A 133,616-nucleotide genomic window follows, 5' to 3' on the forward strand; every position below is an offset into this window, starting at 1 on the left:
TGTAAATGCGTGACCTACCCAGTTATTATGTGGAGTCTTATGTAGATGTCAGAACATCATTGTGAAGGGGGCACGGTGGCACAGTTGGTAGTGCTGTCGCCTCACAGCTAGAAGGTCCTGGGTTCGATTCCCGCTCGGGACGCTGTGGGTGCTGGTGGCGTGTTTCCTCCTCCGCGTCATCAGTGCCCATACCCGAGGCGGGGTTGGCGAAAGGGCCTTTCTGTGTGGAGTTTGCATGTTCTCCCCTGGTCCCCTAGGGTAGGTACCCTCACAAAAAACATGCAGTAATCCTGGTCTCTAAAACTGCCTCCCTCTGGCCAGCAAAGGAGCAACTTGGACACTCAGGCATGAAGGAAGCATGAGTTCAAGTCCGTTGCTCTCCCCATGTCCCCCATATATGGGGACTAGGTTGGCGGAGGGTGTGTAGAGCCTAGGATCACATTAGATAATTGACACGGGTGAAAAATGGGTTACAAAATCGTGGGATAAAAAATATTTTAGAAAAAAAAAGAACATCATTGTGATGGCAGAACAGGCCAGCTCCATATATGGAGATCTAGGGGGGATCAGGTGTGATCAATTGTCCGGATCCCGGGCAGAGGCTTTTGTGCTGGTTCTGGACAACCGGCTATCCGACGGACCCGACACCGGGCACTGCACTCTCTGTGGCGGTGTACAGGGCTGGCTCGTATATATAGGCCACATAGGCCATGGCCTAGGGCGGCAGGTTGCCCAGGGCGGCAGTTAGGGCCCCCCCCCCCACCCCCCCATGGGCCATGGTCATTTTAATGCTTTCTACACATTATGAAACTACAGAATGTAAGCTTTCATATATGATGTATTGTTCATTGACATTGGAAAATATTTGAAAAGGATATGACCCTTTGAAACTTGTTGAACCAGAAAACCCAAAGTAGAAAAATTGCCCTGAAAAGATTTTAAAATAAAAATCCGGCCTAGGGCACCAAATTGCTTAGGGTGCCCACACTTTTTGACTTGAGAGCTACTTTCAAAATGACCAGCTCGGCAAGATCTACCCACCAAATCAATTATTATACCATTGCTGAAAATAGTTTAAATATGTACCTGAGGGGGCTTCGGAATAGTGAATTTTCCGAATTCGTGTTACATTCTGTACACTGTACAGTATAAGACAAATGCACTTGGAATGGGAAATAGAGGGGGAGAAATGTTTTTTTTTTTATCGTTTTTTCTTCTTCAATATATTTAAATGAAATACTCTTTAGGGGCATGTCATGTGATCTACCTGCACAGCCTTTGTGATCTACTGGTAGATCGCGATCTACCTTTTGGGCACCCCTAGCTCTACAGTCACTGCACACGTGACGTAAACTTGTCAAACAACTGTGATAATTTTCATTCAGGAAACTGCTGGTTACTCGCGTCTATTGGAGCATTAACATTCCAGAAAGACACCCTTAAGCAAGTTGTGCCACAGGAGCAGTCATTTGACAAGGAATACTGTGGACTGTTCCACTTCAGGGTAAACGGAAATTTCACTAGTACATTGTATCAAGGAGGCCCTGGAACCTTTATTTATTGCAATTTGAACAAACATTTTTGCGACGGCCTGTACGTGGAAAGTTAGAAACCTATCTTCCATGTCCATGTTTCAGTTCTGGAGGTTTGGAAAGTGGGTGGATGTTATCATTGATGACAAACTACCAACGATTGATGGCAGACTGATCTTCGTCCACTCCAAAACCCCAAATGAGTTCTGGCCTGCCTTGCTGGAGAAAGCCTATGCCAAGTATGGGATTCAAACTTTACATAATAATAATACCACACATTGTTGCAGTTAAGCTAGAGACGTTCTCAATTTTCTGCATGTTCTATCTTTTTCATACTGTAGAATGCCAAAGACATGCCGGTGAAATTCATGTTTTTCCGTTTGACTCTACTCTATGTACTCATGATGTGCCATACCAGGGTCTGTGGCTCCTACGCAGACATGAATTCAGGGACGCCTGCAGAGGCCTTGGTGGACTTCACTGGAGGCATCCACATATGTGTACAGCTGAAAGACCAAACTCCTCCAGACCTCTTCACACTGATGCAAAGAGCTGCCCACTACAGGTCGCTGATGGGCTGCGGAACACCGCCTGGGGTAAGACATGGAGATATTGGAGGCATCACGACTGAGATATAAAACAACTCTTATGAACGTGTGGTGTGGTGAAGTAGGCCTACTGTACTGAATGTACTTTTCCACCAGGGTTGAACCGGTTCGGTTATTTTTTCCCACCCAATATTGAACCAATAGGCCTGTCTCACAGCCATTCCCTGCCCCCTTTCCACGCCCCCTTTCCAGACCTAGTGGTGATGACGTGACGTCACTCCATAGCCTTACTCATGGACCAGAGCTACATCCCTACCTGCTTTCTCTGCACCATTTAAGGCCGTTTCCAAATGTTAAAATGTAAAAGACCAATATTATTATGAAGAAAACAAACCGCTAAAAGAAATAGAATAAAGTTTACCTTCAGAAAAAGCGTTGTTTATGGCTTCTGAATGTAGGTCTTTTAACATGTAATGTCTATGGAGTAACGTCACGTCAACACCACTAGGTCTGAACAGGGGGCGTGGAAAGGGGGCGGGGAATGGCCCAGGAAATGATTCTCCGTTCATTTTCCTCATAGACATTTCAGAAAGTATTTATTTAAAGACGTTTACGCCGCGGACAAAGCCAACTCATGTCGTGACAAATCATGAACAACAAAGAATTAGAAAGTAGAAAAAAACGGCAGGTTACAACACTTTTTTGTTGTTTTTCTTCTATGTAATTATTTGTTTGGTCCAAAATATTGTGTGTGTTGTCATGATTTGTCACGACAAGAGTTGGTTTCGTACGACGCTTAAAAGGTCTTTAAATAAATACTTTTTGAAATGTCTATGGGAAAAATGCATTGTGATTCATTTCCTGGGCCTGGCGTCATCATGAAAGGGGTGATGGACTGCGACGCTCTATTCAGAGTGTTTCCACTGGAAATGAATTGGTTTGGAAATGGAACCAAAAAATGCCCGCCGGTTCCATGAAACACCAAGGTTCCAAGAATGGAACCAGTTCTAGAACTGGTTATTTGGTGAAAAAAGCCTTGAGTGCTTTACATAAATTAAAACACAGGTTGAACAAAAAGTCCCACAAAGATTCCACAAATGCTTGTTTAAACAGTAGGGCCTTTAAGTGGTTGTTGAAAATGTCCCCAGAGGCTGCATCTCTCAAGACCTGTGGATGGGCATTCCATAACTTTTTGATTTTGACCTTTTTTACTTCTCAGCTTCACCCAGCAAAGGAGCGCTGAGGGCGTGAGCAGTCTTGCTCAGTAGAGAGGGACCTTTCAACACTTAATCCCTATTTAAAAAATCACACCCGTGTGAAGTGAGGGGCGCTTTTATCATCGTACATCCAATACATCCAATGAAAAAATAAGCCACATAGGCCTATGACATAATTATCCTTTCATTGTCAATGGCATTTGATGTTTGTGTTGGCACAAAAAGCAGATTTGCTCAGACACATGACGTAAATTCTCCTTTCATTGTCAATGGCAAATGTGACGAGTTATGACAAAACTCTACGATCGGGTGATATTAAAAATAAGTTATTTTCCACCACTGCTGCCATTAGAGCCTCACTTTGAAGCATCTAGCGATGTCCAGGATCCTCCACTGACCTGCTACAACGATAATGTGCCCAGCAGGACCCTAAGGTCAGCTGACCAAGGTCCATTGGTCATTCCTCGTACCAGCCAGGTTGGGCGGCCATAGTTGAATGGTTAGAGAGCCCTAACTGCTTCCCCGTCCCGCAGCTGAAAACTGGACGTTCGCGCAGGACAGGAAAATAAAAGGTCAAACCACTAAAAGGAATGGCATGCCCTTCTACGAGTCTTGAGAGCTGCCTGCAGCCTCTGTGGACATGCTTAACAACCACTTAAAACACTACCGTTTAAGCATTTGTGGAATGTCTTATGTTTGCTGCGTTTCTGTTGTTTTTAATCATTTGGATGTTACGTGCTGTGTTTTTATTTCTGTTGTATGTGTATGTAAAGCACTTTGTGACTTCTCTCTCTGTCAGACTGTGAGAAGTGCTACAGTATACACATAAACTGTACATACTTACTTCACCACACGTTCATATAGCCCGGCAGCCACTGAGGTGAGGACATTTGGTATAATAGACTAAATTTGACTGAGGGACTGCCATTGGATTTTTTGAATTTTCTTTTTTTATGTTTTATGTAAGCAGGGAATCATAGCTTCAAATTGACATATTGGTTGTTAAGTTTGACCCACCAGTTTTGGAGATATGGCTTATAGAGTAATGTCTAACAGAAAACAGCGAGTTGAGAAAACAGGCTTGAAAGGTTCACTTCTGTGGTCTCTAACATTACACTTAGCTACATGTTTAAGCATTTATTTCATATTTACATGTCGATTTCAGCTCTGACACTTATTTCAGACATGCTCTAGTATGTGAAGAGTCTGCCTGTGCTATTAACTCATTTTGAAAAAGTTTTTCTCCTCTGGTGAAAAGCTGGAGTTTGCGCAATGGCAGGCTCTCAGTCAAATCTGGTCACATATAGTCCAGTACCTGGCCTGTGGACCTGCTCGTAATCAGGTGTTGAGGGAATTTCTCACGTGAATTGAGTCAGTGGGTCCTTAAACATGAAAATTCACAGAGGTGCTTGTCCATCACAATGTCACGAATGATAATAACATATGGCTGCCATCGGCAATGACTGAGTGGGATCAGCATTTGGGTGCTCATGAAGAGCTGCAGTCTTCCACATGCCACAACTTGGAAACGTCTCTCTTCACGTTTTCTTGAAGGCCGCATTCAAGAAAACTATATATACACTTTAACTATAGAGCGTCGCAGTCCCGCCTCCTACCCTGGACCAGGAAATGAAACCCAATGCATTTTCCTCATAGACATTTCTTAAAGTATTTATTTAAAGACGGTTACGCCGCGGACAAAGCCAACTCGAGTCGTGACAACTCATGACAACACAAACAATATTTTGGACCAAACAAATAATTAGAAAGAAGAAAAAAACGGCAGGTTACAACACTTTTTTTGTTGTTTTTCTTCTTTGTAATTATTTGTTTGGTCCAAAATATTGTTTGTGTTGTCATGAGTTGTCACGACTCGAGTTGGCTTTGTCCGCGGCGTAACCGTCTTTAAATAAATACTTTAAGAAATGTCTATGGGAAAAATGCATTGGGTTTCATTTCCTGGTCCAGGGTAGGAGGCGGGACTGTGACGCTCTATACGGTATGTAAATAAAGGAGAAAGGAGAAAAAAAGTTATATAAGTTAAATATCAGATTCATCAGCTCCCGACACAGTGGGATCTTTACATGTGTTTTTGAAATAGTGCTTAAAATCACAACATATTAAGTTTATTTATCTCAATGAAAAATATCAGCTAGGATATTAACGATATACATGTCATAATAATTACATATAATCTGTGTCTTTATGATACATGTCTTGTGTAGGATTCCTCTGCCAACACGGTGTCATCCAATGGTGTGGTGGACGGCCACGCCTACTCTGTCACTGGAATCAAACAGGTAATGTGCGTTTGAATTGGCATGTAGTCATAATGGATATCATTATAAGTTAACACGATGAAACCGATCCCTAGAGATGGACATTGATGTTCTTTTCACTGTACTGAAGCATTTGAATCGGTTCACTAAATTGGTTTCTTTCAAATGACTCATTCACCACTTGGTCCAGTGCTTGGCTGCAGCTCTGCCTGCGTTGCGTCATCACTCACTGAAGGCTCTATATGCACACACGCCATTTTGGAACTTAGAACTTCCGGCCCCTTCACTACATCCTTCACAGGTGTTGAACGGCGATGATACTATGAAGGCTCTGTTCCATTCTAGTCAAACAGAGTCAGGGTGCTGTCGTTGTGCATGTTGGCTCACTGGAAACACTGAGCTTAGTGAGCTATACACCAGCGCGTCTCAAACAAAGTGTCCTTGAGTGGGTTCCAAATGGCACCCGTACGGGTCTGTAACTCTGAGAGGGTACACATGGTTCCCTCTCAGAGTTGTGGAGGTCCTTGAAAATTAAAAAGTGTGAGAACCACCGCACACTAAATGGAACAGAGCCTTAATTAGTATCATCGGTAACACATGGTTACCAATTAAGTATATAGGGAAGGGGCCCGGAACTATAGGAAGAGTCATGCTGTGTGTGCATATAGAGCCCATTGGACGGCTTGAGAGTGAGAACTTGTCCAATATGTCACCAATCCATCACTGGTTTATTTGTCCAATGTGACGTTCAGATGATGAGTGGAAGGAACACGGTGGTGGACCTTGTGCGCTTGTGGAACCCCTGGGGTGAGGGAGAATGGAAAGGCGACTGGAGCGATGGGTAAGAATAGGTCGTCGTATGTTGTAGTCCTGCATATTCATTCGACTTTTCTCGCTCAAGACGCAAAAGAGATATTTGGTGTCTGTCCATAGGATGCAAACTTACAAAATGCAACATGAACTAATACTAAAAGGAGCATTAATAATTATATTCGATTGACCCAAATCCACCCAAACTGCGGTTTATACGCACAGCAACCGCGGCTAATACCGCACTGTAGTCCGCACAGGACTGTAGCTCTGATAAAAAACATTTTGGTCATTTCCCTTTACTTTTTAGGCTATTTTATTTTGTCTTGCAAAAACGTTCTTGCAAAGAATATGAATATGGTTCTATTGCACTTCACTACGTAATGTAGTCTAAATCAGCACTGAAAGTCTCACACTTTCAAACACTTGTGTGTGTGTGTGTGTGTGTGTGTGTGTGTGTGTGTGTGTGTGTGTGTGTGTGTGTGTGTGTGTGGGTGGGTGTGTGTGTGTGTGTGTGTGTGTGTGTGTGTGTGTGTGTGTGTGTGTGTGTGTGTGTGTGTGTGTGTGTGTGTGTGTGTGTGTGTGTGTGTGTGTGTGTGTGTGTGTGTGTGTGTGTGTGTGTGATGTGTTCGTACGTACACGCACATGCACACACACACACACACACACACACACACACACACACACACACACACACACACACACCCCGTCACCACAGTGTTTTATATGGATATATACAAAATATATTATAGTATAATATGGTAATAAGAGTATTCTTCCCAGGTCTCCATTGTGGCAGACTGTCAGCCCTCAGGATCGGGAGAAGTACCTTTCCGCACGTGATGATGGGGAGTTTTGGTAAGCAATGTGAAGTGCGAGTTCAACATGATTGTCAACAGTTTAAAGGCCTATTTCGGAACGGGGAGCGACCGACGCGCCTCGCAAGAAGCCTATCTCACAGAATTTCCCTGCCCCCCTTAATACGCCCCCTTTTGGGGTTAGTGGTGATAGCGTGACGTCACTCCATAGACGCTACATGTTAACAGGGGTAATTTACAACAATTTACAAATTCTACAACTTTTGTTTTCTCAAGGTAAGGTTTGTTCTATCTGTTCGAGCTGATTTACCATCTTGTTTGCTTCATAATAATATTGGTCTGTCACATTTTTACATTAGAAAATGTACTTAGATTCTCCAGAGAAAAAAACGTGTAAATGCTAATGTTAAAGACACCACTATTTACCGGAAGTGGGCGTGAAAAGCGGGCTGTGAGATAGGCCTATTCATTTTCATGAGCAGACCTGGAGCAGAGTGTCGCTGATCCAGGCGACAATGCCTGCGTCACTCGTACCCGTCTGACCTTAATGCGGTATACATCTTTATTATAGTCCTCTTGCCAGAATTTGCTGTAAATATTATTAGAATGTATAATTTTTTTGTATTTGATTGGGTGTTTTTTTTAAACTAAATTGTATTTTTTAGAAAAGTCTCCTGTGGACAAGTGGTGAAAATTAGCACATGTGCTAACACACTGTAAATGATGCATCTACAATTTGTACAACTGTGCAATGAGCAATGCAATTGTTATGTCCATATCAAATAAATAAACATAAACATAATGTGAACCCGGACATTTTGAGTACCCTAAGGTTTTATGTTAGAAATGTTGAATATGGGTCGCCAGCATTTAGAAAACTGCCGGATGCTAACTTGCATATGTTGGGCAATTCTCATAATTAATTAATTTTCATAATTAGCATAATAAGCTGGGGTACCAATAACATCCAATATAACTTATATAAGGCAACATTTTCAAAATTTCATTATGCTTTAAGAAGCATATGACTGGTCAAACTAGGGAGTTTTCATGATTCTGAATCCATTGCATTAGTTTTGCACAAAAGTCACTCCTTGGGATAAATTTGGCCATAGCCACTTGATGACGGCTATGGCCCTTTTTAGCTGAATGAGTGTTTTTCGTGCAAAACTAATGCTTGCAATGGATTCAGAATCATAAAAACACCCTAGTTTGACCCGTCACATGCTACATAAAGAATGATGAAATTATTGCAATGTTGCCTTATATTGGATGTTATTGGTACCCCAGCTTATTATGCTAATTATGAAAATTTCCCAACATATGCAAGTTAGCATCCGGCAGTTTCTAAATGCTGGCGACCCATTATTCAACATTTCTAACATAAAACCTTAGGGTGCTCAAAATGTCCGGGTTCACAAGGCTATATCAATACTGAATTCATGCACCTTGAATTGCAAAGCATGCTGTATAGAGTGTCGCAGTCCCGCCCCCTACCAGGGCCCAGGAAATGATTCCCCGTTCATTTTCCTCATTGACTTTTCAGAAAGTATTTATTTAAAGACGTTTACGCCGCGGACAAAGCCAACTCTTGTCGTGACAAATCATGACAATAAACACAATGTTTTGGGCCAAACAAAGAATTAGAAAGTAGAAAAAAACGGCAGGTTACAACACTTTTTTTGTTGTTTTTCTTCTTTGTAATTATTTATTTGGCCCAAAATATTGTGTTTGTTGTCATGATTTGTCACGACTCGAGTTGGCTTTGTACGACGCTTATAAGGTCTTTAAATAAATACGTTTTGAAATGTCTATGGGAAAAATGCATTGGGAATCATTTCCTGGGCCTGGCGTCGTCATGAAAGGGGGCGGGACTGCGACGCTCTATAGAGCACAGAGCAGTGTTGTTTTTGGCAGGCATTTTAGATTTAGGGCTCTATTTTCGTCCATGCTAAAACCCTTATCCATGAACTACTTTACCTTTTTCTACTATTTTGTAGTTGTGAGCTTGTAGATCGGCTACTTTAACTATTCAACAATGTTTTTCTAAATAGTAAAAAAAAAAGGCAAAGTAGTTTAGGGATATAAGGGCTTTAGCATGGACGGAAATAGAGCCCTTTATAGTCTTTTGGACGAAACGCTTATTAGTTTTAGTCACATTTTCGTCATTTCTATCCTTGATACTTTTAGTCTAGTTTTAGTTGACGAACTTGGCGGAAATTCAAAAGGGTTTTTGTCAGTTTTAGTTGACAAAAACTCCCCTTTAAAAATAAATAATGTATTTAAACGAATTGAATTGCTTCAATACAGGTATTGGATTTAAGATATGACAGTATTATCACACAAATATATCTCATTTTGAAGATTCACATTAGGGCATAACAGAATAGGCCACAACCTAATTCACACACAATACTGCATGTTCAGAAAATAGAATAGCCTATCAGGAATCACTGCTCCGAAGAGTGCACTTGTTGAGTTATTTTTTTGTTTTCTTTTTGTACACCAAATAACTAATATGGACGGTTTTTAAAGCAAAAGTTGTGCGTTCTACAGTTGGAGGCCATCGATATTGTCCTTTTCTTTTTGCTGAGGTTTGCGTGATCTGCGCAAAAGGACAGTTAACCCATTTTGGGCGGGAACCCCTTTTGGTGTTTTAAACATTATGTTATAATTTAGCTATTGAAAAATATCAGATCTACAAGCTCCGAGGCGCGCTACGAGCTTGTAGGTCTGCTATTTTTGAAAAATCGTGAAAATATTTATTTCAGAAAACTGGAGGATTTAGAAGGATTTTTAAAAATGTTGAGGTCAGGCCTAAATGGGTCAAATGATAAGGGACAATATCGGTGGCACCCAACTGTAATATATATGTCACTTACTTGGATCTCATTAATGTTCCCGCAGGATGACCTTGGAGGACTTCTGTAAGTACTTTGCAAACCTTGACATCTGCTGTCTGTGTCCTGAATTCTTGGATGGAGACCCATCCTGCCACTGGAAACCGTCCTTCTACGATGGCAGATGGGTAGCAGGGCTGACCTCTGGAGGATGCATGAATCATCCGGGTAGGAGAAGTTCAACTTTGAATCCCTTTTAGCCCAATTCTACCAGAGGCCGATTCTACAGATGCCAGTATAGGCTAGTTCTTTCAAGATCTTGGCATAGCAGATGTACAAGCTCGCAGCGCGGAAAGAAGTGAGGCACTGTGAGCTTGTACAGTTGGGTGCCACCGATATTGTCCCTTATCATTTGACCCATTTAGGCCTGACCTCAACATTTTAAAAAATCCTTCTAAATCCTCCAGTTTTCTGAAATAAATATTTTCACGATTTAAAAAAAATAGCAGACCTACAAGCTCGTAGCGTGCCACTCGGTGGCGCGCTATGAGCTTGTAGATCTGCTATTTTTCAATAGCTAAATTATAACAATGTTTAAAACACCAAAAGGGGTTCCCGCCCAAAATGGGTTAACTGTCCTTTTGCGCAGATCACGCAAACCTCAGCAAAAAGAAAAGGACAATATCGATGGCCTCCAACTGTATATCTGCGATGCATAAATCGATATGCATTAGGCCACAGACCCCCATTTGAAACCGTTTTTCTTATTTATTTATTTAGTTTTCTTCATCTCTGCGACCTATTTTTGAAAAATCGTGAAAATCTGGCACAAATCTTTGAATATAATTATATTCTTTCAGAAGACTTTTTATTTATTTCAACGTCAGGCCTAAATGGGTTAAGTAAATAATCGGAGTACTTTTCCCACCACTGGATGGTACGGAGCACTCTTGAAATGTTGAACATTGTCCCCATGCTCTCCCTGTAGACAGTTTCTGGAGCAATCCTCAGTTTCGGATCAAGATCGACAGTCTCCCAGGAGAGTGTGAGGAGAAACAGGGCGACGACAACAACACGCTGGTGTCTCTCATGCAAAAACCTGACAAGAGGAACAGACTCCTGGTCAAAAACCTTTACATTGGCTTCTCTTTATTCGAGGTGAGCTCGGCGGTTCTCCACCTTTTCAGGTTGAGAGTCTGTGCGCCCCCAATAGAGAGTATGCACATGCATGATTTTCCCATCAGGACACGCCCCCCTCATCTAGACTGAGTGGCAAAACATTGAGCAGCATGGAGTGTTGGAGTTTGGAAGCGCTCGTTGGAAATCACTCAACCGTCCTGCCGTACCACCTGTTTCTAAATGTCACATAATGCAGGAGGCAGCAAAATGTTGTGTTACTGAAAACAAGCACTTCCAAACTCTGACACTAAAGGTGGCCTTACACTAGCCGATAATCGGGCATTTTTTGACGCTCGGGGGGTGCCCGACTCAATCGATCTGCTCGGGGCGCGATCGGGATCGACCCGATCAACATCAAGCATGTTTGATATTTGCTCTGCCCCGCTCCGATTATCCTGTAGTGTGTGGTGCTATCAGATTTCAGATTGAAAAGAATCGGCTAGTGTAAGGCCACCTTTAGAAAAATAATCAAATGCAGGGCATTTCTTGACAGAAAGTAGCTCATAACGTTTCTACGGTGGATTTTTATGAAACAACAACTTTGCAGATAGAAAGAGGATAATTCAAGCTTTTCGTTCAGCTGCAATGTTGGTGAGTTTAACATTGTTTAATGCAATCAAGACAGGACTTTTCTGTTTGGATGAATGGGCTGTCAAGGCCAGAACGTAGTTTTTTGCCACTCAGTGAGCGTTCCCGCATAACTTCCAGGTACGATGATGTCACGCGCATACCCTCTATAGGACTGGTCCCCGTCGCAAGTTGATGATGTCATATGTATGTGTGGAATCCAATGCGATCCAATCCATGCGCGGGGGCTAACGCTCCGGTTCGGTCTCTATCCTTGTATTACTCTATGGTGGAATCAGAGACGAAGAGTTCCTATATTGTCAGGGGGCCTTATATATATTGGTACTATTGGACTAGTACTGCTTTCAGTACTAGTCAATCCAGCGTGTTTAGTGCCCTAAACAAACATTAAAAGTCCATAGACTGTATTGCCATTCGATTTTTGTTAAACGTGCTCTAAACTAGTCCATAGACATCATTTCAAAAGCCAAGCATTGGATGGGCTAGCGCCCCTCAAAAACAACTTAATACTTCCTACGCTTAATATGAGCATCAAAGCAGTATTTTAAATATGTTATAGCCGATGCATTCCATATACATTCCAGGGCTGGACGACACATCGTCAATCTTGTTCGTCTTTCGAGAGCTTCTTTGCAAGTAGTTACAATAGTGAATAGTGAAACTTGATAAATGATATGCTATCTCTCTCTCTCTCTCTCTCTCTCTCTCTCTCTCTCTCTCTCTCTCTCTCCCCAACATGTGTTCTTGTTCTCATTTCCCCCTATAGGTGACTGAAGAAGTAAGAAACTATCATTTATTCCAAACATTTTACATTTTAAACATCTCTCAATTGTGTAACTGCATGCTGTGGATATACATTGTATGCTATATTTATTCGTGATTCCAGTACAGAGGAAAGAGAGGGAAGTTCCCCGCCACTTTCTTCAGAACCCACACGCCCGTAGCTCAGAGCAAGAACTACATGAATGCACGAGAGGTGATGGAGTTGTTTCAGTTGAAGCCTGGTGAATACCTCATCGTGCCGTCCACGTTCAAACCCAACCAGACGGCTTCTTTCATCCTGTCCATCCTGACCAAAGCAGAGACCCATGTCATGTATGTATAGACACTGTAAACCTATACGTGTTATTTTAATCAGGTGATCGATTTGTAGTCTAGTAGCCAGCCCATAGAGCCCCATTGTGAACCCGGACATGTTGAGTACACCAAGGTTTTATGTTAGAAATGTTTAGTATGGGTCCCCAGCATGTAGAAACTGCCGGATGCTAACTTGCATATGTTGAGCAATTTTCATAATTGGCATAATATGTGACCATACCAATTACAACCTATAGAAGGCAACATTTCATCATGCCTTATGTAGCATGTGATGTGTCAAACTAGGGGGTTTTCATGATGCAAAAAAACACTCATTGGGCTAAAAACGTCCAATGCCGTCATCACAAATTGGGCATGGCCGTTTTAAGCGCAATGAGTGTTTTCTTTTGCAAAACTAATGCTTGGAATGGATTCAGCATCATGAAAACCCCCTAGTTTGACACATCACATGCTAGATAAAGCATGATGAAATGTTGAATATTTTGCCTTCTATAGGTTGTTAACGGTATGGTCACATATTATGCCAATTATGAAAATTGCTCAACATATGCAAGTTAGCATCCGGCAGTTTCTACATGCTGGGGACCCATACTAAACATTTCTAACATAAAACGTTGGTGTACTCAACATGTCCAGGTTCACTTTTTGGCTACTAGACTATTGTTGATTTAGGCTGCGGAACGGCTGTATAGTTCTGCCATGTAGACTTTGAGAACAGGAGGCTGTCATCTGTTCTTCATACCGGAAGGGTATTCAAACAAGCACAACTTGATTGAAAATGTATGTCCGTCTGAAATTATTTATTAGGAGTATATCTATAAATATAATGTATTTTAAAATGTCTTTAACATATACTTTTGAATTTCCATTTCTGAGACGTAGGAAGCTTTAGACAGGCTTTGACACATTTGATCATTTCTACTCATTTCCCGTGTGTTCGCACAGACGCCCGACAAAGCCAGATGCACTGTGGTGGATTTGAACTATGGCTGCACGATATGGCCAGAATTTCATATATCTGTATTTATTGCGATATCGATACGATATATTACCTTTAATATTTATATTCTATAAGTGTTGCAACATAAAAACTAAACATTATTAAAAACAGTGTATTAGTGAGTTTGCTAACGCACTGGACCAGGGCTGATAACAACACAACGCAACGTAGGACAGGCTAAAACAGAGGGATGTTGCTGGCTTTAGAAGTGAATGATACATCGTCGATATATCGATATATCACGATACTGCTGCCTTTTTGCGATACTGATGTTGCACATGTTCATACCTCGATAACGATATTATGATAACGACATATTGCGCAGCCTTAATTTGAGCCCACAGCCTCCGTTTACACACAGTTCTATCCCACTCATCGACATTAGATATCACCAAACATACAGTGTATGTAGTCTGATATTTCCAATCACTCGACTATGTGAGACTACAGCCCTTTTTTCCGCTATTTCTCAGTGAAAACTCTGATGAATATGAAGATATCCAAGTTGGAAGCGTGGTGAGTACAATTCTCACTAAATAATACAATGGCAGGATTGTCTGGGAAATTAGTAATTCATAATGATATTAAGTAGCATCATTTAATTGCTGTTGTAGCCCAGAGACAATTATGATGAAGTTGATGGCGATCATAATGTTGATGGCGATGGCGATGATGATGTTGATGGCGATCATGATGTTGATGGCGATGATGATGTTGATGGCGATCATGATGACGTCGATGGCTATGATGATGGAAACGAGCAAGTCTTGTTCCGACAATACTCTGACCAGGTGATTTAAGTCTTAATAACGAACACATCAACAGTGTAAATGTCTACAGTTTCAGTAGCATCATGTCACCACTAATGCTCGCTCACATAAACAGTCGCTTAAAGGGTCACTTCACCCCTTTTGAAACCAGATCTTATTTTAATGATGTTTGGGAGACAATTAAGAAACACTTTCCTGGGGGTTTTATGTGGGTAATATGTGTTTTTAGATATTTTAGTATTTCAAAGTGTCCATGATGTCATGGACACTGGGCTCACTTACTTCCTGGACTACATGTTGTCTCAGTAAGACAGCCCACCCCCTATCCACAAGGAGGAGCAGTGCACCAAAGCATTATGGGAAATTTCCCTTATTCATGCCAAGGACCCCCAAATTCATACTAATTAGCCCCATGTGAAAAGCTATGCCTGCAGAGACGCCCATAATTGAAGAATTTTACGGCTCTAACAGCACCTGTTTAATTTCAAGGACCCCCAGTTTGAAGTGCATTAGTCTACGGACCCCCATTTAGTGACATTTCTATCTCTGGGACCCCCAATTTATATTGTAAAATCAATGTTAATTTACCTCTGAGAGTGTACAAATCGAACCCTAACGGGTCCATTTGGTTCCATTTGTACACTCTCTGAGTTACAGACCCATAAGGGTCCATTTGGTTCCTAACTATCATTTAGCTGGGGACCCCCCTGGAACTCCCTCAAGGACCCCTGGGGGTCCCCTGACCCCACTTTGGGAACCGCTGATATAAGTGACACGTTGTGAGCTGGTAGGTCTGCTAGTTTGGATCCCGGGGAGACATGATGACATCACATTTATTAGACTATTACTAAAGAACATGAACCTTCACATTTCTTTCTCTTTTTTTAGACTTTGTCGCTTGATGGAAGTACTTGTTTCCCTTAATATAACCCAGGGGGTTGTTTGTGACAAAGCATTGTTGGACACAGTATAAGTTGACCAAAGCCATGTTGTCTTGTTGTCTTCATTAAAGCATGAAGAGGTGGACGCAGAGAAACTCCAACAAGTTCTAAACAAGGAAATCCTTCAAGGTGTGTGGAACCTTGGACTCGGTGTAACACACATACACGCACACGCACACGCACACACACACGCACACACACACACACACACACACACACACACACACACACACACACACACACACACACACACACACACACACACACACACACACACACACACACACACACACACACACACACACACACACACAGTGTTTGAACATGGCTGAACGCATCATTGTGATTGGTTGTGTTCCGTCTCATCCAGGGGATCTGAAAGGCGATGGCTTCAGCCTGGACGGCTGTCGCAGCATGGTGGCTTTGATGGGCGTATCCTTTGACCTGAGATCAGATTCTAAAAATGTCTTCTACATCCTGACAGTTTTCTGAAAAAGCTATGTTTCTATGTCAGTCGTTCTTCGATTTTTCAAAAATAGCAGACCTACAAGCTTGTAGCGCGCCACTCGGTGGCGCGCTATGAGCTTGTAGATCTGCTATTTTTCAATAGCTAAAGCATAACATAATGCTAACACCAAAAGGGGTTCCCGTCCAAAATGGGTTAACACAGACATTACACACAGCAGAAATGGTACACTCACTGGCCACTTTATCAGTTCAGACAGACAGCTCTTAGAGTGAATTTAGAATATATATTTATTGAGCATAATTTGAGCATAGATATATTATGAAGCATAGAATTGGCGTCAGGGCTCTGTCCCTATTCATTCCCTGTAACATTAACATTTTAAGTTATAAGCCAAATAGTATTACAGGGAATGAATAAGACCCCCCATGCAGGGGGATCTAGAACTGGGGAGGCGGTGGGATTTGCAAAAAACCTCATGAACACTATTGTAGCAAAGTCTGTGTGCGGACTTCTCCTTCTCTGTATGTATCTACCTTTTGTGCAGCACCAGCAAGGAAGTGGATGTGCGCAAGCCACCTGCTTTTTGGTGACCACCAAAACGGTGGTTAGTAAAAAAACAAGAGCGATGTGTCACTGTGTGGGTGAGTGGTGAGAGTCGCACCGCAGCGTGACATCCTGTTGTAATTTTCGGTGGTCACCTTATAACAGGGGTTCTCAACCCGTCGGTTGACCCCTCGGGGGGTCGCCAAATTATTTTAGGGGGTCCCCAAATTATTAAAAAAGAAATATATATATATATATTTTTTTTTTATTTTTTTTCACGGTTTTTCAAAAATAGCAGACCTACAAGCTCGTAGCGCGCCACTCGGTGGCGCGCTATGAGCTTGTAGATCTGCTATTTTTCAATAGCTAAATTATAACAATGCTTAAAACACCAAAAGGGGTTCCCGCCCAAAATGGTTTAAGGTTATTGTAGCAGTCAATTTATATTGGGGGTCGGGAGGGGGCGGGGCGGGGGTCCCGAGACATTGCCAAAGCATTTCCGGGGGTCCCCGGCCAAAAAGGTTGAGAACCCCTGCTTTAGGCTACAACTTAAACAGGCTCACCAAAATAGTACAATAAATAAATTATTGGAAAAAGCCTTGCCAAATCTGATGCATTCTCTGTAAAGCCTGGAGATGGTTGTGTGTGTGTGTGTGTGTGTGTGTGTGTGTGTGTGTGTGTGGAGAACAATCCCAGTAGATCAGCAGTTTCTGAAACACTGGGACCAGCCCGTTTGCGTGTGACTGACACAGTATACCCTTTCATGAAACTTAACTTCATGCTTCAAAGACATCGATCACCGGCAAGCTGAACATGGATGAATTTGTTCGTCTGTGGAGGAAAGTGACAATGTACAAGGTACGCGCGTGACTCCAACTTTTAATACATGAGTTCTGATCACATCTAAAACATGGTGGAATGATTAGCTAGCTGGGATTTTTCTCTATGATTTTAGTTGGTTTTGTAAACACACAGAAGAGTTGTATTTACCTGTAGTTGTTTGTTGAAAAGCCTCATTTTTATGTATGTTTTATTTCAGTTAAAGCTCTACTATGAGTATTCTTTGAGAGTAAAATGTTATTTTGCCATTTGCGGAATTCTACAAAAATAAAGAAAAGAACAAGTGCTCAATTGAAAAGCATTGGCATTTTCACGATTTTTCAAAAAAAAAAAGCAGACCTAAAAGATCTGCTATTTTTCAATAGCTCAAGTGTAACATAATGCTTAGAACACCAACAGGGGGTTCCCGTCCAGAATGGGCTAAATAACAAGACTGCTTTGGACAAACTAAACTAAAACGCTGTCTCTTCACCAGGCTATCTTCTTCAAGACAGATGTCTCTCAGACAGGATCACTGTCACTGACTGAGCTGCCAAACGCAATCATGGCTGCAGGTAATCTGTCATAAATCTATCAAGCGTTTTATTCAATAGAGCGTCGCAGTCCTGCCCCCTACCAGGGCCCAGGAAATGATTCTCCGTTTTCCTCATAGGCATTTCAGAAAGTATTTATTTAAAGCCAACTCGAGTCGTGACAAAACAAACACATTTTTTGGGGCCGAACAAATAATTAGAAAGAAGAAAAAAACGGCAGGTTACAACACTTTTTTTGTTGTTTTTCTTCTTTGTAATTATTTGTTTGGTCCAAAATATTGTTTGTGTTGTCATGAGTTGTCACGACTCGAGTTGGCTTTGTCTGCGGCGTAACCGTCTTTAAATAAATACTTTTTGAAATGTCTATGGGAAAAATGCATTGGGATTCATTTCCTGGGCCATGGTAGGGGGCGGGACTGCGACGCTCTATACCCACTGTATTATTACATCATTCACATAGGGAGCAACTACAGTATATCTATGAGGCCCTTTGCAGCTTACTGAACTAGACCACAGTGTTGGTTTTGGCAGCAAATTTCTATTTTAGTCTTTGGAATAAAACTTAATTTAGTCATATTTTAGTCACCTGGAATGTTTTAGTGTTTAGTCTAGTTTTTGTCGACTAAATATCATAAGATTGTAGTCGACTAAATCTATACAGTTGATTTAGTCGACTAAAATGTATTTTGGCGGGGCCTTGATGCCCTCGTATTGACAGATTTTTACACTTTGCTGAAAGTAGCCGATCTACGAGCTCACAACGCGTCGCACTGTGACGCGTTGTGAGCTTGTAGATCGGCTACTTTCAGCATGAAACCAAGTGTAAAATGACCTGTGTTTTATTTATACTGGATCACTTGTCCACCAGTCCCTTCCTAACATTTTTGTCTAGTTTTTATTTGTTGACGAAATTGTCAATATATTTAGTCTTAGTTTTAGTCGTCATAGCTTAGTTCTCATTTAGTTTTTATTCCGTTTTCGCCAGTGAAAAAAGGTAGTCGACGAACATTTTTCGTCATAGTATTAGTCGACGAAAACAACACTGCTAGACCAGTGGTTTTCAAACATGTTTGTGAATCAAAGGGTTAAAGTCTGAAGGCACAGATGTATTCATAGGTGTGCAATAGATCAGTTGTTCCACCCAAGACAAGAGAGAAACCAGTGTTGTTTTCGTCGACTAAAACTAAGACGAAAAATGTTTGTCGACTACCTTTTTCCACTGACGGAAACAAAATGGAAACAAAATGAAAACTAAGCTATGATGACTAAAACTAAGACTGAATGTATTGACAATTTCGTCAACAAATAAAAACTAGACTAAAATGTTAGGAAGGGACTAGTGGACAAGATATCCTGTATAAGTCAATTTACACTTGCTTGAATGCTGAAAATAGCCGATCTACAAGCTCACAACGCGTTGCAGCGCGACAAGTTGTGAGCTTGTAGATCGGCTATGAGAAACTATAGACTGAGAGAAACTAGTGAAAATAAATAAATTATTCTAGGTGTTGGCTTCCCGGCAGATCTTGGCCCGCGACAAACAATCCCTGTTGTTCACAAGTTCACAAGAAAAAAAACATAGAAATTCTATGTTCGCAACCTTTTTTAATCAAAACAGTTTTAATTGAAGGTTTCCACCTATAGCAATATAGGCATGATTGAAAGGTTAAAATAAAATAAAATAAAATAAAATGGTAATGACTTGTGAGATAAGATCTTCAAGTATATAGTTGTAGGCCTACAGTTATGTGTTGTTCAGGGATGAGGGTGAGTGATGCCATGCTCAACTTGGTGTGTGTGTGTGTGTGTGTGTGTGCGCGTGTGTGTGTGTGTGTGTGTGTGTGTGTGTGTGTGTGTGTGTGTGTCTGTGCGCATGTGTGTGTGTGTGTCTGTGCGTGCGCGTGCGCGTCCAGGTGTGAGTGTGAGTGACGACATTGTCAACCTGATGGCTGTGCGTTATGGCGCCCCCTCTGGTCACATGAGCCTGGACCGCTTCGTCAGCCTCACCCTGCGTCTGGACTGCATGAGCAGTAAGTCACGCTCGGTCACTTCCCACTGAACGTGTGCATGTTTATTCATTCAGAATGATAATTATCCATGCAGGGACGTGCACACATATAGACATCAAAGGGGGCTTCAGCCCCCTGCCATTTTACCCGTCTGTAAAACAACTGCCCTCTCCAGACCACGAATGCAGCATTTTATTACATGGTGTAAGAAATGCAAATTAATGGGAGGGGAGAGGGAGTTGCACCACTCAGTTCACACGGGTGTGATTTTTTTTAAATGTTCCAACTATTGACTCTTTTGGAAGCTTCCCCAGAAAACAAATTTGCAGCCTTAATTCATCATCACAAAAGTCTTTTTCAGGCATTTTTAGATATCTACTAAATCCGATATATTATTTTACCGATTCATTGGTTTAAGGGAAGGGAAACAACACAGAGCAACCAGGGGAAAGCATAAGGAATGGCACGCTCTATGCCGTGTGACAAATTTAACACAGTTTTGATTTCCTTAACAGAAATCTTCAGACAGCTCTCGGATGGAACAAAGATGTCTCTGGAAGAGTCCGAGGTAAGAGCAGCAGACACAGCTGTTTACAGAAGTCTTAATTGTCACATACAATACTGTTGGTATCTGGGTTTTTTACAAAATAGGCTTACAAAAGGACAAAAGGATTTTCTTCAAAAATAGTGAAAATAGCCAATCTGCAAGCTCACAGCAATGGCTATTTTCATAATCTTTCTGAGCTTTTTTGAATCTGGCCCCTGATACACTAACCTGACCTGATTGAGTTCACAATACAAGTGAAGTAAGCTTCTTCCATCTGGCAGAGTCAGGTTACTGATACAAACCCTCTCTTCTAACAAACCAACCAAAACAATGTCTTGTATTAATCAACCATGCTTTTATTTCTCCCCCCCAGTGGATGTATATCTCCATGTACACATAAACTGATGAGGAGTGAACAACACGGACACAAGAAACATTGTCAAAAAGGGGGGGGGGCTAATGTTTTCGTCTTAAACCTTGTGTTCGTCTTTGTTTGTTCCAGGGATCCCCATAAAAGATCTGTGTTGTTAAAATGTTTATTTCTTGTTTATGGAATATCTATGTATGATCTCACTGCACGTTGCATAGGCTAGTTAGCGAGCTTGTAGACCGCCTATTTTCAAATTGCCAAGTCAAGTAATTGAACTGATTTGATGCTATACAAACCCATTGTAACTTCAAACTCCATTTTAACCATCAAATCAAATTAAATCAAATCAAAGTTTATTTGTATAGCACATTTACATTGACCGAAGACAAACCAAAGTGCTGAACAAGAGCATGTAACCATGATAGTCCGGCCGCCGACAGGCTTCTTTTGTTTAAAGTGGGAAATTTGGTATAGTCTTTTGTTATTGGCCTAAAATATTGTCTATATACATATATTGATGAATCCACTTGCTGACCGGCTGTCACTATTGGGCAATTGTTTTTTTCATTAACATCCTATGGCAGGCAAAATTGTCAAACATGTCAAACTTTCCTTATGCTTTAAGTAGCATGTGACGTGTCAAACTAGGGGGTTTTCATGATTCTGAATGCATTCCAAGCATTAGTTTTGCACAAAAAAACACTCCTTGGGCTAAAAACGGCCATAGACGTCATGGCAAATGTGATGAGGTCAGCACAAAATGTGATGAGGTCAGCACATTTTGGGCAAGTGGCTATGGCTGTTTTTTGTGCAAAACTAATGCTTGGAATGGATTCAGAATCATGAAAACCCGCTAGTTTGACATGTCACATGCTACTTAAAGCATAAGGAAAGTTTGACATAGGATGTCAAAAGTTTGACATAGGATGTTAATAAAAAAATAAATTGCCCACAGCCAGTCAGCAAGTGGATTCATGAATGTATAGACAATATTTTAGGCCAATAGAAAAGACTGCACCAAATTTCCCACCAAGATTCATCAAAAATGGCCTGGGCCATGGCTCAGTGGTCCAGGCACCTTGGCTGGTAATCCAGTCTGGCAGTGTGCCGCGGGTTCGACTCCCGATCCCGACGGCCCTTACTGCATGTCTTCCCCCCCATCTCTCCCCCCATTTCCTGTCAGCCTACTGTCTGTCCCTCCATAACAAATATAAAATAAAGGCGAAAGCCACAAAAAAAACCATTTAAGATTCATCAAAAATACCCTTCTTTTTTTCTGGTGACTAGTTTGTCTGAGGCAAAGCCTGATCAATGTTGAACTGCAGGCAGTACCTCTTATGTACAACTAGGTGTCCTACCAGACAGAATGATTGATTACCATATAGAAGGGAGACCCCCTCCAACCACATTCTGTATATTATCATTGTATTAGCGTGAAGATTGATTAAAATAATGTTTCATTCAAACAAAAACGTTATTGATTGCAGCTTTAAAACATCTAATTGTGTTTAGAATGTGCTATGATGTGTAGCCTATCTATTACAGCCATCATGCCAAAGATAACATGTTTGTTTGTTTGTTTTTTGGTTTTCTTTTCTTTTTGTTGTTTTTCTGCTACAATTAGTAAGTATTGGGTATATTGGGTATTTTCAATAATAGTGTGCATTACTCACGTTTACAAAACAGCTGCAGGCAAATAATGTTTTACTTTACTGTAGCCTATTTACTTTTATTTCTGGTGAAAGGAAACTTTCTTTTAACACTATAGGCTATACTTTACACCAGGGGGAGGCAACCTTAGGCACGGGTGCCAACATTGGCACAGGGGAGGGTGATCACTGGCACACTGGCATAAGTGTGAGGTTTTTCTTCTAAAATTAAAAAAAAAAGTGTAGTCAGTTAAATGAAGTCCATTCACATCTACAAATTACATAACAATTCACATCCTGCACATAATTGTAAATTCATTCAAAATCCTAACTCATGACTGGGGAGGGATTTAATGATCATTACATCCTGAAAATATGTCTATAGCTTGTTATGTGTATCCTATATGGACACTCAAAATCAGTTGGGAATATTTCATTTTGATGTGGTGTCATAATTATATATGGCACACTGACTATCACGAAAATGAAAACATGGCTTGCAGACCCCTGCTTTACACTGTAGAATTTGAACAGATTTGAACACTTTTCTTTCTTTTCCCCCCCACCGTAGCAAGGTATACTTCTGTTGTTACTTTGACGCATTGAGTCAACACAACTCTGGCTGTCTGTCCTAGCACCTTTGTGGCAATCCAGCCCGTTGTGGGCCTTTGGATGTTTTTTTTTAAAGTTAAAGTACCGGTTTTACCAGTTGTATTGATTTTATTTCTGTTATTGCCGAGATTGTTTTTATTTGCTCTATTTTCATGTCTTCCTTTAAGCAACGATAAATTGGGTTGTTGTAAATATATGTGTGTATACATGTATTTTTAAGTTATATGGGTAAAAGCAAAACGGGGGGAGGGGTTTAATACGTTTTATACTTCACCCTACTCCTTTTCGGACATTGTTGGAGTATTTTCTTTTTTGTTTTAATGTATTTGATTTCAAATAATGTTCATTCATTCATTCACTTTGGATCAATGTATTTGTTATTTATTAAAGCTCATAAGCGGGATAATTCACGGCGTGCCGGTCGTTCTCGTTTAGAAATAGTTAGTTAGTTACTTCAGAATCATTAACCCATTTAGACCTGAGATAGTAAGGGCATTTTATCAGGTATTTGACCAATCTGGGAACTAAATCGTTACCAAGACATTTCTTCACCAATGTGTTTCTAAAGGTGTCTAATAACATGTACTAAAAGTTTGAAATTCAACTCCTGTGGGAAATTGCGTTTATTAGCATAATATGTGACCATACCCATAACATCCTATATAAGGCAAACAAGTCCAAATTTCATCATTCTTTAAGTAGCATGTGACATATGAAACTAGGGTGATTTCATGATTCTGAATCCATTCCAAGCATTAGTTTTGCACAAAAAACACTCCTTGGGCTAAATTAGACCATATCCACTTGACCAAATATGCTGACCTCATCACGTTTGTGTGGCCGTTTTCCTCCCAAGGAGTGTTTTTGTGCAAAACTAATGCTTGGAATGGATTCAGAATCATGCAAACACCCTAGTTTCATATGTCACACGTTACTTAAAGAATGATGAAATTTGGACTTTTTTGCCTTATATAGGATGTTATGGGTATGGTCACATATTATGCTAATAAACTCAATTTCCCACAGGAGTTGAATTTCAAACTTTTAGTACTTTTAGATTTTCATAGATTTCTCTTACTAAGAACAGATTCTACAAAATGTCTTCTAAATCCTGACAGTTTTCTGAAAACCTCGTGTTTCTATGTCAGTGGTTCTCAACCTATTTCATGTCAAGGACCCCCAGAATTATCTGTATTTGGCCGCCGACCTCCATCTGAAAATATGTTGTTCCAGGGACCCCCCCAAAAGCAAAGATTAGAGATTAGAGATTCGCTCTGAAAGAATATATTCAAAGATTTGCACCACATTTTCATGATTTCTCAAAAATAGCAGATCTACAAGCTCGTAGCGTGGCACTCGGTGCCGCGCTGTGAGCTATTATGTGAGCTATTATGTGTAGCTATTTTCCAATAGCTAAAGTGTAACATAATGCTTAAAACATCAGAGAATGGGTTAAACCCCATCGATTTACGGGTTATAATTTCTAAACGATGACTGAATTATCCTTTGCATAACTAAATCTGTATGATATAGTGTGTTGATACAGTGTAAACTACATGTCTACATCTGTATGACTATATGGTAGACAGAGTATGTTGTCAACAGAGCAGAGGAAGACAGCAGAGTGGTCATGTCATATAGCGGTGGCGTATGGAACAGTGTTATTTTTGGCGGACAATTTTGATTTTAGTTTTAGTCATCAGTCTCTTGAATCGTTTTCATTTAGTTTTAGTCACATTCTACTCGCCTGGAATGATTTAGTGTTAAGCCTAGTTTCAGTCGACTAAATATCATAAGATTTTGGTCGACTAAATCTACAGTTGATTTAGTCGACTAAAATGCATTCTGGTGGGCCTTGATGCCGTCTCAATGTCTGTTTAAAATGGCCGATCTACAAGCTCACAGCGTGTCGCGCTGCGACGCGTTGTGAGCTTGTAGATCTGCTATTTTCAGCATGCAACCACGTGTAAAATGACTTACACTGGATCTCTTCTCTACAGGGGCTCTTCCTAACACATTTTAATTTTTATTTGTTGACGAAAATGTCAGTATATTTAGTCTTAGTTTTCATAGTCATCATAGCTTAGCTTTCATTTAGTTTACATTTAGTTTTCGTCTGTGAAAAAAGGTAGTCGACGAACATTTTTCGTCACAGACGAAAACAACACTGTGGTATGGAGAGTATAGGTTGCTGCCTTCCATAGGAAGGAGGTGTTCCAGCATAAAATAAGGTCAGACTGAAGAGGTGTTGTTATGTCTAGTTATTACAATTACAATTTACAATTTAGGCATTTAGCAGACGCTCTTAATCCAGAGCGACTTACATTAAGCAAGAACAAAGCATGCGGGAATACATCACATATGTAAAATGCATTTATCGCGAAACATGCGTAAGCTAAGAACGTGACTAGAACATATCTATATAATGACACTATACATATAAACTATAACTAGAACATATCTATATAATGACTCTATACATATAAACTATACATATATGCTATACTATGGTGTACATATATACTATGAAGTGCTATGACTACATACAATGCACTTATTGTGCTACATGACATGCTATAAGTCTGTTTCAAATGCTATATAGGTCTAAGAAGTGCTGTCTAAGGGGGGTAGGGTAAGTGCTATGGGCCATGATGGAGTCTGAAAAGGTGGGTTTTATATGCAGGAATGAACAGCACTAACCTCAGTATCATAAGGTCAGTGGTTCTGTGGGTCGGGCGGGCCTAGCCTGGCTAATAAGCCAGACTCAAATACCACACTGTCGTGTGGTATTTGAGTCTGGAGAGGCTGTGTATGGATCTTGTTTCCCGGGGGGGCGGGTTCAAACATTTTCTCTTTGACGCAATTGGTCAGAGCTACTGTCAGTCAAAGGTCTCAAGCATTGAACGTCAATGTACCAAAGCCCGCCCATATTGCATACCGTGTCCCGATTGGCCACACCAGTTCTCTGGTGTAGGAAATGGCAGGGACAAATTAGCCATTGGGCCAGTGGTGCCGTGGCCCAGGGGCCCTTGGCTCTCAGGGGCCCTTTGAGGAAATTGGACTGCACGGTACTAGGTTTGACGCCCTGAAAAGGGCTTCTGGAGCCCTTCATTGGCCATTGATTTAGTTAAAGTTAGGTCAAAAAGATGATAAAAACACAGAAAAACAACAAAATGTCGCGCGCACGCACGCTATGGGGGCCCTGCAAAAATGACCGGCCCAGGGGCCCTCGTTGGGGTTAATCCATCCCTGGGAAATGGGCGTACAATTGAGCCTCTCCAGACCGTAATCCGCCGGCAGGCAATTTTTTTTTTTGCCAACGGCTGATTCTGTCTGGCTTATTAGCCAGGCTAGGTCGGGCCCCCTATAGGGCAATGGTTTTCAACCACTTTCATTTCAAGGCCCATTATTTATTCAACTTTTGAACTTTTTAGCCTCTCAGACCCCAAACTAAAGAATATTTTGTTGTCATTGGATAAGATTTTGTCTACAATTCCATGCTTTTGGCAAACGTTAATCAAAAAAACAATTCTTTACATTCTCTAATTGAGTAATTGTGAAGTCAACTTGGAGAAATGGAGAGCAAGGGGTTAAAATCTGGACTGACACTCATTGCCACTGACACTCAGCTGATTGTCACTCAATCAATCCCCAATCAATCACTCAATCAATCCCCAATCACTGCACCTGAGAGTAGGGCGTTGGCCAAACACAGGAAGAGAGGAGGAAAGATAAAATCCTACACAAACCTCCATGAGAGACCACAGTGTGGATCCAAACAGGAGCAACACACACACTGAAACATCACAGCAGAACGGTGCAGCCATATAAAAGTTGGAGAGACAGCCGGTGAGAGAGAGAACTGTTTATTTGTTTACAGATCATGCCGGTTGCATGCCAGTTCATGGACACTATTGGGACACTTATTGTTTGTTGTTGTCTGTGATGACTGGAAGTCAAAGGAAACATGATAGCCAATTGGACATGAACATGATTATTGATTTAAAATACATTTGAATTGATTATTGGTTGATAAAAACGGTTCAATGATACTAATTAATTCAGTTTATTTAATTTCATGAGTTTATTATGTTTAAAAACAGTTTAAAAACGAATTGAGTAGAAATGAATTGATTTAGAAATGAGTTGATTAAGAGACACTACTAAGTAAGAATGATATTTACAGGTGTTTAAAACAGATATGCAAAGTATGTGTATTGTGTATTGATTTAATGTGCATTATACTTACAATAGTTCTTTTATATTTTCCCTTAAGGTTTTTCACCTTACTGCCTTGCTTACTCAATGCCCATGCCTGTACAACTGTACTCAACTACAAACAAAGTAAAGAAGAGTAAAAAGAAGGAAACTGTGTGGTCATTGTATGAGTGAAACCCAGTTAAAATCTCCCTATGGTCTGTACCATCCCTTTCAAGCAGGGAAACTGCAAAATACACTAGATAGCTTGACAGTGAAAAACCGGGGCTGTGAGCTGGAACAGTAAAAACAGTGACCTGGAAAAATTAAATATCCACCTTGTAAACAGGAAGTGGACCCAAAATCCAACATGGCTGAATCAACAGTCAGGATAACAGTGGAACAGCTCAAAAATGAGCGGACTACAGCAAAACGATCCTTCACACGACTAGCGAACAGTATCATCAGAAATCACGACGACATGTCAGAAGGTCAGCTCAAAGAGAGCTTCAATAAACTCACCATGGGAGCCGACAAAGTCATGGAAGCCAATGATGACGTCATGGCAGGTCTCATTGCTGAGGAGGAGGAAAAGCTCAAAGACAAGGAATCAGTGGAGCTAACCGAACAGCAAAATGCTGACATAGCAAGGACAACAAATGAATGTGGCTTAAAGATGAAAGAGGTTGTGGAGCTAATTAAAAATGATCTTTGGCAAAAGTTTAGAGATGAACTGTCTATGGCTATAGAACTAGCTGAAGTAGAATGTGACCGTGTTGCTGGAGTACAACCTGATGGCAACCATGAGGCCTACGAATTCAGGCTCAGTCACCTGAAATCACTGATGGAGACTGCAAAGCAAGCTCATTGCAAATGGCAACAGTGGATTCCAGTGGAAGACCAGAGGGAGGTCCGCAGTCGGTTGAAAGAGCTCGAAAGCCGAGCAACCGTGCAGGTTTCTAGGAAGGCTGAGTTCATAAAGGCAAGACGAGAGGAAGACACAAGGCTAGCACCAACTAACGCTGCTGCCAGTCCTCCGACCCCTTCCCCAACCATTAAGCTGAAACCCACAGCTCTCCCCAAGTTCTCTGGCTACAAGCGTGACTTTCATAGGTGGAGAAGAGACTGGGAGTCGCTCCAAAAACAAGGAGAACCTACCGGCTCCAAAGAAGTGAAGAAAATACAGGTGCTAGACAGTCTTGATGACAGGATCAAGAAAGACTTTCGCCTCACTACTTATAACACTGCAGACGACATTTTCCGTGTCTTAGAGAACCGCTATGGCAATCGAACGGCCATTGCCATTGAAATAGTGGAAGACCTACAGAAGATGCCATCTGTCAGAAGTAGCCAACCAAGGAAAATTGTGGAGTTGATTCAAGCCGTGGAGAAGGCACTCGGTGACCTGAGTGACCTCGGAGACACAGGCGCCATAAAGAATCCCCTCGTAACAAAATCAATTGAAAGTAAACTTCCTGACTCCCTCAAGAAGGAGTGGCTTGTCTATGTAGCCAATCCAAGGCATGGTGTGACACCAGAGGAAAGGTTTGACCATCTATTGGCATTCCTCAAGCAGCAGGAGACCATCTATGAGGAGCTCGAGCTGCTACAAGATGAGGAGCCAAGTAAGCCAAGTTGGAAGAAAGACACCAGTTGGAAAGACACCAGAAATGAGCAGAAAAGTGCCAGAACCAAGTCTACAAAAGCAGCTGATGACCAAGGCTGTGTAGTCTGCGGCGATGCCAAACACAAGAAGAAGCTTTATTTCTGCAACGAGTTCAAGGCTCTGAATGCAGCAGAGAAAAAGGCTTCAGTGAAGAAACTGGGTGCATGTACAAGATGTCTTGAGGTGCACGAAGACCAGTCGCCCTGCAAACCTGGCTTTCTATGCAGAAACCAAGACTGCCAAGACGAGCAGGGGCCTGAGCATCACTTCTACCTCTGTCCCAAATCTGTGTCAAAGAGGTCTGCAGTCAAATCTGAAAAGGATAAAGGCAGAAATAAGTACACAGAGGTTCAAGAGGAGTTCATCAAAAATCTCCCACCAGACCTAGCAAAGCAGTGCAGGGAGGTTTTCTCAAACGTTGCCGCCAGAGTATTCAAAACCTCAAATGACCAGCAGAGTCTACTGATAAAGAATGGAATGCAAGAGCTTCCAGTGATCATGATGCTACTTGTCGTCACAGCTAATGCCGGACAGAAGGTCGGGACACTCATCGACTTAGCATCTGACACGAATTACATCACTCACAGAGCGGCAAGCCGTCTGAATCTAAAGAGTGAAGACATCATGCTCGTTGTCCATGGAGTTGGTGGGATGAAGGTCCAAGTAAAGACAAAGCGCTATCTCCTCAAGATCCGTGTATCCACTCCCAAGGGCACACTAAGAGCACATCAGCTGGTTTGCTATGGGCTAGACAACATTGCAGACGTCCACAAAAGTGTGACACCTGAACAGCTGCAGCCATTCTTCCCAGACGTACCTCTTGATGAGCTTGTGAGGCCCAAAGAAGTCGAACTTCTCATTAGCCACAGAGAAGGCCAGCTAGCTCCTCAGCGAGTCAGAGTCGTGGGAGACCTCGTACTGTGGGATGGACCACTCGGGAAAACAGTTGGAGGAACACACCCCAAACTGTTTGAGGAGGTTGAAGTGTCAGCTCATATGTCAAAGACGCACTTTGCAAGATCAATGAGAGCAGCAGCTGTGAAATATGAAGAGCTCACCAACAGCACCCCAGAGCAAGACCCCTCAAGAAGAGAAGGGAAGCCTTGGGTCTTCTCAGGCCAAAGTGGGAGGAAGGAGAGCGACAACGAAGCAAGTAAGACCAAAGTAAACAACATGGTCCTCCCGAATCAGATGAGGGACCAGGATAATAAAGTGCTTGGTCTGGGCTACCTTGTGAAGGAAGATAAGCTCCATGTCATGTCATCTATCAACTTCTCAAGGAGAAAGAAGAAGATGCGACTTGGCCAAGATCTTCTACTAGACCAAGTAAGAGCGCAAACCCCAAACCCTTTGACAAGGAGGGACCTCCTGAGTCAAGTCTCAAGATTATATGGTCAAGTTGGCCTGGTGGCCAAAGACAGCGTCAACAGACCGCAAAAGAAGGCATTTGTTGCTGCACTGACCAGAGCAAAGGCCAAGGCACAACTGCCGTCAGATCCAAAGGATGACAAAGCAGAAAAGCCATCAGAACCAAAGCAGGATCAGGAACCAACTCAAACCCAAACACAACAAAAGAGGCCACCAGCAGGAGGATCAGCTGTCCAAAACCTTGTGGATGTCAAGCGGTTCAGCAACCTAAGCCGACTCATCAAGACAGTTGCTTGGATTTGGAGAGCAGCGAAGAAGTTCAGTAAAGTTGGAAAGCAAACTGCCAACAATCCAAAGTGGGAGGCAGTATCGTCTTCACAAGTTATCTCGGTGCAAGAGAGAGAAGACGCCCTGAGAGACATCTTTCTTGCGGCACAGCAAGGTGCATCCTTCCCAAGCACAACCACAGACAGGCTGGCGGTATACAGAGACCAAGAGACTGGCTTGTTGGTCTGTGGGGGTCGTGTGCAGATCTTCAATGAAGACAAAGTTGCTGTCCCTATCTTGCCGTATGATGCCTGGGTGTCGACGCTACTAGCACGAGAAGCCCACGAGGAGAACCACGATGGAGTGGCCGGGACCTTGCTCAAGATGAGGAGAAGAAGAGCATGGGTCGTGAAGGGCCGGAGGATTGCTCAAAGAGTGGTCGAAAACTGCATCCAGTGCAGAAAAACTAAAGCAAAAAGATGCCAGCAAATAATGGGTGACCTACCCCCAGAGAGGACTGAACCAGCTGCCCCATTCGAATTCACAACAGTAGACCTCTTCGGACCATACCAAGTCAGAGATGAGGTCAAGAAAAGAGTGTCACTGAAGGTTTGGGGAGTTGTGTTCTGTTGTATGGCCTCCAGAGCTATTCACACAGAGCTCGTAAACTCTCAGTCCACGGAAAGTTTCCTGTTTGCCTACCAGAGGTTCACAGCGCTAAGAGGTCATCCACAGAAGATCTGGTCAGATCCAGGTACCAACCTAGTAAGGGCAAAGCCAGTCCTAGAAGAACAGTACCGATTCCTTGCCAATCTTGACAAAGCTACCCTCGAAGAGAGAGCTGCCAAGAATGGCACAGAATGGACATGGAAAATTCATCCAGCCGATTCCCCACACCGGAACGGTGCTGCAGAAGCTGCTGTGCGCATCGTCAAAAGAGCGCTGCAGAGTCTCGGAGGAGAGACAGGGCTAAGGTGGAGTGAATTCCAAATAACTCTCTACATGGCAGCTAATCTTGCGAATGAAAGACCAATTGACGCCAGGACACAGAGCCGGGAAGACAGCGTTCAGTTCATCACTCCAAACTGTCTCCTGCTCGGACGAGCATCGCAGAGTGGAGATGTGAGAACTTTCAACTTCAGTGACTATCCCTACAAAAGGCTTAACGAGATGCAAGCGCAAGTTAACAAGTTCTGGAGGCACTGGAGTCAACTAGCTGGTCCTAACCTATTCGTAAGAAACAAGTGGCACACAGCCAAGAGGAACGTCGCAGTCGGTGACATCGTCTGGATGGCGGACCAAAACGCCCTGAGGGGTCAATTCAGGATCGCAAGAGTGGTCAGTGTCAACTCAGACAGCAAAGGAATTGTGAGGGATGTCAACGTCAGAACCTTCCCAAGCTACCCAGTTCCTGTCACTAGGCCTGCCACAGCAAAAGCAAACCACAGAATGTCTAACAAACTCAAACTCGAAATCCCAGCAACAGTGCTTCACAGAGACGTCAGGCGACTGGTCGTCCTGCTTCCCACTGAAGAGCAGAACAAACCGGAAGACCCAAGTTTGCCTCTGTAACGTGCGACCTCCCAGATGTTTCCACCGGAAGGTCGAGTGGGAGGTGTGAAGTCAACTTGGAGAAATGGAGAGCAAGGGGTTAAAATCTGGACTGACACTCATTGCCACTGACACTCAGCTGATTGTCACTCAATCAATCCCCAATCAATCACTCAATCAATCCCCAATCACTGCACCTGAGAGTAGGGCGTTGGCCAAACACAGGAAGAGAGGAGGAAAGATAAAATCCTACACAAACCTCCATGAGAGACCACAGTGTGGATCCAAACAGGAGCAACACACACACTGAAACATCACAGCAGAACGGTGCAGCCATATAAAAGTTGGAGAGACAGCCGGTGAGAGAGAGAACTGTTTATTTGTTTACAGATCATGCCGGTTGCATGCCAGTTCATGGACACTATTGGGACACTTATTGTTTGTTGTTGTCTGTGATGACTGGAAGTCAAAGGAAACATGATAGCCAATTGGACATGAACATGATTATTGATTTAAAATACATTTGAATTGATTATTGGTTGATAAAAACGGTTCAATGATACTAATTAATTCAGTTTATTTAATTTACATTTCATGAGTTTATTATGTTTAAAAACAGTTTAAAAACGAATTGAGTAGAAATGAATTGATTTAGAAATGAGTTGATTAAGAGACACTACTAAGTAAGAATGATATTTACAGGTGTTTAAAACAGATATGCAAAGTATGTGTATTGTGTATTGATTTAATGTACATTATACTTACAATAGTTCTTTTATATTTTCCCTTTAAGGTTTTTCACCTTACTGCCTTGCTTACTCAATGCCCATGCCTGTACAACTGTACTCAACTACAAACAAAGTAAAGAAGAGTAAAAAGAAGGAAACTGTGTGGTCATTGTATGAGTGAAACCCAGTTAAAATCTCCCTATGGTCTGTACCATCCCTTTCAAGCAGGGAAACTGCAAAATACACTAGATAGCTTGACAGTAATTGTGTATACTTCTTGTAAAATAAGTAATGCAGATGTGTAACAATAATGAGAGCGTAGAATGAATTTGGTTTCATTTTACGCTCTCAAGAGTTAAAAACCTATAAGGGTCCATTTGGTTTGCAACTCCATCATTTAGCTGGGGACCACCTGGAACCCCCTCAAGGACCAGTGGTGGTCCCCGGACCACTGGTTGAAAACCACTTGCCTTATGGGTTCGCACATGATTGTTCAAGGACTTTTCAGACCTACACAAATGAAAAGAAAAAGACCATTACTGCATCAAAAGTAATAAAACTACTATAAAAAAAATACTCAAATTACTCTAATAGAACCAAGATTTGAGGAAAAAAAGAAAAGCTTCCTCCAAGTATAATCATAGTAGGCTACCTGACGATCATGTTTTAGTGGGGAAAAATTCATGGCACTCCATCTTTAAATAATATAAGAAAGAGACACTTTTTAAAATAGCCCTATTTTCACAATATCCAACAAAGTCCAACAAATTGGAATGCCTCAACTCCTACAATTCCAAGTACTGGGGGGGTCCATTCAAGTATGATTATTATTATTTTTTTGGGTCTCACATCCTGTCATTAGCTCTGTACAAGCGATCCTGTCCAAGCTGTATAATAGGCCACACACATGCACGACTGCACACACACGCATAGTTTAACCAACGTGGGTGTTGAGCATATCGTTGATTTATTTCATTTTTTATCTCCCTCTCATTTCCAGTTTCTCCCCCATGGCTTTGAAAAGCTGGGTGTTCAGAATGTTGTAGGTTTAGCACAGGGGTGGCCGCACTTCTTTTGACTTAAAGCTACTTTCAAAATGACCAACTCAACAAGATCCACCCACCCAATATTTCTGTGACGTGACAATAAAGCTGATTCTCATACTCAGAGGACAGGGGAACACACACGAAATAACTGGTGCTGCACTGGGTCAGCGGGTAGAGCACGGCCCGCTTGGTGAATCAGACGGTTCTGGGTTCGAGTCCCGACCCCCCCTAGAGGAGGGAGGGAGGGGGGACTTACGTCTGGAAGAGCTCTCTTCTCAACAGAAGCCTTCTTGTCATTCTTGTCCTTCCATCTCCATCTCGTCTTCAGCCAGAAGGCATTTTTTAAGTTATCACACAGTTTATCACATCATGGTATGTGCAGTGAGCTTATTACACAGCTTGGTTGAATTCTTGATTCTGATTAGTCAATCGCTGATTCTCTCTCTGGGCCTTATTGTATTATGGGGCCCAGCTTTAATTGTGAGTGAGCAGGAGACATGCATGGGTTCAAGAAAGTGAGATCTGGGGCTTGCTAGTTTGTGTATACAGCTGATATGGGAGACTGAAAGCTAAGCTTTCATTTTGTGGACAACAGTGACATCATGTGGCTGTTTCCTTTATTGCACAAGCTCTAATCAATCATCAGCCACAGCTACAGTCTAGAGATAACATTAGTAGGCCATGTTTGTATCTATATCTAGACCTAATGTTCTTGTAATAATATTGCAAAACTGCCTACAGAGGAGCAAAAGGTGCCGAAATGGGTTTTCTCCGACGGGTGGCTGGCATCTCCCTTAGAGATAGGGTGAGAAGTTCAGTCACGCGGGGGGAGTCTCGGAGTAGAGTCGCTGCTTCTTAGGTGGTTCGGGCATCTGGTTAGGATGCCTCTCGAGCGTCTCCCTAGGGAGGTCCTTGATGCACGTCCCACTGGGAGGAGACCCCGGGGCAGACCAAGGCGCAGATGGAGGGATTACATCGACTCACTGAACGCCTCGGGATCCCCCCAGGAAGAAGTTACTAATGTTGCTCTGGAGAGGAATGTGTGGAGCTCTCTGGTGGAGCTGTTGCCCCCGCGACCCAACTACGGATACGCGGTTGAAGATGCATGGATGGATGGATAAAGAAAATCAAATAGGACAATAATGTCTCTTCTGTTTCCACACCCCATAACTTGCTGTGTAAAATGTTCTTTCTTTTCCAAATCTTTTTATTTTCGTTTTATAACAGTATGCATGGGTGTCAAGTCACAGGTTCATAGAAAAAATAAAAAATAAAATCAGATTTTAGTATCAGTGACTGAGGTAAACAAACGAATGAATCACAGAGATCGTGGGCAGACATAATGAAAAGACTATTGTGCAAAACATGCCCCTTCAAGACAAAATAAAAACATTATCTCCCCTTCAAGTCCCAATTTAGTAAAGCCAATTCCCAATTCCCCAGCCTCTGTGTAAAATGTTAAATGGAACTTCCCTTATACTATTAATGCTGAACTTGTTGGGAGGGTTCAATTACCAAAATGAATATGCACATGATGTGGGGTCGTCACTCACATGACAAAACTCGTCATACCTGCATTTGAATGATGTAGATCCCATGAGCCGCAGGGACGGTCACTGTGATTGGCTAGTTTTAGTTGAGTGGATTCCATCAATTAAACTAGCTTTATAGTTTATAATGTCACATTGAATACAATTAGTAAATACACTTATTGTATAAACGGTTGTTTACAACAACAAAAAAGCGTTTGTTTAGATAAAGGGATCATATAGCATATGTATTCTGACAATAATGTCGTTTCTCTGACAAACCAGCTAGCCAATCGAAACGCGACTGGACCTCCGGACAATGGGATCCGCGATCCGTGAACACTGAACAGTGAGTCGCAACTACAGTAGTAAGTTGTCAGCTGCAGCAGTGCAGCACAACAGGACAGGATGATCCCTCCATCAGTTGCACTGATCAAAGCTTTATTCCTCGCTTTATGTTCACATCTGTGCACGTGTGACAGCTACGTTCTGGACGATAAAGGCGGACTGGGACGAGTGTTTGACGGGATCGGAGGTCTGAGCGGCGGAGGGGTGAGAATGTCCTCATTTATGACTAGAATGAAACACTTCCTGGTTCCACTTGGTGTGTTTACATGAAATACACAGTGGTGGAAGAAGTACTCAAAACATTTGTTACGGTATTTTTTTAAAGGTGCAATACTGCAATAGATACACAGTAGTACTGTGTACTGTACAAAACCAAAAGTAAAAGTCGTAAAAGTACTTTATGCAGTATGTATAACATAACATGTCATGTGTATTTTAAATACACAAATCAAATAGCCAAAGTTTAAATAGGGTTGTTAATGTGGTAAATGTATGTTTTGTAATATCAATCTACAAAAATAACTATAGTATCTAAAGTTTTCAAATAAATTGTACTGGAGTAAATTACAATATATTTTCCCTCTGAGATGTAGTGGAGTAGAATTGCAAATTGGAAATGCTCCAGTGAGGTAAAAGTACCTCAACATTGTACTGTAAAAGTTCAGTACTTTGTACGTAGTTACTTGAACCCCTCAAGGAGACCCTGTGAGGGTCCCTGGACCCCACTTTGAGAACCACTCATTCACGGTAGACCTACCAGGACTATTGATTTATGAGAATATAAGATTTATGAGATTTTTATTTATTTTGATGTATGAGATTATAAGATTTATGTTATTTAAACATTGTTTACCTGGTGTCCTACAATGTACAGATTGTTATTTTTGTATTGTTAATGTTGTTTCTAATGCTATAAGTTATTGGTTTACCTGGGATTCTAGTTTCTTGAGGTACACTCACTGTTCTCTCTGTCTCTGCACATGACGTGATGACCTCACTCCGGATAAGAGTGTTTGTTAAAATGCCTATATTGTGAGGGTACCTACCCTAGGGGGACACGGGGAGAACATGCAAACTCCACACAGAAAGGTCTCTAAACTGCCTCCCCCTGGCCAGCCGGGGCGCCTGATGGAGAGGAAAGGAACTGGTTGGCATAACGTGTTCCATGCGCTACATCCAACCGGGGAACCTCCCCCCTGTCAGGTGTAAAGAAGCAACTTGGACACTCGTGCATGAAGGAAGCATGAGTTCAAGTCCGTTGCTCCCCAGGTTGGCGGAATATATATATTATTTTTTTTTATCCCGTTTTTCACCCCTGTGTCAATTACCTAATGTGATCCTGGGCACTACACACCCGTCCGTCCGCCAACCTGGGGAGAGCAACGGACTTGAACTCATGCTTCCTTCATGCACGAGTGTCCAAGTTGCTCCTTTACACCTGACAGGGGGGAGTTACCCCATAAAAAAATGCCTATTGTAAATTGTACGGGTGTGTGTATACAATTATGAATACCACAAGATCATATCAATGTGTCGCTGTCTTTCCTTCATACAGGCGACCTCCCGTCTGCTTGTAAACTATGCCGAACCATACCGCAGCCAGATATTAGATTACCTCTTCAAGGTACAGTATATGATCATCTGCCTTTTATGATCCACGTGAATATTCATGTGTTAATTGCAATAGTTCGAAACTCACGTTTTGCTTTTTGTATTTTACTGTGCATCATTCTGCAGCCAAACTTTGGGGCTTCTTTGCACATACTGAAGGTGGAAATCGGAGGAGATGCTCAAACTACTGGTGAGATAAAAGTTAACTTACAGATATACAGTATCTTTTGCAGGCTGCAGGTATGTGGGTTATGAGGCCACTGTATACATGTCATAAAACTACGGGAGTCAAATGACACTGCACTGAAGTCACAGCACTCTGAAATAGGACTAGGCGATAACATAGATATTGTCTGGGATCTTGGGTATATTGTGTTGTGACATGTTTTCTTCACCTGGTTGTACAAACTGCAAACAGTAAAGTGGTGCATTTTCGGAACTTACCTCCCTTTACCCATTGAAAGATTACATAGGCATTACCATCCATCCATCTTCAACCGCTTATCCGTAGTTGGGTCGCGGGGGCAACAGCTCCACCAGAGAGCTCCAGACTTCCCTCCCGCATTAGTGACTTCCTCTTGGGGGATCCCGAGATGTTCCAAGGCCAGTGAGTCGATGTAATCCCTCCAGCTGCGCCTTGGTCTGCCCCGGGGTCTCCTCCCAGTGGGACGTGCATCGAGGACCTCCCTATAGGGAGACGCCCGAGAGGCATCCTAACCAGATGCCCGAACCACCTAAGCTGGCTCCTTTCCAGGCGAAGGAGCAGCGGCTCTACTCCGAGTCTCTCCCGTGTGACTGAACTTCTCACCCTATCTCTAAGGGAGATGCCAGCCACCCGTCGGAGAAAACTCATTCCGGCCGCTTGTATTCGCAACCTTATTCTTTCGGTCATGACACACACATGGGCATTACCGATTATTATTATTCAAAATAAAATCTCATTCTAAATGTTTTGTCAAAGCACCACTGATAATTCCCACCACTGACAATATGTTGTCACAATAGCAATATTGAGTTATTTGGTCAAAGATATTTTGATACCGGATTCTGTTCAGATCGTCCCACTCTTGTGGGCATCTGGAATGATGACATGTTGATCCAGCATAGTTTAGTTAGTGTGGTCTATGCCAGTGTTTCCCAACCTTTTTTGTCCCAGGGCACACTTTTCATAGCCTAAAAATCTCGGGGCACACCTAGATATACGGGGGGTGTGCATGTATGTATGTATATATATATATATATAGTAAAACTTCTTTGAACCCAATATACTTTTAAAAAACACACATGACAGCACTCGTCAAATAACTCAATATACAAAATATAGCACACACATACACACAAATACTTCTAAATAAAAAATCTCAATATTTTGCCACAATACAATGGTCTTAAACATGAGCAACCACTCAGTTCACACGGGTGTGATTTTTTTTTTTTTACATTTTGGGAAAAAAATTGCTCTTTGCAATGTGAAATGCCACCGAATTTAAGGATTAATCCTTTTCCTTGTCTTTATTATGGGCCAACTTGTGAAAATCAGGTCAAATCAGGCGGCACACCTGGACACATCAAACGGCACAGTAAAGTGCCACGGCACACAGGTTGGGAAACACTGGTCTATGCAATAATGCACCAGCTACCAAAACCATGCCTGGCTTAACAAACCAGTTTGACATCCAGTATCAGCATTAGTAAGGAAGGTGATGTCGGAATTACATACTGTATGTATTGCATTTGTTCGCATAGTCTTGTGGAGCATGCCACACCAACATTTCAATGCTTCTACCTGTGAGTGACCTCTGTTGTGTTGATTCTTCTTCATATTGTATTCAAGAATAAGATCGGCCTGATTGATTGTGCACGGTGTGTGTGTGACCAAATTAGTATTGATCTTAATATTGACTTTATTCAAGTATCTTACTGTTTCACCAGACACAGTAGGCTGAGTGATTATCAATATTATGCTATCTAAGCCCGTGGTTCCCAAAGTGGGGTCCGGGGACCCCCAGGGGTACTTGAAGGAGTTCCTGGGGGACCCAGCTAAATCATGATTTGGAACCAAATGGACCCTTATGGGTCTGTAACTCAGAGAGTGTACAAATTTGTACTTATTTGTACAAATTTGTACGCTCTCAGAGTTAAATTAGCATTGATTTTACAATATAAATTGGGGGTCCCAGAGATAGAAATGCTATTAAATGGGTCCGTAGCCTAATGCATGTCAAACTGGGGGTCCTTGAAATTAAACGGGTTGAAAATCACTGCTAGAGCCATACAAATCTTCTCTTATATATATATTTTTCAAATGGGGGTCCACGGGCTGATTAGTGTCAACTTGGGGGTCCTTGACATGAAAAAGTTTGGGAACCAATTCTAAGCAGGGAGCACACTTGGATAAAGTAATTAACTTTTATCATTGTTTCTTTAGATGGAACAGAGCCATCTCACATGCACTATGAGAACGATGAGAACTTCTTCCGGGGATACGAGTGGTGGCTTATGAAAGAAGCTAAGAAGAGGAATCCAAACATCACATTAATAGGTTGGTATGTAGGTTGGCAAACAACACAAAAGAATCTGCAGGTTGTTGATCTTACCCCCAAAAAGCAAAATTGAGCAAAGCAAAACAAAAACAAAATAGTTAAAAGGATAACGCTCTATATTCGGATCGTAAATTCATTGCTATAGACAGGGTTTTCAACGGATTGTGAACCAGGGACCAACACCCCAGCTATAAATCAACCCGGGGACCACTGTTGTGTTGGTTGGGTGGGGATATGTGCTAGGTTTAGTGCTTTGGTAACACTGCATGCACATGCATCACATGTCTATACATACAGTACATACCTCTGTTTCTCAACCAATAGACCAATTATTTGTTTACAAACATTGGGTCTGGGGTGGGCGCACGGGTGACTGTTTCATGTAATCAATTCCCAACAGATCTCCAAACCTGTTGTTTTGGGGAGCGCTGGTTTCAGTCCATTCAACCTCCTCTTGTGAGTTGGCTAGTGAGGTGCACCCTAGGAGACATTTATACTTCAAAGACCAACAGTATTGCGCACAGAGAACAGCTGATATACAAGCTCACATCGCATCGCAGATGCGACTGTTGTGAGTGTAGAGGTCTGCGTGCGCGACACCATTGCGGGACGAAGCATAAATTATACTTGATGGACTGCAGGTGCGCGTGCAGCCGTGCACAAATAGGCTCTGCTGCCGTGTTCATGAGCGCACCTCCCGTTCTTATGACAGCGACTGGAGGTGTGGTTTTGAGGACAACTGTTTTGAATTGCTATTATTGTTCAAACACAACAGAAACCAAGGATTATATATTTCAAGGGCGAGAGATCACAATAAAAATCCTAATCATTCTTCCTCCACACTGGGAGAAAAACAGCATCTGAAAGTTTGATGGGGCATTTTTTACACGTGAGTGCATGTTAGAACTTTTCCATTGCATCTTATGAGAGGTGGTGTTCTTCTGCTGCCTTTGTGCGCGCGCATGCTGTTTCTTATCAGTGTGACGTTGTCTGATAAGGCGTCTATGGTCCACAAGACTACTAATGGTCAATGGCATAATTAGGCCTGCAGGTGGTCCACGGGAAAATGTTCTGAAATATACATACATTAATAAAATACCTTTTTTGTTAAATGTATTCAAATATGTTTGTGTGGGTGAAAAGGCTTGACATTAAATAATGACTGTACAGGCTTGATTTAATTATATCAGGCCCAGGGATTATTTAACTTAAATATATCTGAGTGGTCCAGAGCTAAAACAAAAGGTTGAGAACCACTGATCTATTCCTATGCCACCATTACCTTCATTCCATTCTCTAAAATGCAGTGGCGTGCACAGATAGACACTAGGGGGTGCTAGAGCACCCCCTGCCCTTTTGGCAATGTGCCCTTTTGAAAAAATAGCAGACCTACAAGCTCGTAGCGCGCCACTCGGTGGCGCGCTATGAGCTTGTAGATCTGCTATTTTTCAATAGCTAAAGCATAACATAATGCTAACACCAAAAGGGGTTCCCGCCCAAAATGGATTAAGGCAACCGGCCGGTTCCACGCGCTGCACAAGTTGCCCTTTTTTAACTTGAGCACCTGCCCCTCTAAATGTCTGTGCACGCCACTGCTAAAATGTGCCCATCGTTTATAGCGCCCGGACCACTTTTACAGACGGACCGGATGTTGTTGTGAATGTCTAGCCACTAAACACTAAAAATGCGATCGACAACAACGGGAGGTACTAGCGACTGGACCGCGGAGGGCCGTCAAACACAGGATATTTTTTTATAATTAGGCGGGAGGATTTAGATGGCGAGTTATTAACGTTTTAAGATTTTCGTTGTCGTCGGCTAAACAGGCAGGGAACATTTTCGATGACGTGTCGCTGTTGTGCAACACCGAGGATTGCGCGTCTAGGCTGTGGAGCGATGCGATCGGTTTTGATATCACTAATTTGATGGAGATTAATCAATCTCCGTCTCGGGCACATGACCGTGCACTTGAACTTGACGGTGATTTACGTCATGGGCCTTTAAACTGTTAACTGACATACTGATTTGTATCTTATCTGTGTGAGTGAGCAGACACATGCGATTATATGGGCACATTTCCTAACAATGATGACTCAATCAGGCATCCGGTACATTTTCCCTTCTTGAGATTCAAACTCCCTTTTCCTGCGGAATTTCTTGACCTCTGACCTCCAGTAACTGACAACATTGACGACGTCACCATAGGTCACCGGGTCATTTAGTGCACTGTTCTGTTAGCCTGGTTAATAAACCAGACCGAATCAGCCGTTGGCAAAAAAAAATTGCCTGCCAGCGGATTAGGGTCTGGCGAGGCTCAGTAGCACGCCTCTTTCCTACAACCGAGAACAGGTCGGGCCAATCGGGACACGGTATGCAATATGGGCGGGCTTTGGTACAGTGACGTTCAATGCTTGAGACCTTTGACTGACAGTAGCTCTGACCAATTGCGTCAAAGAGAAAATGTTTGAACCCGCCCCCCGGGAAATGAAATCCAAGTGGAGCCAGCCCAGACTAATATACCGCGACAGTGTTGTGTGATATTAGTCTGGCTTATTAGCCAGGCTACTGTTCTGTGGAAGTAAATAAAACATAAATTACATAATATTAACTTTCCTACATTACTAAATGAATGGACTCCGTGTGTGCGTGCGTGCATGCGTGTGTGTGCGTGTGTGTGCGTGCGTGCGTTCAGGTTTGCCGTGGGCCTTCCCTGGTTGGGTAGGTCATGGGACGAACTGGCCTTACGACTTCCCCGACATCACTGCCTCCTATGTGGTGTCCTGGATCATTGGAGCCAAGCAGTACCACGATCTGGACATCGACTATATCGGGGTGTGTATTTCTGGATCTCATCTGTACGCTACTGTAACTGTGACTGTCATTATTGTGGACATTAAACCCATTCAGGACAGGAACCCCTTTTGGTGTTTTAAAGCATTATGTTATACTTTAGCTATTGGAAAATAGCAGATCTACAAGCTCATAGCACGGCACCGAGTGCAGCGCTATGAGCTTGTAGATCTGCTATTTTTGAAGAATCGTGCAAATATGCAAATCTTTGAATATATATTCTTTCAGAGTAAGCGTTTTTTAACTCAAATCTTTGCTTCTGGGGGGGGGGAAATGAAATATTGAGCACCACTGATATATAGAAATATAGAAACATGGGTATTTCAGAAAACTCATGATTTAGAAGACATTTTTTAAATGTTGACGCCAGGCCTAAATGGGTTAACCAATTAAGACCCGAGGCTGATTCTAAAAACAATGCCATTCTTTTGTGCCAAGGACGTCCAAAAGTATTTGGTCGTCTCGTGGGCCGCCATCTTAAAATGTTTAGTGCCAGCGACCCCCAGAAGAGAAGATTTTGTGGTGTCAAACATTTTCAAGATTTTTCAAAAATAGCAGATGTTCAAGCTCGCAGCGTGGCATGAACTGACGTGCCGTGAGCTTGTAGATCTGCTATTTTTGACAACCCACTGTTCTAAAATCTAAAATGACAGATGCTTTCTCAGTTTGAATGGGTTAAGAACGTGTCACCCCCCCCTGACTAAAATACTGTTTCATTAAATCTAGATTTGGAACGAGCGGAACTTTGACAGCAAGTACATAAAGGTAAACACATCACCCTGTAATATATATATATATATATTTTTTTTAAATTTTATTTATAGATTTAATCATAACATTTCACCGTACAGGATAGAATAGCTTGGTGTTTAAATAAATAAATAAAAACAGCCACCAACATTTGGTTAGATTCCACAATGAAAGGACAACAGCCTCCCGTTAGCTGCGTTCCCCATGAGGGCATGTCATTTGTCACTAAGGTGCTGCGGGACACGTTGGACAAAGTGGGCCTAGCGGAGATTGGCATCATCGCGGCGGACGGCGATTGGAGCATCTCCAACGCCCTGACCGTTGACCCCTACCTCAACGATGCCGTTGAGGTGGTTGGGTAAGTAAAAAACGATGGCCCAGACGGCATGCTCCGAAGTGGCACCCCATTCAACCATTATCACCCGATAATCAAGGAAATGTTCGTAATCGGCACCTTAGAAATACCCCCAGTATGTGATAATCAAAATACTGGGAAATCCGGAAGAGAAACTATGGGAGCGTTTGCTTTTTGTGTCACTGATGTCAATGACGGAGGCACGCCGTGTCTGGTGGCCACCAGATCCGACTCAGCGCCGTCCGAGTTACGTCCCGATAGGCAGAGAATAGTATATATTAGTAGCCCCTAGTTTCCATGCGCCGACAATAGAGTTGGAAATGACCATGTTCAGCAGGGGGGAGCAGGCTATGTCTGCACCACCCTTCATGCGTGCAGTCCGGGGGAACACAGCCAAACACCACAATGTCTAGTATGCCAGTATGGCCATATTGGCCGTATTCCAACGTCCTGATAACGGTTGATTTCGTATATTTAATACAGCGATGACGGGTGAATCGGCTGGAAGTGGTCACAACTTGGCTTCAGTCCGAAATCCGAACTTTGAATCTTACAAGCCAATATCGCTCGCTTTGTCAATATCACTCACTCGACGGCACTGTGAGTCCTGACTACTGATTCATAGATCTCGTGATGCACTGAATCTAAAGGGTTTTGTCATGTCGTTATCGCGTGACTCGTGGGTGCGTCATTTGAGTCGTTTAGCAGATTGGACTTTGGGCAGTAAGGAAGTTGTACTTTGTGGATCAAGACTTATCTGAATGTTTGTGGCTGTTTTTTTACTTTTTTAATTATAATAAATCATAGCCTGCAACTGTGCATGCTTTTTTTATACGGTGCGCATGCCACAGTTTTTGTTTGTCATCGCATCATTATAGTACAGGTACATGATTAATACTCATCAGTAGCTAATATTTTATAACCTAATAGTCAAAGCTATCACTCTTGGATTACAGTTATCAGTCGCCACGACTGATTTCAGTCAATTGGATTCCATAGAAGTCAGCATATCTTCTATAGAAGTGTGTCCTACACCAAAAATAGGTTATCTACAAGCTTTACAATGCGACGTGTTGTAAAGCTTGTAGATAGCCTATTTTCGGTTATTTGTTATTTCAGTCTTCCAGAAAGCCCTAATGATCTCAGATCTTTCACAATCGTTAACGCCTCAAACTGCAATTCAACCGGTTAGCATGCATGGCTACCAAAACATCATCATTTGACATAGTGTGTTAAAGGACCACTTCACCACTTTTCGACATCTCTTCATATAATTGGTCCTCAATAATGTTCATGATAAAATACCACCATTTTTTCCTATCAGTCTGTGTCTCATAGGAGGGCTTTGGGCAGTTCGGACACCCGTCCACCAGTGACATCATCATTAGGCAGATTTTTTTTTTTTTTAAACAAGATTTGTTTTAAAATATATTTAGATTTTTATTATCGTGAGAACGATGGCTTCAACTTTTGCATTGCAACTTTTTAGGAAAAGAAAGCCTGCCGTTTCTATTAGCTTGGATTCCCCATTGATGATGTCACTGGTGGACGGGTTTCTGAACTGCCCACAGCCCTCCTATGAGACACAGACTGAGTAGGACAAAATGGTGGTATTTTATCATGAACATTAGTTAGGACCAATTATAGGAAGAGAAGTTGAAAAGTGGTGAAGTGGTCCTTTAAGTGTGTGGGACACACGCCGCTAAGTATGCGGTGGCTCCTTTCACGCTGTTTCCCAGTCGTGAGATTTTATTTTTTCTTTAATCCATGTATCACTTCTCCCGTCTCAACCGTTGTGTCTCTCCTGATGATCACCTCTGCATCCTGCCTCTCACTGTGGCTGTGTGTGTGTATGCTAGCTGCTGCGGTACACCCTGGATAAGGGTGGCCTGGAGAGGGTCAGAATCATAGCCAGTGATAACCTGTGGGAGCCCATCTCCCTGTTTTTGCTGCTAGACCGGGAGCTCAGCGCAGCTGTAGACGTGATAGGGTAGGATCCCCCTTTCTGTGCCTGTGAAGTGTGACTGGACCTAATATATTAATATGCACCCAATTGTCTTGTTTGTCCTCCGTCCAATCGTAACGTTGTGTACTGATGTCGCCGGGCGTTTGAAGCACCTCGGCATCTCTAACCCGATGTTTTGCTGCTTGTTAGTTTAATCCTAAGAGTTTTTTATTTGAGCCCACACGGTCCATATCTGCAAACTGTGACTTTGTGCTAGCTTGTATAATATAATGTGGAATAAGAGAATAACTCTCTTTGCGTGTGTCACCTCACACCCAAATAAGTGTAAATAAGTAAGTGATTATGGAAAAAATAAATACATAAATGGTCAAAGTAGCTATGTTAACTGTGTGTGTGCGTGTGTGCGTGCGTGCGTGCGTGCGTGCGTGCGTGCGTGCGTGCGTGCGTGCGTGTGTGTGTGTGTGTGTGTGCGTGTGTGCGCGTGTGCGTGCGTCAGGGCGCACTACCCAGGCACCACCACGGTGATGGAGGCCCTGAAGACCCAGAAGAAGCTGTGGTCGTCGGAGGACTACAGCACCTTCAACGACGAGGTGGGCGGAGGCTGCTGGGCGCGCATCCTCAACCAGAACTACGTCAACGGACTCATGACTGCGTGAGTGCACCAGCTAGTAGTGCGGGTACACACGACACACGGATTCAAGTCCTCAGTCCCCACGACCGATGCCGGTCATTTGGATTCCGAATAGAAGTCTCCCATAGAAGTGTGTCCTGCACCGAAAATAGGCTATCTACGAGCTTACGACACGTCGCGCTGTAACCTGAACCTGAACGGTGTGCTTTAATCCATGTTTGAACCACTTAAAAAAACACCATATCGTCGGCCGGAAACCATACTATTTCAACTGATTCACATGCCAGTTTAAATACATAAATGATCCACCCACTGTCAGCTTTCTTCTTTTATTTTTCTATTATTATTATTATTTTTTTTGTATTTCCTTACGTTTTAAAGACCTGAGGCCGATTCTGAAAACGCGTTCTGCGGCGCTGGTGGCCTAGTCGTTATAAGGCGCCTACCATTTACATAGGCTCTGTTGCAACCGGGATCTACAAGCTCATAGCGCGGCACCGAGTGCCGCGCTACGAGCTTGTAGATCTGCTATTTTTGAAAAATCTTGAAAATGTGGCGCAAATCTTTGAATGTATATTCTTTCAGAGCGAACGTTTTTTAACTCAAATCTTTGCTTCTGAGGGGTCCCTGGAACAACATATTTTCACATGGGGGGGTCGGTGGCCAATTACATATCATTTTTGGGGTCCTCGACATGAAATATTGAGCACCACTGATACAGAAACATAGGTATTTCAGAAAACTGTCAGGATTTAGAAGACGTTTATTTTTTTTATTTTGACGTCGGGCCTAAATGGGCTAAATATCATCACGAAAATAGTTGATCTACAAGCTCACGATGACGTGAAGCGTCGTGAGCCTGTAGTAGAGCAGCTATTTTGGCTCTGGTCCGTGTGGATAAGGGCCATCCACACCAAGCATTATACAGTAGAACTATAACGTTCACAAGTTGTTATAGTTGTAATATATTTATAGTTTGTGCCCTCTGTGCCCTAGACACTTTATTGGACAATTGTAGACGAGTCAGCAAAAATCCAAATGCATAATAGAAGACTGATCCTATTTGGGTCGGCAGATATCACGCGCAAACTGCACTCGTACACATAAGCAGGCAAGCGTTCTGCGTGCTGCCTACACTACTGCCTTTCATTATGACCTGCTGTAAAGTTTTGTTATGACGCTTTGCACATCCATAAAGGCTATATGCAATGGGAAGGCGAGGTAGGAACTCTTACATAACAATACAATAAAAAATGACAGCAACAATGGTTCTTAGGGTGTTCCTGCGACACTTCCGTAACGATATTTCTTACACCTATCCTCCAAAATAATCAAGCTTCATGCTCACGGAAAGTGACATTTTGTATTAACCCATTTTGGGGCGGGAACCCCTTTTGGTGTTAGCATTATGTTATGCTTTAGCTATTGAAAAATAGCAGATCTACAAGCTCATAGCGCGCCACCGAGTGGCGCGCTACGAGCTTGTAGGTCTGCTATTTTTGAAAAATCGAAGAACCACTGACATAGAAACATAGCTTTTTCAGAAAACTGTCAGGATGTTGAAGACATTTTTAGAATCTGATCTCGGGTCAAAATGGGTTAAACAAGCTGTACGTACTATGTGTTGCTAAGTGTTAAATGGCTCTATATCCACTCTATAGCAACGATCCCCATAGTAATCATTGCTATAGAGTGTGTGTTCAGTCACAGGGGTCTCCCTGTTTCTGCAGCTGTTTAGTGAAGAGCTTGCAACATGGGTTATCTCCGATTGAATGAAATTGGTGACTCGTCTGAAAATGCATTTTCTGTTTACTAAAGAACTGGAGAGACAGGGAGATCCATGTTACTGAATGAACACTCTAGCAACGATTACCAAGAGCTAGTATCAAGAGCTTATATCGAATCCATTGCTGGTGCCTTCAGCATTGTCGAGCGTCTATTGGCCCGTGTTTGGGGGAGGCAAGCCGGTCGGGGGAGGGTGATTTTTTTTTGTACTGGCTGGCGGCACGGCACCTGTCAGCAGGGGGTGCTGTTGAGCAGGAGGAGTAGGACGGAGGCTCTACGTCCTCCCGGTTGGGGCTCCTCACTTGCGTGTGGGGAGGAATTGTTTGGCAAGTCGTAAAAAAGCTACATGATAATAAAAAAGCTTTAACCAAAAAGATTGAACTAAAATAAATATCACTTACACCACCTTTTAATGGTTAGATTAAATTAAATACACATATTTCAAATGCAGATAAAACCCCGGTAAAAAAAAACGCATGTCACTAACTATCAGTGTTGTTTTCTCCAGAACGATATCATGGAACCTGGTTGCCAGCTACTACGAGGACCTACCGTTTGGCAGAGACGGGCTGATGACGGCAGACCAGCCCTGGAGTGGCAGCTATGTGGTGGAATCTCCCATCTGGATTACAGGTCTCGACAGCCATGTTATTCCTGTGAATCTTGATGAGGCGTTATTTAATGAATCAACGTAATCAATTGATTGGGAGGGATTAAATTGGTCCCCCCCCCCATTTCAATTTCTTTATTTGAGTCGACATTTATGAAATACATTATCAAGGGCACAAATATTTTTCAGCTGCTTCTGATATCCCACCCACTCGAAACATCTTGTGTCTCAGTGCTTGAGTCCAAACGAGCCCTAAATGTACGGAATATAGAACACATGAACTTATTCACAGCCAACATTGGTCACCATACGCGCGCGCGCACGCACGCACGCACGCACGCACGCACGCACGCACGCACGCACGCACGCACGCACGCACGCACGCACGCACGCACGCACGCACGCACGCACGCACGCACGCACGCACGCACGCACGCACGCACGCACGCACGCACGCACGCACACACACACACACACACACGCAACATGAAAATGCAAAAGATCACAATGTGACGTATAAATTAGGTCTTAACCCATTTTGGGCGGGAACCCCTTTTGGTGTTTTAATTCCATTATGTTATAATTTAGCTATTGAAAAATAGCAGATCTACAAGCTCATAGCGCGCCACCGAGTGGCGCGCTATGAGCTTGTAGATCTGCTATTTTTGAAAAATCGTAAAAATGCGGCACAAATCTTTGAATATATATTCTATCAGAGCAAACGTTTTTCTTATTTCGACGTCAGGCCTAAATGGGTTAAGTGGTCTCTGGTTAATCAGACAAATCGATTGGATTATGAAAAACGTTCACGTTAAAGACCCAACAAAAAAAGTACTGCATAGAATAATAACCAAAAAAAAGTAATTATTAATAGTGTTGCACATTACAAATGTTCAGTAATTAAAGCTGCAATTCCAGAACCTTTTTTTTTTGTTTTGTTTTACATTGTCAACAATCTGGGAACCCATTGGCCAAACAAAGGAAAAACAGTACGCTCTCTTTGAGTCAACAGTCTGTTTTTCGAGAGACGGCTCAGAACACGCCACATTGTGTTCGACCCCCCCCCCCCCCCCCCCCCCCCCCCCCCCCCCCGGAGTCGGGACGCTAAAATGCAGTGTGTCAAAACATGTGTACTATTATGTTCTACCCCCAGCCCACACTACCCAGTTCGCCCAGCCAGGCTGGACCTACCTGCAGACTGTGGGACACCTAGCCCACGGTGGAAGTTATGTGGCTCTGACCGACGGAAAAGGAAACCTCACTGTGGTTATTGAAACCATGGCAAGTTGTACTTTTTTTTTCTTTCTCATTGAATTAATTTAATTATGTAACTTTCATGTTCGGCACCTGGGTTTGAACCTGGTATCCTGTGCAAGTGCTGACATGTTTTACCACTGAGCTAATGGAACTGGCTCTGGGGATTAAATGCGTATTATTAACCCATTTAGACCTGAGGACGATTCTACAACTGGCTTTTAAATCCTGACAGTTTTCTGAAAAACCCTATGTTTCTATGTCGGTGGTTCTCAAACATTTTCATGCCAAGAACCCCCAAAAATATATGTAATTGGCCGCCGACCCCCATCTGAAAAATATGAAAAAAAGAAGCAAAGATTTGAATTAAATGCGTTTGCTGTGAAAGAATATAATAGCCAAAGATTTGCGCCACATTTTCACGATTTTTCAAAAATAGCAGATCTACAAGCTCGTAGCGCGGCACTCGGTGCCGCGCTATGAGCTTGTAGATCTGCTATTTTTCAACATCTTTACAACATTTCAATCAATAGAATAGAAAAGTATTTTTGGGGGTGAACTGTCCCTTTTAGATATTTAGAAGGCTGTGCGATTTGGTCAAAATAAAATATCCAGTTTTGTATTGTTTTGAATAATTTTTACTCTGGGACTGTGAGGCGACAGCGCCACCGTGCCCCTACGATGTGTTAATATTAATTATGATATCAATTTCCTGTTTACATTTTCCCAAATAGTGAAACTCGCTTTGTAGCCTCAGCTAATTACTTACAGTATTTTGGAAACGTTCTATAATTTCTTGAAAGCATAAGATCAGGCTTAACCCATGTTGAGCGGGAACCCCTTTTGGTGGTTATATACATTATGTTATAATTTAGCTATTGAAAAATAGCAGATCTACAAGTTCATAGCGCGCCACCGAGTGGCGCGCTATGAACTTGTAGGTCTGCTATTTTTGAAAAATCGTTAAAATGTGCCTCAAATCTTTAAAAAAAAAAGGCCTAAATGGGTTAAGCGATTCAAACCAGGGCACTGTGTTGCCAGACACATTCACACAGGTTTGATTTTAGTTCTAGTAATCATGAAATAAGATGGGCTGAGAATGCCAGAGTGGCTGCAGATCATTTATTTGTGTGTTATCACATTGCCACTATTGACACTATACCCAGAGAGAGGCTCTAGTCTGGAGGGGCTTTCAGAGGCAGTCCTTGGGTCTTTTCAAGCAGTTTTATGTGCTGCATCCATATGTCATTATTCCGTATGTACACAGTTAGGTCCCCAGTGTTGATGAATCTGTTTGTGACGATCAAGAGAGTTTACAAAGGTTACATTTGTACACTGACGTGCTTGCTGTGTAGCGTATACACATGTCTCCTCATTGAAATATATATATAATTTAACCCATTTTGGGCGGGAACCCCTTTTGGTGTTTTAAGCATTATGTTGTACTTTAGCTATTGAAAAATAGCAGATCTACAAACTTGTAGGTCTGCTATTTATTTTAAATCGTGAAAATGTGCCTCAAATCTTTTAATATATATATTTTTTCAGAGTTTCAGTTTTTAACTCAAATCTTTGCTTCTGGGGCGGTCCATGGAACAACATATTTTCAGATGGGGGTCGGGGGCATATTACATATAATTTTTGGGGTCCTTGACATGAAATATTGAGAACCACTGATATAGAAACATGAGTTTTTTCAGAATTTAAAAAATATGTTTTTTAAATTTCGACGTCAGGCCTAAATGGGTTAAATATTTTACACTAGAAAACCAATTTGTGTTCCAATGTCAAGATATCGCACAAACACACAGGGTTCATAGTGTGTTCTTGTTTCTTCCGTTCCCTCCTAACAGACTCATGATCATTCAGTTTGCATAAGACCTCCGCTCCTGCCCTTCAACGTCGTATCCCAGAATGCAACGTTCCAGCTGAAGGGCTCCTTTGTAGGTATCTCTCTGATCTCCCTCAGACTGTGGGTAGTTTGTTGATTGACGTGCGCCGTCTTATGCAAAGTGCTCTCCGTGTTGCTCGCAGGCATCCATCATGGAGCTCCAAGTGTGGCAGTCGAGGTTCGACTTCAAGACAAAGAAGCCCACCTTCTTCAAGAAGCTCCCCCCACTGAAGGTAAAGGCCACTGCGTGGAAATGGTTTACGAGAATGCAAGCGGCATTGAACTTTGCCCGTGAGACTGCGTTTAACTTTTAAGGCATCTAAAGTAGGCATGTAACGATTCACTCAACTCACGATACGATTCGTATCACAATATGAGGTTCACGATACGATTTTTCACAATATTAAAAAATATATATATTTTAAAGAAAAATTACAGTTCTTTTAATTTTATATAATTTATCTTCCCCCCTGAGATTTTTTATTTAACTACATTGCAAAAAAGTAGCATTACTTTTGACAGTGCAGAAACATAATTGCCTTCCTTGATGAGTATCAACGACCATCATCACCTGGGCACAGTCACAGACACACACAGCTCCCCTCTACAGTGCTCTACTACTGAAAGTGACTAAAAAAAATAAATTGATTTTTTTAATTTCAATGAATCGATTCATATCGTCGGGATTAATATCGTTATATATCGATATACGATATATCGTTACATGCCTAATCTAAAGCACTGGTTCGCAACGTCAGGTCCCTAGGGACCCCCGGCCGTCCAAATGGACCCTTATATGGGTCTGAAACTTGTGTAGAAATGTAACCAAATGGACCCTTACGGATCCATTTGGTCCCACTTGTACGCTCTCTTAAATGATCACTGAGGATGGGGCTCCGGTATAGCTGAGTTCACTGATTCTCAACCTTTAGCATTTCAAGGACGCCCAGTTTGATAACAAATGATATAATAAAATAAAATTATTATAAATACATACAGAGAAGCAATGACGGTTACGTTGACCAAAGTTTGTCGATTAAAGCCCGGTGGCTGCTGCTAGCACACACTTGCCCCCAGCTGTGGGGCTGTGTTCCGGACTTCCGGGCTTGGATCAACGGAACTAACATAATATGCTTGAAATTCCTATTGACATTCATGTTGATATTATCAATAAAATCTCAGTGTTTTGCCAATAATTTGGGGGCCCACTTGCAGTGTCCTCACCAGACTGTTGCCTATCGCAATTTCCATTATGCTTCCTTCATACCGTCTGGAGCAACGGAAGCTCTATCATGAGTAAGCGATAAAGCGGAAGTGGAGACTTCTCCCCACTTCCGTTTCGTCTTTACAGTCGCGCACATTTATCCTAATATAAATAGAAATCATCTAAGCATTTATAGCGTGTTGCCTAGCAGAAAAGGAAATACAAATATATATATTATTATTATTATTATTATATTATATATATTAGACATAGTGACATGTTTAAGCATTTATTTCATATTTATATGTCGATATCGGCTCTGACATTTATTTCAGACCTGCTCTAACATGACATGAATAATAATATAGCTTCAGATTATTTTAGACAGAAAAATAATAATAAAAAAGGACAAAGAAAATAGTTTTTCAGCTGTCCTCAACAGTTGCCACCCCCGCGATGGCAGTCCGTATATCGCGTGTGGTCACATGTGAAGATATTTTAAAATGTTTTTTCGTGAATGGACATGGCAGCTTCTTTACTCGGGTGTAGTTCCAGACTATATATAGCATTCGGAGATTGTGGAATAATAGTTGTCTGGCTACGCGAGACTATCTGAGAACGAGCTCTGCGTGGCATCTGTCCTCTGCCAGAATTCATCAGCAGCAACGCAAACTGTCGACCGATGTTCCAACTGAACTCTGAATTGACACATTTTTTCTTTTTGCTTGTCCTCTTTTCCATTAATGGCAGCTTCTGGACGGCTTCTTCGGCGTGAATCTGGACGTGGACGAGGTTTACACGTTCACCACCGTCACCACGGGCCAGAGAGGGAGTTACCCGGACCCCCCTCCTTCCGCACGCTTCCCCAACGTCTATAAGGATGACTTTAACGTTGGTAAGGACTTCACTTTGAAGAAGAGAAAAAAAAACAAGCATTGCTAGTTTTGAAATCGGCACCTATCAGGCCAGAAACCTAGTATCTCCATATTTCATCTTGTGTTTTATTCATGAATGAATGCCTTATTTTATACTCCCTGAGCTGAACTAAAGTTGTTTAGTTCAGTATTTAGATATTTGATATTCATTTTAACAGACACGCACCCTTCCTACATAAACCCATCGTAATTTGAAAACTCCATTTTAACCATAAAACTATGAAAATATAGTTGTAAAAAACACGGCCCCTCCTCACATATTAGAAGGACAATATGAGTCACCAGAACTAAGTAAGGACGGGCGTTTTCAATGAATCTATCATGGTTAAAATGGAGTTTGACGTTAAAATGGGTTTGTAGACTAATTCAGAAACGGTTCTCCCCTTACGTATTTCCTGTAGGCGGAGCCGTCATAGCTGCGGGGTAAACCCGCACCTCTTCTACTACAGTGAACTGTAGAGTGACTGATGTTAGTCTGCCTCAAAACGTTACTCTTTTACCTGCTTTTTACTAACGCTAACATTACAAAGATGCCCAGAACATCGGGATGAACCTGTGTAGTTTATGGCTGCACCAACAGTAGTGGCAACATTCAAAAAAAAAAAAAAAGGAATGTCAAAATATCCACCGCGGTGGCTGAGACCAGAGCCATAGAGTAATGGTTGAGACGAAGCAGTGAAAGGTACTGAAAGATACATAACGTCAGTCTTACCCAATACCCAATCTTTCTGTTTTATGAACACAAGGCTGCTGTACTTTATACCTCATACTAAGCATTTAAACTATGACGGCTCCGCCTACAGGAAATACGTAAGCTGCGACCATGAGACCCGTTTCTGAATTCGTCTATAGGAATAGTTACAATGGGTTTGTATTCGATCATTCTCATCAAATATCTAAATACTGAATCAAACTGTCTGGGTTTTTTACAAAAGCCTGTCTGTGGGTTTTTATAAATATTGAACCAATGAAAAGTAACTACGTTGCCTGAAAAGCTTTGGACATGCAAGGTTTCCGCCTGATAGTGACGATATGTCTACTGTTTGGAAGAAACCCCCTAACTACAAAGTGTTCATTTTTAGGAAATATAAAATATAAAATATTCAGGAAATTAAGAAAATCTTATACTTTGAAAACAAAGCAATACTGCCTCAACAAAGTCGGTATTGTGACTTTATATATTGTCAATTACTTGCATGAGAGCGGGGGAGGTGGGGGAGTTAGTTGCTTTAAATTAGTACCGTTTGAGGGTCCAGTGGAGTGGAGTTGAGAGGTTTTGTCCGAATCGCTTTTTACTACATTTCATTGGTTCAATGTTTTCGAAACAACACACAGACGTAAAGGGTGTTCAGTAGCACTGATTCATGCAAAACAATCAAAAACCTAAAAAATGGAGTTGGGAGGTTTCCTCCCGACAGTAGCATAGCAATGAATTTTACTACATTTCATTGGTTCAATGTTTTCGAAACAACACACAGACGTAAAGGGTGTTCAGTAGCACTGATTCATGCAAAACAATCAAAAACCTCAAAAATGGAGTTGGGAGGTTTCCTCCCGACAGTAGCATAGCAATGAATTCTACCTCTATCTAAACATTGGCCAATCTCACAGCCCCCTTTCCACGCCCCCTTCCGGTAGCTAGTGGTGTCATTTAACATTAGCATTTACACGTTTTTTTCTCTGGAGAATCTTAAGTACATTTCCTAATGTAAAAATGTGACAGACCAATATTATTATGAAGCAAACAAGATGCTAAATCAGCTCGAACAGATAGAACAAACCTTACCTTGAGAAAACAAAACTTGTAGACTTCTTAAATGACCTCTGTTAACATGTAGTGTCTATGGAGTGACGTCACGCTATCACCACTAGATCCGAAAGGGGGCGTGGAAAGGGGGCGGGGAAATTCTGTGAGATAGGCCTATTGGCATTGGCCACATAGTACCGTTTAGGAGTTTATTGTATCACAGATGGTATGGCTCACGAGGTGACACAAATGGGCCTCTAAATGTACCAAATCTCCCTCTTTCTCCAATTCCCCAATATGTCAAGCCTCTGTAGCAGTGTTGATTTTGTTCGACTAAACTATGACGTAAAAATAAAAAATCACACCTGTGAACTGAGTGGTGCAACTACCCCCCCCCCCCCCCCCCCTCTCTCTCTCTCTCTCTCTCTCTCATTAGCAGGCAACGGTGCAGCACTATCTCTCTCTCTCTCTCTGTTTCTGGCACAACAGCGCCACTTTTGCCCCTACTGGTACTCATAGTCACATAGTCACATTAACACGGACATTGCTGAGTGGTTCCACCACTCAAAAAATAAACTAAGCTACAGTGTGATGACAAAGACTAAATATATTGGACAATTTTGTCAACAAAATGAGTACTAGACAAACATATTAGGGAGGGACTAGTGGAGAAGAGATCCAGTGGAACTAAAAGTACAAGTCATTTTATGTTTGGTTGCGCTCTGAAGCTCACATTGTGAGCTTGTAGATCTGCTATTTTCAGCATGCAACCAAGTGTAGAAATCAGGCCTCACGACGCCATTTAAGGTCTGCCAAAATACATTTTTAAAATCAACTGTACATTTAGTCGACTAAAATCTGATGATATTTATTAAGGATCGGGTCCTTTTCTCAATTTAGTGAGTCTAAGGATGCAGCATGCAGGCTATTTGCATCGCTGTTTAGTTGACTAAAACTAAACAATTTGACTAAAATATGACTAAATTAAGTTTTATTCAAAATGAGCCTCAGACTAAAACTAATCAAATCAAATCAAATCTGTAGTCAATCCGGCGTTCTCGGAGGCGCCGGACTTCGCCGACCAGACGGGCGTGTTCGAGTACTACATGAACCTGACGGACCCGGGACCGCACGTCTTCACCCTGCGCCAGGTGATCACGGAGAGGCCCGTCACCTGGGTAGCGGACGCCGACCAGACCGTCAGCGTCATAGGAGACTTCAAGTGGTGAGACGACTTGACTTGCGCAAGGCCAGGCACAGATTATCAATTTGGGTGCATTTGGTCGGGAATATTTCGTCACACTTTGACTACTATTCATGAGTTGCCCGAGTTAACCCATTTTGGGCGGGAAGCCCTTTTGGTGTTTTAAACATTATGTTATAATTTAGCTATTGAAAAATAGCAGATCTACAAGCTCATAGCGCGCCACTGAGTGGCGCGCTACGAGCTTGTAGGTCTGCTATTTTTGGAAAAAAAGGGTTAGCGCCCCTGCTTGCATCCTCCGTGAGGAGGAAGCCCAAAAACCTTCGATGAGGCCTTTAGGAGGGCCATTCGAGCCACAAGTGGAGTCTGCAGTACTACTGTTGCCCAGCGGTGGAGCCTGCAGAACCACTGCGGCTCAAGAATCCACCACTCCGGAATGAAGTCAAGTGTCTGGTGCTGGGAGTCTGGTGCAACGCACAGGTCCTCGCGGTACTCCTGGTGAGAGCAGGAGTGGACCTGGTGAGACGTAGGAGGGGCCCGGGCAGGAGGCAACCCACAGAGCCTAGTCCCTCCACTTACCAGAATAGTACCTCTCAGTCCCGGCATAGTAGTTCCGGAGTGGTTCCAACGGATTGTCTTTCCCTAGTGGTCTGATCGAGGGTAGCTACTGGGACGTAAGTCGGGACTTGATCACCCCGGCCGGGTCACCCGAGTGAGGGGTATGATGTTCGCGAGACCCGAAACCCCGATGACCTTGGGATACATCACTGAGGATACGTCCCAGGTGCATCCAAGCGATGTTATTTTCGTTCACTGAAAACCGATGAAGGTAGTGGATGAGGCCTTTCTAGTCCTTTTTAAGAGTTTTCCATTTCAAATCGCGCTGGATAAATAAAGCGACTGCGTTCAGTGGCTCAATAGCTCTTCCCCATGACCGCGCATCTAAAACATGAATGCTTCTAAAGACTCTTAGCCAATGATTCATCCGATCACCGCGACCACCGTCGCCATTGTTGTTTTGGGGAGACGAGGAGGCCCAATAGAATGGTGGTGAACGGTGGCGGTTGCTGAACTATCAGCGCCACCCCACTGGGTGGCGTTAATAAGTCCATAAATAGACTTTGCTGACACATGACATCACATTTAGTGCTCTAAACAAACATTCTAAGTCCATAGACCTGGCTGACACATTACGCAACGTTTAGTGCTCGACACAAACTGCAATTGGCTGCCATATATTACATCATGTCAGAGCCAGGCGGAAGCTAGCGCCCCTCAAAATGACAATATGACATATATCATCAAAAGAACCCCAAAATGGAATTGCATGTTGAGGGCCCTCTGGCTAGGCAACCCAGCCTGGCGGAGATGTTTGTGCTTTGCGGAGTGCCCCTTTCTATTTATTTTACACAGGTTTAATGTTTGTCGTTAGTTCAATGTTTGTCTTGTAAACGCCATTGACAATGAAGGGAAGATTTACGTCATATTGTCCCTCATTACGTCATATTGTCTCTTTGATGTTAATGGCGTTTAATGTTTGTGTTGGCACCGTTTGTTTTACATCACCATTACATCACCTAATCAACATGAGTTATACTTTAATATATTAGCACCCCTCACTTCACACGGGTGTGATTTTTATTCGTATTATTGTCATTGTTTTGAGATGCTCAGCTTTGTGTGTCTCTGTGTGTGTGTGTACCCCATAGTGACGATCTGATTGGCTGAGCAAGGAATGTGATGTATGATGATAGCTCCCCTCACTTCACACACACGTGTTTTTTTTTTCTCTTCATACTAATAAAATAATTCATCATAGCGGCACTATTAACATTTTCAGCGCCAATTCAAAAATGTATAGTACTTAATATTTCAGTCTAATGTAGGAGCAGAAGGATATTAATGGTTCAAACGCTTAATGTGTCATTTAATTTAACCCATTTTGGCCTGACCTCGAAATTTAAAAAAAATCTTCTAAATCCTCCAGTTTTCTGAAATAAATATTTTCACGATTTTTCAAAAATAGCAGATCTACAAGCTCGTAGCGCGCCACTCGGTGGCGTGCTATGAGCTTGTAGATCTGCTATTTTTCAATAGCTAAAGCATAACATGTTTAAAACACCAAAAGGGGTTCCCGCCCAAAATGGGTTAAGATTGTTATTATTTAAATTCTTTATTTTTCATTTTGTTGTGAAGGTGCACAACAGGAGCATATGGCTACTGTGTTCATGTACTGTATAATTTGTTATATATTGTCCATTTATTGATGAGGCTGCAATTCATCCCACAGACGAGAACATGAAGTGATTGGATGTCCTGGACGAATATAAAACCCCTAATAATGTAAACAAAAGAAGCATTATCAAACGGGCCTGTATCATTGGCCCCAGTCCAACTAGTTCCACCCAAGGGGCCAGTGAGGCGCTCCAACGTTGAAACTCTGGGCCCTAGTGGTAAGAGGAGGGACTACAGGCGGACCCGTGGATTCATGACCGGGAAACCCCGTGCAGCTGGGCTTTAACATTGAGCGCTCGGTTGCACTTCCGCATTTGCCAACCAAAATTTGGTTGGAAAATGCGGAAGTAGACGTTTTGAGACGGTCCTTCCGGGTGCTTCAAAACGCCACTGAGCAACTTCCACTGACATGAATAGCGGAGGGGGCGGAGCTTCGCGCCAGATCAGTCTCTATCCTTTTATATACTCTATGGTTCCACCACCACGGAGCCCTGGGCCAAGAAAAGGGAAAAAGAGGCCCCTTAACGCCACCCAAATTAGAAAAAGACACAAACCCGAGTCCAGGAACTCGTGTCTTGCATCTTCTTCTTTTTTCCCGATGCCCTACAACCACCTGCTAAACGTATCTATTGGGACGAGGGAGAGACCTTTTTGTCTCTGCAGAAAGAGAAAAGAAACCTCCAGGTTGATTTTAATGGAGGGTCATTCACTTTACTCAGTAGAAGACGGCACGACGGGATCCGGCGATGGGTAGATGTCGGGGCACATGTCCCACTTACCTTGGGCCTTGGCTTCCCAGTAACCGCCTTTGTAAATGTGCATGGACTCTCCAGATATGGGATCGTCGGTCTTCTCGAACCACACTGCCCTGCAGTCGTGCTCTTTCTCCCGGGAGGCGACGCGTTGCCTCTCCTCCAGCCTCTCCTTTTCGGCGTTGGCCCTGTCCCAGTGGCCGGCCTCCATCAGCCTCTGGTCGGGGCGCCTCCGGCTGTCTGTCGGCGCCACACCCTCCTCGGGCTCGTTGAGCGTCAGAGCCAGCGAGGAGAAGTGGTACATGTTCGCCGCTCCCTCGGGCAGAGGAATCATCCGCCACAGTTCTTTGGCTTTGAGCGTTCTCGGTTTGCCTTCAGCGTTTTTCTCGCCTTTGCTGATGAGCCTGGAAAACTCCATCTTCTCGCCCCAGTTTCCTGACAGCCCGTAATGGACCACGCCATCCTTATCCGTTACTACGCCCGTCACCTTTCTGTTAATGTCTCTGGAGAAGTAACTGTATGGGGCGAACTTGAGGTGGCAACGGTCTCCTGTCCGGTGGTTCACCACCTCCATCTCTCCTGACTGGTAGATCCACAGTCTTCCCACAATTATATTATGTACTGTGGTGGTGACCTTCGTCCAAGAATAGTGATTGTTGCTCTTCTCAAAGATGCATTGGATGGGCCCCAAGGGCATGAGGGATATATACTTTCCTCTGAACTTGCTGGCGACGGTGATGGTCTGCCTGAGAGTCCAGCCTCTCTCGGAGCTTGCGTGGTGGGCAGCGGAAGGCGGGTGGTGGCTCACCTGTTCGCAGACCGAGCGGTAGCCGTACTCTCGGAGTCGGTCCAGCTCAAAGGTCTCTCCCAGCAGCGGGTTGAAGGGCTTGCCCGTGCGGTGCGCGGTGGTGGAGTACGAGGCCACGCTGAAGGCGGCCACGTAGCACATCTGCTCCAGGGAGTCCTGGCACGTGGCGGCCTTGTCCAGCAGCTCGTGGTACTCCAGGTCCTCGGACAGACGCTGCAGCATGGAGAGCGGCTCGTTGAAGTGCACCGGCATGGGGATCTTGGCGAGGTCCTTGTTGATGCAGTTCTTCACGATGCTCCAGAGAGAGTTGAGGGAGTAGTTGTTGGGTTTGTCCGGGATGTGCGTTCGCCGCTGTCTCACGGGCTCCACCTTGAGGGGCCGCAGGGACTCCTGTTTGGTGGACAAGGACCGCGCGTCAAGCGACTCCTGTTTGGTGGACGAGGACCGCGCGTCAAGCGCCCGCTCGTCCGTTGCAAGCTCGCCACTGGTCCCACTGACATCATCGCCAGACCTCCCGTGGACTTTGGGCTCGGCAGGGACAGTGATGAACTCTACTGGGTCCTCCATGGCATCAAAGAACTCATTCTCGTCATCATCATCGTCACTGCCGTTGCCCTTCGCTGAACTGCCGGAACCCTTGCTGACCACGACAGGGTCACGGAGTGAAGGGGACGACACTGTAGCTTCCCTGACGGCTCTCTCTAAGTGGTTATGCTGCTTTGCCAACTGCTCCAGGGTGTCTTCCAGTCTCACCCTCTGGTCTCTCTCGGCTTGCAGGGCCTTCTGCCAGTGCTTGCTGTGGGTCTGGGCCGAGGACAGGAAGTCCCGACATGCATTGACCATGGCGTTGGAGGTGATTCTGAACAGTGTGGCTCTCTCCGTCACCTGTCTGAGCTTGTCTGCCGCGTCCGTTCCCTCGTGAACGTCCTCCAGCTCCGACAGTGCCTTTTGCAGGACAGAACCGTGCTTGGCGATGAGGTCGTTGCAGGTGCTGAGGTCCTCCACCTTACCGGTCAGCGTGCGTAGCGTCCACGGGAGCTCAGGGTCGGGGTCGCCTCCGCCGTATCCCGTGGCATGGGGTCGTTTGGGACAATCGTCGCCCGAGTCATCGGACTCTGCCTGCATGTTGTGGACGGCCTTGGACTTTGCCAGCTCCAGGGCCGTGATCCAGCGCTGGCGCTCCACCTCCGAGCTGGCCTTCAGGTAGTAGGTCTCCGCACCGGTGTTGGAAATGACAAAGCTACAGGAGTCTTCCACCGCAATGTTGGCCCTGGTCAAGACGATGGCCGCCCGGCACGTGTGGCCCATCTCCGCCTGGGTCCTGTAATAGGACAGGAGGCCATTGATCAGGACAAACCATCGTCGCTGGTAGCCTCGCATGTAGTTGGTCCATTTGAAAAGCCAACCCTTGTACATGTCTGCAGGGATGGGAGTGGGCGGCTCGGACATTACAACGGCCCACGCGACTTCACGGAGCGGGGGTTGGGGCCTTAACACACACGGCTGCTTCTCTACCGTTATTTGGCACACACACGTCTTCAGTAAGAAACTGGTAATTAATCGTGTGCATTAAAGTAAAACATGCTAAAGAGGCCGCAGACTACAAACGGGTGTCGTGTCAGATTCAAATGCTTTATCAGAGTATATGGAGGTCAATCTATGATGTGAGTCATCGATGACATCAGTGCTTTGACGTCAGTAACCTCCCGGCTTATTATCCCGGATTTGTATCCACCCTAAAACATGATCATCAGGTTTTATTAAAGGAGCATTCAGTGATTTGGGTGATTTGGAAAACCCCCTGGTCCGCCCCGGTAACGGTGGGGGAACACGCGACAGGCCAACAGCGCGCACACCAAGGCCCGGCCCCGCTCGATCATGATTGGCGGAAGGCTCCTCTCTATCCTGATTGGATGAAGGCTGGGCTACCTAGCCAAAATCGAAACCTACGTTTTGTTTTTTTACCCCAGGGGTTAACTGGGGACAGGGAGGAACTCCTTATATGGTCAGCACACTCTATAGTAGGGAGGATTATCACAACAAAACAAAAAAATAAGTGATATTTGAATAACTAATTTAAGAAGTTAAATCACTGAATATAACTTTAATTTATGAGGAGGAAGATTTTTTTTTACAGTATTTGTTAATGGGTTTTTTTTGTGGCTTTCGCCTTTATTTTATATTTTTTATGGAGGGACAGACAGTAGGCTGACAGGAAATGGGGAGAGAGATGGGGGGGAAGACATGCAGTAAAGGCCGTCGGGATTTGTTAAAATTACGTTTTTATGTGGACACCCCCACCAGTTCATTAAGTATGCCTGTTTGCCTGGTAGCCTGGGGTCCACCTATGGCTACCAGGCAATATGTTCTATGGCATAGGCAGCTCCCCACAGGATCGCCGGGAGAATCTAGACGCAGCTGCGCGACATGACACTAATTAATTAGTGTCATGCGTACGTGCGTGCGTGCGTGCGTGCGTGCGTGTGCGATGTATGTTCAGAGCGATGTATGTTCAGTGCACTCATGACATACATCGTTTGCCAGCCAAGGCTATGGACTTTAATGTTTGTTTAGGGCTCCAACTTAAGACGTCATGTGGCCGACGATATGAATACAGTGAGCGGCCCTCACTTCACACAAGTGTGATTTAAAAAAATATAATGTATTGATAAGACGAGCAGAAAATGTGAAGTGCCATGTTATTAAACCTGCCATTTACGGGATTATTTACTTACCAACGTGACACTTATTTAATGGGTAAAATTCCAACCCCCCCCCCTCCAACCCTCTGTCTTCATCTCTCGCTGAGTGAGCTCTGGCGGTCTGACATCACACACAACCTCCCTCTCCCACTCTCGGAGTGGAACACAAAACAGAAACCGTTGCCTAATAACGTCAATTTGCGCTGATGAAACTCACACACCCCATTCTCCTGCCCCCCCCCCCGACAGGCCGACTCAACTTGAACTATTATAGATTATTCATTCAATATTGAGCACCTGCACAAATGGGCTCTATGTATACACGCCATTTTGGAAAGAACTTGGACCATTTCTCCTACAGTGCTACCGATGATACTAATGAAGGCTCTGTTCCATTCTGGTCAAACAGAGCATGGTTATGCTGCTATGGTGCATGTTGGCTCACTGGAAACACTCTGCTACACCAGTGGCTCTCTAAGTGCCCTTGAGTGGGTTCCAAATGGCCCTGTACGGGTCTGTAACTCTGATAGTGTACAAATGGAACCAAATGGACCCGTAAGGGTCCATTTGGTTCCATTTGTACACTATCAGAGTTATGGGGGACCTTGGAATAAAAAATGTTTGAGAACCACTTCACACTGAACAGTGCCTTAATTAGTATCATCGGTAACACCTGTGGAGAGTTATTCTGTGTGTTGCATAGGCTAGGCTAGTAATTATACACCCTCCTGTACGCTAGTTTTTTATTCCTAGGATAGCTCAGGTTTAGGAGCGCTCGTTTTACCACTCTTTTACTACCGCGGATTTTATAATAGTTTTTGGATTAAGGTTGGTGAGGGGTATGTTAATAGTTTTTGGATTAAGGTTGGTGAGGGGTGCGTTGCTCCCCTGCTTGCGGTTATGTTTAGGTTAGAGTTAGAGATAGGGTTAGTACTAGTCATAGAGTACTAGTAGGCATAAACACTTGTGTGCGGTCCAAAACACAGCCCAGCGCTTCCTACTCCACTGACAACCAATCACAGCGCTCCAAATTCCCTCCCATCATAGGAATAAAAAACTCGCCTCCTGTACGGGTGTATAAAGGTCCCTGCACACTGCTGCGTTTTTCGGATTTTTAGCTGAGTTTTTCCGTCGGTTTTCCGAAAAAAACCACCTTAACCCATTTTGACCTGAGATCAGATTCTAAAAATGTCTTCTACATCCTGAGTTTTCTGAAAAAGCTATGTTTCTATTTCAGTTGTTCTTCGATTTTTCAAAAATAGCAGACCTACAAGCTTGTAGCGCGCCACTCGATGGCGCGCTATGAGCTTGTAGATCTGCTATTTTTCAATAGCTAAAGCATAACAATGCTAACACCAAAAGGGGTTCCCGCCCCCAAAATGGGTTAAAGGTCCCCACACACTGAGCGCGATTTTCGGATTTTTAGCTGCGTTTCTCCGTCGGTTTTCCGGAAAACGCGCCCAGTGTGCAACCACCTTAACTCTGAGAGTTATGAAATAAAAAATGTTTGAGAACCACTGCACACTAAATGGAACAGAGCCTTAATTTGTTTCTTCGGTAACACCTGTGAAGGGAGTAGGGAAGGGTCTCAGAAGTAGGAAGAGTTATTCTGTGTGCATATAAGAGCCCATTTCATGTTAAATCTGCTCGAGTGTTGTATTTTTGTTGAATTGTCACATACACCCTACCATTATGAATAATAACATGTTTAAAGGTTGAGCATTGTTTGATTGAGCATGTTGTAAACCCAGTCAGGCAGGGCGCTTCCTAGATGCGCATACTAGACTCTAGACTGTTTTTATATTCTCTGCACTTTGCATTTAACACAAACTTTGTAAAATTGTAAATTGCACGTCCACCCCGTGTTCCAGGCAGAACCTGACCGTCTCGTGTGATGTTTTCATGGAGAGAGTTAAGACCGGCGGCGTCTTCATCGCTGCCAGGGTGGACAAAGGTGGCCAGTCGGTCCGCAGTGCCAGGGGAGTTTTCTTTTGGGTTTTCGCAGATGGCACCTACAAAGTCACCAATGACATCGGTTAGTAACGCTGTATACTTTGTTTTTTTGTTTTTTTTTCGTTCATCAGACTTTGCACAAATAAAAGTCTGAGCCTCGCACACATTCCGGACCGAATGGTGATGTTCTGTATCACGGTTTGTATCAAAATTCACACGTTTGATGAATGATTAACGTTGTGTCTCCTCTCTTCCCTCATTAGCGGGTCAGACTGTGCTTGCCGAGGGCCAGTCTGGCACCAGAGCATATGGCTGGCACACGTTGACGCTCACAGTCAAAGTAAGTTCATAAATCCCTCGTGGCCAGTTGCTGTTTTTAGTTTTAGAGCGGTGCTATAAAGATCAGCTATTCTTGCAAAGTGTTGTTTAATGCAATCAGATAGGGCTTTTCTGTTTGGATGTATGGGCTGTTTTGTTTTTGCCACCCAGTAGGTGTATGATGATGATATCACGCGCATACCCCTCTATAGGGACAGTAGGGTTAATGTGGTCAAATGTCACAATACAATGTTATTGCTAGCCCCTCCTATATAGAGCTTTTTATCATAACACGTGTCACATTTGCCATTGACAATGACAGGAGAATGTACAGCTCCATCTCAATGAATTAGAATATTTTGTAAAAGTTCATTTTCTTCCGTAATATAATTCAAAAAGTGAAACTTTCATATATTTTCAATTAATTGTGCATAAAGTGAAGTATTTAAAATCTTATTTTGTTTTAATCTTGATGATTATGGCGTACAGCTCATGGAAATCTAAATGATTTAGGCCATGTTATCTGCATGGTGTTGGTCCACTGACAGTGAAAACATAACAATGGTTTCAACACAGCCATCTTTTTAGAGTACATTGTGCTTCAGTATGTTGACAAGCTTCATGGAGATGCTAATTTTCCATTCCAGCTCGATTTGGCACCTGCCCACAGAGCCAAAACTACTAGTAACTGGTGTACTGACTATGGTATTACTGTGCTTAACTGACCAGCCAACTGGCCTGACCTGAACTCCACAGAAAATCTAGGTTGTATTGTCAAGAGGAAGGTGTGAGACAGACAATTCAAATTTATAATTTACGGCTGTTATCAAACAAACCTGGGCTTCCATAACACCAACAGTGCCACAGGCTGATCACCTCCATGCCACGCGCCCCATTGATGAAATAATTTGTTCAAAAGTAGCCCAGACCAAGTATTGACTGCATACATTAATATACTTTTCAGATGGTCGACATTTCTCGTTTAAAAGAAAATATTTTTTTAATTATTCTAATTCATTGAGATAGGATTTTTTGATTTTCATGAGCTGTACGCCATAATCATCAAGATTAAAACAATAAAATCACACCTGTGTGAACTGAGTGGTGTAAGGTCTGTCTGACGTAATGAAATCATGTCTGACGTAATGAAATCACACCTGGCTTTTTTGTGCAGAAAAAATGAGCATGGTTGCTATGTTCACCCTGTTCACCCGGGTGTGATTTCATTACGTCATTACAACAGGGTGAACATAGCAACCATGCTCATTTTTTCTGCACAAAAAAGCCAGTTGTAGGAGTGGTTTACACCACTCAAAAAAAGGTTTTAAATACTTCACTTTATGCACAATGAATTGAGAATTTATGAAAGTTTCACCTTTTGAATTATATTACAGAAGAAAATGAACTTTTACAAAATATTCAAATTCATTGAGATGGAGCTGTATATGTGTGGCAAAACATTAAATGCCATTGACAACGAAAGGAGAATTTACGTCATATGTGTCCACGCAAATCGACATGTTACGTCATGATGACGTATGATGTTAAGAGCGCCCCTCACTTCACTTCACACGGGTGTGATTTTGTATTTCTTTCCATCCTTCATTCATTCCAGGGCCAGTATGCTTCAGGCTTTCTGAATGGTTATCCCCTGTGGAAGGACGCTGTGGTGGTGTCACCCACCAACGGCTGGGCAGCCATAGGAACACACTCGTATGAACTGGCCCAGTTTGACAACTTTGCGGTGGAAGCAGACTCCCAATCGACAGCGTGATTGTGTTGTGAATATGCCTCGACAAATTAATTTATTGTTCACATTTTCACAAATTGTGATTTGTGAATATGGATTTACAAAAACAACACTTGAATGTTCAGGGGATTATGCCAAAAGGACAACATTTTTCTCTTGTTAATGTAATGAATGACTTGGATGAAACTCTTTTAAAATCTTAGTCAAGATTAAAAGTGTTCTATTTTTTATTTTTTTTGTTTTAAATAAAGTGATTTTCTTAATGTGTGTTTTAATTTATTTGATTTAATTTGAAAATAGATGATCTATTCTACAAGCTCACAACATGTCATATTGAGATGCCTGATAAGCTTGTACAGGTAGATGGTCTATTTGCAATTGTATGCAAGTTGTCAAAATATGAACACATGAACACACACACATATTCACAGTATCTAGAATACATTTCAAACAAAAAAAGTAAATACAAAAACTGCTACGAGGATGAAACCGATAAGCACTAAGATGTGTTTACATGATCAGGGTCCTCCATTTTCAATTCATCAGATCACTTGATGTAGGGGTCAAGATTATAATGCGTGGCTGAGATTGTACACCGTTAACAGACAATGTTGCAGAGATGGGGCTGTGTGTGGACACACACTACACACACATCATTAATTGACAATATCCAGATAAAAAGTGTCATGACTCCATGGCAACCAAACCAACAATACAGCCATGTCCCTCCAGTGCATGTGATCTCCGTTCTCCACTGGTGCATTCAAACCAGCTTTGCAGGTGGTTGGTTGGTTGCATAGCAACGGGGAAACGCTAACATGGCCGAACGGCAAGTGGACAGAGTGAGACTAAGTGGGAAACGAGTTTTTATCAACAATTTAGATTCGTACGCATCCAAATGTATTGCTAAGGTAAGCATGTATAAGTTGGAGTAATACATTTTCGTTCTGCGAAATTTCACACATTTGCTCTCGCATTGCATTGCCTTGCCTATTCAAGTATATTATTTAGCCTATAGCCTATTGCACAGCCTGTACATCGTAGAGAGGTTTGAGCAATTCATTGTATTATTTAGTTAAGCAGCATGCTTGTTGGAAAACAAATGAAAATATACCGTGAAGTGAAAATATAATGAACTTTCTATACAGTGTTTGTCCATTAGGGGTCTCCCTATCTCTTTAATAATCAACTCATTTTCAGTTCGGGATATACTATTGATTGATTGAAATATGTATTAACAGTTTGCAGAATTACAGTACATTTCAAGCACAAACTCAATACAAAGGCTGTTAACTGTGAGTGGACGACCAATTAAGCATTACACTTGTTTACAACAAGAGGGTCCACCATGTTCAATTCATCAAAACATTTAGAGACGTACAAATAGACACTTCTATAATAGGTACTACGGTAATATCCAATCAGGAGAGGGAGGATAAACACGTGAAATTAGAAGTTAGTGATGACACAGAAAGGGAAAAAAATAAAACTGGAACACTAACATTTTAAGGTGATAAATGGGAACTCGACCCACCTGAACATTTGTTTTTGTTCATTAAAAAGCTATGTAGCCTTAATTATTAGCCTAGCCTATGCAATTGGTTTCTCTCATAAAAGAGATTTCTGTATATGACGAGGTCTATAGTGGTTAAATAAATAAGGTTAAACAATGTATCAGAACTTTATCTTTTTTATACAAAAGAAAAAACCTTTTGTTTTAAATGTAACCTTGAATTCTCTTCTGATAGTTCCTGTCGTCCTGTGTGGTTGGGGCGTCTCTGGTAGCGGACGGCGAGGGGGACATCGGGATCGAAAAGGACGAACCCAACAGGCCGGGAGACGACAGCTTTCACATTGTTGGGACCGTTTCTAACCAATCTACAGAGAAACACACACATGTCCTGGAGGAGTATTGTGTAAGTCTGTGATTCTCAACTATTTTAAAGTCAAATATGCATTAGACCGCAGTGGTTCCAATCCCAAATCATATTTTGGGGGGGGTCCCCAGATGATACGGTAGCTTAACATTGCAACATTGTTTCTCACTCAACAGTACACAAATCAACATATAGGCTATAATACCTAGATTCTCTGTGGGGTTCACGTCAGGCCAGTTGGCTGGTCAGTTAAGCACAGTAGGCTTAATACCATTGGTCAGTACACCAGTTACTAGTCGTTTTGGCACTGTGAGCAGGTGCCAAATCGAGCTGGAAAGGGAAATTAGCAACTCCATGAAGCTTGTCAACAACTCAACATACGGACATACTGAAGCACAAAAAGATGGCTGTGTTGAAACCAGTGTTACGTTTTCACTGTCAGTTGACCAACTTCAGCAGATAACATATGGCCTAAATCATCACTGTTTTATCAAGTCCAGAGTCTCAACACAACCGTCTATTATGATATTTTACAGTAGGCCTACTGTGTGCTTCCGTATGTAGACAAGATTGGATTACTCTTCCACCAAGGAAGCACACAGTACTGTAAAATATCATAGTATTCAATTCAATTAGCCTTTATTGTCTCGAAGAGAAATTTGTCTTGGGCACCAAGAGACAGCGTTATACATTACATTCATACATACAGTACATACATACATACACACAGTTCATAGTCCAAAAAAAATCACACCTGTGTGAACTGAGTGGTGTAAGGTCTTATATAGACTGATCAGCTGTGGTCTGATGTAATGTCTGACGTAATGAAATCACACCCGTGTGAACTGGGTGACCATAGCAACCATGCTCATTTTTTGGTACGAACAGACAGACAGACAAACAGACAGACAGACAGACACGTAAACTAACAAAGCCAGTTGTAGGAGTGGTTTACACCACTCAAAAATACAGTTCATAGTACAAAAAGTCACACCTGTGTGAACTGAGTGGTGTAAGGTCTTATATAGACTGATCAGCTGTGGTCTGACATAATGAAATCACACCCGTTTGAACCATAGCAACCGTGCTCATTTCTTTTGGTACGGACAGACAAGGGTACGGACAGACACGTAAACTAACAAAGCCAGTTGTAGGAGTGGTTTACACCACTCAAAAACTAACAAAGCCAGTTGTAGGAGTGGTTTACACCACTCAAAAACTAACAAAGCCAGTTGTAGGAGTGGTTTACACCACTCAAAAATAATAGTTATCCTACCCACACTGTGCAAATATCGAGAGGTTCAAGTATTACAGTATTGCACTTCCATCATAAGGTCTTCCCTGTTCCCCCCAGTAGTTAGTTATCTGTTATTGATTGCTTTGATTGACAGTGGAACAAAAGATAATTTATATCTGTTGAGCTTACAGTATGGTGATCTGTACCGTCTGCCAGACGGCATCAACTCATATTCTTTATGGAGGATGTGGTTCGGGTCTCGGGTGATTTTGAGGCCCCGCTTCCTCACTGTTCTCTCAAATATCTCTTGAAGAGAACATGGGGGCTGCATATATACCTATGATTTTCCCAGCCCTCTTGACTAGGTTTTGAAGTTGGGATTTGAGTTTGACGGACAGGTTACCAAACCATGTGGTGATGCCATAACGGATGATGGATTCTATGTTTGCCCTGTAAAACAGTAACATGATGTTTGTTGCTACGCCATGGACCCTGAGCCTTCTCAGAAAGTGCATGCGCTGGCTGGCTAATTCGGGAACAGACGGATTCAACTTGGTTGGCCCAGTTAAACTGAGAATCAAAATAAATACCCAAGTACCGGTACTTATATGAGGTCACCTGTTGTTCCACTCTCTCCTCGTGGATGAGGATTGGGCTGTGATCCCCCACAGACCTTGGATCGAAGATGATCTCCTTTGTTTTTTTAACATTTAAAATAAGGTTTTGCTCCTCACACCACCTTACAGCCCCTGCTATCTCTTCTTTATATAAGTCGATGTTGGAGGATTTTTTTCAATAAGCTAAGGATTACTGTATCGTCCGAAAACTATGATATAATCATTTGGATGCTGATTCCTCAGTTGGTTTGTGTATACTATGAACAGAAATGGCGAACTTACACAGCCTTGGGGGGCTCCCGTACTTATGGCCTGTAGGTCAGAGAGAGTGGAGTTTACTTTGACCTGTGGTTGCCTCTCTATAAGAAAATCACAGTATACCATTTCATTATATAAGGGTTGACATCCATTTGTTTCAGCCTGTGTAACAGGGTCTGAGGGAGAATAGTATTGAATCAAATCAAATCAAATCAAACTTTATTTATAGAGCACATTTACAAAGACCAGAAGGTCAACCAAAGTGCTGTACATCAGGGGTTCTCAACCCGTGGGTCGCGACCCCTCGGGGGGTCGCCAAATTATTTTAGGGGGTCCCCAAATTATTTTCAAAAAAAAAAAAAAAATCACGATTTTTCAAAAATAGCAGACCTACAAGCTCGTAGCGCGCCACTCGGTGGCGCGCTATGAGCTTGTAGATCTGCTATTTTTCAATAGCTAAATTATAACAATGCTTAAAACACCAAAAGGGGTTCCCGCCCAAAATGGTTTAAGGTTATTGTAGCAGTCAATTTATATTGGGGGTCGGGAGGGGGAGGGGCGGGGGTCCCGAGACATTGCCAAAGCATTTCCGGGGGTCCCCGGCCAAAAACGTTGAGAACCCCTGCTGTACATGATCGTAAAACAAGCATACAATCAACACAAATACCATAGTAAAAACAACATCGAAGCAACACAAGTATTTAGACAGGTTAATTAGGTCAAACAACATTGAAAGCCAGGGAGAAGAGATGTGTTTTAAGCAAAGACTTAAAAGCCTCTAAGGAGCGGGCAGACTTAGGCCCTCATTTATCAACCGTGCGTACGCCAAAATATGGGTGTACGCCGAAATTACCGCAATTTTCGGCATTTACGATTTGCGCCAACGTTTGATTTTGAACTTGAGCCAAGACAAAAACCACGTCTGGTCGGGAGCTGTCGTACGCTTTGTCCTCACCTGTTTTTCTGTCGTAGAACAGCGGAGCAGCATTGTTTGACCAGCTGAGAGGCTGTCACAGGCATTGAAACATATGTATTCACTCCTAAAATGTTAATATAAAAGTATATGTATGTAGTATGTATGTAGGCCTATATGTGCTACATGTAAAAAAAAAAAAAAAGAAAAAGAAAAGGAAAAAAGGAATAGGCCTACATCAACGATGTGTCTGTGTCATATGAAATTGGTAGGAGATTACCAACTTTACAAGCAGTTAAAATCGCGCAATTAAAACAATGTTGCAAGTTTTGATGCTTAAGCCATTTAAACAGTGTTTTGCATGAGCGCATGCCGGTGTCCCCCCCCCCCCCCCCTCCTGGAATAGTTAACTGGATCGAGAGTGCATGCTGCTATAGTCAAGTCTACCAACCAACGGGTAGGCTATAGTGCAATCTACAGCCATGTCTTTCTCGAGTTACATCTCGTCGTTTTAAGGATAAACCCGACGTGTCGCTCGAATGCCAAATGTGCCGTGCCAGCGCAAAATTGGGGACCGCTGACCGCATCGGAGTTAGGTATAGGCTAAACCACCCAGCCAGGCTGCCAGCCCACCAGTGCCAGTGTGCCACATGAGGCTGGTTTAGGCTGCACATTTATATAATTGTCAGTTGACAGCCCAGCCACTGCACCGACTACTGCGACTAGCGAGGTAATCTAAATAGATTGTCATAAACGTGCATGGTCGCGGTGTCATGAACGGACCACAGTGATAGAGACAGACAGGACAGGAGAGGAGGAAAACAGCAGCGTGTGTGTGCGCCTATTTGTTATTTAATTAATTGTTCACATGCAGGTTCAGATTTTCGTTCACTAATATATTGTTGTAGGCTATATTAAATGAATAAATACTTTAATAATTTAATATAGGCTACAACAACTAACAACACACGGCAGGCGCGTAGCACGGATCAAATGATTGACTGGGCAAATTAGCATGGGGGGGGGCACATCCCCGGCCGATAGTGAAGTGTGAACTGTGAACGGTTTGGGGAACCATTTTAAAACAAAGGCGGCTTGCATGCTGTGGTTTAATAACCAGAAATTTGCATGCACAATTAAGGCTCAAAGTTGGGCCAGCTCTAAACTGACTGGGCCACGGCCCGTATGTGTGTGTGTGCGTGTGTGTGGGCAGCAAGGCAAGCGAGGCGAGAGGAGAAACAGACAGAGAAACAGACAGGGTACTACAGCTACAGCTATTTAATTAATTAAAGCTTATTTAATTCATACAGGTGTTCGTTCTTTATTAAGATAGGCTACAACAAACCAGTTGGACTTGCAAGTTGCGTGTGCGTGCGTGCGTCTGTGTGTGTATGAGAGGGGGTGACTTTTTTCGTCATGTAACTATGGTTTCCAAGGTCGTACTGCAGTTGTTCATGTCGCAAAAACGAGGGCGAGGCTTGATTTCATAGGGCGTGCCAGATAGATTTCAGCCGTCACATTTATAAACGTCCGAACGAAATTAAGGAAGGATCAGCTGTCTGCGATCACTTTGTAAATGCCGACCCGACGTGGGTGTACTACGAAACCTACACTCGAATTTGGGGCAGATTTTACACTCAATTGATAAATGAGGGCCTTAATATGTAGGGGCAAACAGTTCCAGAGTTTGGGGCCGGCCACTGAAAAAGCATGGTCGCCTCTGGACCTGTAATTAGAATTTGGCACGGTCAGGAGCGGCTGGTCAGCTGAGTATGGGTCCATGAGGACCGATAAATACAGGGGGGCCAAACCATTTAGGGCTTTAAAAACAAATAATACAATCTTAAAATCAATTCTGAATTTAACAGGTAGCCAGTGGAGTGAGGCAAGGATGGGGGTGATATGATCACGCCTCCAGTGAGGAGGGCCGAGCTACAATCCATGAACCGAGCTAAAATCCGAGCTAAAATCTGAGCTAAAATCCATGAACCGAGCTAAAATCAGAGCAAAAATCAGAGCAAAAATCCATGAACATGAGGGATCTGAGGGATCCTCAAGGTGTTTTAAGATCAGATGAGTAGTGGAGTTCAAAGCGTCATCAGTACCTCTACCTCTATTGTAGGCAAATTGGTGGGGATCTAAAAGGTGTTTTCTGCCTTCTCACACAATTTACCTACCAAAATTGTGTTGAGACCCCTTTTGCAACCAGATCTTAATTGTATTTGGGAGACAAGAAACACTTCCCTGGGGTTTTTACGTGGGTAATATGTGTTTTTAGATATTTTAGTATTTCCAAGTGTGGGCTCACTTCCTTCCAGGACTACAATTCCCGTAATGCTTTTGTGCACTGCTCCTCCTTGTGGATAGGGGGATGGCTGCATGTCTTACTGAGACAACATACATGTAGTCCATATCACATAAATTCAGTCGTCTTACATTTCATATATCTTATATATGATTGATAAGAGCGCCCCTCATTTCACACAGGTGTTATTTTTAGTATAAAATTGGCCGAATTGTCAAATATTACATAAGGAAGAGGCAAAAATTGTGAAAACAGCCAAACTACAAGCTCACAACTCCCACTGTATCTGTGGAACCGAGTACCAGAAGACACAAGTGTGAGTGAGGCCCTACACATCTGCATTGCACAATTGTGGAGTATACAATTGGAACTTTTGTTGTATACAGTATACTCTTTGTAGCCTACCTTACTTATTTCTTTGTAATTAGCTCATTCTAAACTAAGCTTGTTAACAAAATATGTTATGTGTGTGTGTGTGTGTGTGTGTGTGTGTGTGTGTGTGTGTGTGTGTGTGTGTGTGTGTGTGTGTGTGTGTGTGTGTGTGTGTGTGTGTGTGTGTGTGTGTGTGTGTGTGTGTGTGTGTGTGTGTGTGTGTGTGTGTGTGTGTGTGTGTGTGTGTGTGTGTGTGTGTGTGTGTGTGTGTGTGCGTGCGCACAATTCCAGCAACCGAAAAGGCCGGAGCTTCTCCAGCGACTGATGAATTGCGACGTCATCATCTACAATGTTACCCAGCATGCCGAGCAGGTGGAAGAAGCCTCCTGGGCCGTCTCAGGTATATGTGCAGAGGGAGCATCACATGCCTTGCCCGAGGGTTTGGCTGTGCAGACACAACACTGCAGGGCCATAGGGCTGATGATGGACTGTGATATGTTTCATTCATGTTCTGACTTAGATCATTATCCGTTTCCCATAGCAGTTTTTTATTTGTATTGTTTTTTTCCCAGTTTGGTAAGCATTATAGCACAAGTGGACCCTTACGGTTCCATTTGTACCACTCTCTGACCCCTTTTTTGTATATTCCCATTTCCATGGCAACAAGGCTGCCGTCCGTTCAGTCAGTCACGTTCGCACATCGCAACAAACGTCTTTTCATGTGGCATATATCCAGCCCTCCCATGGCACGAGTCCCACGCCAAACTTATATTCTTCCCTTCTGTTTCAGTTAGTTGTAAGGCTAATGGACTACTAAGAACCAAAAAGAACTGAACCGGTTCCCATTGGGAACCAACCGGTGGAAAAGGGGCCTCTCAGTTATAGACCCATAAAAGGGTCCATTTGGTTACTAATTTATCATTTAACTGGAATCAGAATCAAGAATCAATCTTTATTGTCACATCACATTATACAAGTAACGTGGGTGAAATTCTTGGTTGTGCATCATTGCAGTTAAAAGATGGAGAGAGAAAAAAAGTTAAACATAAAGTGCTTAGTACATGACTAATCTACATGATACAATATGTATACTGTACATAAAACATAAATAATAGGTCATAAATGTTGATGTAGCCTACTGTACGTGTATAATTTAAAGGAGTCGAGACAAATTTGGTTCAGTCTGTCCACTGTCACCAGTGACCAGACTTAGTTCTTGTTCAGCAGACTAATAATTGACAAATAGAAACTGCTCGAGAGTCTGGTGGTGCTGCTTAGCGCTCAGCGCGGCAACCTCTCGTGGCTCAAGTAAATGGTAAATGGTAAATGGTGCATTTATATAGCGCCTTTATCCAAGGCGCTTTACATAGATTGTGCATTACATTCACACACCCATTCACACACATTCATACACCGATTGCGGCGGAAGCCATGCAAGGTACCAACCAGCACATCGGGAGCAATTTGGGGTTCAGTGTCTTGCCCAAGGACACTTCGACATGTAGACAGGAGGAGCCGGGATTCGAACCGCCGACCCATGGATCATTGGACGACCTGCTCTACCTCCTGAGCCACAGTCACCTGCAGGCGGCGCGTCTCCGTCGGTGAAACCGAGTGCACCTGTTTTTTTCTCCAATCGGACTGGTTTTCCAATCGTTTATTGTGACTAACACACAAGGAGACAGATCCTACAGTATATGACAGTTACTGGTTCACACTTCTCCTGACGGGGCATGTATTGCTGTGCTTCAGGGACGTGCACACATAGACATCAAAGGGGGCTTCGGCCCCTGCCCTTTTGCCCGTCTGTAAAACAACTACCCTCTCCAGACCACGAATGCAGCGTTTACTATTGGTGAGAGAAATGCAAATGCCACTCCTTTCCATGCCATGCAGCCTTCAGGAGAATTGTTTTTTTTCCCCCCGAAGTCTCCTGAACTTGGACACAGCATTTTGCGTTGAACAAACTTGTTTAGAAAGCCATGTCGTTACACATGTCTGCACTGTTACATGTCTGCACTATAGAGCGTCGCAGTCCCGCCCCCTACCCTGGACCAGGAAATGAAACCCAATGCATTTTTCCCATAGACATTTCTTAAAGTATTTATTTAAAGACGGTTACGCCGCGGACAAAGCCAACTCGAGTCGTGACAACTCATGACAACACAAACAATATTTTGGACCAAACAAATAATTACAAAGAAGAAAAACAACAAAAAAAGTGTTGTAACCTGCCGTTTTTTTCTTCTTTCTAATTATTTGTTTGGTCCAAAATATTGTTTGTGTTGTCATGAGTTGTCACGACTCGAGTTGGCTTTGTCCGCGGCGTAACCGTCTTTAAATAAATACTTTAAGAAATGTCTATGAGGAAAATGCATTGGGTTTCATTTCCTGGTCCAGGGTAGGAGGCGGGACTGCGATGCTCTATAGCTAAAGAGTGCTGGGTTGCGCTCACGAAAACAGCTGATCTACAAGCTCTCAACGCGTCGCTGTTTTCGCTATTTTTGTCCAAAAGTGCGATTTCAGCCCCTATACCTCTCTAACACTCTCTGCACGTCCTCCCTGCTGTGCTTCCAGCGCTCCATCATGACATGAGCAGGTTTGGCAGTCCGAAGATGTTCATCCTCATCTCCACCGTGATGACATGGGCCCTCAGCAAGCCTGTGGATCCTGTGAGTGATGTGTATACACGTCTGAGCCAAAGACTACTATACCGGTGTTTTACTTAACCACTCGAACCCCCGGCAGTCTCCTATTCAAATTAATACAAGGATGCTCACATCCCAAAACACACTCAAAACACCCTTATTCCTAAACTTAACCTCAGTAAAACGATAACCCTACCGGTATTCCAACCTCGGTGAAGCTATTATGCTTAAACCTATAACCTTGTTTCTAACCGTAACCTCAGTAAAACTATGCCTAATCCCCCCAGTAACCTCAGAGGTTACTGGATTTAGCCTCAAATGCTAGATCTAAATCTAAATCCAAAACGTTTAGTAATTCTAGTAAGACTGCTGTTTTAGTAATTTAGGCGTATAGTGTTACTTTTAATAGCAAATTCTGATCTGTGTCTTTGAACACACCATTTCGCTTTAGGCCTGTTTAGGCAATTTAAACTATTTAGTCTTTTAGTCCTAGTCTTAGCCAACCAAATTTGACATTGCCATAAAACAAACTAAAACATAATTTCCCAGACTCTTCTTCAACAAAATATGGCGAAAGCAGACATTCCATTTGTAAGGTACAAAAAGTCCTTAAAGCTGCTATAAGCAATATAATATGTCAACATTTTAATTACTTTGTTTTTTATTATTTTTTGGACAGCCAGCAATGAGTAGAACACTCCCCAAAAAAATGTAGTCTCTGTGACACATCTAGGGGCCACAATCTGCATGCAAAGATGTTCCTAGAAGCTTTGTCATTGGTCGAAAAAAACCCGGTCGAAATTAATAACCAATCAGGAAGTAGACAGGCAAATCAACCAATGACAAAGCTTCTAGGAAAATCTTTGAATGCCGATTGTGGCCCTGAGATGTGTCACAGAGACAATTCGTTTTTGGGAAGCGTTTTACCCATTGCTGGCTGTATGAATACACAAAAAAATTAAAAAGGTCATTACAATGTTGACATATTATTGCTTATAGCAGCTTTAATCCAGAAACGTAACCTCAGTAAAACTAAGAGGGGGAGTGGTCTGCAGAAAAAAATGGGGGTGAGTGCGTTTTGGGCCAATTAAGCGTTCCGGTACAGAGCCAATCAGGTCTAAGTGGTAAAAGTAGCAATACCACAATATAGAAAATACTCAGTTACCAGTAAAAGTCCTCTATTCAAAATGTTACTTGAGTGAAAGTACAAAAGTATAGGCATCAGCATGAGCTTGTAGATCGGCTATTTTCAGCAAGTGTAAAAACAGTCTTTACGACGGCATCAAGGCCCGCCAAAATACATTTTAGTCGACTAAATCTACAGTTGATTTAGTCGACTAAAATCTTGTGGTATTTAGTCGACTAAAACTAGACTAACACTAAAACATTCCAGGTGACTGAAATGTTTTGATTGATTGATTGAAAAACAGTTTGCAGAAGTACAGTACATTTCAAGCACAAACTCAATACAAAGGCTGTTAACTGTGAGTGGACGACCCAATTAAGCATTACACTTGTTTCCAATAGGGTCCACCATGTTCAAATCATCAAAAACATTTAGAGATGTACAAATAGACACTTCTATATAGACAAAGGACAGAACAGGAATTCATCATAAAGGAGGTAAAAAGGGAAAAGAAACATATACAGTGAGGGAAAAAAAGGGGTGGGCGGTGGGGGGGATTCACGTTCAGCTCCGTTAATTTGTTTGTTTTCCTTGGAGGAGCTGTGTTGGGTCCCCAAGTCGGCTCCGTGGCCGTACCTTGAGTTGGCTGTGTGGCCGTGACTAAAACTAAATGAAAACTATTCAAGAGACTATGACTAAAACTAAAATCTAAATTTGCTGCCAAAAACAATACTGCCTGGAACCGCCTGAAGGAGTCCGCTTTGTGTGTTTTGTAACAGGAGGACGGAGAGATTCCATTCACTGACGAGGACTACCGGAGGAGAAGAGCACACCCCAACTTCAAAAGGCACATTGACCTTGAGAAGCTGGTGGTGAAAATGGGGAAAACGGTCAGTTTCAGCTCCCTGCTCATAGTCTGACCATACTTTGAACTGCCTTTGTGTAAAACAGAAGTACTGTCTCACTCTCGCTGCACGTGCTTATTTAAATTGTATTCATTTATACAGTATGTTTGTTTGTTTTTCGTTTTCCCCCAGAAAAGGACGTTGTTCACAACATATGTCGTGGCATCAGGACTTCATTATGGAATGGGAGAAGACATCTTCCACTTCTTTTTCAAGGTCTGTCCGTTCGTCCGTCCATCCGTCCTTTCATGTCCTTTCATGTATTTTACTGTAATGTTATTAATAATTGTTTTTTAATTTTTCTTATTTCCATGCATGTTTCCAGACGTCATGGCTGGGGCATGCTCCGGTAATACCTGTCTTTGGCGAAGGAACCAATATCGTCCCCACCATTCACATAAGCGATCTGGCAAGGTGAGTCCAAAATCACAGTGTATTCCTCCAAAATGTACAGTAGCGTGCGGCAGTGTGGTTTTTGGCAGCAAATTTTAGTCATAGTCTCTTGAATAGCCTTAATTTAGTTTTAGTCACATTTTAGTCACCTGGAATGTTTGTGTTAGTCTAGTTTTAGTCGACTAAATATCATACGATTTTAGTCGACTAAATCTACAGTTGATTTAGTCGAACAAAATGTATTTTGGCGGGCCTTGATGCCGTCGTGCCGTCACTTGCTGAAAATAGACAAATCTATTTTCAGCATTCAACTAATTGTAAAATTACTTATACTGCGGATCTCTTGTCCACTAGTCCCTTCCTAAGATTGTAGTCTTTATTTGTTGACGAAATTGTCAGTATATTTAGTTTTCGTTTTAGTCATCGTAGCTTAGTTTTTATTTAGTTTCCATTTAGTTTTCATCAGTGGACAACGGTAGTCGACGAACGTCTTAGTTTTAGTCGACAACACTGGCTCACGGCAACAGTAGGCATTCTGTAGACTTTTATAGATTGTTCTGCTATGCAGAACTTTTCTCTTGAGCAAAATGGAATAGCCTGTTTATAAGGCTAATGATGTAATGAAGCATCAGGCCCCACATATATGGTTTCCTCTGTCATACTGGAACGTCTGAAAAATAGTTGTATTCATTTCCAGACCATAAAACACATGGGAAGTCAAAGGCATGTTAGTTCTGGAAAAGCGGTCGAGGCAATCGAATAGCTGTCTAGATTATAATTATCTGAACTTCTCACAAGCAGACTAAGGCGCGATTCATACTCCTATTTTAGAGCCGAATAAAAGTCGGTTCGGCGCTGTAGAGCCTACAATGTGACGTCATTTGAGGTTCGGGGGGGGCGGGTACCGTCCTAAAGTCGGCTCTTCGGTGCTACTGAAAATTTCTGACGAGCCGAAATCATTTCGCCGAAACAGCGGTAAAATAGGAGTATGAATCGGCCCTAAGAGGTGTAATTGAAAGGATTGAACCCTTTACTATGTGGTGTAAAATGGTAAATGGTGCATTTATATAGCTCTTTTCGCCAAGGCGCTTTACAATGATGTTGCATAACATTCACCCATTCATACACACATGGCGGAGGAAAACATGCAAGGCAACAACCTAATCGGAGTCCAGAATCATGCTCAAGGACACTTTAACGCTAACTCTAACTCTGAAAATAATTGCAGGAAGAAACATCTACTCATATGGTGACCCATAAAAAAGGCTACTATAGGCACAGATGATAGTCTTTGCTCTTGCATTTTGGGGCAATAGTTGTATATATGTAACCTTATCCGCAATAATGCTTGTTCTGGATAGATGCAGATTCAATGGCAGATAGTTGTGGTAATAGTAGTTGTAGTAGTCAAGATGATGGACATAATATTGCGGTATGTCTGTGCAGGTAAAATGCCTGTCAACTATTTACACTTCTTTTCATTAGTCACACTCCCTGCAGGGAGCATGATTTTTTCTTCTAAATCATGACAGTTTTCTGAAAAAACTATGTCTATGTCAGTGGTTCTCAAACATTTTCATGTCTAGGAACCCCAAAAATATATGTAATTGGCCGCCGACCCCCATCTGAAAATATGTTGTTTCAGGGACCCCCCCCCCCCCCCCCCCCAGAAGCAAAGATTTCAGTTAAAAACTTTGGCTCTGAAAGAATATATATTCAAAGATTTGTGCCACATTTTCACGGTTATTCAAAAATAGCAGATCTACAGGCTCATAGCGCTATGAGCTTGTAGATCTGCTATTTTTCGATAGCTAAAGTATAACACAATGCTTAAAACACCAAAAGGGGTTCCCGGCCCGCCCAAAATGGCTTAAGTGCAGTGTCAAGTCGATCGGATGAGAAGCCAGTTCCAAACAGGCACACGTTACTATACGAGTGGCACACACACACACACACACACACGCACACACGCACACACGCACACACGCACGCACGCACGCACGCACGCACGCACGCACGCACGCACGCACGCACGCACGCACGCACGCACGCACGCACGCACGCACGCACGCACGCGCGCGCGCGCGCGCGCACGCCACGAAACGGACACTGCACTGCCGTATTAATGGCCCTGCCATCCACGGTTCCTGTGAGGACAAGTTCCACATAATGTGCAAAGTGTGCTGTGATAAACAGCAGTGCACTTGTCTATACAGCAACCATAGTATGGACAACTGCAGTATCGCATCCTTTAAAAAAAAAGTACCGTAATTTCCGGACTATAAAGCACACCTGAATATAAGCCGCACCAGCTAAATTTAGGGAAAAACTGGACTATAAGCCGCATAGAGGCCATAGCCGGCCAAAGAGATAGATTTAGAAGGTCCCCTAGTGGCCGTTAGCTGTAAAGATCCATAGATTAGCCGCACCGTTGCATAGGCCGCAGGGTTCAAAGCATGGGAAAAAAGTAGCGGCTTATAGTCCGGAAATTACGGTAATCAATTTAATCCTGGGCACTACACTACCTCCGCCAACCTGGGGGGACAGCGGACTGACCTCATGCTTCCTTGTATGCATGAGGAGTCCAAGCTGCTTCTTTTCGCCTGACAGGGGAGAGTTTCCCCGGCCGGACATAGCACGTGGAAGGAACACGTTATTCCGACCAGTTCCTTTCCCCTCCATCATGTGAGGTACTACCTACCCTAGGGGACACGGGGAGAACATGCAAACTCCACACAGAAAGACCCTTTCGCCAACTCATGAACTGAAATGTTTTAATTTGGCCGAAGGCCCCCCATCTGAAAATGATTTGTGGCAGAAATCACAATTGTCACAATATTGTCTTCAAAACAATTCAAGAATAGCAGATTTGTATATCTGCTATTCTTGAATTGTTTGTTGGCTCACAAAGCCAAGCCAACGTATACATGGTTAAGTGGTTAAGTGGTTGTGTGATGCTACATTAACCCATTTTGGGCGGGAACCCCTTTTGGTTTTAGCATTGTTATGCTTTAGCTATTGAAAAATAGCAGATCTACAAGCTCATGCATCACACATGCATCACTCCTGACAGTGTGAATCAATCCACACATCTTTATTCCATAATAATATTCTCATGTACTGTACGTGCTCCCATAGTGTGATTCAGAATGTGATCGACCACAAACCCAACATCTACTACATGCTCGCAGTGGATGATTCCAGGAACACCATGGAGGACATCGTTAAGGTGTGTCTGGTGTTGTTGTCAATAAACGATTATCTATACAATGCACTCTGTACAGTGTGATACTATACATATTGCAATTGTGTTGTTAATTGACCTATAGCTAAGCCCCTCCCCAAACTGCTATGGTCCAATCACAGCTAAGCATAACATGGGTTACCAATAGTTTTCCTACGGTATATGATAAAACATTGTTTTAAAAAAGAAATGCCACGCACATATTTTGCCACTGCATATGGAAGGCCTTGTTGACGGATTTGGAAGAGATTTTGAAGGTCTGGTTCCAAAAATGAACCAGTATTTAATGTGTAAAATCCATGATTGGAATGAATGAGTTAGACCAGTCATTAGTCCTACAACTACAACCTATCTCAAACCCTCACCCTAACCCTAACCTCCCACGGGGCAGCACACCTAAACCTAACCTTAACCCATGTCTAACCAACCAATGACTAGTCTAAACTAAGTATGCACCCCGTCCACGTCCACGTGGGAGTGTCTAAGTGGGAGAGGCCAGGTCTTAGCTATAGGTCCATCGCAATGCCTCTATAGTGCCTTTTCAACTTTTAAACCTCACCTATATTGTCTTCAGTTAGCTCACTGCATTCACAGTACATTATAGTATAGCCATATAGGAACCAAAGGTTCCTGAGCCATGTGGTCCAAAGGGCAGGAGCCTATCTCTTGTTTCTGTAGTGTGAGGCGGCTATGATGTGCAAGTTCACCCCCTGGACATGACACTAGTTTATTGCAGGGACTTACACCCCCAATCCATGCCTTGATGCTGAGTGCCATGCAGTGATGCATTGGGTCCCATTTTGATAGTCTGACCATTTAATGGTTAGTCCAGATTTTTGGACTTAATTTAGTGGTTGCAAAGGTATTCATTGATTGCCTGCAGAGTCCCGTGTTGGGAGTTCTGGTCTGGTTTTGGACCGGTTAATATTAAGTAGTTCCGGTCATTTGGTGGGGGGTATGGGGGCCACTCATTAAAATAAATTACTCTATTACTCCAACTATATAGCGTCATTTTGTATTGTAACTTTTGTTCAACTTTGAACCCTCTGTAACATGGAACTATTTAGTGTGTCCATTATCACTATGCCAGCAGCAGCCCAAAAGCATAGTTCCATGTGACAGATGGGTCATGTGACATGTGACCATGTGACAGATGGGTCACCGCTGAACGGACGTTGATAGTTCCATGTGACAGATGGGTCACCGCTGAACGGACATAGTTCCATGTGACAGATGGGTCACCGCTGAACGGACATAGTTCCATGTGACAGATGGGTCACCGCTGAACGGACATAGTTCCATGTGACAGATGGGTCACCGCTGAACATAGTTCCATTTGACAGATGGGTCACCGCTGAACATAGTTCCATGTGACAGATGAGTCACCGCTGAACGGACATAGTTCCATGTGACAGATGGGTCACCGCTGAACGGACGTTGGTAGAAATAGGTTAACAATACAAACTACGCTAGTTTTGTGGATTAATTCATTTTTAATGAGTGGCCCCCTGCACCAAATGACCGGAACTACTTAATTTTCACCAACACCAGACCAGAACTCCCACCACGGGACTCAGTTGGTTTTAATTACCTTTGTTGCATCGGTTTTTATATGTATTTGTTTATTTTAAATGTTGTAATGTTCTTGTTAAAATGATTGTCTGTGTCAGACCTCAGGAAGACTAAAATGGAGTTTGCCACAGTGAGGAAGGTGACATGTCTGATAAAAATGAATATCAAAAAGCAATCATGACCATCTGAGCAGCCATCAGCTAGCTGAAGCTGAAACAGAATTTCCCTGCACGTTAATAACAGAGAACCCCTTCTTTCCGCTCCATCTCATCCAGACCGTCGCGTCCGTGCTTGGCCCAGGAAAGATCCAGAAACTGCCGCCCGAGGAGGCCTTCCTACTCCAAGACTTGACTGTAACGTTCCTCATTCCATTTTCAACTTCTGAGTGCTTAATGTAACTCTGAGAGCGTGCAAAATGCAATGTAGTTACTTAGTAGATTTTTGATTACTATTACAAAACATACACTATACCATGTCAGCCCCATATACATGTTGGCCATTTGAAAATAGCTGATGCACAATGCGTCGCATTGCGAGCTTGTAGATCTGCTATTTCAAAATCAGACCCGTCTGACCTGTGTGTGTGTGTGTGTGTGTGTGTGTGTGTGTGTGTGTGTGTGTGTGTGTGTGTGTGTGTGTGTGTGTGTGTGTGTGTGTGTGTGTGTGTGTGTGTGTGTGTGTGTGTGTGTGTGTGTGTGTGTGTGTGTGTGTGTGTGTGTGTGTGTGTGTGTGTGTGTGTGTGTGTGTGTGTGTGTGTGTCTGTGTGTCTGTCTGTCTGTGCAACAGTGACACTAGGTGGTGAGTGAAAAAAATGCTACTTCCGTGCTCGGACACAGCCATGGGACACAGCCAGGGACACAGCGAATGGAGTGGCTGCACCACTCAACAAATATTTGTATACATTTGAACACTTGTAATTCAAGTACATTTAGAATTCTGGACATTATTTCTACACTGACGTATTGGTACTTTTTACTCAAGTACAAAACGTGAGCGCTTGTTGAGTGGTGCAACCACTCCCTTACGGAGCTATGTGTGTGGCTGGCTGCCTGGCTGGGTGCTTGGCTGGGGGCCTGCCTGGGTATGAGCACGAAAACATGGTTGTTTTTCACCACCTAACACACACACACGCACATAGTATATATATGATGATTTCGGGTGTGCCAGTATAGTACAGTACAGTACAGTACAGTAGAGGGTACAGTAGAGGGACCCCCACATGGTAACTCATTTCTCTACCGTTTCGGACGTGGGGAGGCTCGCCGGAACCGGGCCGGCACCCTGGCTGTGGTCCTGTGGGTCTGAAACTTCCGGGGACCCCCCCACACAGAGTTGCACCACTCACTTCACACGGGTGTGAACAGCTTCCGTGGAAGACAAGTCTCAGGCTGAGGGTTTAAAAACAACGTTCTTCTCTCCTCCTCCTCACAGCAAGCGGAGGTAGACTCCATGCTGGTGGACCTCCGCTTGGAGGCCGTGTATGCCAAGGAGCAGCTGAACATCCGGTGGGTGTGCGAGGCGGGCCTGGTGGAGAACATTGACGTGGTGGTGGAGGAGTACAAGCACACCAGGGGACTGTTGGTACATGGGCTCTATGCACACAGAATAACTCCACAGGTGTTACAGATGATACTAATTAAGGCACTGTTCAGTGTGAGGTGGTTCTCAAACATTTTTAATTCCAAGGTCCCCCATAACTCGTGAGAGTGTACAAATGGAACCAAATGGACCCTTACGGGTCCATTTGGTTCCATTTGTACACTATCAGAGTTACAGACCCGTACGGGGCCATTTGAAACCCACTTACACTTTGAGACCCACTGAGTGTTTCCAGTGAGCCAGCACGCACAATAAGCAGCACCCTGACTAAGTTTGACCAGAATGGAACGGAGCCTTCATTATTATCATCGGTAACACCTAGGTAGTAGGGAAGGGGCCCAAGTTCTTTCCAAAATGGCGTGTGTGCATATAGAACGCACACCGCCTGCTGTAGTATATAGTCCACTCACACCTAAACCCACTGTGGCAAATTCCATGTCAACCATATCAGATTAATTGAAAACACTTGGAAAACACTTAAATAAAAAAATAACAACCTCACGCACGCACGCACGCACGCACGCACGCACGCACGCACGCACGCACGCACGCACACACACACACACACACACCACATAATCCAGTTGTTTAGTGTTGACCATGCTACCATTCCAGCCCATCCGCCTGTGCGTCCTGGGTCCACCAGCGGTGGGGAAGAGCACGGTGGCTCGGAGCATCTGTCAGCACTACAGACTGCACCACGTGAGGCTGCAAGACGCCATCGCTGAGACCATCGCACACCTGGTCGGTTGAAAACACTTCCTCCTGCACACGACACATATACACACATACTGCATGGCTATTGTTTTCCCCCTTGTTTGTGTCTTCCATTTAAAAAACATATATATATTATTATGAATAAAATAAATCAGACCCGTCTGAAGTGAGTGGTGCAAAAAAAAAGCTCAGCTTCCCATCATGCACCTGTGCACAGTGTGAAGCTCAACAGTGCCACTTTGTCACCTGTTGGTACGACAGACAGACAGACAGACAGACGGAGGGACACCCTATGGTTGCACCACTCAAAAAATAATTCCAACATATAGACGAATCCACGGCCATAGCTGAGGTAGCTACACCACAGCACTGATTAGCTGCACCTGGCCTACCCTACAGGGCACTGCTATAGTATAGACAAATACATATATAATACAAAACATGTTTAAGAAGTAGTGAGAATAGCAGAGCTCACAGGCAGGGCACTAAGCGATACGCTGTGAGCCTGTAGATCTGCTATTTTCACTAGTTTGGCTACCGTGCAGTACCGTCTAGTACTCTAGTTTCTCTTTTGCGTCTTGAACTAAAATGTTTGGGAGCCACTGCTGTATAGGCCACAAAAAAAACACATACTGTCTCAAGTCGTATACTTTATTAGACATTTTCTGTCCCAGAGCTACTTACAAGAACGAGGTAAATAGACACATACGTAGAGTGCCTTTGCACTAGACAATGTTGTGCATCAAATCTAGCATCTCTCTACTGTCTATACTACAGTAAATACGCTTCTTGACAAAAAAAATAATAATACTGTATCTGCATAGAAATAAAACAAAACGTACAGTAATACACATACAGTATTGTATAATGACCGCGTAGTGTTGACTCAAGTCCTTCACCACACCCAGGAGGCTACAGTGACCGGTTCAGACCCGGAGGAAGACAAGGAGGACTCCATGGCAGCAGCTCAGGAGCTCCTGGACACACTGAAGGACAGCATGGAGCAGAATGGAGGTATACAGCAAGCAGCGCAGTGACGTCTCTGGTCGCCAATGGTCGTGTTTTCAGTGATTGCGCTATAGAGGGCGCTCTTCGCCAACGCATGCATGGTGGTTATTTTATTTCGTACTCTGTCCACTCCGATCTGCTATAGAGGATATGCGCATGCTTAAAGTGAATGGCACATCGAGTGGCAAATCGAGTGGCAAAGCAAAATTAGTTTAACATTGTTTAACGTTGTTTAATGCAATCAGATAGGACTTTTTAACTCATGTCATTGTGTCAACGTCACCTGCAAAACCACAACATCAAATAATCAAATGAAATAGTGTGGTTTAAAGAACTTTTTTTGTTTGTTTACACTATCAATGAGTCGGCTGGCGGGCGACCGAAAGTGCAGCAGCGGGCCAAGTTGAACGCGGAAGGGTTGGATGGATATAGAGATTTCTTGAAATGGGGCATTCTGCACATACTTTTACTTTTGGTACTTTAAAGGTTTTCATTTATTTTTATTTTTCGTTTTTCTTTTAGGTTTTATGACCTCAATTACATAAAAAAGCTTTGTGGATTTTCTGTGGTCTGGAGTTTTCTCTGGGGTTTGGAAGTCTTTCTGAGCTGCAATGAAAACAGGCGAAACAGTGAAAACAGTGACATCTGCTGGCAAATCTCATTGACATATATGGGATTTTCTGTCTCTTATATCACAAACAGCAGGAAACTCAGAGCACCTGTTTGAGCCAGAAAACCCCAGACCACAGAAAATCTACTGAATGTTAAAAGTTCCGTTTTTTTTGGGTGCAATTGAGCTCAGAAAACCTAAACAATTACAACAAAAAATGATGTCACAATCACAATCCCTCATACAAGTTCATAGCGCGGCACCGAGTGCAGTGCTACGAGCTTGTAGATCTGCTATTTTTGAAAAATCGTGAAAATGTGGCACAAATCTTTGAATATACATTCTTTCAGAGTGAACGTTTTTAACTCAAATCTTTGCTTCTGGGGGGTCCCTGGAACCACATATTTTCAGATGGGGGTCCGTGGCCAAATACAGATAATTCCTGGAGTCCTTGACATGAAAAAGGTTGAGGGGCAAGTTGAGGATTTAGAAGACATTTATTTATTTTTAGAATCGGCCTCAGGTCTAAAAGGGTTATGTAAAAAAAGAAAATAAAGTACTTTTCCCACCACTGCTTCTTATTTCCTATAATACGTCCCACCGTGCACGTTTCTGTGCGTCAGGGCGTTTGGAGGAGCAGCACGTGATCAGGGTGATGAGAGACAAGCTGAAGTCGCCGGCCTGTCGGAACCAGGGCTTTGTCTTGGACGGCTTCCCCAAGACCTACGAGCAGGCCAAGGAGCTCTTCTGTGGTGAGGCATCCATCCATCACACTCCTGTAGGCCTCATTCACACACTTGTGTCCTAGTGTCTTCTGTGTGTCATGGCCGCCTCAATGCATTTCCAATAGGAGTCACATCATAGATATTAAAAAAATCACACCCGTGTGAACTGAGTGGTGCAAGGTCTTATATAGCCTGATCAGCTGTGGTCTGATGTCACATACTAACCATAGTAACCATGCTCACCCGTACAGGCACAAACACACACGGGTACTAACAAAGCCAGTTGTTGGAGTGGTTTGCCTCATTGGCCGCTCCAACGAACTCAAGTGATTACTGGCCAATCACAGTGCATCTTTTCCGGGATGTGCATTGCTATTTTTGTTCACACACAACAGAAAGATTGGGATTATATATTTCAAGAGTGAGAGAATACAATACAAATATTAATCATTCTTCCTCCACACTGGGAGAAAAACAGTGAGTGCAGCTATAACTTTTTCCATTGCATTTTATGAGAGAGGTGGTGTTCTTGTGCTGCTGGCCTGCGCGCGCATGCTGGTGCTTATTAGTGTGACGTCGTCTGTTAAGGCGTCTATAGTTCCATATAGCCGGGGAGCCACAGGCCCAAAATTGGACATGACCTGTGATGTCATGGCGTACTTTTTATTTGTGTTTTTTCTATTAATTTGGTCAATTAAGGTCAACAGAATGAGATGCCTGCTCTACCGGAAACATCTAGTATGAATATTCGAAATTCAATCGGATTACAGTTGGAGGCCATCGATATTGTCCTTTTCTTTTTGCTGAGGTTTGCGTGATCTGCGCAAAAGGACAGTTAACCCATTCTGGGCGGGAACCCCTTTTGGTGTTTTAAACATTGTTATAATTTAGCTATTGAAAAATAGCAGATCTACAAGCTCATAGCGCGCCACCGAGTGGCGCGCTACGAGCTTGTAGGTCTGCTATTTTTGAAAAATCGTGAAAATATTTATTTCAGAAAACTGGAGGATTTAGAAGGATTTTTTTAAATTTTGAGGTCAGGCCTAAATGGGTCAAATGATAAGGGAGTCAAGGGACAATATCGGTGGCACCCAACTGTATATGCATTGTAGTTCGGTGCCATCTTGCAGCACTGTCTTTGCTTTGTTGTCAACCTCATTATCAAAGGTATGTTTTCTCTCCTTTAGCTGAAGAGGACGAACCAGAAGATGTGAAATCCAAGGTCCCTCCCCACAACAAGAACATCATTCCTGGTGTGTCTGTCCTACCTCATACCATATCCTATTCGAGATAACCCTCACACTAGTAAATAAATACAAAATAAATATTTCATACAACATTTGCACATTTAACGGGCCAGGACACCCCAAATCACTTTTTCTTAGAATTTAACAAAACATTTATTTTCTTTCTTTTCATTTCTCAATTCTGATCAAATAATTGATGGGGGGGGGGGGGGGGGGGGGGTCCTGACCCTTTAAATTAGGACTGTGTAATACGAAGAGAGGAGGAAACCATTACCGCCTAGTAGTATAATGTGGTGTGTTCCAGAACTTCCAGGCAAGTGTTGTTTTTGGCAGCAATTTTAGTTTTAGTCATAGTCTCTTGAATAGTTTCCATTTAGTTTTAGTCACATTTTAGTCACCCGGAATGTTTTAGTGTTAGTCTAGATTTAGTCGACTACATCTACAGTTGATTTAGTCGACTAAAATGTATTTTGGCAGGCCTTGATGCCGTTGTACTGACTGTTTTTACACTTGAAACGCTGAAAATAGCCGATCTACAAGCGGCCAAATTGCACCGAAGGGGGCCCTGCAATTTTGTTAATTTGGCTAAATCTTGTCAAACGGTGGTCCATTTGTTGGTCCAAAGGCCCAATAAATAACCGGCCTTGATATGAAACAGGTTTGAAAACCACTGACCTAGACTGTGTGTGTTATACTGCCGTGTGTTATAGCTCAACAGTTGTGCTTCATTGGGTTTCTAATCTATTCAGACTGCGTGTTCTGCCTGTTGCTCAACAGTTGTGCTTTAGTGGTTCCCAAAGTGGAGTCCGGGGAAACCCCAGGGGTACTTGAGTGAGTTCCAGGGGGGACCCAGCTAAATGATTATTTGGAACCAAATGGACCCTTATGGGTCTGTAACTCAGAGAGTGTACAAATGGAACCAAATGGACCCTAACGGGTCCATTTGGTTCCATTTGTACGCTCTCAGAGTTAAATTAGCATTGATTTTACAATATAAATTGGGGGTCCCAGAGATATAAATGCTATTAAATGGCGGGGTCCGTAGCCTAATGCATGTCAAACTGGGGGTCCTTGAAATTATACGGGTTGAAAATCACTGCTAGAGCCGTAAAAACCTTCTCTTATGGGGGTCCCTGGCATATCTTTTCAAAAGGGGGTCCGCGGGCTATTTAGTGTCAATTCGGGGGTCATTGACATGAAAGAATTTGGGAACCACTACTTTATGTGTTTCTAATCTATCCACGACTGCAGCGTGTTCTGCCTGTTGCTCATGAACAGTTGTGCTTTATTGGGTTTCTAATCTATCCAGACTGCGTGTTCTGCCTGGACGCGTGCGACAGCCTGCTGAAGCAGAGGGTTGTGAACCTTCCAGAGAGCCTGGTGCAGCAGCAGCCCGCCTACGGCCAGGAGCTGTTCCCGCGGCGGCTGAGTCGCTACCGAGAGAACAACGTGGAGGAAGAGACGGTGCTCAACTACTTTGACGAGCTGGACGTCCCGCTGCAGCACATGGGTAACACAATTCAATTCAATTCAATTCAATTCAATTCAATTCAATTCAATTCAATGGGCTTTATTGGCATGAGAAAACATACGTTTACATTGCCAAAGCAGAAAGCACAATACAATACAATGATTAGTCTTTAGGGTGGTTGTGTTCCGTTTGATATCCTTCTCCTATCACAGCAACTCACGAATCTTGCTGCTGTGTTTGCACATTGTTATACTTCGCCCAGCAGATATGGGAGTTTTTTGTCATTGGTCATGTTTTCAAAATCTCCGTGTGTGGTTGTAATCTATAGGACACCCCCCCCCCCCACGGGACGGGGGAGGGGCTGTCCCTATAACCCGAAATGTGAGAGAATGGGCGGGTTGTGTCATTAGAAAGCCTACTTTCCTTAGTGGGAGCACTCTGAGCCCCCCACCACACGTATAAAAGGTACTTTTTGGCCAAAAAGGGATTATTTTTCCACCGGGAAAAAAATACTTTTACTTACTCCACTGCGCCCTCTACCGATATTGCCAAGAGAAAACCCTCATACAGAATATTTTTCCTCCGAAGAAAAAAAATCCCTTTCTGGGATGTTTCATGATAACTACTTTTTATGTATGTGATGTATGCCATGCTTTTTGTTATTGCTTAATGTTATTGCCAAATTCCAGTAAAAAAGCTATTATTGAGTCCATTTCCTCTCGGTCCTGGACTACGGGGACATTATTTATAGGTCTGCTGCTCCTTCACTTTTAAAGCGGCTAGCTTACCTACCACTCTGCCTTGCGGTGGACTACTGGAGATAGTTATGGTACCCACCACTGTGCACTTTATGAGAACTCAGGTTTATCCTCTCTGACTGAGAGGTGAGATACGCATTGGCAACTATTTTTATATAAAGCCAATAAGCCATTGCTGGGATGCTCCCTGTATCAGACCCACTCTAGTGATTTTTTTAAGGCTCAAGGTTCCTCAGGCTCAGACAGAGTTGGGCAAGACAGCTTTTTCTGTCAATGGCCCAACCTCGTGGAATGAACTTCAAAGTTCCTTAAAACTGAGCTCCCTGCCATCCTTCGGTCAGTTCAAAGGAATGCTCCAGAACATTTTTCACCGTGATTGCTCCTGCTTCAATTGGTTTATTTTACTGGTTGTTCTGCATTTAAGTTCCTTTGTAATTGTATCCTGATTTATAATGTTGTGTCGATGCACTCCCCGTTGCAATCAGAACTGCAGCATCACTCCCAATCTTCCGCCGTAGTCTGAAGACCCACCTTTTCAGACTCCATCATGGCCCATAGCACTTATCCTACCCCCTTAGATAGCACTTTTTAGACTTAGATAGCATTTGAAACAGACTTATAGCATGTCATGTAGACAGCACAATAATTGCATTGTATGTAGTCATAGCACATCATAGTACATATGTATAGCATAGTATAGTATATATGTATATTTAATATGTATAGTGTCATTATATAGATATGTTCTAGTTACGTTCTTAGCTTACGCATGTTTCTTGATAAATGCATTTTATATATGTGATGTATTCCCATACTTTTGTTCTTGCCTAATGTAAGTCGCTCTGGATTAAGAGCGTCTGCTAAATGCCTAAATTGTAAATTGTAAATTGTCGATGTATTGTTTTGACTGTATTTGTGAATTGTAACCTACATTAAAATGAGGGCTTGCCCTCAACTGTATTTCTGAGAATAAATAAAGGTGATGATGAAGCGTCCGCTAAATGCCTAAATTGTAAATTGAGTAGTCGACGGACATCTTCCGTCAACAGTTTCAGTCGACGAAATGAACACTGCATATATAGCACCTCCTCTCCATCTCCTCTATAGAGATGACCAGCGGCGATGATGATGACCCCGGCTACTACGCGCTGCTGGTGACCCAGAAGGTCATCCAGTCGGTGGGGCCGCCCAGGAACTACGGCCGCAGCAGCCAGGAGGCAGAGGAGCAGGAGAGGAGCGCGGCGGACCGAAGGCTCCGGCAGCAGGCCCAGGAACGGGCCGAGACGGAGCGCCTGGAGGCCCGGGAGGCAGAGCAGAGGGCCGCCCGCTGGGAGGAGTGGGTAGGTGACGGTGTTCAGGCCTGGACTAGCCACATAACGTACAGGGCATAATACTCAGCGTTTCCAGACCTGAGCCGACAGCCGCGCGGCCGTGTTCTGCTGTCGGCCAGCGTCTTTTCCGGGTCTTTTCCAGCTCCACCCACACGGCTGAATGCCGCGACGGCCAGATTTCCCGGAAAAGGCTTGGCCCCCGCGGCAGTCAGCCGCGTGGGTGGAGCTTAATTTCCATCCACCAGCTGTCTAAAAACCCGGAAAAGACACACCCAGACAGCAGAAAACGGCCGCGCCTGTCTGGTAGGTCTGGCAACAGCTACTGTATGCCTGGTGCACATGTTTTAATATAAATATATTTTTGCACATGGAGGCCTTGGAGGGATGTTTTTCAATATAAACGTGGTGGTATTAGGGCCTGTTTGTTTGTGTGTGCCTCGACAGAGCGGGGCGGTACAGTATCTGCTATCTGCGTGCCGGTTGTTTGACCCAGTCTATCCCTGGTGGTGTTAGGAGGAGTCCGTGGTATAAAATGTACTTTAAGTGTAAGGTGAGTGGCCTTTTGGTCAGCAGGTGTCGCTGTCGACTGTCAAGTTCTTTCACTTGTGGGTTCAGCAACTCACCTTTTTGTCCCTCACTGGCCACCGTAGTTCAGTCAACTAGGCAGCCACCGGCGCCATCATTGATTGTGTTTTTTGTGAAAAGGTGAGCACTGTTTTTATGACTGTCTGAACTATTTATAATATATTTTAGTTACATACACTCATCCAGCGAGTTTGTTGCCACACAGTGTTTGCTAAGATGCTTACCTATATAAATATGCACTTACAGTAGGTTTATGTACACAGCAGACTGTGTGTGAGTTGGCCAGTTTGGTGAGCACTGGAAGTGGGCCTCATTGTGAAATGTGAACAAGAGGTTTTTACATGTTTTATATATTATTCTGGTTAATGTGATTCAATGAGTATTTTAAGTGGTTGATAATTGTTATTTAGTATTAGGACAAATGGGGGGGTTTATTTCTTTGTGAAAAGTGGAAAACCTACACAGCCATTACCAGCATAGATATTACAAAAATGTATGCCTCAATTTATACTGGGAGAGGAAGTACGCCGGAAGTGTGGAAGGCACGTTACGTCACGCTGCCACTCAAGTGATTACTGGCCAATCACAGCGCATCTTTTCCGGGCCTTACACACCCCGAACATACGCTCTGTGACGCACGCTCATGCTTCCGCGGTGCTTCGCAAGGAATCTTGGGAAAGTTTTGCCCTCCCTTGAGCACATACGCTCCAGAGCCGGAAAGGGGTGTCTATACGTTTATATGTCTATGATTACCAGCAGCAAGAGCCTGTGAACCTGTCAGCCAATAAATGTACCAGTCTCAACTATAGCCGCAATTTTATAATGGGATGAATCTAGCCCTAGAATGGCTCTTGTTGTTTCATATAGTATACAGTATTTCACATACAGAGCCATAGAACGGTCCTGCTTAATTTCTGGTCGGACGTAAAATGCACGGCCTAAATGTGATAAATGCTCCGTTTGTACTCACCCATTAAATAATTCCAAAGGCGTGGAGTGAAATATGGTCCTCTAGTTTCATATGTCGTATCTTATGACACGAGACCATACAAACTTAACCAAAACACTGGGAGAGCATTGAGATAATTGTGAGACAGCACGACAGCAGATTAGATGTTCCTCAGAGATGTTGGTTTATTTCGAAGTACACAGCATAGCAAGACATGGCATAGGCTCCTCCAGCCTCACGGCCTCGGATCGACTGACTGAATGACAATAGAAATCAACTTGCTTAAGTACAGTTTTACACAATACACATTGGACCAGACTACCATTTGGCCATTCCTAGAAGGTAAATCAGGATCACTGTGGCCCTTTGATCCACTGTTTTAGCATTTGATGGCCCTAGGTGTGAACCAGGATCTCAGACTATAGTATAAACAGGCCATCGACACCTCTGATCTTGAATATCAAAGACAGCTGCCTGCAGACGAAATGACTAGGGCAATTAGCCTACATTTGTTCACATAGCCTATGTTCAACAGAATTATTGATTCATAATTCACCACATTCCCCCTTTGACAAACTCTAGTCTGTCACTATGAAATATGAAACCATAATTATCTTACCAGTTACCACCCCCCTTGATCCTCAGCTTAACAATACATTCAAGACACCAGAATAACAGCTTTACCCATGGTTTTCAAACACAGACATTTAAGATTACAAAACTCGACATAAATGATTTCATTTACAGTAAGTACAAATACAATTTCGTATCAGTGGATAATTCATAAATGGTTTCCATTACAGTAAGTTCAAATACAATTTCGTATCAGTGGATGGATCGGATCAGAATTCTCTTTGCGTTATTTCAAACTCATGGCTAAAAATGTTACAGAACAATGAACATGAAAACTGCCGTCACCTCGTCAACATTTTAAGCCCTAGAGAACCACAGAGTCAAATTAAACCCTCTTTAACACTGTCGGCACTACACGACTACCAATTAATTACCCTGTAATTGAATCACTATCCTGACTTTAACACTGTCGGCACCAAACGACTGCCAATTGCACTATCCTGACAAGTAATCTTAAACAATGGATAATGGAAAATGATTAGTAAGTTACAATTAGCTGACGTTTAAACAAGACATTGCCGCTTTCAGGAAATTTAGGACGTGCCATAACATATCTATACGTTTATAATGCTTTAAATAAAACTCTGCTCCACTAAGGTATATAGAACATACACACCAAATCACATGAAACTCTCTCTTTGGAGTTTCACAGGACCAAAATCAAAACAAGTCTCCAGACCTATCCTGACCATAAACAAATACATTAACAGGCCAGAGTTTAAGCAATATTTAACTAATTAATACTCTCTTCACGTCTCTAGGAAAACACCTATTTGATTCACAATTAGGCTACTTATGAACCAACTTACCTAATTATACGACAAAACATACCAACATGAGGCCTATTTTTTCATGTTGAAACAAACACGACGCACAATTTTGAAATCAGAAAGAAGGAATGTCCGTCTCCCCTCCGATATGATGAACAAAGGAAATCTTCTGTTTGCTGCATTCCGTTACCTCAAAGTTCGCTTCAGCTGCAGATCAAGTTGAGAAAATGTTCACCGCTGTTTTCCCTCTGAAAGATCTCATAATCATCTCATCATCATCCCCCCCCCTCCCAGCTCTGAAACAACAGAGATGGGAAAACGAGAAAGAAAAAGGCAACATCTTCATCACAGACCCCTGCTCAGGTCCGTGAAGGCCCTCAGCTTGCGTCGTCAGTCGGCCATGGAAAGCCAAGCCACCGCCGCCACGGAGATGTGTCCTCCTTCGGCACGTGTCGTGCGTGCAATGTGTGATCAGTACACCGCATACTACACGGCCGCTGTTTGACACTGCCCTCCTGTCCATTCCGAAACGAATTCCCGAAAGTGGAAACCGCCGCGCCAAGCGTCGAGTGGTCGCCTCACCCCGTCGTGGACCTCCGCTGGCGTCCCCGTGCCGTGCTGCGCTGCATCGCTCCCCTGCTCGCCGTCCCCCGCGTAGAGTTGACGATCGAAGGCCCCCGTGTGGCTGTTGCTTCCCCGCCGACCGCTCCCCCTGCCCGCTAGCTGGAAAGAGACGCAGGCCGCCGCTGCGCAACACTCCTCATCGCGGTGGTCCGTCGTCATCCTCGTCCTCGTTCCGCTGGAACCCGTCGTCGCCGTCTCTCACAAAAACACGCTGATTAGACTGAATAAAAAAGCCGCCGATTCTTCTCCTAACTGGTGTAAACACCATGAAGGTCGGGATCGCGCACCATCTGTCGTATCTTATGACACGAGACCATACAAACTTAACCAAAACACTGGGAGAGCATTGAGATAATTGTGAGACAGCACGACAGCAGATTAGATGTTCCTCAGAGATGTTGGTTTATTTCGAAGTACACAGCATAGCAAGACATGGCATAGGCTCCTCCAGCCTCACGGCCTCGGATCGACTGACTGAATGACAATAGAAATCAACTTGCTTAAGTACAGTTTTACACAATACACATTGGACCAGACTACCATTTGGCCATTCCTAGAAGGTAAATCAGGATCACTGTGGCCCTTTGATCCACTGTTTTAGCATTTGATGGCCCTAGGTGTGAACCAGGATCTCAGACTATAGTATAAACAGGCCATCGACACCTCTGATCTTGAATATCAAAGACAGCTGCCTGCAGACGAAATGACTAGGGCAATTAGCCTACATTTGTTCACATAGCCTATGTTCAACAGAATTATTGATTCATAATTCACCACACATATCCATGTGAAAGTTCTGTCACAAAACGTGTATTTAGTCAATTATCTCCACTTTTTCACGAGATGCACACGGACGTCTTTCTCTCCGGGCAAAGGGGCCCGGAATGACAGCTGGACTTAATTTATCAAAACTTCCTCTGATCATCACAAACGTCATCACCAATTGACCAGGGAAGCACAAATGTTTGGGTCACACAATTGGCAGGTCCCTTGCGATAGGTGCTGGGTAATTAATCACACCACTTGCCAATTGTGTGACCCAAACTTTTGTGTTTCCACATTTGGTCATATCACATGGTGGAGATACAGTAATACATTATAAAAGGTTTATAATTTTATATTTATCAACTGTTATCTTTAAACATTTCTTAAATGTATGGAGAAAATGTGGCGCAAATCTTTGAATTAATATATATTCTTTCACAGCGAACGTTTTTTTTTTACTCAAATCTTTGCTTCTGGGGGCTGCCTGGAACAATAATATGGGGGTCTGCGCGCAGACATATCTAGAATTATCTGTATTTATACAGATAATTACGGCCGTCCTTGACATGGAAAAGACAACCACTGACATAGAAACATTATAGGTTTGTCAGAAAACGTTTAGGTCGGATTCAGAAGCCTTTTGTTTTTAAATGGGCCTCAGGTCTAAATGGGCTGTCGTGATGTGATGAAAACACTGCTCATGTGCACCTCCTCCATGTCCAGAGTCAGCAGCTGGAGGAGGTGACGAGGCAGGAGGAGGAGCTCCTGCAGAGCCAGTCCCTGCCCATGAGGAGCTACCTGATGGAGCACGTCGTCCCCACCCTCACACGGGGCCTCGTGCAGTGCTGCGCCGTGCGGCCGCACGACCCCCTGGAATATCTGGTAACTAACAGTGCAACACCCCTGTTTCTTTGAACCACTTTTTGGAGCGGTGCAGACACACCAATGCACAGCAATGTGTGTCCCTGGCTGGCTGGCTGGCTGGGTCTGTCCGCCTGAGCACGGAAGTAGCCTAACACACAGACAGGCACGCAGGCGCACACACACACACACACACACACACACACACACACACACACACACACACACACACACACACACACACACACACACACACACACACACACACACACACACACACACACACACACACACACACACACACACACACACACACACAGGCCAGGGAGGAGAGCTTGTACAGTACAGTTTCTACCACTCAGTTTGTACCACTCAGTTCAGACGGGTCTGATTTTGTGTACTTTTTGAGGGGCGATAGCCCCTCCTATAATCAGATCTTGGTATTATGTGCAAACACAAACATTGCGGGCGAAAGCAAATTCTGAGAAATAAGATATCAATGCTTTCCCCAATGGAAGTCACGTGGTTTGACCAAACACTTGGTCAACCCGCGTGACTTCCATTGGGAAAAGCATTGAGGCGGCCATGAAACACAGACGGAACAAGAATGTTCGTTTGTGTGTATGAGGCCTCGGAGCGTTTTATCTGACTTGTCTGTTTTTTTTTTGTTCTCCTTCCAGGCAGAGTACCTGTTCAGGAACAACCCCCTGAATGACTGACATCCACCATCCATCAGGATTCCTGACCACTTTACAGGTCGGACGAGACTCCTTTGTCTTTTAGCTGAGCTAATTGTTACTTAAACTAAAAGCAACAAAGTCAAGACTCTTCATTTGGTATATGATCCAAGACAGTGAATCTCAACCGTTTTAATTTCAATGATCCCTAGGCTTGATATGCATTAGGGCCATGGACACCCATTATCTGACCCCAATCTGCTCTAGTCCGGCAGCCACCTCGGCTGCCGGACCACCTCGGACGGCTGGGAAATTTGGTATATAGTCTTTTTGTATTGGCCTAAAATGTTGTCTACATACATACATTCATGAATCCACTTGCTGACCGGCTGTTAGTATTGGGCAATTTTTTTATTGGGGTTTCTTGTGACCCTACCATTAACATCCTATGGCAGGCAAAAATGTCAAACTTTATTTTTGCTTTATGTAGCATGTAGCATTAGTTTTGCACAAAATACACACCTTGGGCTAAAAACAGCCATAGACATCATGACAAATGTGATGAGGTCAGCACATTTTGGGCACATTTGGGCAAGTTGCTATGGTTGCTTTTAGCCCAAGGAGTGTATTTTGTGCAATTAACTAATGCTTGGAATGGATTCAGAATCATGAAAAACCCCTAGTTTGACATGTCACATGCTACTTAAAGCAAAAGGAACATTTGACAGTTTTGCCTGCCATAGGTTGTTAATGGTAGGGTCACAAGAAACCCCAATAAAATAATTGCCCAATACTAACAGCCGGTCAGCAAGTGGATTCATGAATGTATGTATATAGACAATATTTTAGGCCAATAAAAAAGACTAAGTATATATCACATTTCCCGCTTTAAACAAAAGAAGCCTGTCGGCTGCCGGACTACTCTGTAAAATCCTACAAATGGAACAAAATGGTTCCTTTCAGAGTTAATACGGACCTGTAAGGGTCCACTGGGTTCCGTTCGTACACTCTCTGAGTTATGAATCCATACTTCTCAATTTGGTTGAGAAGCAGTCGTCCAAGAGATCATTTCTAGAACGTATCTTTTGAAAAAGGAAATGAGTGACTGTCACGACTTCCAGGATTTTATTATGATAATAGCCACACAGACTAGTTTAAGATAACACATTTTATTAAATAAAACTATAGTGTCTGGTAGGACACCTTCTGGTTGACAAGTAGTACTGCATGAAGCTCATGAGAGTAGTACAGTATCTACCCATGGGCAAGCTGGGGTTCTTTCTGTCTTGGAGGAGAGGTAGTAATTATGTCCATAGTTTCAAGAAACACCAATTATAATGATAAGAATAACTGAATTGTCCAATGGCCTAATGATGGGTATGTTTTTCATTGAATAGAATCGGTAGCTTGAACAACTAAAGCCTTTGTTCACTCTTGCTGTGTATACTAAGGCTGACATGTGATAAATACAGTAATTTTTAAAAAAAAAGTGACTTTGCGTTATTTTCATTTGAAAACAATATATATTTGCTATCCGTGGACACAGTAATTAATTCAATCTAATTTTTTGCATACATAAAAACCTGTATTTCAGCCACCACAGCACCTCAATTCACGCTGGGACTTTTATCTAGACGTGAGTTGTATAAGCGGCCCATTTCTCGCGCCCCTGTTGCATTTACTCGGCTTTGTTTGTGCACTCGTGCGCCCGGCCATTACTTAAAAGGGCCCTGAATAACAGCATGAAAGTGCAAAAAGCTAATCAGGAAGTTAATTTTCGTAATGAACTTGGGGTGCGCTTAGTGAACTCCAAAGTAGACACACTCGGGCCACAATTGTTTTGATTTGACTCGCGATTTCGATGAAGGATAAATGTTACCAATGGCGGCTAATTTGCGACTCTCTCTCCCTCTCTCTTTCTCTCTCTCTCTCTCTCTCTCTCTCTCATATGTTGTCACTCGCGTGTCCAAAGTGTACGTAATTGGTTGCGGCAGAACAGCCCAAGTATTCCATTGTACATACTTCATCACCACATGGGGAAATCATGGTCGGGTCTATTTGGGAACGTTGTTGTGACGCAAGGCGCTGCAAGACAATCTCAGTTTAACCTGGAGGCCTACAGTGATTAATTGATGAACGGATTGAGTGTGTTATTGCGGAACAGTCCAAACATGCTTGTTTACACGGCATCTGAATGCGAAACGAGGAGGATTTAGATTTATAGGCAAACAAGAAACGGGCGTCCTTATGTTTCTTTATTTCTTTGCCACCACAGAGTGAGTCAGTCAGTCAGTCAGTCAGTCAGTCAGTCACATAGTCAAATGTCTCATTGCTACAACATCCCCAGCATGTGTCTGTGTACACAGTATATCTCACAGAGAGAAATCATAATATTGCTAATAATTATACTGTTCAAGTGGCCTATTTTGTTTCTAATTTAGGTCAGTGGCATAGGCTATGCGTAGCGAAATGAATTAACTTGGAGACAGAACAATATTATACTCTTAAAGGACCACTTCACCACTTTTCAACCTATCTTCATATAATAATCATGATAAAATGGCACAATTGTTTTGTACTCAGTCTGTGTCTCATATAGGAGGGCTATAGATTTTTTTTTACAAAAATGTTTCGATGGCTTCCATTTTCGCATTGACACTTTTCAGGAATTGAAAGCCTGCAGTTTCTATTAGCTTGGATTTCCCATCGATGATGTCACTGGTGGACTGAGTTTCTGAACTGCCCACGGCCCTCCTATGAGACACGGACTGAGTAGAACAAAATTGTGCCATTTTATCATGATTATTACTATTATAATATATTAATATATTATATGATTATTTAACTCTGAGGGTGTACAAGCGGTACAAATGGACCCATATGGGTCAAAGGTCAGAGTTAGACCTTCAAGGATCTATCTAACTATTATTTAAGGTCCCCCCGTAACCCCCCCCCCCCCCCCCCCCCCCATGTTGAGAACCGCTATAGTCTCATCACCACATGCTCCTCTTTTCTTCATGATGCAATAATGGGCTCTATGCACAGCAGCCATTGTGGAAAGAACGTGGGCCCCCCTTCCCTATCTGCTTCACAGGTGTTAATGATGATGCTAATGAAGGCTCTGTTCCATTCTGGTCAAACCGAGTCAGGGTGCTGCTTTTTGACCATATGTGACCTGAGTTGACGAGGGACTGCCATTGGATTTCCTTTTTTTCCCCGTTTTTTCATGTCATATGAAAGCAGGGAATCATAGCTTCAAATTGACATATTGGTTGTTCAGTTTGACCCGCACCAGTTTTGGAGATATGGCTTATAGAGTAATGTCTTGCAGAACATTGCGAGTTGAGAAAACAGGCTTGAAAGGTTCACTTCAGTGGACTCTAACATTACACCTAGCTACATGTTTAAGCATTGATTTCATATTTACATGTCAATTTCAGCTCTGACATTTATTTCAGACATGCAGTCTGCCTGTGCTATTAACTCATTTTGGATAAAAAAAAGAACAGTTTTTCTCCTCTGGAAGCTGGAAGTTGCACGATGGGAGGCTCTCAGTCAAATCTGGTCACATATGAGACCGCGTCCATCTTGCCAGCAAGGTGGTAACTATAGGTGCAATTTCCCATTGACAGCCCATTCATGATCCAAACAGAAAGGTCCTAGCTTTTAAAAAGGAGGAGGCTCCTGCATTTAAGCACTGGCTAAAATAAATGACTAGTACACTTCATCTTGAGAGAATAAGGTATTTCCTGAGAAACAGGGAGAGACAGTTTGATAAGGTTTGGCTGCCCCTTGTCCATTACTTGAGTAGAAACAATTAATAGACAGAATACCATTGATATGGTTGACTGTACGCCATTTTCTTTTCAGATGTTTTCCATGAGCTTTCTATCATCTTATTCTATAGTATGCGGTGTCACTGAGCAGTATGGGTGGGAGGGTTGAGGGATTTCTTTCTCTTTTTTTTCTTTCATTTTTTGTTTTCTATAAAATAAAAAATATTTCATATCATAATGTTTGTGTAACAATTATAATCTGTTCAATAAAAACCTATTTGACAAAAAAGAAAAGTCCTAGCTTTTCGTACAGCTGAAATGTTGGTGAGTTTGACGTTGTTTAACACAATCAGACAGGACTTGTGTTCTGTTTTGGATGAATGGGCTGTCAATGGGAAATTGCATAAGGTCAAATTGTGCATGTTTTCTCACTACACCAGTGGGTCTCAAAGGTCGCATTCACACCTGTACTTCGGTAAGACTCGATGCGAATGGGTGGAGAAGTTGCATCATTCTTGCATATTTCATTTGCTGCGTTTTGCCTTCACACTGTCGGTGTCAAACCGTAGGGAACCGCTGCCTCAGGGACCCGTTATCAATGTGTTCAATTCATAAACTACACAGTGAAATATAATGTGTTAAAAAAATATAGTTCGAGTAATAGTTAGGACGTAAAGTGTGCAGTGTTGTCACTCGTCAGGGATTGGACGAATCAGACTTGGAATGAGCCTTCACACCTGCCAAACGAAGCAAACTTTTCCGACAATACGCAGCAGGATTTGTTTTAATCGCAGTAAAGCATTCTGGTGTGAATGCGACCAAAGTGTCCTCGAGTGGGTTCCAGACTTAGACTATATATTAATAGAGACGGCACCCGATTTCTCCTCCCATCCACTTGCATTAAGTTGCTCAAAAGTGCATGAGGCGATTTCACTCCTCCTTCCGGGTAGGAACAGAGTGCATTCTGGGATTGATTGGGCCAAACACATGAACGCGCTGGCCGTTGACTATCATAGCACGCGTCCAGCGTTCAGGTGTCATCATGTGTTTGGCCAAGCGCTGCAATACCAAATTTGGCCACTATGTCCATTTCCCCTCAGGGTTTCCTCCGGGTGCCGTCTCTATTAATATATACTCTAAGGTTCCAGATGGTCCGGGCCGTACGGGTGTGTAACTCAAGTGGAACCAAATGGACCCTTGTACACTGTCAGAGTTATGGGGGTCCTTGAAATTAACCCATTTAGGCCTGCATTTACAAAAGATATCTTCTAAATCCTGACAGTTTTCTGAAATACCTATGTTTCTGTATCAGTGGTGCTCAATATTTCATGTCAAGGACCCCAAAAATGATATGTAATTGGCCACAAGCCCCATCTGAAAATACGTTGTTCCAGGAACCCCTCAGAAGCAAAGATTTGAGTTAAAAACGTTCGCTCTGAAAGAATATATATTCAAAGATTTGTGCCGCATTTTCACGATTTTTCAAAAAATAGAAGACCTACAAGCTCGAAGTGCGGCACTCGGTATGAGCTTTTAGATCTGCTATTTTTCATTAGCTAAATAATAACATAATGCTTAAAACACCAAAAGGGATTCCCACCCAAAATGGATTAAACGGTTTGAGAACCACTGCATACTAAATGGAACAGAGCCTTAATTAGTATCATTGGTAACGCCTGTGACGGCAGTAGGGAAGGGGCCAGGAAGTAGGGAGAGTTATTCTGTGTGAGTCCATTGGACGAAGTCCAGTAAATAAAGTAAAAAAATCCTCTCAGGTTGGACAATATTTTGTTTCTCAACTGATTCTGACAGGACTTAGGTCTACTAGCCAGGATAAAAATTCTACCCTAATCTGCTCACTGCTAGTACCCTAAATTTGCCTTAATCCAAGACGCCACCATTGATAACTATAGGTTACGAAGGTAACCCTGGTTAATTAAATAAACAAGCGAGGAAGCTCGCTATGAAGATTGCGTCTTCTGACGTGATCACAGAAGCATTCTAATACACTCACAGGCAATCCATTGGCTGGGTCTGAGACTAAGGTGCACCTTGACCACCCCCCCAGGTAAAGGTGATAAAGGTGCCAATAAACCAATTAGTCTCCACTTCAAACATGTGGAACCTTCTCATGAGGCATTGCCTACAAGAAGGGCGTTTTGGCGAGCTTCCTCGCTTGTTTATTTAATTAACCAGGGTTACCTTCGTAACCTATAGTTAATTTAAACTAAACTGCACGAGGAAGCTCGCTATGAAGACCCGATACACTCCCTTCTTTCCACCACAAAGTCTAGACTCACGGGTCCCGACCTCTGCCTGTAGGGTGACGGGAGCGAAAAACCACCCGGCTCAAGGGGCCGGCGGAAAAAAGGAAGGAACCTCGGACCCAGGGCCACTCCAATCAGAGGCCCGACAGATCCAAACCTTACTTTGAAGCCACGCTGAGGACAGCATGCGCCACTGGCGCAGCCGTCACATCCAATCTGTAAAAATTGGCAAACGTCGAGGAGGATGCCCAGCTTGCAGCCGTACACACCTCCTGGATAGACACTCCCCTGGAGAGAGCCCAGGACGTCGCCATACCCCTCGTGGAGTGCGCCTTCACCCTTATGGGAGGCTGCAAACCCCTGGCCGAGTAAGATCGTTCTATGGCTTCCACTATCCATTGTGAGATCCTCACCTTGGATACTGCCTTGCCCAAGGTCTTGGGGCCCCAGGACACAAACAACTGAGTTGTCTTCCTGTGTGCCGCCGTCCTGTCCATGTAAGTCCGTAAAACCCGTACAGGGCACAGAGTATGCCTCCTCTCATCCTCCACCGAGGAAAAGGGAGGAGGACAGAATTCCACCAGGTCCACCGGTATACAGGTGGTCAACTGGTTCTTAGGCACAAAAGCCGGGTTGGTCGTAATGACCACCCTCGTCCTGTCCACGGAAAAACGTGTGCACTCCTCGCTCACTGAAAAAGCGTGAATGTCACCGACCCGCTTAGCAGTTACCAACGCCAGCAGCAGCGCCGTTTTCAACGACAAAAACTGCAGCTCCACTGACTCCAACGGCTCGAATGGCGGCCGAGACAAGGAGTCCAAAACCAGTGCGAGGTCCCACGAAGGAACCATAGACTTCGGTACCTGGAGAAGGCGCATGGCACCGGCCATATACCGACGCACTAGAGGGTGCACCCAGACAGTGCCATTCCCAAATCCAACATGGCAGGCTGAAATAGCCGCCAGGTAGACCTTCAGGGAGTTGTAAGACAGGCCCTTGTCCATCAGACTCTGAAGGAAAGACAGAATCACTTTCACAGAAGCCTGAAAAGGCACCGCCTGCGTCTGTAGACACCATTTCTCAAACGCACGCCACCTCCCGTCGTAGGCCTCCCTGGTCGACCGAGCCCTCGCACTCTGTATAGTGTCGATGACACCCTGCGGCAGGCCCTCCGCGTCCAGGTTCATCCTCTCACGGGCCAAGCCCATAGATCCAGGTCTTCCGGCCGTGGATGGAAGATTTCCCCTTTCGCTTGCGTCAGCAGATCCCTGCGCAGCGGGATTTGCCACGGATGGTCGTAGAGGAGAGGTGATATCTCCGACCTCCAAGAGCCCCACCCTGGAGCTATCAGTATTACCGCCAGGCCCTGGGTTCTCACTCTCTCCAGGACTGGAGATATCAGGGAAATGGGAGGGAACGCGTACAGCAGACTTCTGGGCCAGACGTGCGCTAGCGCGTCTAGGCCCAGAGACTCCTGTCCTGCTATGGAGAAGAACTCCGGGCATTTCGCGTTCTCCCCCGAGGCGAACAGGTCCACTTGTGGACGGCCGAACCTGTCCCAGAGCTGAGCTGCCACCGCGTCGTGTAGGGACCAGTCCGCATAGTGGCACCTCCCTCTGGACAGAAGATCCGCTCCCCTGTTCAGTATCCCCGGGACGTGGGAGGCTCTGATCGACCTCAAATGTGTGTCGCACCACAGAGTCAGGTCTTGTGCTAGCGCATGCAGCAGACGGGATCGTAGTCCCCCTTGCTTGTTGACGTAGCACATGGTCGTCGTATTGTCCGTCCTGACTAGGACGTGACAATCCTTGATGAGGGGTTCGAAGTGTCGTACGGCTAACCATACTGCCATCAGCTCCAGATAGTTGATGTGGGCGGTCCTCAGTTCGTCGCCCCACACCCCTCTGGCGGTTCTGCCCTCGTGGGTGGCGCCCCACCCAGTCATACTGGCATCCGTAGTGATGATCTTCCTCGACACGACCAGACCCATGGACACTCCCTCGGAAAGAAATGACCTGTCTCTCCATGGATGTAGCGCCGATATACATTCCGTTTGGACTGTAACCAGGCGATGACGACGATCGTTGGGCACCCTGAGTGAGAGCATCCACCTCTGAAAAGGTCTCATGTACAGTCTGCCTAACCGTAACACGGTTATAGCAGAAGCCATGAGTCCCGCCATTTTTTGGCACACGAAAAGGGATCCTGCGTCCCACCTGGAACGAGCTCGCGCACTTCAGAACGGAAGTCATTCTGTCCTGTGACAGCCGAACCATGAGGGTGACAGAGTTCAGTGTTAAACCTATGAAGTCTGTTGACCTCGCTGGTATGAGCACGCTCTTTTCGTAGTTCAGACTGAAACCCAGAGACTGCAGGTGACTCACTACCCAGCTGGTGTGGAGTCGTGCCTCGCTTTCCGACTGCGCAAGCAGGAGCCAGTCGTCGATATAGCTCGCTATGCGAACTCCCCGTTGTCTCAAAGGGGCTATGGCCGCTTGAGTACACTTTACAAACACTCGGGGGCTCAAGGACATCCCGAAAGGGAGAACTAGGTATTCGTAAACCCGTCCTCCGAACCCGAACCGCAGGAACTTCCTGTGCGGCGGGTAAATTGGGACATGAAAGTAGGCGTCCTTGAGGTCCACTGACGTGAACCAATCCCCTTTGCGTATCATGCGTAACAGTGCCGCATTTGTCAGCATCTTGAAACGAAAATCCTTCAGATATCGGTTGAGGGCTCGGCGGTCCAGAATAGGACGCATTCCCCCCCCTTTTTTCTTTACCAGAAAATACCGACTGTAGAAACCGTTTAGGCTCTGATCTGGAGGTACTTCCTGAATGGCATTCTTGGCCAGCAGGGAAATTATTTCGTTTCGCAGAATGACGGCTGCCTGTCCGCTTGCCTGAGAGAATATTATCTTCTCGAATGTGGGTGGTTCTGCGGAGAACTGCAGCTTGTAGCCTTTTCTCACGGTGTCCACCACCCAGGTGTGTGCGCCGCACTCTATCCATTTTGAAACGCACCGCGTCAGAGGATTTATTGTCAGCCCTAATCTTTTTTGAGTTAGAGTGGGTGCCTCCCGCGGCAGGCATTGTGTTACCTTGGTTAACACTGGCACCATGTTCTGCCGTGGTAAAATGCGCTCTGATGGGCTGTCAAAATATCTGCGTTTCGTCCGACTGCCGCGGATCGTTTCATTGACCTGCGTGGCAGTGGGCTCATACCCCGTGTGTTCTGGCAAGGATTCAAACATTTTGTTCCACACAACATTTTTATTTGAATCAGGGAGGGGGACAGGGGAGGTACAGTATGCAACGACATCTTTTTCGCAAAAATCGGTGCAACAACGCTCATTCTGTCCGGTGCTCTCTGCGCTAGTGGCGTAAAGCCCGAGGCTACTACGCCGCCAGCGTAAGCTCTTCCCAGAACGTGGGGGCGGAGGGAGACGGATTCCATCAACGTCTCCCCGAGGCTCGGCGCAATGTCACTTACGCTGCTGCTTGTTGTTGTTGTGCGTGTGGCGTTGACGCTTCCGTCCCGCCGCCGCGGAAGGAGGCTGACCGTGAGGCCCGGTGTCCTTCTTGCGATCCTGCTGTGACTGCTGTCGGTGTTGGTACTGGCCTCCCGAAGCAGAGGGGGCTCTGGCAGCCGCTGGAGCTTTGAAAGGAGGCCTGGAGCCGCGCTCTCTCTCGTTGTCCCTCCGGTTCATAGAGCGGCCGTACGAGGATCTATTTCTTTTGTTACCTGGCGGAGGCTTTTTCTCCGTCGGCATGAAAGCCTGCGCCGCCTGCTTCTTTTTCTCTCTATCTTCGTGCCTGGCCGTGAGATCGGCCACCGTGCCAGAGAAAAGATTATCTTGCAGGATGGGTTGGTCCAGGAGAGTTGCTCTCTCTTTGGTTTCGGAGTGGTTTAGCCATCTAGCTCGTTCTAGTACTACTAGAGTAGCCATTGCTTTTCCCGTCATCTCCGTGTTGTATCTCGTCAGCGCGAGCGCCTCTTTATGAAGTCTCCGTAGCTCGTAGAGCTGCTCCAGATTCAATGCCTCACCCGATGTTTTGAAGATGTGGGAGACAGAGCCCTGGAGTAGTGTGATGGCGTTGATGGCTTTCACGGAGCCCGTCAGCGTCGCGTATGCCTTCTTCACCATTGTGGACATATCGTTTTCCTGTGTGAGAGCGAATTTTGGCTCTTTTGGTGGGGCGACTTCGGGGACATGTAGGAGATGAGAAGCCAGGAATCTGTCCATCTCGGGCAGAGATTCCAGACCCACTTTCTTCATGGCGACACAATCAAGCTCTTTCTTATGTGTGGGTAGGAAGGAGTGGGTGTAGGGGTGCTCCCAGGATTCACCGAGCGCCCCCGTGAAACCCTTAGCCAAGGGTAGGATCTGTTTGGCTCGGAGCGTCCGGATCCTTGCCGAAATCATCCCAGGCCGTGTCCGTCGCAGCCGCCGCTGGAGTAGCTTCAGCTGGCCATGTTAGACCGCTGCGTTCGGTAGCCCTCTTGAAGACATCAATCAGCTCTGACTTGTCCATCTCGAGGACGACTCGGGGCCGAGCAGGGGCTCGGTTCTGAACATCGGTCTGGGGTGCCGTGTCGGGCGCCGCCGTGCTCTGTGGCTCGGTTTCATCCGGAGCTGTTGTAGCCAGAGCCTCGGTCCCAGCCCGGGGCTTGGGCTCAGTCCGGGCCGCCGTCTCAGGCTGCATTCCTGCGATGAGAGTGGCTCTGAGGCGTCCCTCAGACTCCGATTCTGACTCACTCTCAGAAGAGCCCTCAGAGTATAGGAAGAAGAGGAGCTACCGCTGGAGCTCTGGCTCTGGTCTCCCTCCGAGGACTGTTCTTCATCGCCGGCGTGTTGCTTGACGGGGGAATGACGATCTGTGCGCCTCGTACGTTGGCGAGGCGGGGAGTGCGGGATGTCGGCAGCCGCTGGAGCCGTAACCTCGTCAGCCGGAGCTTTCCTAGCTGCTTGTTTGGCTTTCTTAACCGCCCGCTTCGCGCGGGAAGTAGACGGTAGGTCGGCATAATCACCCTCAGAGTAACGAGCGGGGTCCAATGCGTCCCGTCTCTCCTCCGCCAATTGGTCGTCCACCTCTCGGTCGTCTGCCGGCTCTGGTTGTCGGATGGCTCCGTCGAAGAACTGCTTAGCACGCACTAGCCTGCGGGTTATGATGCGTGCGTCGACGCCGTCACACAGGGAGCAGGCACCCGGGTTATGAACGGTGTCGAAGGCGTGCTGCAGGCCCAAACAACGGACACAGTCCTCGTGTTTGTCCTCGCCGGCCATCCAGTTGGAGCATGTCTCACAGTGCTTCTGCAGCACCGCGGGCTTATCGTTAGCCTTGCGACGTTGGTTTCTGCTCTTCCCCGACATCACTGCTTTGGCGTTCTGCAGGCCGTTAGCAGGAGTAGTACGAGGGGAGGGTAGCTTAGCGGGATGCTAACAATAGCTAACACCGGGCGTCCTTTTGCAGGAACCACGCTAAGTTGTTATTAGCTTAGCTTTAGCAGGCTTGTGGCTAGTCAGGGCCGTGTGCTGGCCGTCCAACTAGTAGCCAGCGTAGCTGTAGCTAGTAGCTAGCTTAGCTGCCACTAGAATATAGTGTAGCTCTAGCTGCTAGATTTATAATCAGGGCCGTTTGCTGGCCGTCCGATTAACAATAGAATTTTATAGTGCAAGGACATTCTTAACCCCAAAGTCAGGAACTCACCAGTGGTGCAGTTTGTGGAACCAGAATTCGCTCCTGTCCTAGTAAACTCAAACACACTGAAATCAAGACTTTGTAGCAATGCATGTGATCTTCATGAGAAGTTACACAGAAGTGGAGACTAATTGGTTTATTGGCACCTTTATCACCTTTACCTGGGGGGGTGGTCAAGGTGCACCTTAGTCTCAGACCCAGCCAATGGATTGCCTGTGAGTGTATTAGAATGCTTCTGTGATCACGTCAGAAGACGCAATCTTCATAGCGAGCTTCCTCGTGCAGTTTAGTTTAAATTAACCTATTATAAGGCAATATTTTCTAAATTTCATTATGCTTTAAGTATAGCATGTGACGTGTCAAACTAGGCGGTTTTCATGATTCTCAATCCATTCCAAGCATTCGTTTTGCATGAAAAACACTCCTTGGACTAAATTTGGCCATAGCCACTTACCCAAATGTCCCCAAAATGTGCTGACCTCATCACATTTGTGATGACGGCTATGGCCGTTTTTAGCCCAAGGAGTGTTTTTTTGTGCAAAACTAATGCTTGGAATGGATTCGGAATCATGAAAACCCCCTAGTTTGACACGTCACAGGATACTTAAAGCATAATGAAATTTAAAAAATATTGCCTTTTATAATAGGATGTCAATGGTGGAACATTGGATTATGGCAACATTTAGGGTATTTGCAGTGAGCATGATTAGGGTAGATTTTTTTTTAGACCTAATGTCCTGTCAGAATCAGGTGAGAAACAAAATAATCCAATTTTGTCCAACCTCTGCCACTCAATCACTGTGTGTAGAACCTCCAGTACAGTCCCAGCCCATCACTCCCACTTCTCAGGCTATGCATGACGCCGAGCCACATCTGCATACATATAGGAGGCATGTATAGGTCAACAAGACATCGAGGACATTATGAAACTATATGTCAGCATTTCTCAACTGGCCGCCTGGCCGGGGAAATGAGGTGTTTGGGTATATACGAATGTACTGTAGCCTATAGTCCGTGAGTTCAGCATGGCTTCAGGTATAATGCATATCATTATATTGAGCAGATTTCTTTTCTCCTCCTGGTGACAACAGAGAGTGCAAACAGTCAAACTGGTTAGGCTGCCTGCGGTCTCAAACGGGTGCACTATACCAGCGGTGGGCAACTTTGACAATGGAGAGGGCCACTATATTTCCACTATATTTCCCCTAGGGCCATATATTACGGTCGTCGCAAAAATAGCCGATCTACAAGCTCAAAACGCGTCGCGCTGCGACGCGTTTTGAGCTTGTAGATCGGCTATTTTTGCTATATTCGAATTGAAATCTTGAATTTTTGCTATTTTTTTAATCAGAATCCTGAAAATTAATATTTTTCATTTCAAATGCCTTTAATTATACTTGTGTTGAAGCATTTAGCTACTAATTTAGACTGAAGTAATTAAAGCGGGTCATGTTTGCATGTTGTGGAATTGTAATCAGCTGAAACCAATATTATATCAGAATTCTGACATTAACCTGAGGGCCGCATTAAGTGAAGGTGGGGGCCGCATGTGGCCCCCGGGCCGCCAGTTGCCCACCCCTGCACTATACCATCACACAGTGGTGGAAAAAAAGTACTTGCATGATTTACTTAACCCATTTAGACCTGACAACAGATTCTACAAATGTCTTCTAAATCCTGACAGTTTTCAGAAAAACCTATGTTTCTATGTCGGTGGTTCTCAAACATTTTCATGTCGAGGAACCCCAAAAATATAATGTAACTGGCCGCTGACCTCCATCTGAAACTATGTTGTTCCAGGGACCTCCAGCTCCCCAGAAGCAAAGGTTTGAGTTAAAAACGTTCGCTCTGAAAGAATATATATATATCCAAAGATTTGCGCCACATTTTAAAGATTTGTAAAAAATAGCAGATCTACAAGCTCGTGCTTTTGGGAACCTCTGGCATGAACAGTAGCTTACTGTAAACCGTTTAGTAATAGAAAAAACTAATTCTGAAGAAGGCTGAATGATGATAGCCACACACAAGTGAAAAGAATCAGACCTGTCTGAAGTGAGTGGTGCAACAGCGCCCCCCTGTTGGTACCCTAAACATACGGACGGACGGACGGACGGACGGACGGACGGACGGACGGACGGACACTGCTGGTTCTAAGAGTGGTTGCACCACTAAAAAATAAAAAAATAAATCAAATGAATAAAAAACGGAAATGTACGAGAACAAGGCGGGTGAATAAAACACACAGTGACAACTGAATCCGGCAACAATCAGTGAATTCTTTAATAAATGAGAAGCTAAAATAATCTCCGGAGGCGATGTAATTTCATTTTAGGGCCACAGATGTCAGCGGTCTTTACTTACAGTATAGGACTGCAGCATGCACAGCTTCAGGGCGAGCCATAACTATAAAGTCCTATAAGCTGCCCAAACACGTAGGCGTTGATGTTTTGTGTATTTTTGTGCCAAATAAACACGTGGACATTTTGTCCTCTTTGACCGGAGGTGTGAGATGTGCTGCTCTCAGTTTTTATACCTGTATGTACAGGTATACTGGATATATATGTATATATGTACAGGTACACTGTTGAATTGAATATTACTGTAGATTTTAGTCCTATACACAAACATAAATGTCCCATTGACAATGAATGGAGAATTTACGTCATATGTCTCTGATGATGTATGATGATAAGAGTGCCCCTCACTTCACACGGGTGTGATTTTGTTTTTTTACCCATATCTAACGCCGTCACACTGTATGACAGTGGTGCATGCCAGAAATGCCAGATCTACAAGCTCACAACGCGTCGCAATATGGCGTGTTGTATAGAAGTATATTTAAATAGGGTGCCTGCATGACCTACTGTTTTGTCGACTAATATTATGACAAAAAAAGTTCGTCGACTACCTTTTTTCACTGATAGGAAAACGAAATAAATATAAAATCTAAGCGATGATGACTCCGACTGAATATATTGACATTGTCAACAAATAAAAACTATACTAAAATGTTAGGGAGGGACTAGTGGACAAGAGATAGCTTGATATATAGCAGAAAATAGCTGATCTACAAGCTCACAATGCGTCGCGCTGCGACGCGTTGTGAGCTTGTAGTTCGGCTATTTTTCAGCATGCAACCAAGTCTAAAATCTGCTATTACAGGGCATCAAGGCCACACCAAAATACATTTTAGTCAACTAAATCAACTGGAGATTTACTCGACTAAAATCTTATGACGCTAATAGTTGACTAAAACAAGGGTTAGATTGGGGGTAAGTCCCTGCGACATACTAGCGTCATGACCAGGGGGTGTACTTGTACATCAAGCTGCCTCACGCTACAGAAACAGGAGATAGGCTCCTGCCCTATGGGCCTCATGGCTCGGCAAGGCTATACTAGTTGACTAAAACAACACCAAAAAAACTATAACAATCCAAATTAACTGTCAAAATCAAACACTATACCAACTATGTACAGTATACTATGTAGTATCACTATTGTAGCAGTAGGTGGCAGTCTTTCCTCAGCTATTTAGCAGACGTGAGCTCATCACCACCCGCCGCTCACCTGGAAGATGACAATTGTGGGATTTGCAGACATTTCCATGCCTTTGATCATCATGTGAATTAGTGGGGTAGCTATGGTGGTATATCCCGATCAGGACGAGAACCCCTTTTGGTGCGTTTTAAGCGTTATATGTTATGCTTTAGCTATCGAAAAATAGCAGATCTACAAGCTCATAGCGCTACGAGCTTGTAGGTCTGCTTTTTTTTGAAAAAATCGTGAAAGTGTGGCGCAAATCTTTGAATATATGTTCTTTCAGAGCGAACGTATTTAACCCAAGGGGGGGCCCCTGGAACAACATATTTTCAGATGGGGGGGGGGGGGGGGGGGGTCGGCGGCCATATACATAATTCTCGGGGTCCTTGACATGAAAAAGGTTGAGAACCACTGACACAGAAACATATATATATAGGTTTTTCAGAAAACTGTTTGTCGAATCGGCCTCAGGTCTAAACGGGATATATATAGTAAGCCCTGCATGCGCGTTAGCTCGCGGTAAGCCGCAGGTATATATATATATATATATATATATAAGGCTTAGCGGGTGTCACCGCCGGCGCGCCCGGACATGCGTTGCATGGCGGGAGCCGGCTTCAGGTGCGTGCGTGGCGGCGGCGGCGGGTATCCAGTGTCACTGATGCTGGTCACTGTTCTGCAAAGCCCCCCCTTAAGCCACGGAGAGATGGGCTGCTGCACCGCACACCGAGGACACCTCTCTCTCTCTCTCTCTCTCTCTCTCTCACACACACACACACACACACACACACACACACACACAGTCACACACACGATCGAGCGGCTGGCTTTGTTTCGACCTGGCAATTCTAATGATAAAATAAATAAATAAATGCATAAATAAATAAAAAAAATTAGAAATAAAACAAACGACAACAAAAAACAGAACAAACCACCCCCCCCCCCCCCCCCCCCACCTCAGACCGGTCTGAGTGCTCAGAGAAAAGAAAATGTGTTTTGTTGCTTAGGAACAGTTTGCCTTCCGTCTCAGCAGGGGGGCCTCCTTGTGAATATCATTATATACACACACACACACACACACACACCCTCAATTGGGGAGGAAGACGACACATTTTTCTTTTCTGCCAATATTTATTGTCGGCTTCACTCGGGCTCTCGGGAGGCCCACAAAATCGTTTTCATTTATTAAAAGGGGTTGGGGTGGTGGTGGCGTTGGTGTGTGTGTGTGTGTGTGTGTGTGTGTGGTGGTGGGGGTGGGGGGTGGGGGTGCTAGTCAGACTGCGCAGTGCCAGACATCTCACCTCCTCGGATGTAAATTCGTCAGGATGGCTGCCTGGTCGTAGGCGCTGCATGTGGCAGGTATCAAGGTTATAGTCGACGACCATATTTTCAGAAAAACCCAAACCGGCACATGCCCTCACTTAATCACTAGCACTTCTGCACTTGTAGATCAGCTATTTTTGGGTTAGGGTCTACTTTTGACAAGTCCTCTTGACATTTTTGTTTCCGGATGGGGGACGTATACGTTAATTTTGGCACTTAGCACAACGAGTGCTTTTCAACAGAGCACAAACATGATGCACGTCTTGGCACTCATAACAAGTGTTCGTTTTAATTGCGGTGAAAGCCGGGACAATTGTGAATGTTGAAAACGGGGACATTTCAGTGTTTCGGAGATAGTTGTCGGGACGCGGGGACGCCCAGGTTGAAACCGGGACACATGTTTGAGAGCCCCCCCCCCCCCCCCCCCCAAAAAAAGAAAAAAGATAAGCACACCCATGCTCAAATACAAAAAAAATAATAATAATAACGTGAAGAATCATAATCAAACAGCAGAATTCAAACAAGGGCTTCCGGTATCATCGCCTTTCCACTTTTATTTATCTATCCCCAATAACGCACCGATCGCCCCCCCCCCACCACCCCCACACACATACGTGTGTGCAAACACACACACACACACACACACAGACGACTTCTAATTAACGCTCGGTCGCATACCTTTATGTATATCTTTCCCCCTCCGTGCGGCGCGCACGCGTGTGAAAAGTGGCACCTCCGCTCTACGAGCGGGCCTGCACTAAGTGTCGCTGCACCAACCAGACACTCTCCTTTGACAAAAGCCAAGAAAGCGGCGCTGGCGCTCATTAGTGGAGAAGAGACGAGCAGACGGCCCGCAGTGAGCACTATACTCCTCTCTCTCTCTCTCTCTCTCTCTCTCTCTCTCTCTCTCTCTCTCTCTCTCTCTCTCTCTCTCTCTCTCTCTCTCAAAATGTCCCTGCCTCTCGGAATGGCACAGGCCCATTCATTACTGTGGGGAAATAGGGAGTGATCAGGAGACGTTGGAGGGGGCGGGAGGGGGGTATGGGACACGTTCTCGGGGGCTCTTGTGCCTGTGCCAGCCTTTGTGTGTGTGTGTGTGTGTGTGTGTGTGTGTGTGTGTGGGGGGGGGGTGACGGGGTGGTACTGGGAGAGGGGGAAGGGGGGCAGACGACAGGAGTGGAAGTGCAGGGGGAAAGGGGTGGGGTGTAAGGCGAGAGTTAGGCGTGTGCGTGTGTGTGTGTGTGTGGTGGAGGGTGTGTGTGTGTGGGGGGGGGGGGGTGGGTTGTACCAGAGAGCGCCCAGAGGACGCTGCGAGGGGCGGAACGGCCCCCGCCGCGGCCCGGGCCTCAGGACGAATCGATGGAGGGATTGTGTTGACAGGGGGGGAAAGAGAGGCGAGGGAGGGAGGGAGGGGAGGCCTTGGTGGTATGGGAAAGGCAGCCACACGTTCAGCGGGGAGGCTGGGAGCAGGGGCCGGAAATTCATCAAACCGCCGGAACACCTCCAAGTTCCGCGCAACAGCAGGCCCTGCGTGTGTGCGCGTGTGCATGTGTGCGCGAGTGCGAGTGCGTGTGCGCATACACGCACGCTTTTTCAGTTGCCTTGCTAGACGAGCATGTTTGTTTTGCGCTCGCTCTTCCCCTATACCCCCCCCACCCCCCCACCGATCCCCTTCCGTTCCCTAAAAGTCAGGGATATTTCCTCCTGATGGATGGGTGCGTTGAGCGGAGGCTTCATCCCAGCATTGTTCATTAGCAACAACAAAAAAAAGTACACAAACCAGTCCTTGCCTAATTGCTCAGCCCGTAATGTCAGACGGCCCGGGATGAGTGATAGCCGCTCGCGCTGACCCGCGCTCGCTTCGCGTCGGAAATTAAGGCTCGACAGGCGCAGCGAGAATTCCCACTGTTTTACACTTTTGAGAGCCAAAATAAAGCACGCACCACAAAAAAAAACCCATTTCAAATGGAGGCGGTGTCAGCCGCCGACATGTGCACGACGAGATCCCGTCTCTTTCATGGTGGAAGTTGGCAAGATCCACAGTTGTGCTAAATCATGTTTTACTTGGTGGGAGGAAGAAAAAACAACAAATGTCCTCTCCTTTGTCGTTTTTCAAATTGCACGGGTCCGCCTCATTAGTGGAAACGATGGACAGAAAACAGCTGTGCACATCTCTTCCTTTGTAATTGACGAGGGGCCTCCAGGGCTTTCGCTTTTTTTCCTCCTCCATACTGTGATGTACCGCAGCTGAAATCTATCAAACAACTCCTATACTATAATCGTACTATGTATAAGTATGCAGTAATGTCCTCGGTGTTAATTCAACTAATGTTTTGTAACGCTAATAGTGTAAGTGTTACATCAAACTACATTCGTAAACGTGCAGTTACAAATGTATGAATGAACACAATAACATTTCTGTATTCTTTTTTCCAACAAAACAGATGGATTTACCTTGGACATAGCTCCTCGGACATAACTTTATCCAACAACAAGAAGTATAGCCTATTATTGAGCTCTTATTTCATCTCATCATTTAACGTAATTTAATTCCACTTCTTAGCATCGTAATGGCCTTTTTGAGAAGACGGGCGTTGACGTTTCCAAAGACTTCTCTGGAAGGTTTGGCACGTATGTCTCAGATTCCACCGGTGCCGCTTATCATTCGGCGAGAAAACGGGTTCAAGTTAAATCTTGTTCGTATTCATTCTGAGCCCGCGCGGTTCCATCCCCACAAACCCAAACTCATGGTTGATCTTTAAAAGTTGCCCCAGTAAACTTTCGCTAATGACCCTAATTCCTTGACCCTGAACTGCGTGCGTGCGTGCGTGCGTGCGTGCGTGCGTGCGTGCGTGCGTGCGTGCGTGCGTGCTCCTGTGCATCTTTGCCATCAGCCTGTCCAAACCATGATGAAGTAGTGTGAGCTCGCATGGACCGGGCCCTACTCCCACTGCCCATGCAGCTGCTTCCCCTGTGCTGCTGCCATCAGGCCTGGATGTGCTTCCAGGGTCGGATGCATGGGATGGGGGGGAGAGGGGAAGCAGGGCCAGGCTGGATGGGATGGGGGGGAGAGGGGAAGCAGGGCCAGGCTGGATGGGATGGGGGGGAGAGGGGAAGCAGGGCCAGGCTGGATGGGATGGGGGGGAGAGGGGAAGCAGGGCCAGGCTGGATGGGATGGGGGGGAGAGGGGAAGCAGGGCCAGGCTGGATGGGATGGGGGGGAGAGGGGAAGCAGGGCCAGGCTGGATGGGCTGGGATTGGATGGGATGCGACAGTGGTGGAAGGTAGTACTTTACTTCACTTTTACTTGAGTAAAAGTAACAGTAGAAGGACTTCTGACTTCTGACACCCATTTTGGGCGGGAACCCCTGTTGGTGTTTCAAGCATTATGTTATACTTTATAGCTATTGAAAAATAGCTATAAAGTATAACTGCTATTTCTTTTAAATCGTGAAAATGTGACGCAAATCTTTGAATATATTCTTTCAGAGCGAATGTTTTTAACTCAAATCTTTGCTTCAGATGGGGCTCGGCAGCCAAATACGGATATTTTTGAGGGTCCTTGACATTAATATGTTTGAGAACGACTGACATAGAAACATGCGTTTTTCAGAAAACTGCCATTTGTAGAATCGTCCTCGGGTCTAAATGGGTAAAAAAAATAAAAAAGGACTGTATTCCAAATTGTACTTGTACAGTCAAAGCATCAACATAATAGTTCAACTAACCCATTAATGCAATCATATCGTCGCTGTCGGGCAGAATAAACCTCTTATCTCCTTTTGGTTTTGGTTTTCTCTCCGTAAATGAACACCGTATACTTGGTCATATAGAGCATATCGCACGGCAGCCTCATTTTCACGATTTTTCAAAAATAGCAGACCTACAAGCTCATAGCGCGCTAGTAGATCTGCTATTTTTCAATAGCTAAAGTATAACATAATGCTTAGTTAAAACACCAAAAGGGGTTCCCGCCCAATGATCTGCAAAGAAACTAGTAACTAAAGCTGTTTTTTTTAATAAAGTACGTTCTTTAGCACTGAGACGTATAGTGGAGTCGGTATATATCAAGCAATGGAAATACTCAAAGTAGAACAATGTTTCTTATGAGCACAGTACTTGAGAAAATGTACTTTAGCTACTTTCCACCAGCACCACCACCGTTGGCTGAGAGCAGGGCCCCGGCCCGGGGCCCCTTTGGCTGAGGCCCCGGGGCCGCTTGGCTTGGAGGAGAGCATGGATTGGGAGGCCGCCATGCCCACATGGGCCATGATGAAGGAGGCAGGGGGAAGCCCGGGGGAGGAGGAGGAGGGGGGGAGGAGGAGGAGGAGGAGGAGGAGGAGGTGCAGAGATGGTGAAAGATGGAGTTGAAAATGATCAGGTGAATCACAGGCGCCGGGGGTTGAGGTGGGGGTGCCGAAGCCACATGCCGTTCTGTCAGGTTGCCTCCAGCGGCCCCACGCACGCACACACGCACGCACACACACACACACACACACACACACACACACACACACACACACACACACACACACACACACACACACACACACGGGGTGGGTGGTGTGGTGAGTCGGGGAGAGGGGGCGTGATAGGTGTGGGTGCATCCGGTGTGAATCCCACATGGCACCACCCGAGGGAGGGGAGCAGTCTCCTGCTAAATGCACTCGTCTGATCTCATCTGTCCGTCACTCTCTCGGTCTCTATGTCGACGGCGCGCGGTGCTCGATCGGCGCTCCACTGGCTGTAGACATATAGGGAGACAGATCAGGGGTTCTCTGTACCTTCTTTTTGTTTTTTTTGTTTTTTATGCCAAGGCAAGGATCTGAAAATCAGAAAATGTTTTGTGCCTGCAGGGAGGACCCCACTGCAGAAGAGAAGATTTGTGTCATTTTAATTATTTTAATAATATAATATATGTACTGTAGAAGCCATTTAACTGTTTTTTTTGTATGCAATTATTATGATTTCCGTTTCTTAAAGGGGCATTCCACTCATTTTCAACATTTTACTATGTCTATAGAGGTCTGAAAAAAATCATTAACATGGTGAAACACATCTTGATGACGTCATCAAGATGTGTTTCACCATGTTAATGATTTTTTTCATAATTACAGTTCTAGGAAACACAGAATGGGGGGGACTTTTTTTAATTATTTCCACACAACAGCTCTAAGGTATATTAATGACAGTAAAATGTTGAAAATGGGTGGTTTTCCCCTTTAAGTAGTCTGTTCAGTTTTGAGATAATTATTTAGATAATTGAATTGAATTGATTAGTTCACTGAATTATTGGCTGACATTTCATCGTCTACTCAGGCTTATGTGAACACCGCAGACACCGCCTCAGTATTTAGACATTTGATATTCATTTTAGATGCCCCGCCCCCTTCCGATACAAACCCATTGTCGCTTCAAACTCCATTTTAACCATGATAGATTCATCGAAAAATATCCGACCTTTTTTTCTGGTGACTGATATAGTGTCCTTCCAATACGTGAGGGGGGCCGTGGTTTTCATTTACTGTTTTCATTTATTTATAATAATTATTTTGGAAAAGAACCTCTTCCAGCGCCGCTTAAAAAAATCAAAATCTAATCTACTAACAAGGGTCCATTTGTTCACCAACTCTCCATCATTTAGCTGCATGGGACCACCTGCAGGGACCACCTGGAACCCCTGCTTGAGAACCACTGATCTATTGGATGAGCGTTTGATAAAGGTGTGACATGTCCTGCCGTCGACAATTCAGTAGATTGTCAGTGCGTTGTCAGACACAGAACAGTTCAGTAGATTGTCAGTTTGTTGTCAGAAACAGAACAGTTCAGTAGATTGTCAGTTCGTTGTCAGAAACAGAACAGTTCAGTAGATTGTCAGTTCGTTGTCAGAAACGGAACAGTTCAGTAGATTGTCAGTTCGTTGTCAGAAACAGAACAGTTCAGTAGATTGTCAGTTCGTTGTCAGACACAGAACAGTTCAGTAGATTGTCAGTGCGTTGTTGTCAGAAACAGAACAGTTCAGTAGATTGTCAGTTCGTTGTCAGAAACAGAACAGTTCAGTAGATTGTCAGTGCATTGTTGTCAGAAACAGAACAGTTCAGTAGATTGTCAGTTTGTTGTCAGAAACAGAACAGTTCAGTAGATTGTCAGTTCGTTGTCAGAAACAGAACAGTTCAGTAGATTGTCAGTTCGTTGTCAGAAACGGAACAGTTCAGTAGATTGTCAGTTCGTTGTCAGAAACAGAACAGTTCAGTAGATTGTCAGTTCGTTGTCAGAAACAGAACAGTTCAGTAGATTGTCAGTGCATTGTTGTCAGAAACCGAACAGTTCAGTAGATTGTCAGTTCGTTGTTGTCAGAAACAGAACAGTTCAGTAGATTGTCAGTTCGTTGTCAGAAACAGAACAGTTCAGTAGATTGTCAGTTCGTTGTCAGAAACAGAACAGTTCAGTAGATTGTCAGTGCATTGTTGTCAGAAACCGAACAGTTCAGTAGATTGTCAGTGTGTTGTCAGAAACAGAACAGTTCAGTAGATTGTCAGTGCGTTGTTGTCAGAAACAGAACAGTTCAGTAGATTGTCAGTGCGCTGTTATCAGAAACAGAACAGTTCAGTAGAATGTCAGTTCGTTGTCAGAAACAGAACAGTTCAGTAGATTGTCAGTTCGTTGCCAGAAACAGAACAGTTCAGTAGATTGTCAGTGTGTTGTCAGAAACAGAACAGTTCAGTAGATTGTCAGTTCGTTGTCAGAAACGGAACAGTTCAGTAGATTGTCAGTGCGTTGTCAGAAACAGAACAGTTCAGTAGATTGTCAGTTCGTTGTCAGAAACAGAACAGTTCAGTAGATTGTCAGTGCGTTGTCAGAAACAGAACAGTTCAGTAGATTGTCAGTGTGTTGTCAGAAACAGAACAGTTCAGTAGATTGTCAGTGTGTTGTCAGAAACAGAACATTGTCAGTGAGAAAGGGGGACATTTGCCAAGGTGTAATTATGTTAATTCTAGTCAGATTCCCTGAATAGATAGAGTTCCTCTGCTGGTCGCAAAGCAGCGATGCTAATCGGTGAATAAAACATGCATTTTCAGAAAGTCTTCAGGAAAGAATCGGGAAAGCGTGAAGAGTTGGGATGGAACATCAGTATTATGTCTAAACATTGATTTAATTACTGCCAAACAAGTAGGTGAATAAACAACAAATATGTCGACATCGAAATGTATTGGTTTTGAGAATTATTAATGGAGAACAATAAACAGTAATATGGGAGAGACAAACATTGTCTATTTTATTCAATCATTTAGTTGAGTTTATTCGATGTGCACGTCACAACAACATTGGAACTGTGAAGGACCTTCCACACTGGTGCATTTTTTTCTTTTCCGGCAGAATATGGGATCTAATTTAAAAAAAAAAAAAAATCAATCACGTGTTGAACACTGCCGCCACATATTTCGTCCGTATAAGGTTCTTTTTTCGGACCGGGGTCGATTTTATCTGTTTTCTGCAGCTGACTTTCGCCCCTTAATTTGAGCAGTGTTGTGTCCATCCAGAGCCACCATACTTGTCGTTTTGTTTCCAACCAACATGATCCGATGCTGAGAAGTTGATCAATCTCGTTGAAGAGCACAAAATACTCTTAAAAGCAACCTGCAGACTTCAAAGACACAGAGTCTTGCACATGTCTGCCCGAGTGGGTGTGGATATGCAGCAGTGCACACACACGCACACACACACACTAAACACACACACACACACTAAACACAAGTTTAAAACGGTCTGGAACTCAATTTGCTACGAATATGAATAATACGCATCGGAGTCCGTGTTTTTGTTTTCAAAATCGGTTTGGAGTTTTTTTCGTCTCGTCCTGTGAACGTAAACGCAGTCGTGTGTACGAGGAAAGAGGAACACCGGGAGCAGACATCTGCCCATTTGAAGGTTCCGTGCCACGTACGGCCCCGCCCCCCAGAGAACTTAGAAGACCACAGAGAAAGCACGAATGCCACCGCCACTCTGTAATGTGTTTGTGTTTGCAGGAAGCAACAAATCACACTCTAGCGGCATTACAGTCTGTGTGCGTGTGTGTGTGTGTGTGTGCGTGCGTGTGTGTGTGTGTGTGTGTGTGTGTGTGTGTGTGTGTGTGTGTGTGTGTGTGTGTGTGTGTGTGTGTGTGTGTGTGTGTGTGTGTGTGTGTGTGTGTGTGTGTGTGTGTGTGTGTGTGTGTGTGTGTGAGAGCCTATACAAAATGTAGCCACAAGTATAGTACAATTTGAGAAATACGCTTGTGAGTGAAATGGTTGTTTTATGGGTAGGCTATATAGATTTGGGGAGGTTTGCAATTGACCTATAGCTAAGCCCCGCCCCAAACTGCTATGGTCCAATCACAGCTAAGCATAACATGGGTTAGACAAACCTCTCCACCAATAGTTTTCCCATATGATAAAACATTGTTTTAAAAAAGAAATGCCACGCACATATTTTTCCAGTGCATATGGCAGGCCTTGTTGGCGGATTTGGAAGAGATTTTGAATGTCTGGTTCCAAAAATGAACCAGTATGTAATGTGTAAAATCCATAATATTTACATTGGAATGAATGAGCCTGGCTGGAAAGTGTCCAAGTGGGAGTGTCTTAGCTCTAGGTGAATTAGGACAAGAATCGGTTTGGGGTTGGCAGAATTGGATTGGGCAATTAGATTATTAGTAGATTATTAATTATTAGACATATTAGTCATGGCTTAACTTCCGCCTGTTTTACGCAATCGCTACATTTACAGTGAAAACGTGTAGATAAAAATTCAGATTTCTTTATTTTTTTTAATACTTTTTATCCCACAAACCCATTTTTCAATTATCTAATGTGATCCTGGGCTCTACACACCCTCCGCCAACCTGGGGAGAGCAACGGACTTGAACTCATGCTTCCTTCATGCACGAGTGTCCAAGTCCGCTCCTTTACACCTGACAGGGGGGAAACATTCAGATTTCAAATATAAAGTAGGGCCACGGGTGTTAGAAATTTGCTGGGACAGCGATTAGCATTGATTGCTGCATTCCTCATTGTTTAGTAAAAGGCATTTTTATCCGAGCTGTTTTTTTTTTTGCCATTGGCTTTCAACTACACGCCCCTGTCGGTCGGGAGGAGTGTTGCACTCTGAAACATTGGGTGTGTTCGATGTAGGCACTCTGACCGCACTGCCAATACAAACTAATAGGCGAGTGCGCTCCCGGTGTGCAACTGTGAGTTTCCCGAAACGCAGCCCGTGTGAGAAAAGTAGCCGGGGCCGCTCGGATAGAAATGCATTGTATTAAAGTACGTAGAATGCAGCAATGCTAATCGCTGAACCAGCAAACACCTGTGGCACACGTGATGAGTACTTTATATTTGAAATATGAATGTTTATGTACACGTTTTCAGTGTAAATGTAGCGATCTCGTAAAACTGGCTTCAGTTGCGTCATGACTTGTCATAATCATGACAGTCATGTTTCAGGGCTATAGTCATTTAATAAAAATCACCTTACTAGAATGCCGTCATCCTCACAAGTATAGTAATACAAACCTTTGTATCCTGCGTGCGTGTCTTATGGTTATACATGAGCTCTACGATGCAGTGTAGAAGAGCGTGACGCCGGCTTGCTATTGTGTGTGTGTGTGTGTGTGTGTCAGAGTGTGTGTGCGTGCACGCGTGCGTGTGAATACTTTACATTCACCCATGAGCTCAATTGTGTTCCTTGTTGTGGAGATACCCACGCCTCCGTCCCTCCCTGTGCTCCGCACGCACGCTCTGCTGATTAATGCACATCACCGCCGTCGGCCACAAACCACCTATCTCCGTAATGTCTCAGCTTTTTACCTTTTAGCATTTTGTCAAGTTGATTCTTCTTTCACACAAAAGCTGCAAGCAAGCTCACAATGCGTCACAATGTGAGCTTACAGTATATTACGTATATTTTTTGTACATTATTTTATTTTAAATGACCACTTCACCACTTCCCAACCTATCTTCATATATATAATTGGTCCTCACTAATGTTCATGAGAAAATACCACCATTTTGGAGGCCTTGTGTGGCAGTTCAGAGACCGTCCACCATGTGACATCATCGATAGGCAGATGTTTTCATAAACAATATTTTCTTTTAAAATATATTTAGATTCGTGTTATCTGTTAGAACGGTGGCTTCCATCATCGTATTGCAACTTTTCAAGAATATAGAAAGCCTGCAGTTTCTATTCGCTTGGATTCGCCATCGATGATGTCACTGCTTTCCGAACTGCCCAAAAGCCCTCCTATGAGACAGAACAAAAATTGTGCTATTTTATCATCAACATTAGTGAGGACCTATTATATGAAAATAAGTTGAAAAGTGGGTATAAGTAATACGTCTGTGGGGTTTTTATGAATATTGAACTAATGAAAAGGGCGGGAACCCCTTTTGGTGTTTCAAGCATTATGTTATACTTTAGCTATTGAAAGCTATTGAATAGCAGATCTACAAGCTCATAGCGTGGCACCGAGTGCCGCACTACAAGCTGTCAGGTCTGAATGGGTTAACAAGAGCTTTGTGCCTAAATCATATTTCTAACTCCATTGGAACACACAGGCTCTTTGGACCATTTCCTGAGAAGTAACATTTTTTGGACATAGAAGGTTTTTTACCCGACCGCGACGAGATGGAACTTAACGGAGTTCACGGCTGCTATCTCTGTCAGAGTAATGACGCTAAGCTACATCACCGTGCGCGGGCACACACACTCACTCACGCACGCGTACACACAATCGCACATACGCACACACACACACACACAAGTGCACAACGACACAAAAGAGCGTCCCACAACACATCAGTGTGAACATTACGTGATGATGGAACACAAGCAAACGGGGAATTGCGACAAGGGGGGCGCGTATGCGAACAAAGCACCCACCTACACACGCACACACAAACACACAATGTTGTCTCATGCAGACACACACACACACACACACACACACACACACACACACACACACACACACACACACACACACACACACACACACACACACACACACACACACACTCTCTCCCTCTCCCTCTCTCTCTCACACACACACACACACACCCAACATTCAAATTCTTTTAAACACCCTAGCTCACCTCTCACGCAAACACACATAAACAACACACGCGTGCACGCACACACACCCGGATACGGATGCACGGCCCCCCCGCCCTCGTTGTCGCAAGCGCTTTTAGTCCACTGGTTCTCGACGTATAGTAGGGGGTCCCCCCCGGACCCAAATCGGACCCTTTTTTATGGATCCGTCAAGGTGTACGAATGGATTGAGAAGGAATGCATCCGTATACACTTGTCAAGAGTTCTACCGTAACACAGAGAGATGTTGGTATACACTCTGAACATTGGAACAGTACAGACCCACAGTGGTCCATTTTGGACCCGGGGTGGGGTGGGGTGGGTTTGGGGGGGTGGTCTTCAGGGGAAGAGAACGTGATGCCGGATCGGGTGGAGGGGGGTGTACATGGGGGCAGTTCTCTTCATTTCTCGATGATTCGTGTCTGAAGTGGGCCTGCAAAATTGCTTTATGGAAAGCGTGTGAGAGAAAGCCTCGGCGGGGACATTAGGCGTAGAAACAGCGGGGGGGGGGGGGGGGGGGGGGGGAAGGGGGTTTGGGGGGGGATACTGGGGTGGGGGGGGGGAGGCCCGGGCGCTTCATTAGGGAGCAGCTCCAGCTACCGGAGGGTTTATTACCCCCGGATTTGGAGTTTTATGGTTATCATTATTTGCGATGGAATTATTATTCGCATATATCTGCTAGTCAGCTAGTTTGGGGGGGTGTGTGTGTGTGTGGGGGGGGCGGGGGGGGGGCACTACTGGGACGTCGACGCAATGTGGTCTGCGACGTACTTTTCTGTGTGTGTGGCGTGCACGTATACATGCGTACAGTATAGTGGGGCCTATGTGCGTATTATGCACAATCCGTGAAAGCATATAGCTTATTTTCTGTATGTGACTGCAGCTTGTATACAAGGCCCGACCGGTTATCCCGCTATATATATATATATATATATATATACACCGCTTGCTCTGTTGTCATGACGTCAGGTCGTCAGCAACAGGTGTTGCAGAGGGGGCGGGGCTCAGACGTCGTTGCCGTTGGCGAGGGACCCTCATGGTCCCTCGCCTTCCGTGGTGGCAGAGTGGTGTAGACTATAGGAGAGGGCATGGCGTCATTGAGGGGGCGGAGAACGACATGCAGCCCTGGTATAGTGTGACAAGCTTTAACCCATTTTGGGGCGGGAACCCCATTTGGTGTTTTAAGCGTAATGTTACACTTTAGCTATTGAAAAATAGCAGATCTACAAGCTGTAGGTCTGCTATTTTTGAAAAATCGTGAAAATGTAGTGCAAATCTTTGAATATATATTCTTTCAGAGCGAACGTTTTTAACTCAAATCTTTGCTTCTGTGAGGTCCCTGGAACTACATATTTTCAGATGGGGGTCTGCGGCCAATTACATATAATCTTGGGGCTCCTTGACATGAAAATGCTTGAGAACCACTGACACAGAAGTTTAGAAGACATTTGTAGAATCGTTCCCAGGTCTAAATGGGTTAAATAAATGTTTTAAATGCATTGTTTTCAACGAGGGCGGCGCAAATATCAGCAATTTGAGTGCATGCAGAGATTAAAATAGGGTGCATTTTGCGTCCCAAAACGCAGTTTATAGTTGGTGTTAATAAAACGACAACCTCTGCATCCACGGGATGCACTACTGTACTACTGTACTGCGTTTTATTCTAGTTCATTTTGCTAGCTTTAGTTATAATAATCATTTCTTCTTCTGTTTTCTACATGAATATAACCACATTATGACCATATCAAATGAAATGGGAGTTAAATGCTGCAATTTGCAGAAATGGCAAAATATGACTCCTAACGTCGCTGAAGTGGGACTCATAAAATGTCCCTGGGACTCATCTAAAAGACCATCCCTGCATCCTGGGACTCATTACATTGAAAACCTATTTACATCACTGTGCATGACAAACTGTTATCAAGTATTGTACAGTGACAATTAAAGTCACTGTAATGTTTAAATGTACTAAATTAAAAACGGATCTACAATAAAGGGATTTAAGATCATTAAATTGCCTGAGTCCAGTGCATGCTGCCAACTTCCGGTCCAGGACTTTGTCACACTTCGCCAATAGAAGTCTGCGTGGAAGAGCCGCCATTGGACTGGCCCCGGGCAGTGAACGGAGTTGTCACAACTCTCTCATCTAAACGGCGCTGAGTGACATCTTCAGTGGTGGTCGTTGCCGAGGGGCGGGGCTCCGGTTCATCTTCAGTGAGGGTCGTTACCGAGGGGCGGGGCTCCGGTTCATCTTCAGTGAGGGTCGTTGCCGAGGGGAGGGGCTCCGGCTCATCTTCAGTGAGGGTCGTTACCGAGGGGCGGGGCTCTGGTTCATCTTCAGTGGCGGTCGTTACCGAGGGGAGGGGCTCTGGCGTATCTTCAGTGGCGGTCGCTACCGAGGGGAGGGGCTCTGGCTCATCTTCAGTGAGGGTCGTTACCGAGGGGCGGGGCTCCGGTTCATCTTCAGTGAGGGTCGTTACCGAGGGGCGGGGCTCTGGTTCATCTTCAGTGAGGGTCGTTACCGAGGGGAGGGGCACTGGTGTATCTTCAGTGGCGGTCGTTGCCGAGGGGCGGGGCTCTGGCTCATCTTCAGTGAGGGTCTTTACCAAGGGGCGGGGCTCTGGCTCATCTTCAGTGAGGGTCGTTGCCGAGGGGCGGGGCTCTGGCTCATCTTCAGTGGTGGTCGTTGCCGAGGGGCGGGGCTCTGGTTCACCCGCCGCGGCGGGTGATGCCGGGGGGCGGCACTCCGCAGCCAATTGGGCAGCGATGGCGGCGCGTCCCGCGTTGGCCAAGCACGACTCCGCGATCTCGGCCCTGAGTCTCACCTGGGTCGCCATCAGAAACTCCTCCTATAGGTGAGAGGGACATATAAGAACACATCCTATAGGTGAGAAGGACATATAAGATGTGACATATACGATACTGCCTGCCATCGGGCAGTTTATCCTGCATTATGCATCATTATTGCGACCCCAGGTTGCATTTACTATGAAATGGTACATTTCCCCTCAGTCACTCATTATGGGGATGCCCCCAAATAAGCCAACAAATAAGCCCAGGACATCATCAGGGATGTCATAGTAAATGCAACCTGCAGCTGTCACAATTAAGCCCATATATGGAGATCCCTGATGTCATCAATATTGGCCAGCAACTCTACATCTGACCTCAAACCCTTGGATCTCCATATATGGATATAGGTCAGAACCTGTTCTGACATTCCATATGTTGATCCTTCTTCATCCATCCTTCCTCTTTGATGTCTCCTTTTTGACTGAAAAGAGACAAACTCTATAGACGGGCCTGCCCCAAAGTTGTTAGTGCCGCCGCGACCGGCAGCCGACGAAAACTAGTTTTCTCAACAGGCTCGAAACTTAGGCCCTACCTGGGCCCTCATCAAACCTTGCATGTACACTCAAGAGAATGTCCCCGCTACCACCCTTAGATCTCCATATATGGAGCTGACCTGTTCTGACATTCCATATGTTGATCTGATCTCATCAAACCCTGTACACTCAAGACATGCTCCATATATGGCCAATACAGAATTATACACCGATGTTGCTCGTCTACATATGACGTAAAACAAACATTAAAGCCATGCATTGGAAAAAGGCAATTTCTCACAACACTGTTTTGACGCGTTGTGAGCTTGTGGGTTGGATATTTCTAGATACCGTCCCCCAAAATGTCCCTTTTTCTCAAAACTCCCAAACTGTATAGGCCTACTGCAGTGTGCAGTAAACCACAGAACAATGGACAATTACATAATTCTGTTGAATACCATATTAAACTACGGGCAGCTACCTTAGAGGACAAATAATATATATACAAGAATAGCAGAGCGACAAGTGACGAACATTTCAACACATGCAGAGATAGAGGGAAATGTATGAAAGCTAAGGGAGAAAGTGTTGATCTCATGGAGACAGAGATAAGAGAAGAGAGAGAGAGAGAGAGAGATCAGTGGGGCTGACGGCATTGCGGTCCCCCCCTCTCTTGCACTCTTGCATCTGTTTTTCTCTCAGAGAGAGAGAGAGAGAGAGAGAATAGCAGAGCGACAAGTGACAAACATTTCAACACACGCAGAGATAGAGGGAAATGTATGAAAGCTAAGGGAGAAAGTGTTGATCTCAGGTATAGTGAAAGAAAGCATGAGAGAGAGAGAGAGAGAGAGAGAGAGAGAGAGAGAGAGAGAGAGAGAGAGAGAGAGAGAGTAAAGAGCGAGTCAAAGACAGAGAGAGTCCTGCTGACTCCCAGGCGGCGAGCCCCGTCTCCAGCAGGGGCCCTATTGCTCGCGCGCCAGCTAGCTCGGTTTGGCTGGCGGTCAGCATTAGCGATGCGCTTTCCCGCCTCATAAATTATCGCCGTGACGACGGGGGCCCCTCCGGCGCGGGGGCCCGGCGTGACGCTGTCAGGCGGAGCGCACCGGAGACGGACCCCCGCGCGGGCCCCTGTCCCAACGGGACGGCCCCTACCTGCCCCCCCCCCCCCCCACACACACACGAAAAACAACGGCAGTATAACTTCCAGCGCTGGGCGCCATGCATGTATCTCCGTGTATCTGTGTGCATGCGTACACACACATGTATATCACATTTATATCGTCGGGTGGAAACCTCTTATCTCCATAGTTTTACCTTTTTAATTTTGTTTCAGTCACTATGTTTTGATTTGTTTTCATTTGAATCCTGAGAAGTATCAGTTTTGGACATATTACACACACACACACACACACACACACACACACACACACACACACACACACACACACACACACACACACACACACACACACACACACACACACACACACACACACACACACACACACACACAGGTACAGATCCACCTACAGCACTTGTGAGTTAAGAATCCCTCTCATCATGAGCTTGTATCATATTTCATCACCGAAGTTGCTTAGTGTGTGACATTTGAGTACCAACACAGGACACTTTCTCTCTCCAGGCACTTTTATTCTGCCTCATCTATCTATGTAGTAACTGCTTTCTCTCAAACTAAAGTCCAATGTCACTTTACGTATATGTATGCCAGTGAACATGGCTGTGATTACTACATACATACATACATACATACATACATACATACATACATACATACATACACCTACCGGTATTTTGGTATCTGATTGTATACTTGCACAGCTCCTTATTTTTATACTTTTTTTTGTTGTTTTGTTAAGTTGAGAAATCTATGTTCTATGGAAATAATTGTGAATTTGTGACCCAATCTTTCACACCTATTAAACTTGTGACGCGGCAAATACAAAATCACACCTGTGTGGTGATGTAAAACAAACGGTGCCCACACAAAC

The 133,616-nt window shown here is 44.1% G+C and overlaps 4 protein-coding genes across 7 annotated transcripts in view; 3 read left to right on the forward strand and 1 right to left on the reverse strand.

Annotated features, from left to right (window-relative positions):
* The window catches only part of LOC306941909 (calpain-1 catalytic subunit-like), a gene marked incomplete at both ends in the record, with an annotated part of 21,880 nt that extends 805 nt beyond the window's left edge, over window positions 1-21,075 (forward strand). The window contains 18 exons of the mRNA XM_079527547.1: window positions 1,386-1,504; window positions 1,638-1,771; window positions 1,951-2,128; window positions 5,523-5,597; window positions 6,329-6,417; window positions 7,170-7,244; window positions 10,112-10,272; window positions 11,033-11,214; window positions 12,698-12,906; window positions 14,383-14,425; window positions 14,524-14,700; window positions 15,692-15,749; window positions 15,991-16,052; window positions 17,422-17,490; window positions 17,948-18,026; window positions 19,919-20,035; window positions 20,530-20,582; window positions 21,064-21,075. Coding sequence (XP_079383673.1) covers window positions 1,386-1,504; window positions 1,638-1,771; window positions 1,951-2,128; window positions 5,523-5,597; window positions 6,329-6,417; window positions 7,170-7,244; window positions 10,112-10,272; window positions 11,033-11,214; window positions 12,698-12,906; window positions 14,383-14,425; window positions 14,524-14,700; window positions 15,692-15,749; window positions 15,991-16,052; window positions 17,422-17,490; window positions 17,948-18,026; window positions 19,919-20,035; window positions 20,530-20,582; window positions 21,064-21,075 — 1,892 coding nt within the window. The remainder of the gene's footprint in view (window positions 1-1,385; window positions 1,505-1,637; window positions 1,772-1,950; window positions 2,129-5,522; window positions 5,598-6,328; window positions 6,418-7,169; window positions 7,245-10,111; window positions 10,273-11,032; window positions 11,215-12,697; window positions 12,907-14,382; window positions 14,426-14,523; window positions 14,701-15,691; window positions 15,750-15,990; window positions 16,053-17,421; window positions 17,491-17,947; window positions 18,027-19,918; window positions 20,036-20,529; window positions 20,583-21,063) is intronic.
* Window positions 21,076-35,906: 14,831 nt separating this feature from the next.
* galcb (galactosylceramidase b) lies at window positions 35,907-68,013 on the forward strand. 2 transcript variants are annotated; one of them, XM_079528834.1, is made up of 17 exons: window positions 35,907-36,096; window positions 37,448-37,516; window positions 37,630-37,693; window positions 39,932-40,045; window positions 42,739-42,878; window positions 43,623-43,661; window positions 43,877-44,004; window positions 46,464-46,619; window positions 48,892-49,016; window positions 50,147-50,274; window positions 52,101-52,190; window positions 52,282-52,371; window positions 54,093-54,237; window positions 57,069-57,249; window positions 65,597-65,760; window positions 65,942-66,018; window positions 67,612-68,013. In XM_079528834.1, exons 1-17 carry the CDS (start codon window positions 35,953-35,955, stop codon window positions 67,768-67,770), a joined length of 2,013 nt encoding a protein of 670 aa, XP_079384960.1. In that variant the 5' UTR covers window positions 35,907-35,952; the 3' UTR covers window positions 67,771-68,013. The 2 variants fall into 2 exon arrangements, with proteins under 2 accessions (XP_079384960.1, XP_079384959.1); XM_079528833.1 differs by lacking the exon at window positions 43,877-44,004 and adding an exon at window positions 45,861-45,991.
* Window positions 60,175-62,472, reverse strand: LOC306942636 (oxysterol-binding protein 1-like; the record flags this gene model as incomplete). The annotated part of the gene is made up of 1 exon (XM_079528644.1): window positions 60,175-62,472. One exon carries the CDS (start codon window positions 62,470-62,472, stop codon window positions 60,175-60,177), a length of 2,298 nt encoding a protein of 765 aa, XP_079384770.1.
* A 1,155-nt stretch (window positions 68,014-69,168) lies between the features above and the next one.
* ak7b (adenylate kinase 7b) lies at window positions 69,169-102,629 on the forward strand. 3 transcript variants are annotated; one of them, XM_079527788.1, is made up of 19 exons: window positions 69,169-69,256; window positions 69,495-69,662; window positions 75,617-75,725; window positions 77,903-77,997; window positions 79,879-79,989; window positions 80,137-80,220; window positions 80,330-80,418; window positions 83,536-83,626; window positions 85,489-85,566; window positions 86,645-86,794; window positions 87,428-87,556; window positions 88,438-88,543; window positions 89,771-89,899; window positions 91,060-91,125; window positions 92,429-92,629; window positions 94,456-94,688; window positions 99,729-99,887; window positions 100,547-100,622; window positions 102,516-102,629. In XM_079527788.1, exons 3-18 carry the CDS (start codon window positions 75,650-75,652, stop codon window positions 100,583-100,585), a joined length of 1,836 nt encoding a protein of 611 aa, XP_079383914.1. In that variant the 5' UTR covers window positions 69,169-69,256; window positions 69,495-69,662; window positions 75,617-75,649; the 3' UTR covers window positions 100,586-100,622; window positions 102,516-102,629. The 3 variants fall into 3 exon arrangements, with proteins under 3 accessions (XP_079383914.1, XP_079383913.1, XP_079383915.1); XM_079527787.1 differs by lacking the exon at window positions 102,516-102,629 and having other exon boundaries at window positions 100,547-102,001; XM_079527789.1 differs by lacking the exons at window positions 87,428-87,556; window positions 102,516-102,629 and having other exon boundaries at window positions 100,547-102,001.
* Window positions 102,630-133,616: the final 30,987 nt, after the last annotated feature.

Source organism: Electrona antarctica (genome assembly GCF_951216825.1).
Source record: "Electrona antarctica genome assembly, chromosome: 18".
NCBI classification, from domain to species: Eukaryota; Metazoa; Chordata; class Actinopteri; order Myctophiformes; family Myctophidae; genus Electrona; species Electrona antarctica.

Coding starts and splice junctions, on each gene's coding strand:
- ak7b (XM_079527788.1), top strand. CDS start 75,650: ATGAATTGCGACGTCATCATCTACAATGTTACCCAGCATGCCGAGCAG. Junction 79,990..80,136: donor TGGTGAAAATGGGGAAAACG/GTCAGTTTCAGC, acceptor GTTTTCCCCCAG/AAAAGGACGTTGTTCACAAC. Junction 99,888..100,546: donor ACGACCCCCTGGAATATCTG/GTAACTAACAGT, acceptor TTCTCCTTCCAG/GCAGAGTACCTGTTCAGGAA.
- galcb (XM_079528833.1), top strand. CDS start 35,953: ATGATCCCTCCATCAGTTGCACTGATCAAAGCTTTATTCCTCGCTTTA. Junction 37,517..37,629: donor TATTAGATTACCTCTTCAAG/GTACAGTATATG, acceptor ATCATTCTGCAG/CCAAACTTTGGGGCTTCTTT. Junction 50,275..52,100: donor CTGTGGTTATTGAAACCATG/GCAAGTTGTACT, acceptor CCCTCCTAACAG/ACTCATGATCATTCAGTTTG.